This window comes from Hyperolius riggenbachi, chromosome 2, assembly GCF_040937935.1.
Source record: "Hyperolius riggenbachi isolate aHypRig1 chromosome 2, aHypRig1.pri, whole genome shotgun sequence".
NCBI classification, from domain to species: Eukaryota; Metazoa; Chordata; class Amphibia; order Anura; family Hyperoliidae; genus Hyperolius; species Hyperolius riggenbachi.
Genome location: NC_090647.1, coordinates 32,870,239 through 32,982,673, shown reverse-complemented (window position 1 = coordinate 32,982,673; position 112,435 = coordinate 32,870,239). Strand labels below are relative to the sequence as shown.

The 112,435-nt window shown below is 47.3% G+C and overlaps 2 protein-coding genes across 5 annotated transcripts; one reads left to right on the top strand and one right to left on the bottom strand.

The window, feature by feature from the left end:
• Positions 1-3,395: 3,395 nt before the first annotated feature.
• On the bottom strand, positions 3,396-86,710 carry XRRA1 (X-ray radiation resistance associated 1). Of its 3 annotated transcripts, none has more exons than XM_068266617.1 (18): positions 86,587-86,710; positions 71,701-71,790; positions 56,248-56,432; positions 55,220-55,291; positions 54,262-54,334; positions 42,696-42,793; positions 34,943-35,076; positions 33,521-33,625; positions 27,299-27,510; positions 23,909-23,958; positions 23,631-23,759; positions 20,065-20,158; positions 15,438-15,556; positions 12,339-12,605; positions 10,172-10,343; positions 9,386-9,501; positions 7,683-7,788; positions 3,396-3,869 (listed from the first exon to the last, which is right to left on the bottom strand). In XM_068266617.1, exons 1-18 carry the CDS (start codon positions 86,693-86,695, stop codon positions 3,646-3,648), a joined length of 2,355 nt encoding a protein of 784 aa, XP_068122718.1. In that variant the 5' UTR covers positions 86,696-86,710; the 3' UTR covers positions 3,396-3,645. The 3 variants fall into 3 exon arrangements, with proteins under 3 accessions (XP_068122718.1, XP_068122720.1, XP_068122719.1); XM_068266619.1 differs by having other exon boundaries at positions 86,606-86,687; XM_068266618.1 differs by lacking the exon at positions 86,587-86,710 and adding an exon at positions 85,974-86,042.
• Positions 86,711-86,753: 43 nt separating this feature from the next.
• SPCS2 (signal peptidase complex subunit 2) lies at positions 86,754-109,003 on the top strand. Of its 2 annotated transcripts, none has more exons than XM_068266620.1 (5): positions 86,754-86,864; positions 96,292-96,375; positions 99,268-99,428; positions 101,838-101,972; positions 104,881-109,003. In XM_068266620.1, exons 1-5 carry the CDS (start codon positions 86,826-86,828, stop codon positions 105,065-105,067), a joined length of 606 nt encoding a protein of 201 aa, XP_068122721.1. In that variant the 5' UTR covers positions 86,754-86,825; the 3' UTR covers positions 105,068-109,003. The 2 variants fall into 2 exon arrangements, with proteins under 2 accessions (XP_068122721.1, XP_068122722.1); XM_068266621.1 differs by lacking the exon at positions 86,754-86,864 and adding an exon at positions 87,008-87,512.
• Positions 109,004-112,435: the final 3,432 nt, after the last annotated feature.

Genomic DNA, 112,435 nt, shown 5'->3' with positions numbered 1-112,435 from the left:
TAAGACATGTTTTTATTATCATTGCAGAGCTAGGAGAAAAACTACATAATGCAGAGAAATATACCTTTCATTCAAAATTAAATCTTCGCCATACCTTTTAAGCAGCAACAACATTTATAATAAATGGGATAAACTGGCACATTTAATTAATATTTAATATCTACGGTAGCTCTTTTTGTGTTACAATAATTATAGGTGAAGACGGTTTAAAACATTTTTTGTTTAAGCAAAAACGTCAAAACAGGCTTTGTTGCGAAGCGGTTGATGACTATTCATATTGGGGAGGGGGGGGAATAATTTTCAGGCAAAGAACAATATACACAAAAATGCTAGCTGATTTGGCGCTAATGAAAGTCTATGGGCCACATGTAGAAACGCATATATGTAGCTCAATGGGAATGCGTTTTTCATGCAATTTTTTGTTACTGTATTTTATCCTATTAGGGAAATTAATAAAAACTGCAAACAAAAACGCAGTAAAAAAGGAAAGACAGTGCAGAAAACGCATGGTGGTCTGCACTGAGCACGTGGAATACAGCGCAGGGGATTTGGGCTCTACCATATGCCGTAATAGGAATAAGCGGCACACAGTGAGTAACTTCGGCTTCATCAGAGGAGCTGAAGTTACTTTTTAAAACGCTGTAATTCGGCCTCCAGCAATACAGCTGCAGGGGGCCGCTAGAAGCCCCAGGGAAGTGCCCCAGGTTTTGTTTTTAAAACCCTCCACAGAACCCCTTTAACCACTTCGCATCCAGACCTTTTTTCCCACTCATGGACCAGAGCAGTTTTGACAGTTTAGCTATGTCCCTATTTATTTAATAAATAACTTTATCCCTACATAGGACACAGAAATGAATATACGGTATATATTGTTTTTTTTTGTAAGACAAACTAGGCGTTCATTGTATGCCATTTTCCCCTCAATTTTATGAATTTTAATGGGGGAAAAAAATAGAAAAAAACATTTCTTAGTTGTACCAATTCCAGTTTAAAAATAAAAAGTGCTACTGTAGATGAACACAAATTTTGTTTGGCTATTCTTACCGCTTATCACAAAACTTAGATTATGTTCCGGTCACAATTTATGGTGAAGCTATAGGATTCTGAAATAATGCTACAGAGTTTATTTTTCACTATGAACTGAGAAAATAAAAGTATTTTTAATGGTAAAAATCCATCTCATTAGCTCAGGAAACATATATTCCCCTTCACCAATTAGTGCTGCATCAGGTAGTGCCAGAAATGTGCACAGGAGCAAGCCCAATCCTGCACAGCACTGCTTCTGCTACAAGACGTAGATCTGACTCGTGGTTAAAATGCAGTATGTCCGCCAAGCAAATATGCTTGCTGTGCCGTTTTGCATCTGCTCCAAATGGGAACCGAGTCTTAAGGTGGCCATACATAAGGTGACTTGGCAGCCGATTGACCATCTGATTCAATTATACTCGGATGTACAATCCACATATCCTGCTTGTCCATAGATAGGAGGTATAGGATTTCCCAGTAAAAACAGACTTCACGTAGCACTGCATGAGCTGAGACACCCTGTGATCACTCCAGGAATGGTGTATTAGGCCTCCACCAGAAACACTTATTGCTTATAGGGTACTGCGCCCCCTTAGTGGGGCACACTCACAGTGTTACCGCTTAATTATTATGCACCTCAGCCCTCCAATCACCTGGGCACCGCACTCCTTAAAACCAAAATCCAGATAAAATAGGAACAATCGCTTATCTGATTGTGTCAGCCACCGCCGCGGACGGATCCCGCTGCACGCCTCAGTCCCCACTTAGCTCCACCAACTTCCTGGATGCGTCCCACGTGACTCCAAGCTCCGCCCTACGTGTTTCGTCAGAATGACTCATCAGGGCAGCCCTGGGTGTTTCAGCTCATGCAGTGCTGTGCTATGTGAAGTGTTTTTACAGTGAAATCCTATACCTCCTATCTGTGGACAAGCAGGATATGTGGATTGGACTGAAATTGGAGAATGTGTGCTTTAGGAGCCGGCGTATCACCTATCTAAGTGGTGAAATTAGTTTTTAAAGATATCAGTGACTGCGTTGTGGAGCGCAATCTTTTGACCTTTGGGTATTGGAATTATACTCGGATGTAAATTGGTGCCGCCAAGAGCATACCCGATGGACGATGCAACCTATTTCAGGCTGAAATCTGTTGTATGTATCGGTCGGTTGGACATGCTGAAAGATGTAGGGCTGATATGCTGAATCGAGTGCGCAACGATAATGGCGTGCGGTATCGGGATGAGCGACGAACGCGATGGAACCCCTGGCGCTGTGCCCCCCCCTTCCCGATGTAAAATGTGCCCTGTCCCTCTTCATGCACACACCCCATGTCGTTGCCAGTGTATACGTGGGCACATGTGTGACGTCACGCTGGCAACCACATGTGGCGCATGTATGTGGACGGAGCCCGGAGTCAGCAGCAAAAGCGGACAAGTACTGTATGAAGCAACGGGGGGGGGGGGGGGGGGGGGGGGGTCTGCTGGTGTATGGGCAGGAAACAGATCTCTCTCCGATCAGAGTGACATCTGTCTCTTGGTCGATCTGCCCATACATCTGTTAGTGCCATGTTACCCTATAGTAGTGTTCTCACTGCCATGATTGATGCCGATGGAATGCGTTTTGCGATTAGAGCCAATTTCAAACGCGTTACCTGCAGCATTTTCGGAGCGATTCTGTGATTAGCGCGGTAAAAATTACTAGACACTTCCCTGATTTCAGAGCGATCGCGGTCAGCGCTTTCTAACCTCCCTGGCGGTACGCAGTTTGAGGCTGCGTCCGCGGGAGGGATTTTTGTAATAAAACTTGTTTTAATCTTCGTAGCTAGCACTAGGCTAGCTACCTGTGTCCCCCAAGTCCCCCGGCACCTATCTGCTCCCCCCGATCGCCGCCGGTAATATTTACCCAGCCACGATCCCGCGAGAGCCTTAGCTTCAGTCATCGCTATGGCGACGATCGGACATGACGTCATGTGCAGTCCCGATCCTCCCCATAGCGAAGCCCGGAGCTGATCCCTGGGGGGTATGTATTGCGGCGGGGATCGGGGGGGAGAGTGGAGGCACTTGGGGGGCACAGGTAGCTAACCTAGTGCTAGCTGAAGAAAATGGCACAAATTTTATTTTAAAAAATTCTCCCGGGGCCATGCGATCCCTGCGGTGGCTAGCCTGACACTGTGTCGGGCTGACCGCCAGGGAGGTTAAGCACTGGACTGCGAAATCAGGTTAGTGTCCAGTGATTTTTACCGCGCTAATCGCAGTAAAATCACTCGAGCAGAGCGCTAGCAGTAGAGTTTTGCCATTTTCGATGTGAAGGGGGCATAAGTCTGTATTTATGCTGGAGCTTTATGAGGGAGCTGCAATACGAGTCAAAACAAAGCCAGTTCTCTTATCTTTATTATTCTGAAGCCACAGAACATGATTGCACGCTTCCTCTGTGTGATGTGATGATTGAGGGAGGTGTGACTGTATAGCAGGCGGTGAAGACCCCGTGTTGGCTGAACCAGTATTTGTGTGAGCGAGTCACATGACTGGCATACTGGTTCATCCAACATAGCTTCCTCCATGATGCAGATTGCAGTCTTATGATTATAAACCTAATGCTCAGTCAAATGAGTGGGCTGGGCCATCAGGCATTCTTTGTTTTGGGAGCGGTGCTCTTCTTTTGGCGGTCGCCCGGTTGGCCTTGGGCATCCAGCAGTTCCTTGGCAGTATCTCGAAGTTCAGCCTCCAGCTCAGCTGCCCGTCTTACTGCGTCAGAATGGAAGGACTTGTATTTCTCCTGTAACTCCTTTAGCAAGCGTTTTGCTTCCTTGCTGTCTCTGCTGGTGCGGTCTGTCTGCAATGCGGACTCTGTGTGGCAGAAAATGTACCCATCAGCCAGAGATCAGGACTGCCCTGAAAGTAAGTCCTAGCGGCAGTAAGGGGAAACAGTATGGCAACTTGTGTTATTGGAGCTCATGGGTGGGACCATGGCTCAGTCATTGGATCAATCACTGCACTCGGGGCTGCTACTCAGTAAGAGCAGTGATTGGCCCAATAACAGAGCCATGATCCTGCCTGCGAGACCATTGGCCCCAGTAGAAACACAATTTGCAGTTTTTTTCCCCATAGGCTGAGGCTCGGGGCAGTATGGAGCTGGGGGAAAGCAGCACATGCAGGGGAAAATTGGAGGACCTAGGGGACAGTAGGGGATAGAGAGGGACATGGGAACACAGGAGGTGGAGCCAGCAAAGGAAGAGGCGGCACAGTGGGGAAAACAGGAGAAGACAGTGGGGAAGACAGGAGGACACACAGCACAGGAACTTGTAGGAACATAGAAAAAATAAAGGATACCTGAAGTGACATAATGAGATAGACATGTGTATGTACAGTGCCTAGCACACAAATAACTATGCTGTGTTCCTTCTTTTTCTTTCTCTGCCTGAAAGAGTTAAATATCAATGTAATTGGCTGACTCAGGAAGTGACTACAGTGTGACCCTCACTGATAAGAAATTCCAACTGTAAAACACTTTCCTGGCAGAAAATGGCTTCTGAGAGCAGGAAAGACATAAAAGGGTTAAAGGGACCCTAAGCAGTGAAAACAAAATCAGTACTTACCTGGGGCTTTCTCCAGCCCACTGTAGGTCGGGAGGTCTCCTGGCTCCTCTCCCAGTCCTGCTGCAGAATACACCACCAGTGACACCCGGCCAAGTGTCGAGCTGTCACTTCCTTATCAGTGAACTTCGCCGTCATCACGGCGGCCTGTGTGACAGTGCTGCGCATGCACGGTTTTCTACATCTAAACCGTGCATGCGCAGTACTGTGGCGGCTGAATGGTGTAATGGTTAAGGACTCCTACTTTCATTAGTTTATTTTCACCTCGTGTCCTAGAAGACATCCCATGAAAATAAGCCCTAGTACATATTTTAATGCAAAACTTAATACAAGACACTGTCTTATTTTCGGGGAAACGCTGTACGATTACTGAGGGCCAACTCAAACGGTTGGCTGAGGGCCTGAGAAGCCATTCACACTTGGTGTGCATCGAGTGGAATTACGATTTTGCCCATGTGAAAATAAGCCCTCAGTGATTTGGTCTGAAATCAATTATACAGTTAAAAAAAATGTATATAATGTTTGTAATGTGATTTATTCTCTCAAGATGGGATAAGACTGTTATACTTCTGAATCGGAAATCTTACAAAAAAAATCAATGTGGGAATTGAATGCACTCAGAATTAATATCTCATTGACCATCCCTATTGTCTATATCCCCCCCCCCCCCTCTCATATGGACTTCGATACGGTAGGTTTTTGCTTGCAACTACAATAAGAGGACTATGGAGGCAACCAGTTAAGTATTTGATTTGTGAATTGATATTATTCCTCAAAAACTTGGATAACTAACTGGCAACTGTTTTTTTTCCTCATCGTTCCCAACTGTCCCTCTTTTGGAGGGACAAGTCCCCCTTTGGGAACCCTGTCCCTCTGTCTTCCTTATTTGTCCCTCAGGACTGATGTATAGATCTGTGTAACTACATGTATTTATGTATCTACTGAGAAAAATATATATATTTGACTATAAACTTTATTCCCATACTTCAATTTTTTTTTATTTTCAAATGTTAACATGAAGAACAATGAACCAGGATAGAAAGGAGCAGTGTGGTTTGAATTATAAAACATAATTTTTTACTGAAATCTTTATGGTATGCATGAGTAGGGGTGGCAGGGGGCATGATTAGGGGTGTAGCTTAAGTGTCCCTCTTTCTTATGTCAAAAAGTTGGGAGGTATGTTTTCTAATAGGACACCTGAATTGAGAGGGATACGGAGGCTGCCATATGTATTCCCTTTTAAACAATGCACATTGCCTGGTTGCTGCCTGCCTGCTGATCGCTTTGGCTGCAGTAGATTCTGAATCATAAACCTGAAACAAGCTCGTTTTTGTCAGAAACATCTGATCTGCGTGCTTGTTCGGAGTCTATGGCTAAAAGCATCAAATACACGTGAGCCTCCATATCCTGCTCATTTCAGGTTCCCTATAAAAGGGTATAAAGATGGTGGCCTTCATATTCCTATAACTCATACATGTCAAACTCTGACCCGCGGGCCAGATCTGGCCCTCAGAGCCATTAAATTTGGCCCTCAAGTGACTTCTCCACTTTGCATTGTTTGGCCCACTCTAGGCCACCAGGGAAGCCATATGGGGGGGTGGTGGGGGGAAAGCACTAAACACTAGGGAACTGTATAGGGTAGGGAGGGGGCCTCTAGACACCAGGGAACTGTATTGGGGAAGGAGGACCACTAGACACCAGGGAACTGTATTGGAGGGAGGACCACTAGACAACTGTATAGGAGTTGGAGGGGGGGGGGGGGGGGGCATTTGACACGAAAGAACTTAATAATAGAGGAAGGGGTACTTATGAATTATCCCATCTGCAGAGTTTGGCAGATTATTGTAAAAGTTCTATTTGCTGCCCTACCACGATCTAACCATTTTTTGGAAAGCTGAAAGCCCTGGCTTTACTTTGCACCAGGTCCTGTGTCTGTGTAATGCTTTATTCCAAAGTTATAGGGTTTTGAAGGAGGGGTATCCCCTGCACTTGGCTGCAGAAAGTGTGATTACAGAAGTACCGGACGAACCCGACATTAAAGGAAACCTGTACTGAGTAAAATTTATTTAAAATAAACACATGAGGTAACTTCAAATGTACATTACATAGTTACCTGGCCATCCGTTCCTCTCAGAAGCTCACCATTTTCTTCTGACAATAATCCCTTCCAGTTCTGACAATATTTTGTCAGAACTGAAATATCAGTTGCTGTCAGTTATAGCTGAGTGGACAACTGATGTACCAGGTAATGTCCATGTTTCCCTATGGCTCAAGTGGGCAATGTTACAGTTTAACAGTGTGCTGACCAGAAAGCTGTTATGGGGTAATGGCCATTTTCAAAATGGAGGATGGAGAATTCCATTGATCACAGTGAACAAACCGGACGCAGGAGAGGAGAAAGAGATTGAGAAGACTACATGGGAGGCAAGTATGACTTGTGTATGCTTATTTTGACTTTTAATTTTCAGTGCAGGTTCTCTTTAATGATCAGCAGCTCACCCGGGAGGTAGTCTTTTCACAGCATGAATCTGTGTTTTTAAAACTTGTGTCAAGTGCCCTGAGGGTGTCATTACAGAAGCAGAAGAAGCAGCCCCCCACTATACACCCTCGTCTCCTCTCTGAGTGTGATACTGCCTGAGCCTGGAGATTCCATTCCACTGTGCTCTCTGCAGCCAAAAGCAGAGGACACACCTCTTTCAAACCCCCCTAACTTGAGAACAAAGCATTACACCGACTCGGGACCTGGTGCAAAGGAAAGCCAGGGCTTTCTATAAATGGTTAGATCGTGGTAGAGCAGCAAATCGAACTTTTACAAGAAGCTGACAAACTCTGCAGACGGGACAATACGTAAGTACCGAGGTAGGTGTCCATGGACATTGAGGTGGCCCGTGACGAGGTCCCAGTGTAGAATTTCGGTCCACTTTGTATTTGAGTTTGATACCCCTGCTCTAACTTCAGACACAGTTACAGGAAGTAAGAATGGAATGTCAATATATAGGAATACAAATTGTTTTGTTAAATTAAGGAGAGTGATATCCTTCACAACATGGCAGCAGTAGTTACATACCCAGAGGAACCTCTGTCAGATGGCTTCGCTCTCGCATATTCACCAGAATCTCCACCAGGGCCTCCTTCTTACTCTTCCGCGCCATTGGCTGAAGCTCCTTCCTGAACTAAGTTTACAGAAATGGAGACAAATCTTTATAAACTTGTTTTGGTTTCAGGCACGTTATCCGTTAATAGCGAGATCGGGCGTGGCACCCCTCTTCCACCACCAGGCGGCACTGCAACACTGACGCCATTCTATGGGTTGTGATCACATGTCACATCATGTGATCGGGACTCAGAAGACATGTCGGGATTGCAGCGGTGCAGATGGAGGAGGGGAAAAGCCGATCTAGCGCCTGGAACAGGTGACAGCTCCATGCCGCCCACTCTGCATAGCCTGGCCAGGCTGGTGAAGGCACACTTCCCCAACGGCAGAATAAAAATATAGTGGTACTATATGTGGCTGCTAAAGTGTTAAAGGAAACCTGAAGTGAGAGGGATACGGTGGCTGCCATATTCGTCTCCTTTTAAACAATACCAGTTGCGTGGAAGCCCTGTATCTGTAGTGTCTGAATCACACACCTGAAACAAGCATGCAGTTAATCTCGTCAGCTCTTCTTTTAAATTTCTGATCTGCATGCTTGTTCAGGGGATATGGCTGAAAGCCTTAAAGGCAGAGGATCAGCCGGACAGCCAGGCAATCTGCATTGGTTAAAAGTAAATTTGGTAAATATGAAAGCCTCCGCATCCTTCTCACTTGCTTTATAGAAAGCCCGAGGTGGGCTCATAAAATTAAAAAATAACGTAGGCTACCTGATCCAGGGGGCTGAGCAAGATAGGGGAGCTGATCAGGTAGCCGCAAAAACTGCAGCTCCTGTGGACCACGATGGCTCGCTTTCACTTTCGTGACCTCTGGGTCACAATGCTGGAAAGAGATTCATTCTCTCATCCAGGGAGGCGGGGGAGCGGCAGGGGGTGCCGCCAGGGAGAGAAAGCTGCCCAATGGCAGCTCTGGAAACCCTACAGGAACGCCCCTGGTGGGCGTTTTGAACAGGGAATTCCTCCCCCTGTATTTACCTGCGAGATGGCGACAAATATTGTCGCTAATCTTGGGGGGCTGCAGCGTGGCGATGGAGGGGCAGAGTGCAGCGGTTGGGGGACACAGAGGCATGTCATGAGGCAGAGAACATGCCTCTTTGTCCCATCTGTCCCCACGAACTGCTTCGGGTTTTAGCGGAATATAACCCAGCATTTCAACTTTGCTCTAAAACATTTACAGCATATTATATGCAACCAGCATTTTTTTTTTACTAGACCAGCATTGGAAGGGTTACACACAGAGCTTTAAAGTTCCGTGGAGAGATATGCAGATGCATCAGAAGTTTAGATAGATACATTTAAGTAAACACAATGTAACAAGTGAGGAATGTGACTCACTCTCTCTCTCTCTGTGTCTGGGAGCTCCTGCACAGTCACTGTGAGTCACATTCCACACTTGGTACATTGTGTTTACTTAAATGTATCTATCTAAACTTCGGATGCGTCTGCATGTCTCTCCACGGAACTTTAAAGCTCTGTGTGTAACCCTTCCAATGATGGTCTAGTAAAAAAAATGCTGGTTGCACATAATATGCTGTAAATAATATTTTAGAGCAAAGTTGAAATGCTGGGTTTTATTCCGCTTTAAGGCCCAGTAGACGACATATTGGAAGGTGTCATTACCTGGCTCTGCCGAGAGACGTAGGGTTTCTGGGCCCCGTTGAGCGTGGGCTTGTAGTCTTGGTAGATGAGAAGATGCTTCAGTGCATGTTCCAGAGCTCGGACATTATTCTGTATACCTGCAATGTACATCACAAGCTGTGACATTAACAATGGGCCTTCAACACCGATGCTGTGCAACAGCTCGCAACAAAGGTTCATTGCTAACAGGTCAATACGTAACCGAGTCTCTCAGGAGTAAAGGTGGAGAGGGTTAGAGATGGTCATTCAGATGCAAGAATTTCAAGTTGATGCAGGATTATGCAAATTATGTATGCAAATTTATGGAGCTTGAACATTGATCAGATTTTACCTTAGGATTTGATTGGTTAATTTTCATAAATTTGCTTACATTTGCATAACACTGCATCTACTTGAAATTTGCATCTCCTTGACTATCCCTAGAAAGGGGTACACTACTCAGTGAAACACAGATACTGCAACAATTTAAAGAGGCCCTGTAGTAGCATAGTAGAATACAGTAAATTATTCAGGATACACACTTTTACGGTAATTGTGCTGCTTGTTTCAGCATCAGAAACGTTTCCTATGTCTATAGATTGCAGTATTATGAATGTAGCCCCTCCCTCCCTGTGACGTTTAGCATAGGCTGATGAGCTAGGCAGAATTCTCCCCCAGAGCATTCTGGGAGACCAGGTATAATTTCACTGGCTCCGGAACTCTCTGTAAACAAACATTCCACAGAGTTGCACCTGACAGGACTAATGATATCACACAAGAAACACTTACCCACTGGCTCTATGAAGTCTGGATCGACAGTCACATGATAGAACTCCTCGTAGCCCCTGAACTTCTCCGGGATCTCCTCATCCTGCGGCTTCTCCCTGACTTTCACCTCATTCTGTTCTTCATGGGCGGTTCCTGAGCTGGTAGAGGGCGGAGAATCTGGTATCTCATCCACCTGGAGAATACAATGTGACTCCTCCTCTGAGCAACTTTCCAGTGATAAAGAAAAGATAAGCACACTACAGTTTTCAACAGTATAAAGGAGGAGTACATCACTTTCACATCCTGTCTAGTGTGTGACCCCCTTGAATGCGTTTTTGTGTGTTGCCTTTAAAATCTCTGGCTTAGATTTTAAAATCATATGCGATTTTAATTGCGATATTAATTCGCATGCTTACGTTTTTTGATTGCATTTTTCAATGCGTTTGTATTTTTCTTGTCATTGGTGATTGGCTAAAGTCCTTCAACAGGAAGTTGCAAGGATTTGACCTAAACAAACGCAATTCAATTGCATTTTTGTATGCAATTTTTTCAAACTCAGTGCTCAAAAAGCGCTGCAGGCACTACGATTGCATTTTTTGAAACTCGCATTGCACTACTGTGTACAATTTTTATCACGATTTTCATTATTTTTAAAATTAGATTTTTTTTAGATATTTTTTTTCATAGCTCTTTATTTAAACAATCTATTAAACAGAATTTCCCACCATGTGCGATTTAAACATTTTACCAAATTTTCACAAAATCTTTCAATATTTGCAGATCAAGAATAAAGTTTCATTCAACAATCGATCATTTAATTGAATGATCATAGAACTCTAACAATTTGGTCATATAGTTTCTGGCCAATTTTGTGACAACAAAAAATTCTAGCGTGCGTACCTAGCTTGGTGCTTGGCGGCAGAATTCCTAGTTCGGTCTCGTTCTTTGATGTCACACATCAGCATGAAATTGTACACAAACTGAACTCAGGCAGGGCCGGCCCGCTGATGAGGCGGGGTGAAACATTTCCCTCAGGCGGCAGATCTAGGGGGGCGGCACCCGCCTGTCTGTGGGTGGGGGGCCGCCCACCGAGCTGGAGGAGTAGCGGGCAGAAAGGGGGTATTCGGCCTAGCGGTGGGGAGGGGGGGTCGGGAACCCCCCCCCTCTCGCCTGGGTCCCCCTCCAGCTGTAAATAGTTAAGTACCAGCGTATAGATTAAGAGGCAGCGGGCGGGGATCACTCACCTCTTCCGCGTTCCAGTGAGCGCTCCACTGACGTCACTTCCTGCAACGCCGCCCACTGTATTGTAAGTAATATCTTTTTTTAAAATTTTGCCTCAGGTGGCAAAAACATCTAGGGCCGACCCTGAACTCAGGAACTTCACTGCAAACAAAACCTACAGCTGAGCTTTCCTCACAAATCTTCTTCCACACATTCTGTGCAACTCCAGCTCCTTTTAGGGAAACTTCATCTCTTTCAACCCCACTGTGAGTCTAAGTAAAGCTGATATGGCTGCCTGGCTGACCTAGCTGTGGCCCTCCAGTGTAAACAAACGTCTGGCAGGGGAGCTGTGGGAGCAGAGATAGTACTTTGGTTCAGCTGTCTCGAACATGAGCTGTGCAGCAACTATATGTCCATGAAGCAATGATAACAGCTCCATGACATAGAAGCAGCTGATTCTGCAGCCCTGTCCGGCATGGCGAGGCCAAGTTCTACACCTAAACAACGTAGGAACTCAATCTCAGGAGCAAGGGTGTACAGGGCTGGTTCTAGACTTTTTGCTGCCTGAAGCAAACATTGGGAGGATGCCCCCCCCATCCTGCCCCCACGCATTTGAAGTGCAATAATTTCCCCACATATGAAATGCAATAATGCTCCCACATATGACTTACAGCAAATGACCCCATGAATAAACTGCAACAATTGCCCCCACGTATCATCACTGGTGTCAGTGGTCATTATAGATACAAAAAATTCCCCAGCATGCTGCGTATTATCCCTCAACCAGAGGGTAGTCACCGCACCTGGCCATCATTGGTGTACAGTGGGCAATTGTGCCTATTCCTCATCTGTCATGCTGCAGGGAGCAGGTAATGTATAACGCTCCGCTGCTACTCTGCATTATGTAGAGGAGCAGCCAGACAGAAGAACACATTTCACTAAGTATCCTCAGAAGTCCAGCACTCACCTGAGTCATGAAGACGGACTCAATCGTCGGATCAGAACCAAAACTCATGTCCTCCTCTGGAGTCTCTGCCGCCCCGGTGGACACCCGATCTGCTTCCGGGGGAGTGTCTCTCAGCTTCTCCGCAGAGGATCTGATTGGAGGGAGGGGACTGGGTGACATCACTTGTTCTATGATGTCATGGTCACACACAGGCAGCCTCAGGAATGGGGGCAGTGGAGAGTCAATCATCAGAGGTTGCTTCGGGATTTTGGGGACATGCGTGCTGACCTTCATAAAAAGAAAAGAAAAACAGCAGCCATGTTTAATATCGTCATCAACTTTGCTGAAACAAGCATTTAGAACTATCAGATTAAAAAAAAAGATCTCTTAAAGTGGACCTAACCTGTGTGCCAGTGACGTCACAAAACGTTTTAATCATTCTCAGGTACCTGAATGCCGAAACATGTTGTGATATAATTTGTCGTTTCGAAATCGCACGCCATTACCGGCGCGCACACGATCAACCACATCAGCCCGAGATCTTTCCAACACGCTCGATCGATTCATTCAAACAATGTTGGCCTGAAATGGTTTGAAACGTCGATCAGGCGTGCTCTAGGTGGCACCGATTTTCATCTGATTCGATAAAATTATTGAATCGGTTGGTTGATCGGGCTGCAAAATCGATGAATAGCCACCTTTATTATTATATGTACCCGTGTTTATCTCTTTAAGGTGCATGGTATATTTGAGGCTGCCATATTTCTTTCCTTTTAAAGTGAACCTCGAGACTAAAAGTCGACTCAGCAGCACTGAAAAGGCCTGGTGTTTAACAGTTTCACAGCATCAGAACTTTGTTTCTCTTATACAAGTCTAATTTGTAGCTGCACAGAAGAAAACTGCCCGGGCTTTTTGCCCCTGATGCTGTGCAAAGCATGATGGGATTTCTGATGTTGTTGTTCTCGCTCTGCTGTTTTGGTGCAATTTTTTTTTTTTTACATTTTTAATTTGACATTTGAAGCCTAGAGCGTGCAGCTGGGAGGGGTGATCAGGGCACAGGACAGTTGGAATTGTGTCTCATGCTCCTTGTCACCTCCTTTCAACCAAAAAGATGGCTGCCCCCATGAATCACAAACATTTGCCTGTTCTTTTAAAACAGGGTGCGTAAAAGATTATATTACTAATTAACATAACTAATGTAACTTAATGACAGGATGTTTGTTTAGGCTGAAGTTCCCCTTTAAACAATGCACATTGCCTGGCTGTTCTGCTGATCCTCTGCCCTGAACAAGCCTGCAGCAGATCAGATGTCCCTGACTGAAGTGTGACTGCATTAGCCACATGCTTGTTTCAGGTAAGTGATTCAGACACTACTGATGCATGAAAAGAACAGCAGGACAGCCAGGAAACCAGGAAAGGAAATACCAATATGGCAGCCTTCATATTCTTCCCACTTCAGGGGTCCTTTAAGGAGGATTGGTACTATACAGGTTTGGAACAACACTCATTTTCAGGTAACTTCTTATATTTTTGAATGGTAGTTGTTATCCTGTCCATGGCTGGGAATAAGGTCTGTAGAATAGTCTGTATTCCTGGTCAGTGTTCTCCCCGGGCTCTTTTAGCCGGATGCTCCACCCAGCTAGTTTTGGTGAGCACCCGGCTGTCATCGGCTCACCTCCTCCTATGCTGTAAGCAGAGTTGCACACAGAAGCATCGGCCCTGCATTCTCTCATCTCGCCCCACCCGGCTACTTTTTCATGCCACCCGGCTGGAAAACATTTCTGGGGAGAACACTGCTGGTAAATGTGTTATTCCAAGTACTTTGTATTAAGACCACCTAGAACCGATTGCAAGCTTGCATTAGAATGTAGATTACTAGATTGTAAACTCGCATTAGATTGTAAGCTTGCAAGGGCAGGGCTTTCTCACCCTTTTCTGTGTCGGGATTTGTTACTCATTTCATGGCTTGCACTCTGTTATACATTTTAATAATCATGTTACAGTCATTGTTATCACCAGTTCTGTATTTTGCACCAGTGTCCATATTTGATGTACATCTTTGTATTATTATGTACTCCTTGTTTGTTTCTTTGTACAGTGCCACGGAATAGGTTGGCGCTTTATAAATCAATAATAATAATAATACAGGGAGAATTTGGAGGAGAAAAAGTGTGGATTACCAGGACCCAGCACTACAATGACACATATGCCTCAGGGCGGGAACCCACAAGGGCGATTTTGAGAGCATTTTTGGAGCGTTACAGAACGCTAGCGTTTTGCCAAAACGCTCAGCTAATGTAAATGGATGGGGCAACTTCCACTGGAGCGTTTGCGATTCCTCAAATCGCAAACGCAGGACATGCAGCATTTTGGGAGCGTTAGCGCTAAAGTATATAAACACTGGCGTAACCGCTCATCAAAACCTGCATGGAGCGATTTTGGTAGCGTTTTAACGTTACCACACACTGTAACAAAATTACAATTAATTGACAGGACCAATCAGACTTTAAAACGCTTATCGCTACACAATCGCTGGGAGATTGATACACTTTGTAAAATCACTTCCTAAAATGCTCATGAAACCGCTGACAAACTGCTCATACAAAATGCTAGCGCTTGCAATTAGCGATAACGTTTTGCAGTGGGTTCCAGGCCTGATGCAGTGCCAATGAATGCTCTACATGAGAATCCTCGCCCCAGTATAAAGGTGGCCAAAGACAAATACAGCTTTTTTTTTGGGGGGGGGGGGGTGAACAGAGGAACCTGATTGATTTTCCCGCTTCATTAAATAATCTGAAAAAATCAAACCAATATACCATACACTTATAGATTAAATTTCAGTTTTTCTATTTTTCTATCTGAGTTTTCCAACACATCTGATCAGATTTTTGTAGAAAAAAAAAAACAAAAACAGAAAAAATTGATCATTTTTTGTTGACCAAGTAAAAACCCCCATTATTTTCAATTTCTCAAGCAATTGTTATTATCAAAAAAATGGGAAATTCAGTCATTTTGATTGTATCGTGTATGGCCACCATTAGGGTGATAAACATGGATTGCGCCGAGCTGCATGCTGTACAGGAAGTGGAAACAGGAACGGGAGATTCTGGCTCCTCTCACCTTCCTCTTCTCTCGCACGGGGATGATCAGATGAGGCTTATTAACGGTCTCGTTTTTTTTCTGCGCGATCCGTACGCCAAGACGCTGCTGGAGGAAACTCTTCAGGAATCCCGAGTCCCCTGTCCAGTGACAGAAGTGTATGATAACATGTCATTTTAAATTAATTATGCAGAAAACAGAGGTATTATTATTTATTTATGTATTTATATAGCGCCGACATCTTCCGCAGCGCTGTACAGGGTATATTGTCTTGTCACTAACTGTCCCTCAGAGGGGCTCACAATCTAATCCCTACCATAGTCATATGTATGTATCGTGTAGTGCATGTATGGTCTAGGGCCAATTTTTTTTTTTGGGGGGGGGGGGAAGCCAATCAACTTATCTGTATGTTTTTGGGATGTGGGAGGAAACCAGATTGTGCGGAGGAAACCCACGCAGACACGGGGAGAACATACAAACTCCTTGCAGATGTTGACCTGGCTGGTATTCGAACCGGGGACCCAGCACTGCAAGGTGAGAGCGCTAACCACTGCGCCACCGTGCTGCCCAGTTGTAACTTTGTCCAATTAATATGGTAAATACTTGTTTCGTGGTTACGTCTTTTAGTCACATAGGCATGTAAGGGGGAGAGTCCGCTGAATCCTATTCTCTCCATTGAAATGAATAAGAGAAGCCACCTGCTCCCTACAGCACACCTCCATCTAGTGGCTGGAGGAAGAATCTTTGTAGCATATAAACAAGTGTTGTACCAATTTCTGTGAGTGACTAGGCACAAAAATCCAGTAAAAAAAAAAGTTGGGGATTACGATTACTTGTAAGGCCACATCTGGAGTATAGAATACAGTTTTGGCCACCACACTATAGGAAGGATATTGATGAACTAGAATAGGTACAAAGATAAGCAACTAAATTAATTAGAGGGATGGAAGGTCTCATTTACCGTAAAAGGTTGGACAAACTGGGTTTATCTAGCTTGGAAAAAAGATGACATAGGTGACTTGATTAACACGTAAAAATACATCAGAGGGCAATACAAAAAAAATCGAAACTACTGTATATGTTTTGTATTTTGACAGTTGAAAGGAATGCTCACCTAAGGTTGCCATACACTTAAAGTGTACCAGAGATAATTAAATCTAAAGATTCGATAATTACCCGGAGCTTCCTCCAGCCCCATTAACACGTGCGAGTCCCTCGCCGTCCTCCGGCGGTCTGCTGGTCAGCCATGACCAGCCCCGGTAATTGGCTCAGTCGGGTCCAGTCTGGGCCCTGTATGTGCAGAAGACCCAGACTGACGCAATTGAAGCAATTACCAGTGACGGCGAGGGACTCACACGTGTTTATGGGGCTGGAGGAAACCCAGGTAAGTATCGAATCTTTAATTATCTCTGGACTACTTTAACTATTTCTGCCGCCCGGACGTGAAGCTCACGTCCGGGCGGCTGCTCTGCTGCGGTGCCGCGCTTTGGCGCGCTCCCCCTTGCTGTCACCCGGTAGCCCTGGGATCAGTGAACGGGAACATGGTTACCGACCATTGATCTGTCTCCCCAGCAGAAAAACTGAAACGCTCTTACTAGAGGCTTCAGTTTTTCTGCCCGTAAAAATTTCCGCGTCCCCCTTGTGCTTCCGCTTAGCGAGAAGCACAAGGAGGGAGAAAAAATAAAATAAAAGATGGCCATCTTATGGCCAAATAGTAAAACTACATCTACATATTTTTTACATTACAATTTACACATATAATAACATTAAAAATTAACTGTTTATTTCCCACACCAAAATATTACCCAAATAAAATTTTTAATGGAAATTTTTTTTTACAATAATAAAAAAAAAAAAGACAAATAGTTACCTAAGGGTCTGAACTTTTTAAATAAGCATTTGAAGGGGGTATACTGCGAACATTTTTTAAAGGGAACCTTAACTGTGGGCCCAAAATAAATTCACTTACCTGGGGCTTTCCCAAGCCTCCTGCAGCCGTCCTGTGCCCGCGCCGGTCCTTTCGGTGCCCTCCGGCCTCCCTCCGCGACTAAGTTTCGTTTTCGGCCAACTGCCAGTCGTCCTCCGGCAAAGTGTCCTCTTCTTCCGCATTCCCCGTCGTAAAGAGCCGTAAAGCGCGTCCCGCATTGATTATTTTAAAGCTATAATGGCCGAAGACGCGTCATGCGGGACGCGCTTTACGGCTCTTTACGGTGGGGAATGCGGAAGAAGAGGACACTTTGCCGGAGGACGACTGGCAGTCAGCCGAAAACGAAACTTATCCGTGGAGGGAGACCGGAGGGCCCAGAAGGACCGGCACGGGCACAGGATGGCTGCAGGAGGCTTGGGAAAGCCCCAGGTAAGTGAGTTTTTTTGGGGGCCCACAGTTAAGGTTCCCTTTAAATTATAAGCTTGTAAATAGTGATGGACGCTAAACGGAAAAAATGCACCTTTATTTCCAAATAAAATATTTGCCATACATTGTGATAGGGACAAAATTTAAATGGGTCATAACCGAGACAAACGGGCAAATAAAATACATAGGTTTTAATTATGGTAGCGTGGATTATTTTAAAGCTATAATGGCCGAAAACTGAGAAATCATGAATTTTTTTCCATTTTTTCTTATTAATCCTGTTAAAATGCATTTATAAAAAAATAATTCTTAGCAAAATGTACCACCCAAAGAAAGCCTAATTAGTGGCGGAAAAAACACGATATAGATCAATAAATTGTGATAAGTAGTGATAAAGTTATTAGCGAATGAATGGGAGGTGAAAATTGCTCTGATGCATAAGGTGAAAAATCCCCGCGGGCTGAAATGGTTAAGATACCCATACACCTAGTGATTTTGGCCGATTGACCAATAGACAGATCTCTATGTGATCAAATCTGATTGGAGAGAGGTCTGTTGGCCATTAACCGCAGGCCGATTCCCTGTTGCTCTCAGTATGAAATCTTTTGGGAATCTGCCTCGTGCTTTACCTGTCTGGTGTCCGCACTCCTCTTCACTTTTTGTGCCCCACATGGTTGCATGGCGTACTGCACACGGGACGCGTGTGATGTCACACACAGGCCCTGTGGGCAATGTGCTGGCAACCACATGAAGCGTGAATTTGGAAGAGTGCAGACACTGGGCCGGTGCAGTATTATATATTTGGGAGGACTCGGCCAAAGGTTTCCGTCCTGTTTGTCGTCTGCGACTATTTCATGCTGTTACCACCGCGCACCCAATCGAGCAAGTCGGGACGAAATTGGTTGCATTGTTGATCGGGAATGCTTTTGGCGGCACCTATTTTCATCTGATTCGATAAGAATTATCAAATCGGATGGTCGATTGGCCGTCAAATCTACAGCTGTATGGCCACCTTCATAGATGGCCACCAAATTCAACCATCAGATAGATCCCTGTCAAATACCTGCCAGGTTTTTAATAGATTTCAGAATGAAATCTATTAAAAATCTATTGAAGCGCAGCATTGCAGTGTTCGATCGAGTGCAACGCTGTGGGCCGTTGACTTTGCTCTCGACCCACCGCCAGTTAACCTACATTTTCCGTTTGGACCAATCAATCTATATGATTAATTTTCTCCATCAATTTCTAGCAGGTAGCAGGTTCGATCAGAGTGATCAAATCGGCCGGATATCAATGGGAAAAATCAATAAGTGTATGCAGAGCCGGGACAAGGTCCTCCAGCACCCAAGGCTGAGACACCAAAGTGCGCCCCTCCATCCCTGCCACCCCATCCATCACACACTGATTGCTATTACACTAAGAGGCCCCTCCCTCCATCCCTCCCACCCCAGCCGTCACACACTGATTGCTATTAGACTAAGAGGCGCCCCTCCATCCCTCCCACCCCAGCCGTCACACACTGATTGCTATTACACTAAGAGGCCCCTCCCTCCATCCCTCCCACCCCAGCCGTCACACACTGATTGCTATTACACTAAGAGGCCCCTCCTCCATCCCTCCCACCCCAGCCGTCACACACTGATTGCTATTACACTAAGAGGCCCCTCCCTCCATCCCTGCCACCCCATCCATCACACACTGATTGCTATTACACTAAGAGGCGCCCCTCCATCCCTCCCACCCCAGCCGTCACACACTGATTGCTATTACACTAAGAGGCCCCTCCCTCCATCCCTCCCACCCCAGCCGTCACACACTGATTGCTATTAGACTAAGAGGCACCCCAGGGCCCCCAACACCTTAATCTCTAGTTATCTGGCTTGTAGTCACTTCCATGTATCTCCTTTTCTTATTTCTTTTTGCTTCAAACACAATTAGGAATGACAGCTAAATGAAATGTGCGCCCCCTCCTACACTGCGCCCTGAGGCTGGAGCCTCTCCAGCCTATGCCTCGGCCCCGTCCTGAGTGTATGGCCACCTTTATAGCAGCCATGTCCCGATACAGGCATTCCACAGCCTTCTCCAGTGATGCGCCAATAAAAGTACAAACAAAGCAAGGAGATGCCACCGCTCCGCCCTCCTACAAAGCAATGTAGAGCAGCAACTGCTTCGGGCAAACCTCGGTTTTCATCGAGCTGAGATCTGCTTGCTTTGCTTATATTTTTGTGAAGACAAGTTTGGAATGGCAGCCGCCATATATCTGTCATGACCGGGGCCCTTTGATCATTCCTTTACCTATCCTGCGAGAGGTCAGCGGATTCCCGTAGATCACCAGATCCTCCAGCGAGGGGAAGAGGGCCACGGCGAGCACGTCCTCTTCGTGAGCTATCTGAACACAGCAGCAGATTAACAGTGCAATGCTCTGACCACTTCAACATGACATACAGGTACAATATACAGTATATATATCCAATGATTTACAGAACATATGAAGGGCCACTCCTCATACAATGCAAGCTTATATCAATCAAAGAGGGTAACCAAGAAATGAGGGTTCCACAGCCTGTGGTAGATATAAGTAAAATGTAGCTTTTAATGAAGTATAAGCAATAAAATTCATAGGCCCAGTGCACACCAAAAACCTCTAGCAGATCTGCAAAACGCTAGAGGTTTTTGAAGCAGAATTCAGAGCGATTCTAGGCATCTTAGAGAGGTTTTCTAAACATGCCTAGCGGTTTTGGGAGCGTTTTTGTGTATCAGATTACACATATTGTTACAGTAAAGCTGTTACTGAACAGCTTCTGTAACAAAAACGCCTGGAAAACCGCTCTGATGTAGCGTTTTTCAGAGCGGTTTTCCACTTTCCTATACTTTAACATTGAGGCAGAAACGCCTCAGAAATCCAAAAAATGCTGCAGCCCCCGAGTTTGCGTTTCTGGCAAAAAACGACCCGCCAAGCGGTTTTCCCCCTGCAAGCGTTTTAAAAAAATGCTCCAGAACCGCTCCGGTGTGCACCGGCCCATACAGACTAGGTTCAGTAAAAAAAGAAGTGGTCATGAACAGAAAATAAATTGTGGCAAACAGCCTGACACGTTTCTCGTTCTTCACAGAGGCCGCTTCTTCAGAGAACTTGTAACAATGTATCCATGACAATAGTTTAAAAATATAGTGTTAAATTAAAGTGACACTGAAGAAAAAAAACAAAAAACATATGATATAATGATTTGTATGTGTAGTACGGATAATGAATAGAACATTAGTAGTAAAGGAAAGTCTCAAATTTTTATTTTCAGTTATATAGCTTTTTCTTTTATAACATTGCATCATTTTATAACATTGCATCATTCTCTAATATTTGCAGTGTACAAACTACACTCAGCATTTTAAACTATGAAACAGAGCAGAGCTAATGACCCTTTGCACTTCTCTGCAGTAAAATCTTATCTGAATGTGTTGTTCGTTGTTTCTTTGATATATAAGTGCTTCAGAAAATAGCACTGCTCTCTGACTAAATTAGTCTGAGAGCTCAGAGAAGCTCTTTTGCATAGATACTAACTGAAGTTTCTTAAAGGGGAACTGAAGAGAGAGGTATATGGAGGCTGTCATGTTTATTTCCTGTTAGACAATACCAGTTGCCTGGCAGCCCTGCTGATCCTCTGCCTCTAATACTATTAGCCATAGCCCCTGAACAAGCATGCAGCAGATCAGGTGTTTCAGTGGTTCAGACTTATAAGTCTGATCTGACAAGACTAGCTGCATGCTTGTTTCTGGTTTTAATCAGATACTACTGCAGAGAAATAGACCAGCAGGGCTGCCAGGCAACTGGTATTGATTAAAAGGAAATAAACATGACAGCCTCCATATACCTCTCTCTTCAGTTCCCCTTTAACTCTTCCTGTACTGCAAACAATATGAGACTCATATGTTTGTTACTATTGTTCTATTTTTAACTTTACTTCACATGCAATGTATTATATCATAAGTTTATTTTCACTTCAGATTCCCTTTAAACAGAACATCATGGGAACACCAGCCGTATGTGGAGAGTAACTTCAATATATCATATCCGTGTATCTAGTGTACTAGTTTACTCCAGTGGAAATACTCCAGCAGTGGTTAGTCAAAACAGACAAGAATCCGTCCTGGTATTTCCTAGAGAGGGAAGCGTGTCCAGCTGGAGGTAACCGATAGCTATGAATTAGTACATAGCAAAAAAATGAACAGCGCTACTTAAAAACAGACTAGTTCCTACCTGCAAGAGAGTGCAAGCCCCACTTGTGGGATAAAATACACACCTAGCATACACATAACCTGTCTGCGCTGTTCATTTCTTTGCTATGTACTAATTTAATTTATTTTTGGTCAGCTGCTCCCACTTAACAGCCATGCTTTTGGTGTATATGCAGAGCTTCTGTTTGGGTTCAAGGTGCGTTTGCAGTTTCTGGGAGGGCTCAGCGCACCTCTGATTGTAGGCCATTCGGAGGCGGCCTGGTGATGCGCTGATCCACCTTTTGCGCGATAGCTATGAATAGCCGCCTGTTTAATGTGAAATAACATATTTATAAACTGTTGTCACAGATACATTGCTACAATTTCTTTCACCTCTGAAGAAGCGGCCTCTGTGGGGGCTGAGAAACGCATCAGGCTGTTTGCCTCAATTTATATTCTGTTTTCACTAAACCTTGTATTGATTGTACTTCATTAAAAGCTATGTTTTACATATACTTATCACAGGCTGGGAAACCCTCTTTCTTCTTTACCCTCTTTGAACAGTATGCTGGTGTAACAGCCATAAAATCCTGCCTCTTGGTCATCGAGCTTGGTACACGTTAGACATATCATCAGCCGAGGCAGTTGGTTGGGGGCCGCCTCAGCTGACAATCTAGTATGTGGCTCCGACTTTCCCTGATACGTTGGTGAGAGATCTGCACTGCTGGATCATGTAGTCCAACTGCAGATTTTGCAATCCAATTTGGTGACCACCTGCCCACCCCCCCCCCCCCCAAGCACTTACTGTTTTCTGATGTACAGTGGGACAGGGAACGGGGGAGGTGGGTGATCGTCACAATGTGGTGGCGGTGGTACGAAAGGCCTGTACCTCCTTGCTCTCTAGGAGGTGATCCGGCATCAGGGGGGAGGGGGCAGGGCCAGTGCCAGCTCGTGCGCTGTAACTCTGCCCCTTTGCACGCGCACCAGTATAATTTCTATAATACCTGGTCCTGCTTATTTCGCACCTAGCCCGGGAGCTTCAAAACCCTCCAGATGTTGCTGGTTGGGTAAAGAAAGCAGCACCCTGTAGTTAAGTAATGATACTCCCACCAACAGCACACACCCTTTCATGGTTCAGTAAAAAAAATGGTGCTCAGGTAGCTTTAATGGGGACCAAGCACCACTCTTTTTTTTCTGGTTTCTAATAGCTATAGGAGCTGCCATGTACCCCCCCTCCCCTTTCTAGCTGCCCATTATTTATCCAGGGGGAAGGTGTAAAGATAGCATCTGTGATCTCTAGTGATCACTGGTGTCCTATGTCCTGCCCTGCTGATGAAAGCTTTTGTTCGCTCTCTGCTAATGTGTGCAATACAACAATTACATCAGTCCTTATCTGCCTGAAATTTCTGCGGTCAGGCAGGCCATGGAAGTAGGGAAAAAAATCCTCTGCTAAACTCTTAAATGCAAAAAGAAGGGGTGAAATTGAAGTTTTGTTTTAGTAATGAGCCACATTATTGACATTCATTTTTAATATGCTATTGAGATGCCCTGGTTGCTAAAAAATGGTGCTTGGTTCATTTTAAAGGTTCCACTTTAAAGGCATAGTGTGTTCTCATGCATAAGCTGTGTGTTTGCTGGAAGTGGACACATACCTTGTTGTTGGCCAGGCTGAGGGTGGTCAGGTTGGGCAGAGGAGGGGTGAAGGACTGGATCAGATCTTCGGTAGAAGATAGCAGGAAGTCAGGCAGGATGGAGGAGCTGATGGTGGTCCCCGGGGGTCTCTGTCACACAGGAAGAGCTTGGTTAGAGTCCACTTTATATCACAGCTAGGGAACCTGCTTGTAATGAATACACAGGGTAGGGAGCTGACCGCCACAGAAAGGTACAGGGCAGGAAGAACAATTGTCAGCAATACAACCAGAATACTCACAGGGCAAGGCTCGGGTGTTAGCGGGTTCCCAATTGTCGGGAAGATCACCTCTGCACAAAGCACAAAGTCATTATAGTATCTGTATCAGTAATATCTATATGGCATGTACTGTAATATGGGGATATACACAGTATATATACACTATACACAAAGCAATACAATAACATTTGTAAAGGACTCAAAGTGCATAAGTATGTCTCAGATCAATACAGGGTTCTACTGAGTTACAGAGGAAATAGTCAGGTGTTCATAAATGCCGGACTAAACAGGTGGCTTTTCAGTTTGGGCTTAAAGGACACCAGAAGTGAGAGGAATATGGGGTCAGACATTTTTATTTCCTTTTAACCTTTTGGGGACCACGTAATGTAAATCCTACGCCGCACTTGTAGCGGTCTAAGCCTGATGTGGCGTAGGATTTACGCCGCCTGACATTTTCACTCCCGACACGATCGTGCGCACCCAAGAGGGGAGATTAAGCTGTCATATGTTCCCTCAGACATCTCCTCTCATCGCGATTGGCTCCTGATCACGTGATCACTATGATCACCGGCGAATCGTAGTGATCACTATTACAGCAGCGGTAGTCTGAGGGGTAGAAGAGGATCCACTCACCTTCCTGATGTTCCCCCTGCCATGGTCGCTCCCCTCCGCTCTGGCCGGCATCCCCCGCTCGCTCTGACGTAAGTGTCGGGTCCTGGCATAATGACGTCATCAAGCTGCGACCCGGAACTTAGCGGCAGTGCGAGCGGGGATGCTGACCAGAGCGGAGGGGTCCACAGCGGCTCATCGCTGGAGCCTGGGAGGTGAGTAAAGGCTGCTGGCAATACAGGGGACACCTGGCTACACTGGGGACATCATGCCAGCCATCTATAGTGGGGATACGGCTGCCTGACCCCCCCCCCAAATGTGACCCCCCCGCATATAATGTGGCCTGATCCTCTGCCTCTAATCCTTTTGGCCATAGACCCTGAACAAGCATGCAGATCTGGTGCTCTGACTGAAGTGACTGAATTAGCTACATACTTGTTTCAGGTGTGTGAGATCAGCAATGTGCATTGTAAATAATGAAATAAATATGGCAGCTCCATATCCCTCTCCCTTCAGTTGGCCAGTTGTGGTTTTAATCTGGGCAGACGACATGGGTTCACGATTACATGGTGACAAGAGGCGGCTCCCTCCCCAAATGTCCCCCTCCTTGAACTCCATACTTCCCCTCCCTAGATGCGCGGTGTCGCTTCACTCACCTGCTCTCTGCGTTCCAGCGATAGGATCTCCATACACCCACCCAGCGTCCTTTATCCATGGCTACAGTGGTGCCTCATGTGACCTGTTACATGCTGCTGGGTCACGTGAGGAACCGCCGTAGTCAGAGAGGAAGCAGGACTTCAGGTGTGGATGGTGATCCCATTGCTAATTTGCTGAGAGCAGGTGAGGAATGCAGCGCCAGTGCAGCACATACCCAGAATCCTGGGGATTAGAGCCGGGATGCTGCGGGCCAGCAGGGAGGAGATGCTAAGGGAGGAGGTGCAGCACATACCCGGCATCCTGGGTATCAGATGCTGCGGGCCAGCAGGGAGGAGATGCTATGGGAAAAGGTGCAACACATACCCGGCATCCTGGGGATCAGAGGGCCAGCAGGGAGATGCTATGGGAGGAGGTGCAGCACATACCCGGCATCCTGGGGATCAGATGCTGCAGGCCAGCAGGGAGGAGATGCTATGGGAGGAGGTGCAGCACATACCCGGCATCCTGGGGATCAGATGCTGCGGGCCAGCAGGGAGGAGATGCTATGGGAGGAGGTGCAGCACATACCCGGCATCCTGGGGATCAGATGCTGCTGGCCAGCAGGGAGGAGATGCTATGGGAGGAGGTGCAGCACATACCCGGCATCCTGAGGATCAGATGCTGCGGGCCAGCAGGGAGGAGATGCTATGGGAGGAGGTGCAGCACATACCCAGCATCCTGGGGATCAGATGCTGCAGGCCAGCAGGGAGGAGATGCTATGGGAGGAGGTGCAGCACATATCCGGCATCCTGGGGATCAGATGCTGTAGCCCAGCAGGGAGGAGATGCTATGGGAGGAGGTGCAGCACATACCCGGCATCCTGGGGATCAGATGCTGCAGGCCAGCAGGGAGGAGATGCTATGGGAGGAGGTGCAGCACATACCCGGCATCCTGGGGATGAGATGCTGTGAGCCAGCAGGGAGGAGATGCTATGGGATGAGGTGCAGCACATACCGGCATCCTGGGGATCAGGTGCTGCGGGCCAGCAGGGAGGAGATGCTATGGGAGGAGGTGCAGCATATACCTGGCATCCTGGGGATCACATGCTGTGGGCCAGCAGGGAGGAGATGCTATGGAAGGAGGTGCAGCACATACCCGGCATCCTGGGGATCAGATGCTGCGGGCCAGCAGGGAGGAGATGCTATGGGAGGAGGTGCAGCACACGCCCGGCATCCTGGGGATCAGATGCTGCGGGCCAGCAGGGAGGAGATGCTATGGGAGGAGGTGCAGCACATACCCGGCATCCTGGGGATCAGATGCTGTGGGCCAGCAGGGAGGAGATGCTATGGGAGGAGGTGCAGCACATACCCGGCATCCTGGGGATCAGATGCTGTGGGCCAGCAGAGAGGAGATGCTATGGGAGGAGGTGCAGCACATACCCGGCATCCTGGGGATCAGATGCTGCGGGCCAGCAGGGAGGAGGTGCTATGGGAGGAGGTGCAGCACATACATGGCATCCTGGGGATCAGATGCTGTGGGCCAGCAGAGAGGAGATGCTATGGGAGGAGGTGCAGCACATACCCGGCATCCTGGGGATCAGATGCTGCGGGCCAGCAGGCAGGAGATGCTATGGGAGGAGGTGCAGCACATACCCGGCATCCTGGGGATCAGATGCTGTGGGCCAGCAGAGAGGAGATGCTATGGGAGGAGGTGCAGCACATACCCGGCATCCTGGGGATCAGATGCTGCGGGCCAGCAGGCAGGAGATGCTATGGGAGGAGGTGCAGCACATACCCGGCATCCTGGGGATCAGATGCTGCGGGCCAGCAGGCAGGAGATGCTATGGGAGGAGGTGCAGCACATACCCGGCATCCTGGGGATCAGAGGGCCAGCAGGGAGGAGATGCTATGGGAGGAGGTGCAGCACATGCCCGGCAACCTGGGGATCAGATGCTGCGGGCCAGCAGGGAGGAGATGCTGTCTTGCAGGAAGCAGTGGGAGATAAGCGTAGTGCCAGTGCCTGCAATGCACAACCGATGTGCCTCTTCAGGCAGCAAAAAGTCTAGAACCGGCCCTAGATTTGCCTCTCCTTCATGCCCCTCCTACACTCTCTGCATATTGGTTGATCTGCTGTCATTTACTGTGTGTGGGGCAGAGGATCGCTCACCGGTCCTGTCTGCATCCTTTGTATTGGGCAAGACCACATAATTCAGCTGCTCCTCCATCCCCTGAGACAGGCCCTCCTCCCAGACTGCCACATCCTGTTCCTGTGTCTCTTCATTATCCTCCTCCCCCTCGTCACTGAGCTCCGCCTCTCCTGACTGGTGCAGGTACGGAACAGCCGAAATACCGTTACTGTCCAGATTCAGAAGACGCAAACTGCAAACAGCAACACACACAATCAGATAAACAGTGGGGAAATGTTTTCATGAAGACCTATGACTGTTGGCCGTGAAACATATAAATCATTTTAAAGAGGAACTGTAGTGAAAATAACATCATGAATAAAACTTTTTTTTTTTTTACAATATTCATTTATAAATTACTTAGCGTTTGGCCATTGTAAAGTCTTTCCTCACCCTGATTTACAATCTGAACTGTATCACAGGTTGTGACATCTTTAGTCCTGTCAGGTGCATCTCTGCGGAATGGTTGTTTCTGAGAATTCCAAAGTCGGAGAAAATATATCTGGTCTCCCAGAATGCTATAGGAATAGAATTCTGCATAGCTAAACAGCCTAGGTTAAGCATCACTAGGAGGGCGGGCCTACATAACAATACACAGCAATATATAGATATAGGAAGTGTTTCTGTTGCTGAAACCAGGAAAATTACCATAAAAGTAGAAGGAGACGTATGTGAGGCGTGATCAGCAGTCTGCAGAGAAGGGTGACATGATGGAGACAACTATGGAGAAGGACCCTCTTACAGAGAGCGGAACAGCGCGGAGTCCCGGCATCAGGAACCTCTCAGAGACTCGTCTCTCTGTATCCACAGACTGTACAACGGATGATGATGTCACTGGACAAGAGTCTCCTGGTGACGCCAAATATTCCCCCAGACTCCCCTCACCTATCTAACCCTGAGGGGCCTCATACCCAGCACAGCTCTCCCCCTACTGGTGGGTCTTATTCCTGTTCCACATGTAGGAAATGTTATGCATGGAAATCAAGTCTTGTCAGACATGAGAGATCTCACACTAGTGAGAAGCCCTATTCATGTGCTGAGTGTGGGAAATGTTTTGTTCAAAAATCAAATCTTGTCATACATGAGCTATCTCACACTAGTGAGAAGCCCTATTCGTGTTCTGAGTGTGGGAAATGTTTTGGTATGAAATCGAGTCTTGTCAGACATGTGAGATCTCACACTGGTGAGAAGCCTTATTCATGTGCTGAGTGTGGGGAATGTTTTGTAAAGAAATATCAACTTGCCAGGCATGAGAGCTCATGCACGGAGTGTGGAGTTAAAGAAAGCCTTGATAATCATAATAAATCTCACACTGACAAAAATGCCTATTCATGTGCTGAGTGTGGGAAATGTTTTTCTCAGAATTCAAATTGTGTCTTGCATGAGAGATTTCACACTGGTGAGAAGCCATATTCATGTACTGAGTGTGGGAAATGTTTTCCTCAGAAATCAGGCCTTGTCAGACATGAGAGATCTCACACTGGAGAGAAGCCCTTTTTCATGTGCTGAGAGTGGGAAATGTTTTGCAGTTAAAGATACTCTTAAAAAGCATAAGCGATTATTCATGTGCTGAGTGTGGGAAATGTTTTGTTTGGAAATCAAGCCTTGCTGTACATAAGAGATCTCACACTGGTGTGAAACCTTATTCATGTGCTGAGTGTGGGAAATGTTTTGTTGTGAAAGCAAGCCTTGTCAGACATGAGAGATCTCACACTGGTGAGAAGCCCTATTCATGTGCTGAGTGTGGGAAATGTTTTGGTGATAAAGAAATCCTTGACAAACACAAGAGATCTCACACTGGGGGTAAGTAAGGAGCAGGGAAACATAGTTTCACCTTCAGTGAACCTGATCTGGCCACAGCACACTGCTCTCCTATCTCCCCAACATAGTTGGAAGTAGGGAGGATGGAGAGAGGAGTGCAGCAGCCAAAAACAGGCTTGTTCAGCTCCGCTTATCCCTCTCATCGCTGGTGAGAAGCTCTATTACTGCAGTCTGGGTTGGGTCTCTGTCTCATTTTTTGTAGTGATCTTTACAGTTGAATTGTAGCAAAGCTCCACCCACATTCTGTGCCCTGGCCTGCCCTGGACCACAACGGCCCCTCCTTTGGCGATTTGAAGGCTCAACACATTTGGCCAAGGAAGGAGGATTGTGATAGTGTTGGCAGTTTTGGTCAGTAAGATGATAGGAAAGGGTTACGATGAGCATGTCCTGTGGAAGGTCAGTGGGGAGGTCAGAGCTATTGATAGACAGAGCTTATTGCTTCCCAAGGTAAAACAAGTCTGCACTTACAGTCAGAGCCTGGACAAGGTCCTTCAGCACCCAAGGCTGAGACACCAAAGTGCGCCCCTCCATCCCTCCCACCCCAGCCGTCACACACTGATTGCTACTAGACTAAGAAGCGCCCCAGGGCCCCCAACACCTTAATCTCTAGTTATCTGACTTGAAGTCACTGCTATGTATCCCCTTTTCCTATTTCTTTCTGCTTCAAACACAATTGGGAATGACAACTGAATGAATTGTGCGCCCCCTCCTACACTGCGCCCTGAGGCTGGAGCCTCTCCGGCCTCTGCCTCGGCCCGGCTCTGCTTACAGTATACCCTTTATGTGTGGCTACAGTCATCTGTTTGAGCGTATTCGCTCTGTGGTTGGTAAATTCTGGCTGAACCTGAGCCAAGATCCTACCTATGAGAATCACTTCAGTGATCTGCTGGTTTCTGAGTACAGCCGAGGTTGGGCAATTAAGAGTTGGATAGGCAAGTCCGGATACTTTGCCCAGAAAGAAAGTGAATGTACCTAAAGTGGCTGGATGGTGTAATGGTTAAGGGCTCTGCCTCTGACACAGGAGGTCATGGTTCAAATCTCAGCTCGGCCTGTTTAGTAAGCCAGCACCTATTCAGTAGGAGACCTTGGGCAAGTCTCCCTAACACTGCTACTGCCTATAGAGCACGCCCTAGTGGCTTCAGCTCTGGTGCTTTGAGTCCGCAAGGAGAAAAGCACGATATAAATGTTATTTGTCTTGTCTAACCTAAATAATTTACTGTATTCAACTATATGTCACTACAGGGCCTCTTTAAAGTAAAGTAAAGGAAAAGACATATGTAAACACAAACATAGCTGAGAGACAATATAGAGTGCTCTCTGGGTGACCCCAGCGAGAGCCTATTGTGCCTAGCGATAAACCCGGCCCACCTGTCTCTAATGGATTCTGCTACAATGTTGTTCTTTATTTTATGAAACTCATATGGTGCCCATACACGGTACTATTTTTTCATTTTTCTTTTCTCAAATCAGAGAAATTCGATCAATTATTTCATTTGGTCAAATAGTTATTAAAATTATTTTTGTGGTACCATACACGAATGTTCGATTTTTCCCGAAAATCCAAGAAAAAATATTGAATAATAAGAAAAAAATTGGTTTATCTAATGGTGGTCACAGGGTACAATTTTTATTTTCGATTTCCCCCCAATTTGATTAAAATGATCGATTATGTGAGAAAAATCAAGATTTTTTTTTCATTCAAATCAATAAATTTGATCGAAATTGTCATTTTTCTCGATTAAAATCGATTGAAAAAATAATCATCATCAGTGATGTCAGAGCACACCATACATATCAGTGATGTCACAGAGCACGCCATACATATCAGTGATGTCACAGAGCAACCAATTCACATTTATAAATTAACATTTTTATATTAGTACATGTAATTTATATCTTTTATTCAACTGTTTTTGTTGTGATTGTGTCAAACTGTTACATATGCGTGTGGTACATTAGTTAGAAAATTCTTAATTTTCATTTTTATTTAAAAAACAAAACAAAAAAAATGATCGAAATTGTATAATAAAAAAAAAAATGTGTAATGTGTATGGCCACGATAATAGTATTTTCTTATACAACCTACCATAGAGTATACAATTTCACAAACACAAACAATCACCTAGATTTTTCCAACATGTCAATTAAGATTTTTAATCGATAAAACTGAATAATTGTTCAATTTTTCTTGATCCAAGAAAAAGATTCTTTTTGATTTTCACTCTATTCGATTGCTTTGGTCGAATAAAGGGGAACATCGAACGCTTTAATTGTACCATGTATGGGCACAATTAGAAGCATTTTTTTTTATTATTTTCTGCCCCAATTATTTTAAGAAATGTGACTGTATATTGCTTATAAATTGTAACTAACCTTTGTTAACCACTTCACAACTGAGGGGTTTTACCCCTTGAGCACCAGAGCAATTTTCACCTTTCAGCGCTCCTTTCATTCATTCTTCTATAACTTTATTATTACTTATCGCAATGAAATGAACTATATCTTGTTTTTTTCGCCACCAATTAGGCTTTCTTTAGGTGGGACATTATGCCAAGAATTATTTTATTCTAAATGTGTTTTAATGGGAAAATAGGAAAAAATGTGTGAAAAAAAATCATTATTTTTCAGTTTTCGGCCATTATAGTTTTTGGGCAAAGGGTGTAAAAAGGAGCGTAGATATACGCACCGCTGGTGGTAAAGTGGTTAATACAGTTTACACTTTTGGTGGGATTTATACCACAATTTATCTGCAATGTACAGATCTTTATCCACAAGCTTCAGCTCAATCAAATGTTATAGTCCCTATATTTAAAGTGTTAGTGAAGTGAGTCTGAAATAACTTAACCACTTAAGGACAAGCTGACTTATAAAAACGTCCTGCTAGAGCCTCTTAAAGGAGAACTGTAGTGAGAGGGATATGGAGGCTGCCATATTTATTTCCTTTTAAGCAATACCAGTTGCCTGGCTATTCAGCTAATCCTCTGCCTCTAATACTTTCAGCCATAGGCCCTGAACAAGCATGCAGCAGATCAGGTGTTTCTGACAAATTTAGACAGATATGACAAGATTAGCTGCATGCTTGTTTCTGGTGCGATTCAGACACTTCTTTAGGCAAATAGACCATCAGGGCTGCCAGGCAACTGGTATTGCTTAAAAGGAAATAAATATGGCAGCCTCCATATCCCTCTCACTACAGTTCTCCTTTAATGGCTCCAGGACGTTTTTATAAGTCAGACAGTGCTGCTGCTGCCGCTGTGCGCGTGCGCGCTCCCGCGCACTCCCACGAGTGTGCGCGTGAAAATAGTGAAAAGAAAAACCCATCAAAGAAAAAATACACCTTTATTTCCAAATACTATATTGTCACCATACTTTGTACTGGGGACATAATTAAAATCTTGTGATAACCAGGACAAATAGGCAGATAAAAGACAAATAGGCAGATAAAATGTGTGGGTGTTATGCACAGTAGCAGTGTTTATATTAAAACCATAGGGGATGAAATTAGAGAAATAGTGTATTTTTTCATTTTTTTCCTTGTTTTTCGCTTTAAAATACATAGAAAATAAAGTAATTACTGAAAACAAATATCAACCCCAAAAAGCCCAATTGGTGGTGAAAATAACAAGATATAGATCATTTCATTGCGATTAGTAGTGATTAAGCTATTGGAAAATGAAAGGGATGAGCGCTGAAAGGTGAAAATCGCTCTTGTCCGTTAGGGTAAAAACCGCTTTGGGGTGAAGTGGTTAAAGGGAACCTGAAGATACCCAAAAAAAAAAGAGTTAAAACTTACCTGGGACTTCTGCCAGCCCCCTGCAGCCATCATGTGCCTGCGCTGTCCTGGAACGATCCTCCGGTCCCCCGCCGCAGCTCAATTTCTCTTTCGCAATGTACAAGTCGACATCTACTACACCTGCGCAGCCCTTGCACGTCCTTGTTCACGTTCCCACTGCTGGGAGCATCCTGCGCAGGTGCACTACAAGCAAATCTCTACTGCGCCTGCGCAGGACGCTCCCGTTGACGGGAGCACAAACAAAGACTTGCGCTGCTATGGCCGCACAGGCGCAGTGGACGGCAAGCGGCAGAAGAGAAAGTGAGCAGTGGCGGGTGACCGGAGGATCGTTCAAGGTAGGCACAGGACGGCTGCAGGGGGCTGGCAGAAGCCCCAGGTAAGTTAAACTTTTTTTTTTTTTTTTTTTTTTTTTTTTTAGGTATCTTCAGATTCCCTTTAAAGCATACCTAAAGTGACATGATGAGATATAGTACTAGTCCTACTGAGAAATTGTCTGGAGTCCCTTTCTGTCATGTTTTGGATAAGTGAAGTGACCCCCCCCCCCTCCCAGAATTAGATATACTTTATTTGTATATTTATTATGAATTACGTTTTCAGTCCAGCCAGGCTCACGAAGAGGGATGGATGGGAGAGCTTGTTGTCATCCAGCAGCAGAATTTCCAGAGAGGGAAACATCGTCCTGTCCGTGTCATTCCTACACACAATAATAATATCACACAGGGCATCACCAAGAGAATTCACTCCACCAGCAACTGAAACATATGTATGTACAGTAGAGTCCTGGTTATCCAGAACACAACTACCCAACAGTCTAACTAACCAGCATAAATTATCGGCAGTATTCAGAGGTGAAGACCAACTTCTTGGGCTGTTTATGGGCTCTGCTCTGGAGGAAGGTGACTGGTACTCACAGAGGTGGGGCAGTCAGGCCTGGAGGAAGGTGACTGGTACTCACAGAGGTGGTGCAGTCAGGCCTGGAGGAAGGTGACTGGTACTCACAGAGGTGGGGCAGTCAGGCCTGGAGGAAGGTGACTGGTACTCACAGAGGTGGGGCAGTCAGGCCTGGAGGAAGTTGACTGGTACTCACAGAGGTGGTGCAGTCAGATCTGGAGGAAGGTGACTGGTACTCACAGAGGTGGTGCAGTCAGGCCTGGAGGAAGGTGACTGGTACTCACAGAGGTGGGGCAGTCAGGCCTGGAAGAAGGTGACTGGTACTCACAGAGGTGGTGCAGTCAGATCTGGAGGAAGGTGACTGGTACTCACAGAGGTGGGGCAGTCAGGCCTGGAAGAAGGTGACTGGTACTCACAGAGGTGGTGCAGTCAGATCTGGAGGAAGGTGACTGGTACTCACAGAGGTGGTGCAGTCAGATCTGGAGGAAGGTGACTGGTACTCACAGAGGTGGTGCAGTCAGGCCTGGAGGAAGGTGACTGGTACTCACAGAGGTGGGGCAGTCAGATCTGGAAGAAGGTGACTGGTACTCACAGAGGTGGTGCAGTCAGATCTGGAGGAAGGTGACTGGTACTCACAGAGGTGGTGCAGTCAGGCCTGGAGGAAGGTGACTGGTACTCACAGAGGTGGGGCAGTCAGATCTGGAGGAAGGTGACTGGTACTCACAGAGGTGGTGCAGTCAGGTCTGGAGGAAGGTGACTAGTACTCACAGAGGTGGTGCAGTCAGGTCTGGAGGAAGGTGACTGGTACTCACAGAGGTGATGCAGTCAGGTCTGGAGGAAGGTGACTGGTACTCACAGAGGTGGTGCAGTCAGATCTGGAGGAAGGTGACTGGTACTCAGAGAGGTGGTGCAGTCAGATCTGGAGGAAGGTGACTGGTACTCACAGAGGTGGTGCAGTCAGGTCTGGAGGGAGGTGACTGGTACTCACAGAGGTCGTGCAGTAAGGTCTGGAGGGAGGCGAGTGGTACTCACAGAGGTGGTGCAGTCAGGCCTGGAGGAAGGTGACTGGTACTCACAGAGGTGGTGCAGTCAGGTCTGGAGGGAGGTGACTGGTACTCACAGAGTTGGTGCACTCAGGTCTGGAGGAAGGTGAGTGAGCCCATTGGCTGTTAGGTGGAGTACTCGCAGGCGTGGGAGTAGTCCCATATGTGTGAGGTCATTAGGAGACACACTGTTGTACGAAAGATCCAGTACCTGAAATGCAAGACACAGTGCAGTTATATACCTCATATATGTGCACAGGATATTAAAGCAAACTTTAACAGGAACCTAAAGTGTAATAAAAGAAGTGGGCAGTTTAACTTACTTGGGGCTTCTTCCAGTCCCCTGAAGTCCTCCTGGTCCCTTGCTGTCCCCCTCCGAACGTTGCATGCGGCCCATGCCTCATGTCTCCTCCATCATGCTCACGTCTCCTCCGTCATGCCTCATGTCTCCTCCATCATGCTCACGTCTCCTCCGTCATGCCTCATGTCTCCTCCATCATGCTCACTTGCACAGTAAGTAAAATTGCTAATGTGCAGAACGCTTCTGGCTATGGTCCTGCACAGTGGCACGTGACTGGCCCAGTCGGCCAGCTTATAGAGGGGGATAGTGGCTCAATGGAGCAGCGAGAAATGAGGATGAGCAACCAGGAGGACTTCAGAGGAAAGTTTCCCTGGGAGTTACCTCGGGTGGGGGAAGCCTCTGGATCCTATCGAGGCTTCCCCGGTCCTCCTGTGTCCCACGGCGGTCTCGCTGCAGCCTGTTATAATTTAAGTAGGCGTCAGTTATTTGGACTGAGTTAGTCAAAAAGGCTAGGGGTGCAGACCTGCCCTTTAAGGGGCTTTTCTCTTAGAGAGAAAATCTACAGTTCTGTCAGCAGAACTAGGACATACCAAGAAGCTGTTCTGTGGGCAAGGCCACAGGTCTCACTGACCTCAACATGTACACCACAAGAACAGTAAGCAAAGCCATGTTTATTGAACATGGAAATTCTTTGTATCTAGGGCAAAATATCTTATAGAATATTAATCGAGTAGGTGTGTGTCCTGACATCACAAGGGATCTGAACCAATCATAGATGGTTTAGATGAGGTCACATTTAACTATTTCTGGTTCATATAAAGAGGGAGCACAGAGGGAAAAGGGGACTGTACTCTACTTTCCAGCTATCCGGCTCTTTATGCTTCCTAGTTAAAATACTAGCTTCCTGTATGTATGCTGTAAATGTATGTGATGTACATAGGACATAGGAAAGACTATTTATACTTTGAAGAAATCAAACTGTAACACAAGATGCTTAATAAACCCCTTTGAAAGGTGAAGAAGGCTGTCTCCGCTCTGTCTCCTGTATGCTGTCGCTGTGAGTTGCAGCTCTGATGAGTTGCTGGTGCCGGATCTAAATGTGATTTATTACACAGCCCACGGAACGCACAGCCAACAATTTGTCAGACTGTGTAATATTTACCTTCCCTGGCTCCAGCGTGGGCGCTGTTGCGGGTCTCCGCTCGGAAATAGGCAGAAATAGCCAATCTCTGTCGGGTCCGCTCTACAACGCAGGCGCAGGAGACTTGTGCCAGCGCAGTAGAGCGGCCCGATCAGAAATCGGCTGTTTCCGCCTATCTCCAAGCGGAGAGCCGATACTGCGCCTGCGCTGGAGCCGGGAAGGTAAATATTTACATCCCTGCTGTTCAGAGGGGCACAGCGAGACCCCCGTGGGACACAGGAAAACGGGGGAAGCCTCAATAGGATCCGGAGGCTTCCCTCACCCGAGGTGACTACCCCCCAAGGGAACTTTTTTTAGTTACAGATTTTTAAACTGCCCAGATTTTTTTCACTTTAAGTACCCTTTAAGGCTGGTGTGTCGCGCCCTCCGCACTGCCAGAAACAGGCCTTCGGGGGACAATGCGTTAGTACGTGGTGTTCCCTGTCTGGCCACCAGCCAAGCAGGAAGTGACGCGGTTGCAGTCACTTCCTGCTTTGGGGTATGCGGAAGTGTGCAGAAGCGTCCATGCACGTGCGCGGGTCGTCAACTTTTTTTTTTAAACGCGTCGCCATAGACTATCATGACTTTTGGTCCGACACAGATCGCCGCAGGTCACTGTGGATCACGCACAGTAACGTACTTCTGCGCTAGCGTTAGATTAGGGACTTCCGGCGTAGCGTACCGCAACGTGGGAGGTATGAATTTCCCCATAGGGTTGCATTAGGCTGCGGGAGCAGTGTGTCCATTTGATGTGGCCTTAGGGATTGACGACTGTAATTGGTTTCTGTTTATGATTCTCTGACTGCACTGGTTGCATACAGCTGCTATACCCATTTCAATATTCTGTTCGATTGTTGTGACTTTAACTTCTGTTACCTCTATTTGTGCAATTTGCATTTTGCATTGTGATTATGAAGTAACTATTTGTAAATAAAAGAGATTTTGAAAACTAGACTAGATGTGAAAATATCACCTAGGTGTTTTGCGTCCATCACTATTTACAAGTTCATAATTTAAAAAATAATAGTAATAAGTCTTGACATGCATATTAACCATTTCAGCCCGCAGGGATTTTTCACCTTATGCATCAGAGCAATTTTCACCTCCCATTCATTCGCTAATAACTTTATCACTACTTATCACAATTTATTGATCTATATCTTGTTTTTTCTGCCACTAATTAGGCTTTCTTTGGGGGTTACATTTTGCTAAAAATTATTTTTTTATAAATGCATTTTAACAGGATTAATCAGAAAAAAAAAGGAAAAAAGTAATTATTTCTCAGTTTTTGTCCATTATAGCTTTAAAATAATCCACGCAACCATAATTGAAACCAATGTATTTTATTTGCCCGTTTGTCTCGGTTATGACACCATTTACATTTTGTCCCTATCACAATGTATGGCGGCAATATTTTATTTGGAAATTAAAGTGCATTTTTTCCGTTTTGCATCCATCACTATTTACAAGCTTATAATTTAAAAAAATGTTCGCAGTATACCCCCTTCAAATGCATATTTAAAAAGTTCAGGTAACTATTTATGTTTATGTTAAAAAAAAATTTCCCATTAAAAATTTGATTTGGGTAATATTTTGGTGTGGGAAATAAACAGTCAATGTTTAATGTTATTATATGTGTAAATTGTAATGTAAAAAATATGTAGATGTAGTTTTACTATTTGGCCACCTTGAGGTTTTTTTTTCCCTCCTTGTGCTTCTCGATAACCGGAAGCACAAGGAGGATGCGGAAAATGTTATTTGCAGAAAGACTAAAGCCTCTAGTAAGAGCGCTTCGGTTTTTCTGCTGGGGACACGATCGGTGATCGGGAACCATGTTCCCGTTCACTGATCCCAGGGCTACCGGGGGACAGCATGGGGGCACCGGGGCGCGACCGCAATCGCGCGCAGGAGCGCACCGAGCAAGCCGAAGCGTGGTACCGCAGCAGAGCAGCCGCCTGGACGTGAGGATCACGTCCAGGCAGCAGAAATGGTTAAAAAAGGTCAGACCCGAAGGTAACTATTTTTATTTTTTGTTTGTTTTACTGACATTTTTTCATTTTTTTATTAAACGTTTCAATTGTGTATTTTTGGGAGAGTGTGGGAAGTAAGTAGTACATTTTAGATGTAAGTATGGGTCTGTGTATTAAAAAATAATGTATGTAGGTGTTATTTCACTATTTGCTTGAAAGACAGGAAACAAAAACCGAGAGCCGAATCTGGTGCAGTAGGTTTAGCCAATATGGAAAAAATTATTTCGATGAGAATATACTCACAAGTGTGGGTCACCTCACAGGCGACCACTGAAATGGCAGGTGGGGAGAATTTTTACCTGACCCCACTCAGGCATAAAAAGTCGCTCTCTATAGCAGGAAAATGGGGGTAAACCCCTCCACCTGGGGTGGACAAGATGTATAAAGTTAGAAATAGAGGCGCCAAAACAGGATAAGATAAATTAAAAACCGTTTAAAACGAGGGGGTGGGTGGATCCACTACCCTCATAAAAATGACCAGGCTAAATGCAAGGCATAATAATAAACAACTATTTATTGGTCTCCAAAAATAATGCAACGCGTTTCACGGGCACACATCCCGCTTCATCAGGCAATCTGAGGTAGGAGAACACTGAAGGAAAAGAAACAAACAAAAAAAACATTGCTAGGAGGTACTCAAGTATTTGCATCACAGTTCATCACATCATCCTAATAAATATTCCAATCCATTTCTATCTGGTTTCATGAGTAATTGGTTATAAAATAAACCATAAGCTGTCCATGTGACCTAGTAGGATTATATGGTAAACTGCCCTGTCTAACATCCCTGTGATGAATAATGTTTATGAAAATGTATGCATGGTCCGCAGCCAGTAAAGTACTGTTACACATGCACGGCGGCATGTAAGAGTGGTATATAAAAAATCCGTAACACTTACCAGTTCTGGGTCATTTGTGAGCTAGAGCGCCTCTGTAAGGTGAGTCCGCTCTCCTCGGGTCTCTTTATTGAAATGCTGATAGCTGATTCTCCCGCCGAGCGGGTATGGGGGCCGGACACGGACATGACGCATGGGAAGCACCATGTGTCAAGAGTACACTTGGCCATATAAGTGATAGGGCAGCACAATCTTACGTCCCTTAGACGCAGTTCCGCAACGTGCGGAAGCGTCATGATGTGAAGGGTGATGTGGGCGGATGTGTGTACACCGGTGGCGGCGCATGCGCATTAGCGTCATGGTGTAGAGGGTTGTGTGGGCGGGTGTGCGTACGGGTGGCGGCGCCTGCGTGTCAACGGAGGGAAAGCACCGCCGTCATCATAATTAGTAAGGGCAACTTGCCCCACTTGCTAAAAATGTTCAAACTGGGCTATAATATGAAATATAATGTATAAAACGGGAGCAAACAGCATCCTTATGCTGTATGTATATAAAATAGGGGGTCAAAGTCATTAATCATATAGTATTTATTACAGGCAGCCTGTATCGCTGTGGTATCAGTGTTATATTGTAGCTGGGTGGCTATCCGGGTATTCTACTGCCATCCGCTGGTGAAAAGTTATATTGCACCTGTTCCAGAGTAGTATTCAATGTATAACCCTGTATTTGTTCAAGGGAAAAATCCTTTTCTAGCCTGTAAAATGTATATGGGCTATATGGTTCTTATAGATGTTAATTAATTAATTATATTTGATGTCGTCGTAATCACCCTATATAGGTGGATAAAAGAGAGGTGCTCTCCACCTAAGCATTAAGGCATAAAATATACAATATAAAATATGATATAAAATATAAGACCAACAAAATAAACATTCAAAGCACCTTATGAAGTATAAAAAGGAAAAATCTTCTTTAAAAATAAATAAATAATTAGCAACATGAATAAAAGAGAGGACTAAAATGAAAACGTTTAGGCGTAGTAATTTAGTACAATTTTTCAGCACTTCATTTAACCCTTCTGGAACGAGGGTTGTTAGTGTCTGGATCCAATACATTTCTTTTGTCCGTATCGCCTCAGAGATATTCGTGGTTTGTACGTGCTCAATGAGCGTGACCCTAAGGGATATGGGGTCTCCATTGTGATGGGTACTAAAGTGCTATACATTATATTTCATATTATAGCCCAGTTTGAACATTTTTAGCAAGTGGGGCAAGTTGCCCTTACTAATTATGATGACGGCGGTGCTTTCCCTCCGTTGACACGCAGGCGCCGCCACCCGTACGCACACCCGCCCACACAACCCTCTACACCATGACGCTAATGCGCATGCGCCGCCACCGGTGTACACACATCCGCCCACATCACCCTTCACATTATGACGCTTCCGCACGTTGCGGAACTGCGTCTAAGGGACGTAAGATTGTGCTGCCCTATCACTTATATGGCCAAGTGTACTCTTGACACATGGTGCTTCCCATGCGTCATGTCCGTGTCCGGCCCCCATACCCGCTCGGCGGGAGAATCAGCTATCAGCATTTCAATAAAGAGACCCGAGGAGAGCGGACTCACCTTACAGAGGCGCTCTAGCTCACAAATGACCCAGAACTGGTAAGTGTTACGGATTTTTTATATACCACTCTTACATGCCGCCGTGCATGTGTAACAGTACTTTACTGGCTGCGGACCATGCATACATTTTCATAAACATTATTCATCACAGGGATGTTAGACAGGGCAGTTTACCATATAATCCTACTAGGTCACATGGACAGCTTATGGTTTATTTTATAACCAATTACTCATGAAACCAGATAGAAATGGATTGGAATATTTATTAGGATGATGTGATGAACTGTGATGCAAATACTTGAGTACCTCCTAGCAATGTTTTTTTTGTTTGTTTCTTTTCCTTCAGTGTTCTCCTACCTCAGATTGCCTGATGAAGCGGGATGTGTGCCCGTGAAACGCGTTGCATTATTTTTGGAGACCAATAAATAGTTGTTTATTATTATGCCTTGCATTTAGCCTGGTCATTTTTATGAGGGTAGTGGATCCACCCACCCCCTCGTTTTAAACGGTTTTTAATTTATCTTATCCTGTTTTGGCGCCTCTATTTCTAACTTTATTTCACTATTTGTCCACAAGATGGCCCCAATCATTTGCTTTTCTAGACATACTGTAAGCATAATATTTACGCTTACAGGAAGTGAAGTGTGGTCTCTGAAGAAGCAGAGTTAATCTGTCAGACATCTATGTTTTCCCCCCACTGCTGTAACCACTGTGTCTACCCACCACAATAAAGGGTTTTTATGCAGCTGATGCCCATCTTCTTTCATCCGTTTTGGACTGCAGGAAGTAAAGTGTGGATGCGTAACTTAGAAAGATAGTGGCTTCTCATAGAAGCCAGCGATCTTTCTAACGGGGATTTAGATCAATGAATGGGAATGGCATTCCCATTCATTGATCTCTGGGCTAATGGGTGGCAGCGAGAATGCGTGCGGGAGTACGTGCGATCTGTCACGGCAGCAGGGGCAGCCTTTTGGACGTAGCAGCTACGTCCAAAATACTTAAAGAGAACCCGAGGTGGGTTGTAGGAATCCTATTAGCACACAGAGGCTGGGTCAGCGTATAATGCCCAGCCTCTGTTGCTATACTACTTCCCCCCAGCCCCCATCTGCGCTCTGCTCTGCCCCCATATATCAAACTGCGAGCTGTCCACACACAGCGTGTCGCAACCAGCTGTTTACATCTGCACTGTCACTCTCGCCGTTCCTCCGCCTCCTGTCACTCTCGCCGCTCCCTGCCCGCTGATTGGAGGGAAGGGACGCAGGCTGGGAGCGGATATAGAGGAGGCAGGGGAGTGGCGAGAGTATATGCAGAGGTGAACAGCCAGCTGCGACATGCTGTGTGTGGACAGCTCGGCGTTTGATTTATGGAGGCAGAGCGCGCGGGGGGGGGGGGGGGGGGGCTTGGGGGGAAGCAGTATAGCAACAGAAGCTGGGCATTATATGCAGACCCAGCCTCTGTGTGCTAATAGGATTCTTAGAACCCACCTCGGGTTCTCTTTAAGTAGTTGAAGAGGAGCTGTAAAGAAGGATTGAACATCATCCCAATCAGTGGCCGATACCCCCTTTACCATCAAAGTGTGCATAGAACTCTCAGTAAACAAACATTCTGTACAAATCACCTGGAAGAACTAAAGATGTCACTACCAGAGATACATTTCAGAATGTAAATCAGGGAGAGGAAAGATTTTACAATGGGCAAACACTGAATAGATAATTCATAAATTAATATTGTAATTGCATTCATTATGTTATTTTCACTACAGTTCCTCTTTATGTCACATGATCACTGCAGATGATGAGGTTATTTTGTCCCATTCTTGGAAGCAGTTCAGGGATGTAATAACAGGGACTGACCTCCAGGTGGGGGAGATCTCCAGGCTGTAGCTTTATTCTGCGGATTCCATTCATGGACAGCTCCAACTCTCGGAGGGCAGGAAATGTCAAAAAGTCCTCTAAAAGATAAAAGTCAGAAAGAGGAGGAGAATTATGTTGTGTTCACACTACAGGTTTTTGTCTGTCAGAAAGAAATTTAGTGTGAGCCCCCCAACATGCTGGACCACCAACCACTGACCTCTGTACCTCTACTATTGTTATCCCTGCCAAATCCAGATTATCTCCAATGGAGACAGAGGTGGGTGCCTAGGGCCTAGTGAGTACTCAGGGGCCTGATATTGTGATGAACCCCCCCACAGTGTGGTGTGATGTCATGATCATGGTCCTGACAGTTTGCTGTCTGTGCACTTTATTGCATTGTGGGAAATCACAGCTTTTTCCAACTGCCAAGCAACAAGCATCTCCCTCTGTGCATAGAACTCTCAGTAACGAACATTCCATACAGATCACCTGGCAGGACTAAAGAAGCCAACATCAGTGATAAATTTCAGAATGTAAATCAGGGAGAGGAAAGATTCTACAAGAGGCAAACATTGACTAAATAATTTATCTATATATATATATATATAATAGAGTAAGTGCCTCAACCTTCAAGCAAGAAGAAGAAGTAGTGCCCTGCCCCCAGGGCCGGTCCTACACTTGCCGCCGAGCTGGAGGGGGAAGCGGGTAGAAAGGGGGTATTGGGCAGAGCGGCGGGGAGGGGGGTTGGACCCTCCTCCCTCACCTGGGTCCCCCATCTGCGCACCCCCTCTAGCTTAAGTTCTATAATATTTACACTCTAATGAGTTGTGATTCACCATGAGCTTGCTGGTTAGTCTGTACCTCTCGGTGTTACAAGCCCTACTCCATAGAGCCAAATTAATCCATGCCATGCACTGATGAGGATCAAACAATCTGAAACAGTCTGTATGTATGTTGGATTATTATGGCTCTGTACATATTAACAAGCTGACACATCATTGCATTCCAGCGGTTCTGGAGCTGTGTTTAGCTTCTAAGGCCACATACACACATCAGACTATAGTCTTTTGAAAATGAAACATCACAGACCAATCTTACCACCCTTCATGTAGTATGAGAGCCATACTCTACACAGTCTATTCTATGGAGCTGAACTCCCCATCAGAAAAAAAATCTTTGCAAGATGCTGCACACACAGATGCTGTACACATGCAAGAGATCAGTATCTGCAAAAGATCCGTTCCTGCCAAGAATCCATTCCTGCAAATTGCAATGATAGTCTATGAGATCTGCAGATCATCATACACACATGATTTAACTGGCATTCATCTGCAGATCAGATTCACCAGGATGGATTTTCAGATCTGCAGATGATTGTCTGATCTGCAGATGAATGTCAGTTAAACAAGGTGTGTATGAGGATCTGCAGATCTCATAGACTATGAATGCATTTTGCAGGAACGGATCTTTTGCAGGAACTGATCTGTTGCAGATACTGATCTCTTGCATGTGTACAACATCTGTGTGTGCAGCATCTTGCAAAGATTTTATCTGATGGGGAGTTCAGCTCCATAGAATAGACTGTGTAGGTGTGGCTCTCATACTACATGGAAGGGGGTAAGATTGGTCTGTGATCTTTCATTTTCCAAAGACTATAGTCTGATGTGTGTATGCACCTTTAAGAGCAACAACGGTTAATTTGCATATATTCAGCAGTGATGCACTGGGAGACATCTCAAGCTCACTCCAACCTGAATTATTGCAAATTCTTTATGTTTTAAGAAAGCAAACTTTTGTTTTCCTTAGCTTAAGTTCAGTAGCAGCCGCTGCTATTAGTAAGAGGCAGCGGGCGGGGATGACTCACCTCTTCCGCGTTCCAGCGTGCATTCCACTGTCGTCACTTCCTGCAATGCCGTCCACTAACAATACAGTGGGTGGCATTGCAGGAAGTGCCGACAGTGTAACGCACGCTGGAACGCGGAAGTGGTGAGTCATCCCCGCCCGCTGCCTCTTACTAATAGCGGCGGCCAGGCATGCTCTCCAAATTCGAATTCGGGTGAAACCCGGATAGTTGCTATCCGGATTTCACCCTGTTAATTACATCACCTATGCGGGCTGGGCGGGGGGGGTTAATCTTACCTAGCTGTCTTCTTCGTCCGTCCCTCAGCGCCTCCCGCGATGTGGTCCAATCCGGGGTCACGTGACTATACACTTCCTCCTTCAACCCAGAAGGAGGAAGTGTTTGTAGTCACCTGACGCCGGATTGGACCACATCGCAGGAGGCGCCGAGGGACGGACGAAGAAGACGCACAGGTGATGTAATTAACAGGGTGAAATCCGGATAGCAACTATCCGGGTTTCACCTGAATTCGAATTTGGAGAGCATGCCTGGTGGCGGCTGCTGCTGAGCTTAAGCTAGAGGGGGAGCACAGATGGGGACCCAGGTGAGGGAGGGGGGGTCCGACCCCCCTCCTCGCCGCTCTGCCCAATAACCCCTTCCTGCCCGCTACCCCCTCCAGCTCAGTGGCAAGTGTAGGACCGGCATTCATAATTATGCGGCGTATGCTACGCCGCGGGTCGGCTAGTAAATATATATTGTAAACAATAAGCAATTTTATTCATTATGTCATTTTCACTAGAGTTCCTCTTTAGCGATCTCCTGATTAGGGACTACCGCAAGCACTATCATATCACTTTACTATTTTAGTGACTTTGACATTTGACAACAACAAAAGAAAAGCAATGAAGAAATAAATCAGGAGGCACGTTTGTGGGGTTTATATACTGGATCTGCAGTTTATAACACAAGTCCCTGGATACTAGGACAGTCTGCCCTGATTGGTCCAGCATGAGCTCAGTGCATTCCCAGATGGACCGGAATCCGAGAAGCGCACAGAGCCATTATTTTGATTTAATGACTTTGCAGGATGAAGTGGCCGAGCAGTGCTCCGGGAGTGGCTGGCAGGTTGCCATGGTGATATAACATCCCTGGACCAGCCGGGGCATGCATAGAACATTTGCTTCCCGCCCACATTATGGTCACTTGATGCGGACGCTGAGATATTAATGGCTCACTGCCAGCACGAGTGATACAAGACTGCTGTACCTGAGATATGACTGCAACACGCACTTCATAAAAGTCCCATAGTCCTCTGCTTCCCTGCCATGGGCTGAGCAGTGCTTTATAGACCTGTCACGTCACTGAATGTCACCAAACTACCACCAGTGACAATCAGAAGGGTGCAGCAGGTTGTAGTGGATAAGTGTAAAGGTGGCCACATATCTTTCCACTTGGCAGCCGACAGGCCATCCAATTCGATAATTATTATCGAATCGGATGAAAATCGGTGCCGCCAAGAGCATGCCAAAATCTGGCCCAAATTGGTCGTATGTATCAATCAGACATGCTGCAAAATGTCGGGTCGTCGCGGTCGATCGGGTGCACGGTGGCAATGGCAAGCGATATCGATACTAGCGATGGACGAAACAGAAACCCCCGTGCTGTCCCCCCTAATGTAAAATGTGCCCCCACAGTGCCTGGTGCATTCTGCTTTACCTGTGGGTGTCTGCCACTGGCTCTGGGCTCTGTCCACAATCTGCACACATGCGCCCCATGCGTTTGTGGGCATATACATGGGCACGTGTTTAAGGTCACATACGTGCCCACGTTATGCCAGCAGCCACTTGAGCACGTGTATGGATGGAGGACAGAGCCAGCCTGAACCAGCGGCAGACACAGACAGGTAAAGTATACTGCAAGGGGGAAATTTTACTTCAGGGGGGACAGTGCCAGGGGAGGCGAGGCGGCGGATGCGGACAGGTAAAGTATACTGCAAGGGGGAAGGTGCCAGGGGAGGCGAGGCGGCAGATGCGGACAGGTAAAGTATACTGCAAGGGGGAAGGTGCCAGGGGAGGCGAGGCGGCAGATGCGGACAGGTAAAGTATACTGCAAGGGGGAAGGTGCCAGGGGAGGCGAGGCAGCAGATGCGGACAGGTAAAGTATACTGCAAGGGGGAAGGTGCCAGGGGAGGCGAGGCGGCGGATGCGGACAGGTAAAGTATACTGCAAGGGGGAAGGTGCCAGGGGAGGCGAGGCGGCAGATGCGGACAGGTAAAGTATACTGCAAGGGGGAAGGTGCCAGGGGAGGCGAGGCGGCAGATGCGGACAGGTAAAGTATACTGCAAGGGGGAAGGTGCCAGGGGAGGCGAGGCAGCAGATGCGGACAGGTAAAGTATACTGCAAGGGGGAAGGTGCCAGGGGAGGCGAGGCGGCAGATGCGGACAGGTAAAGTATACTGCAAGGGGGAAGGTGCCAGGGGAGGCGAGGCGGCAGATGCGGACAGGTAAAGTATACTGCAAGGGGGAAGGTGCCAGGGGAGGCGAGGCGGCGGATGCGGACAGGTAAAGTATACTGCAAGGGGGAAGGTGCCAGGGGAGGCGTGGCAGCAGATGCGGACAGGTAAAGTATACTGCAAGGGGGAAGGTGCCAGGGGAGGCGTGGCGGCAGATGCGGACAGGTAAAGTATACTGCAAGGGGGAAGGTGCCAGGGGAGGCGAGGCGGCAGATGCGGACAGGTAAAGTATACTGCAAGGGGGAAGGTGCCAGGGGAGGCGAGGCAGCAGATACGGACAGGTAAAGTATACTGCAAAGGGGAAGGTGTCAGGGGAGGCGAGGCGGCAGATGCGGACAGGTAAAGTATACTGCAAGGGGGAAGGTGCCAGGGGAGGCGAGGCGGCAGATGCGGACAGGTAAAGTATACTGCAAGGGGGAAGGTGCCAGGGAAGGCGAGGCGGCGGATGCGGACAGGTAAAGTATACTGCAAGGGGGAAGGTGCCAGGGGAGGCGAGGCGGCAGATGCGGACAGGTAAAGTATACTGCAAGGGGGAAGGTGCCAGGGGAGGCGAGGCGGCGGATGCGGACAGGTAAAGTATACTGCAAGGGGGAAGGTGCCAGGGGAGGCGAGGCGGCAGATGCGGACAGGTAAAGTATACTGCAAGGGGGAAGGTGCCAGGGGAGGCGAGGCAGCAGATGCGGACAGGTAAAGTATACTGCAAGGGGGAAGGTGCCAGGGGAGGCGAGGCGGCGGATGCGGACAGGTAAAGTATACTGCAAGGGGGAAGGTGCCAGGGGAGGCGAGGCGGCAGATGCGGACAGGTAAAGTATACTGCAAGGGGGAAGGTGCCAGGGGAGGCGAGGCGGCAGATGCGGACAGGTAAAGTATACTGCAAGGGGGAAGGTGCCAGGGGAGGCGAGGCAGCAGATGCGGACAGGTAAAGTATACTGCAAGGGGGAAGGTGCCAGGGGAGGCGAGGCGGCGGATGCGGACAGGTAAAGTATACTGCAAGGGGGAAGGTGCCAGGGGAGGCGAGGCGGCGGATGCGGACAGGTAAAGTATACTGCAAGGGGGAAGGTGCCAGGGGAGGCGAGGCGGCAGATGCGGACAGGTAAAGTATACTGCAAGGGGGAAGGTGCCAGGGGAGGCGTGGCGGCGGATGCGGACAGGTAAAGTATACTGCAAGGGAGAATGTGCCAGGGGAGGCGAGGCGGCAGATGCGGACAGGTAAAGTATACTGCAAGGGGGAAGGTGCCAGGGGAGGCGAGGCGGCAGATGCGGACAGGTAAGGTATACTGCAAGGGGGAAGGTGCCAGGGGAGGCGAGGCGGCGGATGCGGACAGGTAAAGTATACTGCAAGGGGGAAGGTGCCAGGGGAGGCGAGGCAGCAGATGCGGACAGGTAAAGTATACTGCAAGGGGGAAGGTGCCAGGGGAGGCGAGGCGGCGGATGCGGACAGGTAAGGTATACTGCAAGGGGGAAGGTGCCAGGGGAGGCGAGGCGGCGGATGCGGACAGGTAAAGTATACTGCAAGGGGGAAGGTGCCAGGGGAGGCGAGGCGGCAGATGCGGACAGGTAAAGTATACTGCAAGGGGGAAGGTGCCAGGGGAGGCGAGGCGGCGGATGCGGACAGGTAAAGTATACTGCAAGGGGGAAGGTGCCAGGGGAGGCGAGGCGGCGGATGCGGACAGGTAAAGTATACTGCAAGGGGGAAGGTGCCAGGGGAGGCGAGGCGGCGGATGCGGACAGGTAAAGTATACTGCAAGGGGGAAGGTGCCAGGGGAGGCGAGGCGGCGGATGCGGACAGGTAAAGTATACTGCAAGAGGGAAGGTGCCAGGGGAGGCGAGGCAGCAGATGCGGACAGGTAAAGTATACTGCAAGGGGGAAGGTGCCAGGGGAGGCGAGGCGGCAGATGCGGACAGGTAAGGTATACTGCAAGGGGGAAGGTGCCAGGGGAGGCGAGGCGGCGGATGCGGACAGGTAAAGTATACTGCAAGGGGGAAGGTGCCAGGGGAGGCGAGGCGGCGGATGCGGACAGGTAAAGTATACTGCAAGGGGGAAGGTGCCAGGGGAGGCGAGGCAGCAGATGCGGACAGGTAAAGTATACTGCAAGGGGGAAGGTGCCAGGGGAGGCGAGGCGGCAGATGCGGACAGGTAAGGTATACTGCAAGGGGGAAGGTGCCAGGGGAGGCGAGGCGGCGGATGCGGACAGGTAAAGTATACTGCAAGGGGGAAGGTGCCAGGGGAGGTGAGGCGGCGGATGCGGACAGGTAAAGTATACTGCAAGGGGGAAGGTGCCAGGGGAGGCGAGGCGGCAGATGCGGACAGGTAAAGTATACTGCAAGGGGGAAGGTGCCAGGGGAGGCGAGGCGGCAGATGCGGACAGGTAAAGTATACTGCAAGGGGGAAGGTGCCAGGGGAGGCGAGGCAGCAGATACGGACAGGTAAAGTATACTGCAAAGGGGAAGGTGCCAGGGGAGGCGAGGCGGCAGATGCGGACAGGTAAAGTATACTGCAAGGGGGAAGGTGCCAGGGGAGGCGAGGCGGCAGATGCGGACAGGTAAACTATACTGCAAGGGGGAAGGTGCCAGGGGAGGCGAGGCGGCGGATGCGGACAGGTAAAGTATACTGCAAGGGGGAAGGTGCCAGGGGAGGCGAGGTGGCAGATGCGGACAGGTAAAGTATACTGCAAGGGGGAAGGTGCCAGGGGAGGCGAGGCGGCGGATGCGGACAGGTAAAGTATACTGCAAGGGGGAAGGTGCCAGGGGAGGCGAGGCGGCAGATGCGGACAGGTAAAGTATACTGCAAGGGGGAAGGTGCCAGGGGAGGCGAGGCAGCAGATGCGGACAGGTAAAGTATACTGCAAGGGGGAAGGTGCCAGGGGAGGCGAGGCGGCGGATGCGGACAGGTAAAGTATACTGCAAGGGGGAAGGTGCCAGGGGAGGCGTGGCAGCAGATGCGGACAGGTAAAGTATACTGCAAGTGGGAAGGTGCCAGGGGAGGCGAGGCAGCAGATGCGGACAGGTAAAGTATACTGCAAGGGGGAAGGTGCCAGGGGAGGCGAGGCGGCGGATGCGGACAGGTAAAGTATACTGCAAGGGGGAAGGTGCCAGGGGAGGCGAGGCAGCAGATGCGGACAGGTAAAGTATACTGCAAAGGGGAAGGTGCCAGGGGAGGCGAGGCGGCAGATGCGGACAGGTAAAGTATACTGCAAGGGGGAAGGTGCCAGGGGAGGCGAGGCGGCAGATGCGGACAGGTAAAGTATACTGCAAGGGGGAAGGTGCCAGGGGAGGCGAGGCGGCAGATGCGGACAGGTAAAGTATACTGCAAGGGGGAAGGTGCCAGGGGAGGCGAGGCGGCAGATGCGGACAGGTAAAGTATACTGCAAGGGGGAAGGTGCCAGGGGAGGCGTGGCGGCGGATGCGGACAGGTAAAGTATACTGCAAGGGAGAATGTGCCAGGGGAGGCGAGGCGGCAGATGCGGACAGGTAAAGTATACTGCAAGGGGGAAGGTGCCAGGGGAGGCGAGGCGGCAGATGCGGACAGGTAAGGTATACTGCAAGGGGGAAGGTGCCAGGGGAGGCGAGGCGGCGGATGCGGACAGGTAAAGTATACTGCAAGGGGGAAGGTGCCAGGGGAGGCGAGGCGGCGGATGCGGACAGGTAAAGTATACTGCAAGGGGGAAGGTGCCAGGGGAGGCGAGGCGGCGGATGCGGACAGGTAAAGTATACTGCAAGAGGGAAGGTGCCAGGGGAGGCGAGGCAGCAGATGCGGACAGGTAAAGTATACTGCAAGGGGGAAGGTGCCAGGGGAGGCGAGGCGGCAGATGCGGACAGGTAAGGTATACTGCAAGGGGGAAGGTGCCAGGGGAGGCGAGGCGGCGGATGCGGACAGGTAAAGTATACTGCAAGGGGGAAGGTGCCAGGGGAGGCGAGGCGGCGGATGCGGACAGGTAAAGTATACTGCAAGGGGGAAGGTGCCAGGGGAGGCGAGGCAGCAGATGCGGACAGGTAAAGTATACTGCAAGGGGGAAGGTGCCAGGGGAGGCGAGGCGGCAGATGCGGACAGGTAAGGTATACTGCAAGGGGGAAGGTGCCAGGGGAGGCGAGGCGGCGGATGCGGACAGGTAAAGTATACTGCAAGGGGGAAGGTGCCAGGGGAGGCGAGGCGGCGGATGCGGACAGGTAAAGTATACTGCAAGGGGGAAGGTGCCAGGGGAGGCGAGGCGGCGGATGCGGACAGGTAAAATATACTGCAAGGGGGAAGGTGCCAGGGGAGGCGAGGCGGCAGATGCGGACAGGTAAAGTATACTGCAAAGGGGAAGGTGCCAGGGGAGGCGAGGCGGCAGATGCGGCGTCACAAGGCCGATTCCTGCAAGATTGTATGCTGAAATCAATCAGGAATCGGCCTGCAGTGTACGGACAGCCAACAGATCTCTCTAACATCAGACTTGATCATATAGAGATCTGCCCTTACATTGTCTGATATATGGGCGTCTTAATGAATTGCATGTAATGTATTGCATTAAGCGATACTCTTCCTGTGTGATAAGACCTTACGCATGTTGTTTTGCTTACCGCAGTTTAGTGAATACACCCCTAGATCCGAAGAGGTACACAAAGAAGTCCATTGTGACAGAACTGTGACATAAATGACTTGACTCCTGATTTATCTCTCCTTATCTAACTTAACTCATGAATTATCTCTCCTTAAAGGGACTCCGAGCACCTCTCATGGGCATGCCTTTAAGCCAGACGACTTCCAACAAAGCCGTGCTATGACCCGTCTGGAGGAGCATCTTGCAATGGCCATGCGTGTCACTTCCTCTTCCTGCTTCATTCAGTGATGCACTTCTCTAACAGAGAAGACAGGGGTGACCTGGAAGTTATAACATAGCCAAGATGGCAGCTGCGATTTTTCAATTGAAATCCAACAAAAACTATGTGGTGTAGAACGGAGATTCAAATGAAAGAGGAGAGCACAACCTACAGAAAGGTATGCATCTTTAAGTAGTTTGCAGTACTGGTCGGAGTCTTAAAGGCATACCCATGAGAGGTGCTCGGAGTGCCTTTAACTGACTTAAAGGGGAACTGAAGAGAGAGGTATATGGAGGCTGTCATGTTTATTTCCTTTTAGACAATACCAGTTGCCTGGCAGCCCTGCTGATCCTCTGCCTCTAATACTATTAGCCATAGCCCCTGAACAAGCATGCAGCAGATCAGGTGTTTCAGTGGTTCAGACTTATAAGTCTGATCTGACAAGACTAGCTGCTTGCTTGTTTCTGGTTTTAATCAGATACTACTGCAGAGAAATAGAGCAGCAGGGCTGCCAGGCAACTGGTATTGATTAAAATGAATTAAACATGACAGCCTCCATATACCTCTCTCTTCAGTTCCCCTTTAACGCATGATTTTTCTCTCCTTATTTGACTGAGCTCATGATTTATTTCTCTATGGGGTTGATGGCGATGCACAAAATAGCAGTAATACTGCCGTGCACAGACAGGGCATGACAATATTACCCTTACTATCACCAGCTAGTACCACAAGTTACGCTATTAGCGCAGCCCACGGTACTAGAGTAGCTCGACCATTGCTATGGTAACACACGTTACCATAAGTAACGGGCATTGCTGTAGCAAAGGTAGACCTACTAGAGTACTGTGGGTTGTGCTAATAGCGTAACTTGTGGTACTAGCTGCTGGCGATAGTGAGGGTAATATTGTCATGCCCTGTCTGTGCACGGCAGTATTACCGCTATGTTGTGCATCAACCCCTATATCTGTTTATCTCATGCGTTCGCTCTCCTTACAGTTAAAGCGGACCTGAACTCAGAACTTTCTCTCTGCTCTAAAAGATAAGCAACAGCATAATAACCTTTACAGAAAAACATTTATTTGTTACAGCTGATACAAATCCTGCAATAAATCTACAGTGTGTCTACTTCCTGCTTTCATGGAAGCAGACAAAGGGTTAACATCCTGTGTTTACAAATTAGCTGCTATGCTGAGGCAGAGGAGAATTCTGATCTGACACAGAGAGCAAATTAAAACTTATGCTGTCACAGATGAGAGGAATGTGGAGGCTGCCATATTTATTTCCTTTCAAGTAGTACCAGTTGCCTGGCTGTCCTGCTGACCGTCTGCCTCTAATACTTTTAGCCACAGCCCCTGACCTAGCATGCAGCAGATCAGGTGTTTGACTGACGTGTGACTGGATTTGCTGCATGCTTGTTTCAGGTGTGTGATTCCAGAAAGATCAGCAGGGCTGCCAGGCAACTGTTGTTTAAAAGGAAATAAATATGGCGGCTTCCATATCCATGCCACTTCAGGTTCCCTTTAAATGGGAGCCCCTTTAGGGCAATTACAGTATAGGAATTGTATTGTCTTGAAATCTTGAACATCGGGGTACAAAACCTCTTTCCACCTTTATAAATACGGAGCTAAAGCAGTAATTAATAACTTCAGTACCAGCACCCTCTGCCCCCTTAAGGACCAGAGGGTGTTGGTACAGTAAACCGCCGCTTCCCGACGAATCGCCGCAATAATCCGCCACTCCCGCCGGTCACGTCGATCTGTCCCCGCCGCAGGCTGCTCTCTCTGCCTTCTCCATGACGGCAGAGCGCTGTGCGCCGGTCAGGAGCCACTTTCATTGGCCCCTGACCCTGTCACTCCATGTAAGCCAATGGGAACGGCTTACATGAATGACAGGGCCAGGAGCCAATGAAAACTGCTCCTGCCCGGCGCACAGCGCTCTGCCAGCATAGAGGCGGCAGGGCATCGCGGCGGGGACAGAGCGGCGGGAACGCGCGGTGAATGGGACGTAGGGCTTACGTCTGGTCAGAACCTCAGCGCCACCCGCCTGCCATAGATTTAAACTGTCGGTCTGAGTCGGTCAAAAACAGTGAGCAAAAACATAGGGATTGTTTTCTTGTTTTCTGCACATTATAAATAGGTTCACTTGTGTATAAATGAGATCTGTTTACACTGTAGTAACTACAAGTGATTTGCTTCAGCAAATTGTCTGCTGAAGAAATACAGCTGTATAAACATGGGCAAAAGTTGTGGACAAGTGGGAATCAGTTCTTATTTATTTTGTCCCTCCTGTGGGAGTCAGACTGCAGTGTGCATTCCCTAAACACCCCTCAGTACAGGAGTGCAGTGTATGCCCATCAGAAATAACTTTATAAGTAATACAAGTTATAAACACAGCGTCCGTCATTCCAGTGCTTACCTAGAACCAGCCTGTTCTCAGTTGCATTGATGAAGGCCACACTATTAAACTGTACAAACTCGTCTGGGCTGGCCTAAAGGCAACAAAGAACACTGTATTATCTTACATTTAAAGCAATCAATATCCGATGGTACAAAGTTAGTTTGGGTGAAAATAGACCTCTGTCCATAGAGCTCGGCCAGAAAATCAGGTACATCATTAGCCAGCACCCTCATATACGTATCTCAGCTGATCCAGAGCGAGATGAAAAACCGTCAGGCCTCTTTTACACGCTCTGCACAAAGGGTAACGTAACAGCAAAGAAAGTGTAAGGGGCGCAGTCAACTAACCGTGTTGTGTCCGAAGCTTCCGCCCAGTGAGGCACTCCTTGCTGGACAGGAAGTGTGTCACTGGGATTCAAGGCTTCCCCGTCGTATTTGCGCTGTTTTGCGCATGCACACTGCACCGCTTGCCCATTGACTAACATTCATTATGCTGCCGGAGGAAGTTGTATGGAAACGTGCTGTTGATGTCGGGCAATCAGGCAACCTATCGAGCCAATCAAAGCACCCGGCTCACGCCCTATAAAGCCACTGGACCCGACGGGACTCGGCGGGATAAGTGGAGCGGCTGTTGCTAGCAAGGAGCGAGCGCAAGTTACCAGCGCATGCTATGCTGCATTACCATGCGTAGGATGCACACAACTCGCCCTCCTCACATTAAGCTGCGGTGCTTTAGCGGTGCAGCTTAATGAATTAAGCCCATAGTGCTGTATTTACCCTTACCTAGGACTTCCCCCAGCCCTATGAGTTGCGTGGGCTGCCCTCTCTGGCCGCTCTAGTCTCTCGCTATCAACTCCGCTAATCTGGCCAGTCGTGCTCTTCTGCGCATGCACGGCCCGGCCTGCAAGTACCTCCCCCCCCCCCCCCCCGTTCCCTGCCACGCAGGTGCAGACCTTCTTCTCACAGCAAATACTTACTGTAGACAGGTCTTTATCACTTATATCTACAGCGCACAGGTCAGACGGTCTTTTCACTCGATGTGTTCTCATCTGGAGGAAGATACAACAACAATTGGCAATAGTTCCTATAGTTAGGGTTGGTTATGTGTAGCAGAACTGATGTAGCATGGTAGCCAGTGACAAACATCGATTCCATAATACCCAGTAGGACCTCTGACCTGAATTCAGCATGTCCTGACAGTAACATGGATCACCGCAGAGAACTTCATCCCTATAGATCAGCTGACCTCAGGTTACTGGTCATACTGGAAATAATGGGATGCAAGTTCGCTGCTGGCAAACCATTCCGTAGTGAACAGCCATCGTTTTATCCACATCTCGGTGCAGCAGGATTTCCTCATCTTATCTGACGCATGTGGCATTCCTGAATTCCTGCTCCTGAGTGGGTATGTGTGTGGATTGGTAGTAGCAAACCTACTTGTATCAAACATTTACAATTTACAGAAAACAGTTTTCACGGTGGGCGTTACTATGGAGGACTGTGTCCAACACATCCAGCATACAGAAACAATCTTCACTGGCTTTAATACTGTGAGTAAAATGTGTTCAGAATGATAGAAAGCAAAAATATAGCTTCAAATGTGTGTAAATAATCAGCTCTGTGTGTTTGACCCTGTCTGTCTCTCTCTCTCTGCTTCGCAGTGTAAACAGTTTACAGACAGGTTACAGTTCAGCTCTGCCTCCCCCTCCCCCCAATGCTGACCCAAAATTGTTACAAACAGCTGGTAAATAAAGCATTTTTTTCACACAGACTGTGCTGAGAGACTTCTAAAAAAGCTTTCTAGTGTTGCTGGCTAAAAGCTTTATAGGAATGTGGGGTTTACAGATAGTTGTTCTTTAAATAGTGTGAAACTGGACAAAGCAGAGACCCCTTACCACACTATCCAAAATTGCAATGATTTTTCTTTCCTGAAGTTGGGATTAAATGTGCGCTATTGATGATATAACACAGTTATGGTGAGGAACAGGTAGTGATTGTCTCATACCAGAAGGTCTGCATCCAGCACATGTTCCCGCTTATCCCCCGTGCGGTCAGAGAGCCCTCTCCTGCTCTGATGGGGAACATCACGGCTCTCCGACCTTATCTTCTGCTCCAAGGATGCCGAGTACATCACCTCCCGAAACCTCCTCTCCTGGGGGAACTTCGGAGAAACCAGCCACTGACCGGCCCCTGAGAACACACAATGTCCATCGCTTACATGGAGGGATCTGAAAGAACAGGCGTCGGTGTAGAAAACAAAGCAACGTCCGGCATTCTAATGAAGTGACAGATACCCAGACCCATATGCAGTTCACTTTTTCTCCTTAGTTTTTTCCAAGTTGATATTTTCACACCTTGTCAACAAAATGCCCTTTAAACCCCTAGCAAGCAAGAAAATATACAAAATCATTTTGATGGTACCTTTCTACTACTTTTGGCACCTTTTTTTATTAACCAGCCTGGTGTTCTATTAAGATCGCCAGGCTGGTGACCGGACGTTTTTTTTTTTTAATAAAAAAAAAACTATTGCATGCAGCCAACTGAAAGTTGGCTGCATGAAAGCCCACTAGAGGGCACTCCGAATGCGTGCTTCTGATTGCCTCCGGCGATCAGAAGTAACAAGAAAGGCCGCGATGAGCAGCCCTTCTTGTTATGCTTTCCTCGTCGCCATGGCGACGAGCGGAGTGGCGTCATGGACGTCAGCCGACGTCCTGACGTCAGCCGCCTCCGATCCAGCCCTTAGCGCTGGCCGGAACTGTTTGGTCCGGCTGCGCTGGGCTCGGGCGGCTGGGGGGACCCTCTTTTGCCGCTGCACGTGTCGGATCGCTGCGCTGCGGCGGCGATCAGGTAGCACACGCGGCTGGCAAAGTGCCGGCTGCGTGTGCTGCTTTTTATTTCGTTAAAATCGGCCCAGCAGGGCCAGAGCGGCAGCCTCCGGCGGTAATGGACGAGCTGAGCTCGTCCATACCGCCCAGCTGGTTAAAAGTGCTTTAATGTTATTTTAAAGAGAAAATAAAAAGTTATCACCTAGGAGAAAACTTAGTAGAAAAAATGAATTGCATATGGGGCACCAGACGCTTATAAGCACAGGAAATCTTCTCTGTTTCACCAATAGCCTAGCATAGCCCCGTTCACATTGACAGCTCGTCGCCCGTCTGGGATCAGACCCTGATCCCCTTGGGCAACTTTGCTGGCCTGGGCTGCACACACGCGTGTCAGCAGTGTAGCTGACAACAAGCTGTGTAACTATTCGGGGGGAGGAGGGGCAGGGGGATGACGGAGGGACCAGGAGCATGCCTGTGTGACATCACACGGTGGGCGGGGTGCAGCGTGAACAATGGGATTGGCATCGCTGGGGTTGAGTAGATCCGCCTGGTGGATCACTCGTGGGTTGGGGGTCACCAGCTGCTGCACACATGCCTGATTGTCGGCTGAGGCAGTCGTTAATAGCCGCCTCAGCCAACTTGAAGGACAACTGAAGTGAGAGGGATGAGTGAGTGATGTGAGATATGGAAGTTGCCATATTTTTTTCCTTTTAAGCAATACCAGTTGCCTGGCAGCCCTGCTGATCTGTTTGGTGCAGTAGTGTCTGAATCACACCAGAAACAAGCATGCAGCTAATGTTGCCAGATCTGACAATAATGTCAGAAACACCTAGTCTGCTGCATGCTTGTTCAGGGGCTATAACTAAAAGGATTAGAGGATTGGCATGACAGCCAGGCAACTAGTATTGCTTAAAAGGAAATTTAAGTCAGGCAAGTGTACAAAGATGTGCATGGTCAGAGTGCAGTGGACGTCGACTTAGAAGTCGGCTTCCACTGCGTGAAGAAAAGTGAGCCACAGCGGGGGAAGAGGGGGGATCGTTTGGAAACAGCTGCAGGGGGGCTGGCCGAAGCCCCAGGTAAGTGAAACTCTTATTTTTTAGGATACTTCAGTTTTGCTTTAAGTGACACTCATTACGAAATTGTTTAAAGCAGGGGTGTCAAACTCAATCATGCAAGGGGCTAAAATCTAAAACCTAGTGTAAGTTGGGTGCCAAATGGTTTATTAAAGAGGGACTTCAGCCTGGCCCTAAACATACTGTCATTAAAGAGAACCCGAGGTGGGTTTGAAGAATATTATCTGCATACAGAGGCTGGATCTGCCTATACAGCCCAGCCTCTGTTGCTATCCCAAACCCCCCTAAGATCCCCCTGCACTCTGCAATCCCTCATAAATCACAGCCACGCTGCTGACAAAGAGCTTGTCAGAGCTGGCTGTGTTTATCTCTATAGTGTCAGTCTGCTGCTCTCCCCGCCTCCTGCAGAACTCCGGTCCCCGCCTGCCTCCCTTCCCTCCATGCTGATTGGAGGGAAGGGACAGGGGCAGGGACCGGAGCTATGCAGGAGGCGGGGGAGCAGCTGAGACTGACACTACAGATGTAAACACAGCCTCACAGCACGGCTGTGATTTATGAGGGATTGCAGAGTGCAGGGGGACCTTAGTGGGGTTTGGGATAGCAACAGAGGGTGGGCTGTATAGGCAGATCCAGCCTCTGTATGCAGATAACATTCTTTAAACACACGTCGAGTTCTCTTTAAGTTACATTAGTTATGTTAATTAAAATAGATCAGTAATATAATCTCTTACCCACCCTGTTTTAAAAAAAACAGGCAAATGTGTGTGATTTCATGAGGGCAGCCATCTTTTTGGTTGAAAGGAGGTGACAGGAAGCATGAGACACAGTTCCAACTGTCCTGTGTGCTGATCACCCCTCCCAGTTGCTAGGCAACGTGAATAACAACATAGGAAATCCCATCATGTGTTGCACAGCAGACTTTGCAATTTTATGTTTTTCTTCCAGTTTGTACATTGGTGTTGAGTGCACATATACAACGATTTATTTTTAGGAACTTTCTAGGGACTTTTGAGTAGTCCGCACTTTCTGATTTCCTATTTTGCGTTTTTATGTTTTTTTCCAGGTTGTACATTGGTGTTGAGCGCACATATACAACGATTTATTATTAGGGAAAAAAAGCCTGGGCAGTTTTCTTTGATGGGTGGAGCTTAGTTAAAAATGCAGCTAAAAATGATGCTTTGGTAAGAAAAACAAAGTTCTGATGCTGTGAAACTGTTAAAGAAACACCAAGCCTTTTCAGTTCTGCGGAGTAGATTTTTAGTCCGGAGGTTTACTTTTTAAGGTTTCAACATTTATTGAACAGTCTCAAACTTAGTTGTGTAACTATAGTGACTGTGAGGGGCCTGCTCCTCCCCCTTCTGCAGAGTAGCACAGTGGAGCAGTTTAATATTTACCTGCTCCAGTGTTGCTTCTGGTCTCCTCTGATCCTCCTGACAGCCACACGCTCTATGCTGCACACCTCTGCCTCCTGAGGCATGTCACGTGATCAGGAAAAGGAGGACTGCATGGAAGAACAGAAGAGACACGATGCATCGCTGGAGCAGGTACATATTACACTGCTCTGCTGCGCCACTCTGTAACATGGGAAATGGTTGTTGAGGGTTGTTTGGACCCCAAGAGGGGGCTCCATGCTAGTTTCGCTGGGGGGTCCTGTGGGTGGTTGTTTCACGCTGGCTCAAACTGACAATGTTTTAATCAGAAACCGGTGTGCTCCTCTGGATGGTAAGGCAGTGTGCTGTAGTTCTTTTAGGACCCATTCACACTGGGAAACGCACAGCGCTAGCATTTTGCGTCGGGGATTTTTACACAATTAACTCATAAAAATCAATGTATACCGCCGCGATTTTTGAGCAATCGCTTTTTTAGCATTGTAATCTCGGTCACTCTAAAATCGTGGAAAAATGCTGCATGTACTGCGTCTTGCGATCACCGTGAATAGACGGCGATCGCGGCAGTGACATCACTGCCATATAATGAATATTGCACTAGCGCTTTAAAAAGCCAGTGATTTGCCGATTAGCGGTAATCCCCGTTAAATTGCCACAGTGTGAATGGGCCCTTACTGCTAACAATGCACATTTGGAGCTCTCGAGGGCCACATAATATGGCAAGGAGGGCTGCATTCCACCAGTAGGACTTGTGTTTGCACCTGTGGTTTAAAGGATACCCGAAGTGACATGTGACATGATGAGGTAGACGTGTATGTACAGTGCCTAGCACACACATAACTAGGCTGTGTTCCTTTTTATCTTTCTCTGTCTGAAAGAGTTAAATATCAGGTATGTAAGTGGCTGACTCAGTCCTGACTCAGACAGGAAGTGACTACAGTGTGACCCTCACTGATAAGAAATTTCCCTTTTTTATCTCTGTCTTGCTCTCATAAGCCATTTTCTGCTAGGAAAGTGTTTTATAGTTGGAATTTCTTATCTGTGAGGGTCACACTGTAGTCACTTCCTGTCTGAGTCAGGACTGAGTCAGTCACTTGCATACCTGATATTTAACTCTTTCAGGCAGTGAAAGAAAAAAAGGAACACAGCATAGTTATTTGTGTGCTTGGCACTGTACATACACATGTCTATCTCATCATGTCACATGTCCGTTCGGGTATCCTTTAAGACCTTTTTCCCACTTATGGACCAGAGCAGTTTTGACAACAGTTTAACTATGTCCTTATTTCAGAAGTAACTTTATCCCTACTTATGACACAGAAATGAAATATATATTGTTTTTTTTTCAAGACAAACTAGGCTTTCATTGTATGCCTTTTTTTCCCTCAAACAATGTTGTTTTCTATGAATTTTAATGGGAAAACAAGGAAAAAAAATAGAAAAAACACATTATTTCTCAGTTTTACCAATTCCAGTTAAAAAAATAAAAAGCGCTACTGTAGATAAAACACAAATTTTGTATGGCTATTCTTAACGCTTATCACAAAACTTAGATTATGTTCCTGTCACAATTTATGGTGAAGATATTTGATTCTGAAATAATGCTGCAGAGTGTATTTTTCACTATGAAATGAGAAAATACAAGTACTTTTAATAGTAAAAAAAATCAATCTCATTAGCTCAGGGAACATATATTCCGGTTCACCAATTACTGCTGCATCAGATAGTGCCAGAAATGTGCACAGGAGCCAGCCCAATCCTGCACAGCACTGCTTCTGCTACAAGACGTATATCTACTGACTCGTGGCTTAGATGAAGTCGCAGAGGATGTAGATATACTGTAGTGGTGGATAAAGTGGTTAAATAACCACCATCATGAAAAATAGTAAATTAGTACACACACTTATAAGAAGTACTACACTTCTCCTAGATTAAAATGCACCATTAATTACTTTTCCCCTATGTTACTGTGGCTTACAGTGGGCAGTAAAAATCTGACAGATGTGACAGGTTTTGGACTAATCTATATCTTCTTTATTCTTTACAAAAGCAATCCCAAATGTAAATGTTCCCCCCATCCCGGTGCCCGTGCATTAAAATCTCTCACCTGTCTAGTTGCTGCAACTGTCCAGTTACTCCACATCCTGCTGCTTCCCCCTGCGGGTCCCACGTGGTTGCCACGTATAGTATGGCAGAGAATCTACGAGACCGGGAGCAGCTGGAAAGTCATGGCAGCTGGAACAGGTAAGATTAGAATGCATGGGTGGGGGTGGGGGAGTAACAGTTACATTTGGGGCTAGGGGTTTAGTTGCATTCATCGGTTGTCATGACATTAGTGTCGCGCACCTGATCCAATATGTCAGACTACCAGCATGCTTGATCGATAACATTCATCCAATTGTGCTCAGAAATCGGTTGAATCGTTGATCGGCCATGTTTATTGTGGCCCCGATTATCATTTGCATCGATACAATTATCGAATTGGATGGTCGATTTCCCCACTGGAAATCGTTAAGATGTATGGTCAGCATTCAGTTTGTACGCAAATAGGACTTTAATAGATTTCAGCTTGAACGCTAAAAATCTATGCAACCGGCGGTCTGCAGTGCAGGGATGGCTGATGGGCCCCTAGATCTCCCCATCTAGTGCTACCCCAGGCAGGGCTGCCATCAGAAATGTCTGGGCTCCATACTGAGAAAACCTAGTGACCCCCCCCCCCAATTCCCCTTCTCAAATATTTACAGTGAACCCATATACAGTGGGTTGCAAAAGTATTCAGCCCTCTTGAAATTTTCCACATTTTGTCATATTACTGCCACAAACATGAATCAATTTTTTATTGGAATTCCACATAAAAGACCAACACTAAGTGGTGTACACGTGAGAAGTGGAATGAAAATCATACAGGATTCCAAACATTTTTTACAAATAAATAACTGCAAAAAGGTGTGTGCATAATTATTCAGCCCCCTTTGATCTGAGTGCAGTCAGTTGCCTATAGACATTGCCTGACGAGTGCTAATGACTAAATAGAGTGCACCTGTGTGTAATCTATTGTCAGTACAAATACAGCTGCTCTGTGACGGCCTCAGAGGTTGTCTAAGAGAATATTGGGAGCAACAACACCGTGAAGTCCAAAGAACACACCAGAGAGGTCAGGGATAAAGTTATTGAGAATTTAAAGCAGGCTTAGGTTACAAAAAGATTTTCAAAGCCTTTAACATCCCACAGAGCACTGTTCAAGCGATCATTCAGAAATGGAAGGAGTATGGCACAACTGTAAACCTACCAAGACAAGGCCGTCCACCTAAACTCACAGGCCGAACAAGGAGAGCGCTAATCAGAAATGCAGTCAAGAGGCCCATGGTGACTCTGGACGAGCTGCAGAGATCTACAGCTCAGGTGGGAGACTCTGTCCATAGGACAACTATTAGTCATGCACTGTACAAAGTTGGCTCTATTATGGAAGAGTGGCAAGAAGAAAGCCATTGTTAACAGAAAAGCATAAGAAGTCCCGTTTGCAGTTTGCCACAAGCCATGTGGAGGACACAGCAACCATGTGGAAGAAGGTGCTCTGGTCAGATGAGACCAAAATGGAACTTTTTGGCCAAAATGCAAAACGCTATGTGTGGCTGAAAACTAACACTGCACATCACTCTGAACACACCATCCCCACTGTCAAATATGGTGGTGGCAGCATCATGCTCGGAGGGTGCATCTCTTCAGCAGGGACACGGAAGCTGGTCAGAGTTGATGGGAAGATGGATGGAGCCAAATACAGGGCAAAATTGGAAGAAAACCTCTTGGAGACTGCAAAAGACTTGACACTGGGGCGGAGGTTCACCTTCCAGCAGGACAATGACCCTAAACATAAAGCCAGGGCAACAATGGAATGGTTTAAAACAAAACATATCCATGTGTTAGAATGGCCCAGTCAAAGTCCAGATCTAAATCCAATCGAGAATCTGTGGCAAGATCTGAAAACTGCTGTTCACAAACGCTGTCCATCTAATCTGACTGAGCAGGAGCTGCTTTGCAAAGAAGAATGGGCAAGAATTTCAGTCTCTAGATGTGCAAAGCTGGTAGAGACATACCCTAAAAGACTGGTGTAAAGATCGGTGAAGCACAGAGAGGTCTGATTACCGGTGATCTGCAGTATCACGGGGAATACAGACGTATACCAGATTATAAGTGATCTGCAGTATCACCGATAATCCGATATACTAGCTAACCTCTGTTCACCTGAGTAGAGTGTAGTGTTTTGGTGTAACAGTAACACTTAGAGGACAAGCCTCAGCGCAGTCAGAAGTACAACGCAGATTCCTTCCGCAGACCTGAGCTCTCCAAGACGGGAGGAGTCAGACTGACAGTAGGAAGGATTGTCTGAAAGTGACACTCAGGAGGAGGTGCCACTGACAGGACGGGGAACCGCCTCCAATAGTGAGGTCGGTTCTCGGGGTCGGACAAACCAGGTCGTACACACACGGACAGATAAAATACAAGATCAGAAGGCAGAGGCGGGGTCTAGGTAGAGGCAGAGTTCGGCAACAGGGTATCAGATATATCGAGGTACAAAATCAGGAGACAGAAGCAGAGTCAAGGAACGAGCCGGGGTTCGGCAACAGAGTATCAGAAATATCGAGGTACAAGATCAGAGTTCAGGAGGATAGTCGAGCAGGCAATAGGTCATAACAGATAATCACAATCAAACTAGTACTTTAGCTATCAACAGAATCTAGCTAAGTGTAGGATTACAGCTCCAGCTGGTCCCGGCACACTTGCGGATCTGACTATGGATCTGGGTGCTCCCACGTATGTGATCGCCAGACACCCGAGGAATGACCAGCCAGCAGTATATATACACATATCCCTCTCCAGCACCTCCCACAGTGCTGGACCAATGAGAGGTGAAGCCAGAGTCAGCTGACCAGCCTGGTCAGCTGACTACCTCTGGCTGTCATTTAAACCCTGCCTGAGTGCGTGCGCGTCACTCTAAATCTAGAGGGACTACATGTCCCAGCCACACCAGCCCCGCTCTGCGGTACCTCCGCAGCGGGGGTATGCGCGCTAACCGCCGCGTCCAACGCGGCGGTTTCCCCGCGCTCCGCACCACCTTGCACGAAGACAGCCGCCTCATGCTGAGAGGAGGCGGCTGCCTCTCCGTGTGTGTGGCCACTGTGCGTGGAAAGAGCCGCCCGCCGCTGGCTCATGGCGGCGGCTCTTCCGCGCTTTCTCACAGTACCCCCCCCCCTCCCCCCCGAGGAGTTGACTCCGGACAGCTCCCTCCAGGTTTTTCTGGGTGCAAAGTGTGAAACTCCCTTTTTAACTCATCGGCATGCATGCGCGTCCCTGGAACCCATTGTCTCTCCTCAATGACGTACCCTTTCCAATGCACGAGATATTGTACCGAGTTTTGTACAGTGCGTGAATCTAAAATTTTTTCCACCTCATATTCGGGTTGGGCATCTACCAACACAGGAGGAGGCGGAGTGGGACCCACCTGGACTGCTGGTTTAAGAAGGGATACATGGAAGGACCTTACCCCCCGCATGCTGGTGGGAAGTTCAACGGTATAGGTAACATCGTTGATCTTCCTGGCTACCGGGAATGGACCCACAAACCTGGGACCAAGCTTGTCAGAAGGTTGTCTAAGGGTCAAGTGACGTGTGGACACCCAGACCAAGTCTCCAGGTCGAAACCTCCACTCCAATGACCGTCTTTTGTCAGCTTGACCCTTCTGACTCAAAAAGGCCTTTTCCAGATTACTTCTTACCGTCCCCCAAAGGTCCTTAAATGACCTTTGCCAGGTCTCCAGGGCTGGGAATGGAGTAGAGACTACTGGCAATGGGGAAAATTTGGGTGATCTCCCCGTTACTACCTGAAAAGGCGAAAATCCGGAGGACGAATTTTTTAAATTATTTTGAGCAAATTCTGCGAAGGGCAAGAATCTGACCCAATCGTCTTGCGCCTCTGCAACATAGCACCTCAAAAACTGTTCCAAGGACTGATTTATCCTCTCAGTCTGGCCATTTGTCTGTGGATGGTAGCCCGACGACAATGACAGCTTTATGCCCATAAGTTGGCAAAAAGCCTTCCAAAATCGTGACACAAATTGGACTCCCCTGTCTGAGACTATGTTTTCTGGAATGCCGTGTAAACGGAAAATATGAGTTATGAATAACTCGGCCAATTCCTGAGCTGAGGGGAGTCCTTTCAATGGCACAAAATGGGCCATTTTGCTAAAGCGGTCAACTATCACCCACATAACTGCCATGCCTTCAGATCTGGGAAGCTCACCTACAAAATCCATGGACAGGTGGGTCCATGGCTCACTCGGGGTGGGCAAAGGCTGCAAGGTACCGACAGGTGCCAGCCGGGAGGGTTTACTCTTGGCACATATCGCACATTCCCTCACGTATTCCTTGCAATCTGCTGCCAAGGAAGGCCACCAGGCGCATCTGGCTACCAGATCTTGTGTTCTAGATGCCCCAGGATGCCCAGCATTCTTATGCGCATGGAACATCTCTAGCACCCGGAGACGAAACGGTAGAGGAATGAACAGAACCCCTGCAGGCTTCCCTTCCGGGGAGTCTTGTTGAAAGGGAATCAAAGTCTCCTTCCAATCCTCCCAAGTCTCTGTTGCTGCCAGTACCAACCTCTGGGGAACAATGGTCTCTGGAACAGAGGGCTGTGCTGTCTCTGACTCGAAGCACCTGGATAAAGCATCCGCCTTAACGTTCTTGCTACCCGGGGTGTACGCAATAATGAAACTAAACCTAGAGAAGAATAACGACCATCGAGCCTGGCGAGGGCTCAACCTCTTAGCCCCCTCGATGTACTCTAGGTTTTTGTGATCAGTGTAGACCGTGATCGTATGCTCAGCTCCCTCTAACCAATGCCGCCATTCCTCGAAAGCTAATTTAATGGCCAGGAGCTCCCTGTTGCCAATATCGTAATTCCTCTCTGCAGGGGAGAACCTACGGGAGAAGTAGGCACACGGATGCATTCTACCCTGCAAGCCTGACCGCTGAGACAGCACAGCCCCCACCCCAACCTCCGAAGCATCCACCTCAACAATAAACTGGAAAGACGTATCCACAGGTCTGAGGATGGGCGCTGAACAGAATAGGCCCTTCAGGGTGGAAAAAGCCTGTAACGCCTCAGGAGACCAGTGAGTGGTATCTGCCCCTTTCTTAGTAAGACTGGTAAGGGGAGAAATAACCGTGGAGTACCCCTTTATGAACCTTCTAGAATAGTTGGCGAAGCCAAGAAACCGCTGAAGGGACTTCAGGCCAACCGGCTGAGGCCACTCCAGGACAGCGGAGACCTTGGCAGGATCCATAGATAGGCCCGTGGTGGAAATTATGTACCCCAGGAAAGCGACAGACGTTACCTCAAAAATACATTTTTCAAGCTTTGCGTACAAAGAGTTCTGCCTTAGTTTGTTCAAAACGAACCTCACATGGGTCCTATGTTCAGAGAGGTTGTTGGAGAAGATAAGGATATCGTCTAGATAGACTAGAACAAATCTCCCCAACACCTCCCTGAAGACCTCGTTGATGAGTTCCTGGAAAACGGCCGGGGCATTACATAGCCCGAAGGGCATCACCAGGTACTCATAATGCCCGTCTGGTGTATTAAAGGCCGTTTTCCATTCATCGCCCTTTCTTATGCGAATCAGGTTGTACGCGCCCCGCAAATCCAGTTTAGAAAAGATCTTGGCGTCAGTGATCTGTGTGAACAAATCGTCTATCAGAGGCAGCGGATAGCGATTTTTCACTGTAATCTTGTTAAGGCCGCGGTAATCAATGCAGGGCCGCAGGCCTCCGTCTTTCTTTTTTTACAAAAAAGAAGCCCGCCCCAGCAGGCGACCGGGACGGGCGAATAAAACCCTTGGCCAAATTCTCCCTGATGTACTCCTGCATAGCCAATTTTTCGGGCCCCGACAAATTGTACAAATGACCCCGGGGGGGGTACACAACCAGAACGGAGATCGATGGGACAGTCGAAAGGGCGATGTGGTGGCAACTTGTCGGCTGCCTTGGGACAGAATACATCAGCATATTCAGAATACTGGTCTGGTACACCTTCCACCTGAACTCTGGTTTGCCCCAATGTCAATTTTCCCAAACACTGATGAAAACAATGAGGTGACCAGGCAGTTAACTGACCCGTGGCCCAGTCTATTTGCGGAGAATGGATTTGCAACCACGGCATGCCTAGGATGATAGTGGAGGTTGACATATGTAACACAAAAAAATTGTAATTGTTCCCCATGCAATACCCCTATGGTGACCTTCACCTCCGGGGTCTGTGACAGGACACGATTCCGTTGTAGAGGGGAATCGTCCACTGCCGTGACCTGAATGGGGGGTCTCACAGGGATGAGTGGAATACCCAACTCCTGAGCAAATTCGAAATTCATAAAATTAGCCGCTGAGCCTGAGTCAATAAAAGCCTCAGTGGCTACAGACTTCTTATCCCATGTAACAGTACAAGGAAGAAGCAATTTTCTTTCTTTAAGAGGTGAAAATTGTGTGCCTAGGGTGTCACCCCCCACTACTCCTAGGCAAACTCGTTTCCCGACTTGTTAGGGCAGTTTCGCACCCTATGCCCTGCTGCTGCACAGTACAGACACAGCTGTTCCGTCATTCTCCACCTTCGCTCTACCTGGGTCAGTTTCGATCGACCAATCTGCATTGGTTCGGGCGGAGGCAAAGCCGGAGAGGGTGAGACAGGCGGAGATGGCGTTACTAGGGGTGCAGCGGAAGGTGCCGCGTAAGATGTCACCCTGACACGGTGACTGCCCCTAGTCTGCCTCTGATGGCGTAGCCTACGGTCAACTCGAATGGCTGATGAGATGGCCTCATCGACCGTTTTAGGCTCGGGTACAGTTAACATTAGATCGGAGACCTCCTCCGACAACCCAGACAGGAAATAATCCATCAGGGCATAGTTGTCGAATCTGGCGGTGACTGACCACCTACGGAATTCTGCCGCATAATCTTCGACCGAGCCTCTGCCTTGCCGCAAAAGTTTGAGCTTCCGCTCAGAGGACGCAGCAAGGTCAGGGTCGTCGTAAATTACGGCCATGGCCTTAAAGAATTCCTCTACCGAGGTCAGAGCTTTATCAGTGGGAGGCAGGTTGTATGCCCAGGACTGGGAGTCACCAGTCAGCAAAGTTTTAATAAAGATGACCCGTTGGGTCTCAGTCCCTGAGGATCCGGGTCTCAACTCGAAATACGATAACACTCTACTCTTAAAATTCCGGAAGTCAGACTTGTGGCCGGAAAACTTATCAGGTACGGGCATACGTATGTCATCACTAGGAGGGGATCGCACCGAATCAACTGACGTCTGAAGGGTTCGCACAGAGCCTGTTAGGGCATCAATTAAGGCTTTGTGCTGTCCCAGTGCTTGATGGATGTTATCCACCGAAGTGGCAAGCACATTTAGAGGGTCCGCGCGTGCGTCCATCTGTTTTTTGGTCTGGCGTTCTGTAACGATCGGTGAAGCACAGAGAGGTCTGATTACCGGTGATCTGCAGTATCACGGGGAATACAGACGTATACCAGATTATAAGTGATCTGCAGTATCACCGATAATCCGATATACTAGCTAACCTCTGTTCACCTGAGTAGAGTGTAGTGTTTTGGTGTAACAGTAACACTTAGAGGACAAGCCTCAGCGCAGTCAGAAGTACAACGCAGATTCCTTCCGCAGACCTGAGCTCTCCAAGACGGGAGGAGTCAGACTGACAGTAGGAAGGATTGTCTGAAAGTGACACTCAGGAGGAGGTGCCACTGACAGGACGGGGAACCGCCTCCAATAGTGAGGTCGGTTCTCGGGGTCGGACAAACCAGGTCGTACACACACGGACAGATAAAATACAAGATCAGAAGGCAGAGGCGGGGTCTAGGTACAGGCAGAGTTCGGCAACGGGGTATCAGATATATCGAGGTACAAAATCAGGAGACAGAAGCAGAGTCAAGGAACGAGCCGGGGTTCGGCAACAGAGTATCAGAAATATCGAGGTACAAGATCAGAGTTCAGGAGGATAGTCGAGCAGGCAATAGGTCATAACAGATAATTACAATCAAACTAGTACTTTAGCTATCAACAGAATCTAGCTAAGTGTAGGATTACAGCTCCAGCTGGTCCCGGCACACTTGCGGATCTGACTATGGATCTGGGTGCTCCCACGTATGTGATCGCAATGCCAGACACCCGAGGAATGACCAGCCAGCAGTATATATACACATATCCCTCTCCAGCACCTCCCACAGCGCTGGACCAATGAGAGGTGAAGCCAGAGTCAGCTGACCAGCCTGGTCAGCTGACTACCTCTGGCTGTCATTTAAACCCTGCCTGAGTGCGCGCGCGCGCGTCACTGTAAATCTAGAGGGACTACATGTCCCAGCCACACCAGCCCCGCTCTGCGGTACCTCCGCAGCGGGGGTATGCGCGCTAACCGCCGCGTCCAACGCGGCGGTTTCCCCGCGCTCCGCACCACCTTGCACGGAGACAGCCGCCTCATGCTGAGAGGAGGCGGCTGCCTCTCCGTGTGTGTGGCCACTGTGCGCGGAAAGAGCCGCCCGCCGCTGGCTCATGGCGGCGGCTCTTCCGCGCTTTCTCACAACTGGCAGCTGTAATTGCAGCAAAAGGTGGTTCTACAGTGTATTGACTCAATGGGGGGGCTGAATAATTACGCACACCCCACTTTGCAATTATTTATTTGTAAAAAATGTTTGGAATCATGTATGATTTTCGATCCACTTCTCACGTGTACACCACTTTGTATTGTATTGGTGGAAGATGGGGAAGACCTGGGTGGGTGTTCATTAGTAGACAATCTCAAATTCAAAGTGGGCCGAAATTGAGCTCTGAGACCAAGTCATGGGCCAACCTTAATGTCTAGTGGCCACCTCTCTCCCTTATAAAGTTCCCTGGTGCCTAATGCCTCCTCCCTCCTCTATAAAGTTCCCTGTTCCTCCCTCCCTCAGCTATAAAATTCCCTGATGTTTAGTGATCCACCCTCCCCTATACAGTTTCCTGGTGTCTAGTGGTCCCCTCCCTCCCCTATACAGTTTCCTAGGGCCTAGTGGCCCCCTCCTTTGTCTATACAGTTCCCTGGTGTCTAGTTGACCCCTCCTTTCCCTATACAGTTTCCTGGTGTCTAGTGGTCCCCTCCCTCCCCTATACAGTTTCCTAGGGCCTAGTGGCCCCCTCCTTTGTCTATACAGTTCCCTGGTGTCTAGTTGACCCCTCCTTTCCCTATACAGTTTCCTGGTGTCTAGTGGTCCCCTCCCTCCCCTATACAGTTTCCTAGTGCCTAGTGGCCCCCTCCTTTGTCTATACAGTTCCCTGGTGTCTAGTGTCTAGTGGTCCCCTCCCTCCCCTATACAGTTCCCTAGTGCCTAGTGGCCCTCTCCTTTGTCTATACAGTTCCCTGGTGTCTAGTGGCCCCCTCCCTCTCCTATACAGTTCCCTGGTATCTAGTGCTGCCCCCTCCCCATATGCTTTCCCTGGTTATCTAAGGTTTACCCTACAATATAGCTTCTCTGGTGGTCTAGAGTAGGGATGATCACAGATATGCAAATTATTTGAGTTGATGCAAATGTATGAAAATTCGTATGCAAATATATGCAGCTTGAAAATGGACCAAACTATTAAACCTGGGTTTAAAATGATTGGTCCATTTTCAAACGGAACACACGTGCATAAAAATGTACATCATTTTGGAACAATTTGCATCTCATGGATCATCCCTAGTCTAGAGCGGCCCAAACATAATGCAAAGTGAAGAAACCACCTGAGGGCGAAATCTGATGGCTCTGGGGGCCAGATCAGAGTTTGACATGTATGGTCTACTCTAGAGCAAACAAACATTTTATACTGAAATCGATCAAAATTACGATCAGGCAGCCATGTTAGGGCAACGACCTCTGGCAGATTTGTGGAAATTGATAAGTGTATGTGCCCCTTTACCTTTGTCTCTTGTGGTGAGAACCGTGACAATCTCTATCAGTACTAATGGCACAGTACACCATACACAAGTTCTCATTTTACATGCATTTCATTTTTTCTCAGTTAAGTGCAGAAATCAAACGCCAGTTTAATCACAAGAAAGATATAGGGTTTATTAGCTCCTTCCCCTAGGGTGAGGCGGTACCTCCATTGCTGCGGAAGAGGCTCCTGGCGGGGAAACAGTTGCTCATGTTTACATTCCCGGGCTCCATACTGTACACTGCAGTAGCCATATCTGTGAAGGAAGCAGTTTAGAGGCAATTATTCTTCATGCTGTATTAATGGGATACTTAACCACCCTGGCGTTCTATTAAGATCGCCAGGGCAGCTGCGGGAGGGGTTTTTTTTTAATAAAAAAAAAACGATTTCATGCAGCCAACTGAAAGTTGGCTGCATGAAAGCCCACTAGAGGGCGCTCCTAACCAATATTTCTGATCGCCTCCGGCGATCCGCAGTAACAAGGAAGGCCGCAATGAGCGGCCTACCTTGTTTCGTTTTGCTCGTCGCCATGGCGACGAGCGGAGTGGCGTCATGGACGTCAGCCGACGTCCTGACGTCAGCCGCCTCCGATCCAGCCCTCAGCGCTGGCCGGAACTGTTTGTTCCGGCTGCGCAGGGCTCGGGCGGCTGGGGGGACCCTCTTTCGCCGCTGCACGCGGCGAATCGCCGCGCTGCGGCGGCGATCAGGCAGCACACGCGGCTGGCAAAGTGCCGGCTGCGTGTGCTGCTTTTTACTGCGAGCAAATCGGCCCAGCAGGGCCTGAGCGGCAGCCACCGGCGGTGATGGACGAGCTGAGCTCGTCCATACCGCTAAGGTGGTTAAAGAAAAACCGTAACCAAGAATTAAGCTTCATCCCAATCAGTAGCAGATACCTCCTTTCCTATAAGAAATCTATTCCTTTTCTCAACAAATCATCAGAGGGCTCTGTGTGGCTGATATTGTGGTGAAACCCCTCCCACAGTGTGATGTCAGGACCATGGTTGTGGGAGCCTTTTTGCATTGTGGGAAATAACAGCTGTTTACAACTGCCAAAAAATCAAGCAGCATCTTCTTCCACTGACATCACCTGCCAGCAGTAAAAATGTCACCATGTGATAAATGTCAGAATGTTAATCAGGGAGAGGAGATATTTTACAATGGGCAAACACTCACTAAATAATTTATACACAATTAATTGTAAAAATGAAGCACTTTTTTATTACATTATTTTCACTTAAGTTCCTTTTTAAGCTAGGTAGAAAAAAAACAGTTTTACTCACCTGGGGCTTCTACAAGCCCCCTGCAACTGTCCCAGGTGCTCACAGTCACTCACGGATTCTCCTGTCCTCTGCCGCCAGCTACTTTCAATTTGTACGACAGGCTTACTGCGCCTGCGCAGGCCTGGCTACACGTCTATAGAGATGGCCCGAACCTCCGATTTTAGGTTCACGAACCCGGTTTGCGAACTTACCGCAAAAGTTCCGTTTGCGCGAACTGTCGCGAACCGCAATAGACTTCAATGGGGAAGCAAACTTTGAAAAATAGAAAAAAATTATGCTGGCCACAAAAGTGATGGAAAAGATGTTTCAAGGGGTTTAACACCTGGAGGGGGGCATGGCGGAGTGGGATACATACCCAAAGTCCCGGGGAAAAATCTGGATTGGACGCAAAGCAGCGTTTTAAGGGCAGAAATCACATTGAATGCTAAATTGCAGGCCTAAAGTGCTTTAAAACATCTTGCATGTGTATACATCAATCAGGGAGTGTAATTAGAGTACTGCTTCATACTGACACACCAAACTCGCTGTGTAACGCACCGCAAACAGCTGTTTGCATAGTGACGGCCATGCTGGACTGGTGCGCACCATGGCGAGATTGCTCTTCCTCACTCAGTGATGTCAGGTAATGTCTGACTGCCTTATCAACTTTCAGTGGTTCTTTCTCTACCATTGTTAAAGCTTACATTTATTTTTTTAAATACTTGTTCTGCTTGCTGTTCAGTACCTGCAACGAGAATCTTATGGAGGGCAAGTCTGCCATTGCGAGTGACCACGGGTAATGGCCGGGGGAATCCTAGTTCGATTCCGGTCCGGAGTGGGAGCCTAAGAAATGGCTACCACCACCACACATCCAAGGAAGGCATCAGGCATGGCATGCACGTTCCGAGGTAGTGACCAAAAATAACAATACAGGAGGACCTTTGAGGCCCTGCTGTATATGTGAAATGAATCAACTTTAAATCCTTTATCGAGAATCTGTTATGGAGGACAAGTCTGATGGTGCCTTCACTACGACTCACCAAGTTGGTCACCTCCTCAAGGAGGCGAGAATCTGTTATGGAGGGCAAGTCTGCCATTGTGAGTGACCACGGGTAATGGCCGGGGAATCCTGATTCTATTCCGGTCCAGAGTAGGAGCCTGAGACCCATGCTGTATAAGTAATGTACCTGCTTGCTGTTCAGTACTAAGGTATCGAATGGCCAATCGCTCTAAAACGAAGCTGCAGGGGACTGGAGGATTGTTGAGTGACAGCGCAGGCAGCGGGCCAAATGGCTGAGAGTGGAACTCTGTCTAATCGAATCCAATCAGAGACATCTGTTGGCCATAAACTGGAGTCCGATTCCCAAACGATTTAAGCATTGAATCTTTTGGGGATCAGCCTTGTCACGCTGCCCCTGGCTGTTGTCCCCCTAAAGTTTTATGCCCCAACCCTCCCCCCCCCATGCAGTTCTACTTTACCTGTCCGCTGTACTTATTGAACTTCTGCATTTGCGCCTCCACAAGGTTGCCGGTATTTTAGCATGTGAGGCACTTCACATGCTATATGCCGGTAGTCACATGGGGAGCAAGTGCAGAAATACGGCATGGACACTCATCACAAACAGCGTGACAAGTAAAGTATAATATGCGGGCATGAGGGAAAGGGGAGAGGAATAAAACATGAGGGGGACAGCAGGACACATTCATCATTAGTGATTATTGCACACAGTTACTGCCACGCACCTGATCGGCTTCAGATTTTGCAGCATGTTCGATCGATACATGCGATTTCTGCCCAAAATTTGTCAAATTGTCAATCGGGCATGCTTAGGCATGCATTATCAAATCTTATGGTCGATTGGCTGCCAAGTCTATAAGATGCCCATTAACGGTACAATTTTTCCACCAAATGCGATCTTTCGATGCAATTTTTACGATCGAATTGTATGGAAGATTGGCCGTTTTTGAAGGCAATCGATAGTGAACGATTCTTTGGTCGATTGCTTTATAGGATAAAATCGATCTGAAAGTTGGAAAATATGATCGCATTTGAAGAAAAAATCATTCAGTAAATGTGAACGTTCGATAGTTGCCTTCAGATTTCTTACGATCATTCTAATCGCATCGAATGATCGCATTTAGTGAAAAATTGTACTGTTAATGGTCACCTTTAGGGTCGGTTCACACGGACCCTTGGCGGCATTTACCGCTAAGCGTCCGGGAATCGTCGGCTAAACTTTCCCATTCAAGAGAATGAGAGCGTTTAACATTGCACAGCTAACGTCGATTGCGCAAATGCGGCGTTCCAATCCCGATTTTCCCCGTCGTTTCAGCTTGCCCTAGAAGTCGCATGCGGCCGCTTCTTCATGCCCCATTGCGGGGACGAGAAACGCTGCGCGACGGGACCCCAACGATCACCGCCCCCGAACGAGACGTCACAGGACGAGTTGGCTTCTGGCCACATGAAGCCGCCTGCCGTCCGTGTGAACCGCCTTTTAGATGTATGGCCACCTTTACCTGGACGTGAAGCGCGGCTGTGAGAAACACGGTGGCACTTCCTGCTCTGCGGGAAAGCCGACGAATCCCATGAGCTGTGCCATGCACGGCTATGTGATTCGCAGCCTCCCGTACGGAATCTGAAGGCAGTGTCGGCCGAAACGCTAAGTTCAGCAATTCGGTTGGCGGCGCCATTGTTTCACATGGGAGAGTTTCCCTGCACGATTAGCCTGCGGGAAACTCCGAATTCGGCCCGGTTTCCACACTAGTGGAAACGGGCCCTTAAAGAGACTCTGAAGCGAGAATAAATCTCGCTTCAGAGCTCATAATTAGCAGGGGCATGTGTGCCCCTGCTAAACCACCGCTATAGCGCCGCTAAACGGGGGTCCCTTTACCCCCAAACCCCCCCTGCAAAATCAACGACCAACTTGGTCGTAAATTTTGCTCTTCCTGGAGGCAGGGCTAACGTGTGTGTGTGTGTGTGTGTGTGTGTGTGTGTGTGTGTGTGTGTGTGTGTGTGTGTGTGTGTGTGTGTGTGTGTGTGTGTGTGTGTGTGTGTGTGTGTGTGTGTGTGTGTGTGTGTGTGTGTGTGTGTGTGTGTGTGTGTGTGTGTGTGTGTGTGTGTGTGTGTGTGTGTGTGTGTGTGTGTGTGTGTGTGTGTGTGTGTGTGTGTGTGTGTGTGTGTGTGTGTGTGTGTGTGTGTGTGTGTGTGTGTGTGTGTGTGTCCGTGCCGCGATCACGCGAAAACGGCTTGACCGATTTGAACGAAACTTGGTACACAGATCCCTTACTACCTGGGATGATATGTTCTGGGGGTCTCGCGGCCCTCCCGCACACCTGGGCGGAGCTACAAACAGCAAATCAGATTCCACCCATTCAAGTCAATGGAAAAAATGTAAAAGGCTGCCATTCTCACAGTAATCAAGCCAGAGTCCCCACACTTGGCTCAGTTCGTCACTTGGTGACCGAGGTTACAAATCCAGGAAAAGTGGGCGGAGCATAAAACAGCCAATCAAATTTTAGCCGTTCATTTTAAATGGGAAAATGTAAACTGCAGCCATTCTTAGACTGTTAATCGCAGGGTTCTCAAAACTTGACACAGTTGGTCACTGGGTGGATGTGATTAAGATTCAAGAAAATAGGTAGAGCCTACAACAGCCAATCAAAATTCACATATTGATTTTCAAAGGGAATATTTAAACTGCTGCTATTCTTACACTTTAATGGCAGAGGCTTCAAACTTGCTACAGTCGGTCATTGGGTGACTGGGGGTCCAAATTCACTAAAGGGGCGGGGCCACATACAGCCAATCAGATTTCCTTGGTGGATAAACTGCTTCCATTCACACATTTTTGATGCCAGGAACCTGAAAGCTCACAAACTTGGTCATTAAGTGACTGTGTGTGTCAAAGTTACAAAAAGTGGGCAGAGCCAAAACAACTTTTACTGGGAAAATATAAACTGCAGCCATTCTTACACCGTTAATGGCAGGGTTCTCAAACTTTGCACAGTTGGTCATTGGGTGACAGATTAAGATTTTGGAAGGTGGGTGGAGCCTACAACAGCCAATAAAAATTCACCTTTTGATTTTCAAAGGGAATATTTCATCTGCTACCATTCTCTTATACTGGTAAAAGCAGATGCCTCAAACCTGGTACAGTTGGTCACTGGGTGACTAGGGTCCAAATTCAGGAAGGGGGCGGAGCCACAAACAGCCAGATTTGTTTATTTTTCATTGGGAATATACAAAGTATTGATACCAAGGACCCCAAAGCTGATACACTTGATAATTGAGTGACTGTATGTCAAGGTTAGAAAAAGTGGGCGGTGCCAAGAACTTCATTTTTTACATTGCAGGGTTCCCAAACTTTACACAACTGGCCACTGGGTGACTGGGATGAATATTCAGAAATGTGGGTGGAGCCTAAAACAGCCAATCAAAATGTACCTATTGATTTTCAAGGGGAATATTCACATTGCTACCATTCTTACACTGTTAGTGGCAGAGGCCTCAAACCCAAAGCCAATCAGATTTGTTAGATTGATTTCAGCCATTCTGTTATTGGCAGGGTTCTCAAACGTGACACAGTTGGCCACTGGGTGACTGGGACTAATATTCAGAAAAGTGGGTGGAACCTACAGCAGCCAATCAAAATTCACCTTTTGATTTTCAAGGGGAATATTTACATGGCTGCCATTCATGCACTCTTAATGGCAGAGGCCTAACATCTGCTACAGTCAGTCACGGCGAGACTGGGGTTTAATTCTAAAGGGAGCGGGCGAAAAACAGCCAATCAGATTTGTTTAATTTCAATGGTAAAATGCAACTTATTGATGCCAAAGACACCAAAGCTCATAAATTTGGTCATTAAGTGACTGTATGTCAACATTAGAAATAGTGGGCGGAGCCAAAAACAACTAACTTTTTACATGGGAAATGTAAACTGCAGCTTTTCTTACACTGTTAATGGCAGGGTTCTCAAACTTCACACAGTTGGTCACTGGGTGACTAGGATTAATATTAGGAAAAGTAGGTGGAGCCTACAAGAGCCAATCAACATTCACCTATTGATTTTCAAGGGGAATATTGAAACTGCAGCCATTCTCACACTGTTAATAGCAGAGGCCTCAAACCTGCTACAGTCGGCCGTTAAGTGTTTGGGGTTCAAATTCAGTAAAGGGGTGGAGCCGAAAACAGCCAGATTTCTTTGCTGGATAAACTGCTTCCATTAGCACAATTTTGATGCCAGGAACCCAAAAGCTCACAAACTTGGTCATTGAGTAGTGACTGTGTGTCAAGGTTACAAAAAGTGGGTGGAGTTAAAAACAGATTTTTCTGGGAAATTGTAAACTGCAGCCCTTCTTCACTGTTAATGGCAGGGTTCTCAAACTTACCATCGCTGGTTACTGGGTGACTGGGATTAATATTCAGAAAAGTGGGTGGAGCCTAAAAATGCCAATCAAAAATCACATGTCACTTTTCAAGGAGAATATTAAAATTTCTGCCATTCTTGCACTGTTAATGGCACAAGCCTCAAACCTGGTACAGTTGGTCATTGGGTCACTGAGGTTCAAATTCAGAAAAGGGGACAGAGCCACAAACAGTGAATCAGATTTGTTTCATTTCATGGGAAAATACAAATTATTGATGCCAAGGACCCCAAAACTCACAAACTTGGGCATTGATTAGTGACTTTGTGTCCAGGTTACAAAAAGTCGGCAGAGCCAAAAACAAATTTCACTGGGAAAGTGTAAACTGCAGCCCTTCTTACACTGTTTATTTCAGGGTTTTCAATCTTTGCCCAGATGGTCACTGAGTGACTGAGATTAATATTCAGGGAAGTGGGTTGAGCCTATATTAGCCAATCAAAATTCACCTGTTGATTTTCAAGTGCAATATGTAAATTGCTGCCATTTTTACACTGTTAATAGCAGATGCCTCAAACCTGCTACAGTTGGTCATTGGGTGACTGGGGTTCAAATGCTGGAGAGGGGTGGAGCCACAAACAGCCTATCTGATTTATTTAATTTCTATGGGAATATACAAATTATTGATGCTAAGGGCCCAAAAGCTCACAAACTTGGTCATTGAGTGTTTGTGTGTTAGGGTTAGAAAGTGGCCGGAGCCAACACAAGTCAAATACATACCCGGGCAACACCGGGTCATCAGTGGGTGGAGACAAATACAAATGTCACTACGAAAATGTAAAGTATAGCCATTCCGTTAATGGCAGGGTTTTTAAACTTTGCACAGTTGGTCACTGGATGACTGGGATTAATATTCAGAAAAGTGGGTGGAGCCTACAAAAGTGAATCAAACTTCACCTGTTACTTTTCAAGGGGAATATTTAATTGCTACCATTCTTGAACTGTTAATGGCACAGGCCTCAAACCTGGTACAGTTGGTTATTGGGTGACTGGGGTTCAAATTCAGAAAAGGGTGTGGAGCCACACACAGCCATCAGATTTGTTTCATTTCAATGCAGAATATTGATACCAAAGACCGCAAAGCTCACAAACTTGGTCAGTGAGTAATTGTGTGTTAGGGATAGAAAAAGTAGGCGGAGCCAACACCAGCCAAATACATACCCGGGCAACGCCGGGCAATCAGCTAGTTATAGATAAAAAGAACCCCCAGCATGCAACTGTTTGGCAATGGCAATTAAAGGGCCAGTGCTCCTAAGGTATGTGATAACTCCAAACCATAACAGCAGAAAAAGTTTTGCAAGTTTTGAATGCAGGATTAGCATCTTTATCACTTAACCACCCTGGCGTTCTATTAAGATCGCCAGGGCGGCTGCGGGAGGGTTTTTTTTAAATTAAAAAAAAACTATTTCATGCAGCCAACTGAAAGTGCATGAAAGCCCACTAGAGGGCGCTCCGGAGGCGTTCTTCTGATCGCCTCCGGTGGCCAAAAGTAACACGGAAGGCCGCAATGAGCGGCCTTCCGTGTTTTGCTTACTTCGTCGCCATGGCGTGACGAGCGGAGTGACGTCATGGACGTCAGCCGACGTCCTGACGTCGGCCGCCTCCGATCCAGCCCTTAGCGCTGGCCGGAACTATCTGTTCCGGCTGCGCAGGGCTCAGGCGGCTGGGGGGACCCTCTTTCGCCGCTGCTCGCGGCGGATCGCCGCAGAGCGGCGGCGATCAGGCAGCACACGCGGCTGGCAAAGTGCCGGCTGCGTGTGCTGCACTTTATTTCATCAAAATCGGCCCAGCAGGGCCTGAGCGGCACCCTCTGGCAGTAATGGACGAGCTTAGCTCGTCCATACCGCTAAGGTGGTTAATACACTCAGACCAGCTGCTGTTGAAATTAGATTTTTATGGTGACAATACCGCTTTAAGATGTTCTAATGACTAATGTTGGGCATTTTATGAAGCAAACCTGCACCCACCCTTCACAACAAACAGAGGTGCATGGAGTTCTCACAGTACATAATACCAGACTGTTCCCTTCTGGGGACCATGAGAGGCATTTCAGCATACCCGACAAAATAGCATGCAAATGCTACTGAGCATGTGCAAAGTCATGCAGGTCATAAATTAACCCCATAATGCCCATCAGCAGCACTAACCTTGCAGAATCAGAATCATTTATTTCGCCAAGCACGACTAGGTCGTACCCGGAATTGGTTTTGGCATGTACAGGGCTAGGTGTGGAATAAGACATACAATACAGTACAAAAACAATACAGTAAACAGTACAGATACAGCGATTTAACCATAAACCTTAACACAAGTTAGAGCTTCAAATATGTAGAATGTAAGATGTGCGGCAGTGCCCTCATGTGCTACCGAGTGCTACTCGAATGGGCCAGGTAAGAAAGTTCATAGAGTTCAAAGAGTTTACAGCTGAGGGAAAGAAGCTATTCCTGTGTCTTTCAGTCTTGGTGTAGATGGACCGGAATCTCCGGCCCAACGGGAGCCGCTGGAAGAAGCGGAAGCCTGGGTGAGATGGGTCATTTACGATCCTCAGAGCTCTGGAGCAAAGTCTGGAGTTATAGAGTTGGTCTAGTGAGGGGAGTGATTTCCCGATGATTTTCTCTGCTGATCTTATAACCCGCTGTAGTTTGTGCCTGTCGCTGGCAGTGGAGCCGGCGTACCAGACAAGGATGGAGGAGCAGAGGACAGATTCAATTGTGGCTGTGTAGAAGCTCGTCAGAAGCTCCCGGGCCATCCCGAACTTCTTCAGTTGGCGTAGGAAGAATAGCCTCTGCTGGGCTTTCCTCTGAGTGGAGGACGTGTTGGCTTTCCAAGTTAAGTCCTTGGAGATTGTAGTGCCCAGAAGGCGTGCACAGGGAACCCTTTCCACTTCCGTACCATCGATACAGATTGGAGGTGGGGTGACAGCATGTTTTCTAAAGTCAACAATCATCTCCACTGTTTTTGCAGTATTGGGGACTAGGCCATTCTCCCTGCACCAGAGGCAGATTCTGTCAACCTGCTTGCGGTATTCTTGCTCGTCATTTCCAGAGATGAGGCCAACTATTGTTGTATCATCAGCAAACTTGATGACTTTGACAGAGTTCCCTGTGGACCTGCAATTGTTGGTGTATAGGGAGAATAAGAATGGGAATGCAACCCGAGTTAGCAGCCTGGGTCCTGGTGTGCAATGTCCACTATCAAAGTGGACATAGGGCTTGATTCACAAAACTGTGCTAACTGTTAGCACGCTGTGAAAAGTGCTTTGTACAAAATTTCGTATGATAAGCATAGGCCACAACTGTCCCGAAATGGGCGGGATTATCCCGGTTTACACCCCCTGGTCCCGGGCCCCGCCTCCTGCCTGTCAAATCCCGCTTTCCTCCTCCCTCCCTGACACTTTCTCTCTCTGTCTCTTACAGCCAGCATTACTGTGCAGCCTGCTCCTCCTCTCCCCTCCTCCTTCCCAGTGCTCTGTGAGCCTCATAGCTACCATCTCAGAGCTCCTTGATAGCTCCGCCTCCAGAGGTCCGTGAGTGCTCCGCCCCCGACTGCTATCCAGCTCACAGACTTCTGTGTAATCTAATCCCCAGTCTCCACACCTCGCTGCAGCCAGTCCCGCCCACAGATCTCAGTCAGTGCAGCACTGACTGGCTGCCTGTAGTTTCCTGTGTGTGTAAGAGGCTGAGAGCACAGGGGGTGGAAGGAGAGAGAGCAGAGATGTGATGGGCTACTTCCTTGGCTCAAGTCCCCCCCCCCCCCCCCCCCCCCCCTCAGAGAGGATAATGGAGAAGAGGGAGATTTGAATGTTAAGTGGCTGGTCAGTGGCCAGATAATGCCTCTCTTGCATTTCCACCCAGCTTTAACCCTCCAAAAATATATGATCCCTGCTCTTTATGCTCTCCTGGTGTCAGCCCTCACTCACCCCATCTCCCCCCAGGCCAGGCTCTCTCAGAACCCTTCCCTACACACCAGTCTTCACTTTTCCCTAACCCCCCTGAGCATGCTTCATTAGCCCCTGCTGCACCCCCTTCCTGACCCTCAGCAAGCCCCACTCTCCAGCACTCTTAAGTCTCTCTCCCCTCCCTGGCAGCAGTGGCATAGGGATCGCCATGGTGGCCACTATGGGCTCTAGAGGCAGAAAACTTTTTTTTTAATACAATTTTCAAATCATCCCGGCAAAATCTATGCACACCTAAATGTGGTTTTGCAGTAGCACTGCCATATTGGGCTCTATTCATAAAAGGTTACCGCAAGTTTTCCGCTCAAAACAGCGGATTTTCCTGTCCATTTAGCAAAGTGGGCATTCATAAAAGCTGTTCCCGCATGAAAATCTACAATCCCCCAGCTGAGCGAGAAATTTCCGCCTTCTCCAGTGTTTTTCTAGATTTATCTAGAAAAATGTAACAAAATGGCCATTCATAAAGTTTAGAGGAAGCGGTATGTGAACGGGAAATACCGCTTCCTCTGATTTTGCGGATTACATACAAGTGAATGGGACAGACCTCCCAGAGAGAGCAGCGCACGGAGGGACTCTGCCGGCTGAAGTGTTTCCGCATGCCTTCCGACCATTTACCGCCAGCCTTCAGCGGGAGATCTCCGCTCTTGCATCGCAGCTGGCAAGATTTTTTTGAATGACCACCCAGAAGTGTAAAATACCGCTGCGGTATTTTACCTCTACGAGTATTTACGCCACAAGTTTTTTATGAATAGAGCCCATTATGTGCTGTTCTGGAGGTAACGCTGCCATATTATGTGCTGTTCTGGAGGTAACACTGCCATATTATGTGCTGTTCTGGTGGTAACGCTGCCATATTATGTGCTTTTCTGGAGGTAACGCTGCCATATTATGTGCTGTTCTGGTGGTAACGCTGCCATATCATGTGCTGTTCTGGAAGTAACGTTGGCATATCATGTGCTGTTCTGGAAGTAACGCTGCCATATCATGTGCTGTTCTGGAAGTAACGCTGCCATATCATGTGCTGTTCTGGAAGTAACGCTGCCATATCATGTGCTGTTCTTGAAGTAACGCTGCCATATCATGTGCTGTTCTGGAAGTAACGTTGGCATACCATGTGCTGTTCTGGTGGTAACGCTATCATATCATGTGCTGTTCTGGAAGTAACGCTTCCATATCATGTGCTGTTCTGGAAGTAACGCTGCCATATCAAGTGCTGTTCTGGAGGTAACGCTGCCATATCATGTGCTGTTCTGGAAGTAACGCTGCCATATCATGTGCTGTTCTGGAAGTAACGCTGCCGTTATCATGTGCTGTTCTGGAAGTAACGCTGCCGTATCATGTGCTGTTCTGGAGGTAACGCTGGCGTATTATGTGCTGTTTTGTTGATTTCTGTGTTTGAAGGTCACTGTCTAATAATGTTTGAAAAATTAAGGGTGTGGCTTAAGGCCGCACAGGGGGTGTGGCTTAAGTGTCCCTCTTTCTCATCTTTAAAAGTTGGGAGGTATGGGATAACGGTTTTCGCGCGCAAAAATTCATGCATTTTTTGCGCATTAACAGTCGCATTAGTGCGATAAATTCACATTTTTGTAAAAACATCGCGTTAACGTGCGTACGCGAATTTTTGCACTTGAAAATCGTTTTATGGCAGAAACCATTTTTTGCAGGCTAAAACGCGCAAAAAGCCTTGCTAAAAGTTAGCACCTGTAATATCACAGGCTGCGCCACTTTTAGCAAGAAAATATAGACAGTCACCAGAGTCTTTACTACAGATCACTTAAATATGGGGTGCCCCAGGGCTCAATCCTCTCTCCCCTGCTTTTCACAATTCACATGTTACCGCTTGGAAAACTAATCCAAAAACATGGCCTGATATACCACTGCTATGCAGAAGACACCCAACTATATCTTTCCTTCAAGCCTGGTGTGACAGACCCAACTGTAACTATAAACGCCTACTTACGTGAACTACAGCAATGGATGAATGACAACTGGCTGAAACTAAATGCAGACAAAACTGAAGTCCTTCTGATTGGAGGGCAGAGCATGATAACAAAACAACTTAACTTGCAGTCTTTATCACTGGGAATAGGAGGCACAGATCTACGCAGCTCTGATCATGTGCGTAGCCTGGGAGTTCTAATTAATGGGGATTTAAACTTCAGAACTCACATCTCTGCTGTGGTGAAATCATCCTATTTTCACCTGAAGAACATTGCAAAAATCAAGCACCTCATCCCCCCAGAAGATCTGCCAACCTTAGTCCACGCCTTCATCACATCCCGACTGGACTACTGTAATGCTCTCTACACTGGCCTTCCAAAAAAGGTCTTGTACCGCCTACAGCTGATACAGAATACTGCTGCCAGACTGCTAACCAACCAACCTCGTCACTGCCAGATAACGCCAGTCCTGCACTCCCTTCACTGGCTACCTATAGAATGGAGGGTCCTATTCAAGATCGGCCTACTGACATTTAAATCCCTGAATAATCTGGGCCCTGGATACATGAAAGATATGTTGCAGCTGCATAGCAATCCCCGCATTCTCAGATCCACAGGTTCTAATAATCTAGTCATACCCAGAGTCCACTTGGAAACTTTTGGTCCCAGAGCCTTCTGTCTTGCTGCCCCTACGTTTTGGAACTCCTTACCTCAACAGATCAGGACAGCTCCATCCCTGGCAGTGTTTAAATCCAGACTGAAAACCCACCTGTTCAGTTTGGCATTTGCAGAATTGTAACTTTTGTTGTGTGAATACTTCATCCTACTAATTACTGAATCTGAGAGAGCCTAAGCGCTTTGAGTCCTATGGGAGAAAAGCGCTATAGAAATGTTATTGTATTGTATTGTATAGATTAGTCCTGTGAGTTTGCTGTGGGGATATCCTGACACTGGAAAAGAGTAGCAAAAGTTCCACTGCGCTCTCATTTGCAATCAGTATAGCCTAGGGAGAAAAACAAACTGCACATCGCGTGATTCTGCCTTTACAATGCACTTCTATAACACGGCCCGTGCAAGTGTGAAACGTGCCCTCACTCGTGACACCACCACCGACATCAAAAAGGCTCACCAGATTCAAACCACCTCGTTTACCAGGTGGATCTCAAGCTCAATATTGTGCTTCACTTGGTCCCTCAGCAAACCACACCATTTAGCAGATGCAAACTTATTTTAATCTTCTTAAAAAACTTCAGATAAAAACACAATAAAACACTTCATTGCGTAGTATGTTATGGCAAATGACTTTACAGCCGCGCTTCTCGCGCCAATCTCCTACTTACAAACTTCAAGAAAAGTTTAGGCGTATCTTAGCGGTGATCATAGGGCCCTCTTAGGCTTGTGGTTGGCTCCCGGGCGGCGTCCCGCACTTTGAAATTCCCCACACTACTCAGGCTTCCCTTCGCTCACCGCTGCTGGTTTCCCAAGCGTGCTGACGTCACGCGTACTGGCTCCACCCTACGCGTTTCGTCATCAACCAGACTCATCAGGGGCTCTGAAAAAAATCGCGTTAACGCGCGCACACGAATTTTTGCACCCGAAAATCGTTTTTCTCACAAAAACGGTTTTTTCACGCTAAAACACGCGAAAAGCCGTGCTAACAGGCGTGTTAACAGTTATCGGAGCTAGTCTACTTTAGGGGACCCACCGCAAATCCCCATAGACACTTTCACCTGGGCTGCAAAACGGAACAAATGTCTTCCGTTTGCTTGTTTAAACCTCCACAAGCCTTATATCCCTGGGTAGCTAAGCATGTCCTCTAACGAATTTTGCGGTTTCGGTCAAAAAAAAAGTTTGAACTGACTGTACAGGAGCCGCCGAACGGCCGCAATTTCGGGTCCGTCAGCCATCTTTGTTCTGCTCTGCAGGTCGTTTCTTCCTCCTCATTGGAGGGGATTGTTGGGTGGGGGCGTGCCAGCTTCTGTCGGCAGCTAACGAACCCTCCAATGAGGAGAAAGAAAGGACCTGCACAGCAGAAGGAAGATGGCCGACGGAACCGAGATTAAGGCCGTTCAGCGGCTCCTACACAGCCCATTTCAACTTTTTTTTGACCGAAAACCTCACAGTTCGTTACAGGATATGCTTACCTATCCGTGGGTATAAGGCTTGTGGGGGTTTAAACAAGGTGAAAGCGGACATTTGTTCCGTTTCTGCAGACCAGCTGAAAGTGTCTATGGGGATTTGCGGTGGGTCCCCTAAAGTAGACTAGCTCCCAGTTATCATCGTTTTGTGAATCAAGCCCATAGAGTTAGAGTAAAAAGTTGTCCGGGTGAAGCGAGGACCGAGCCAGCAGCCCAGCGAGCGAAGCGGGCAAGGGGACACTAATTCCACTAAAAAGGAGAATATCACTTTAAACGTATGCTATTTTGACAATGTATGCTGAAATGTTGGAGCACCGGCATCACATCACACATTACCCGGCTGCTGGATCCTCACCCCGCCGCCATCCTCCTGTCCCCGGCCGTCTCCTAGCAACACTGGACGCTCTCCTCTTACCAATTCCCGAATCCTGCCCCTTTCCTCCATCCCCTCGCTCTGGCTCCGCCCCGTTTCCTTCGCACTGCCGGGCACTGTAGTCTCTTGTCGGGGGCGGGGCCGGGGCTGCGAGGCGACCAATCAGCGCTCGCCAGGTCAGGAGACAGCGGGATGAGACAAGATGGCGGCGAAAGGCGGCAGGAACGGGCTGCTGGAGAAAGTAATGGGGGTTCGGGGGGTGTGAGGGTGGATCTGGGGGGTCTTGTGCCGGGAGGAGGAGGGGGGAATCGGCTGTGGCTGCCACAGAGGGGAGGGGCCTGTAACCCTGGAGGCGCTGTTACCCCTGGCAACCCAGCATGGGAAGCCACACTTCAGTGGTTGTTCTGAGTAACTGCCCCGTTATACGTCAGCCCTGAGGAGGCCAATGCCAGGCAATCCCATTGTGTGTTCATATTACCTCTATATGGGGGATACTGCCTGATAATAGATGCAATTCTGGATCACCCATATATCATATAATATCACATGTTACCTCCATATGGGGGCTGCTGCTATCCTGGATAACCCATATATTATATGACATATATCACATATACCCATATTACCTCTATATGGGGGCTACTGCCTGTGTAGTGATAATAGAGGCTTTCTTGGATCACCTATATGTTATATGATATATATCAATATTACCTTTATATGGGGGCTGCTGCCTGTATAATAACAGAGGTGATCTTGTGTCACACACATACATTTCCTCCAAATAGAGACTCCTGCCTAGTCAATGATTTATAGAACTGGTACCTTATTTCACTCGGTATCACATACACTACGACATATGGAGACTGCTGCCTAAATAATGATTATAGAGGTAATCCTTTGTTACTTCTACGTTATATCACATGCATACATTCGTATAGGGGTTTTTGCTTATATAACCAATATATTATTAATGATGATTTATAATCTATTATTGGCTGCTACCTGCTTAATATTATTATTATTATAGGTGATTCTGGGCCACCCCTGTTTCCACTATATGGGGACGTCTGAAATGTCTGATAAAGTTCATATTCGATCCTAGCATTTTACTTCTGCGATCAGTCATGTAATGCGCATGGATAGTCATGGTTATCCACAGCTTTTGAAGCTGCACATGGTAGGCTTGCATGCATGCAGCTGTTACTGGCTTAAAGGACAACTGCAGTGAGGGCCCTTTTCCACTAGCGTGTTTGCGCTGGCTGAATCGGAAAGTTGCAAACCGCTAGCGATTTTACAATCGCTACGGTTTGCTTTTTAACATAGGAATCGCAGTAGGTCATTTCCACTACTGCGATTCGTTTTTTACAGGAACGCGAACGCGCGGCGGAACGATTATTGCCGCGATTTTGCTATGCAGTGCATAGCAAAATCGCGACCGCAAACGTCGGGAATTCGCCGCAAATTTTTGTACTTTTGCGATTCGGCAATTGCTAGCGTTCAGCGTGAACGCTAGCGACTGCTAGTGGAAAAGGGCCCTGAGAGGGATATGGAGGTTGCCGTATTTATTTCCTTTTAAGCAATACCAGTTTCCTGGCTATCTTGCTGATCCTCTGCCTCTAGTACTTTTAGCCATAGACCCTGAACAAGCATGCAGCAGATCTGTTGTTTCTGACATTTTTGTCAAATCTGATAAGATTAGCTGCATGGTTGTTTCTGGTGTTATTCAGACACTACTGCAGCCATATAGATCAGCAGGGCTGACAGGCAGCTGGTATTGCTTAAAAGGAAATAAATACGGCAGCCTCCATATTCTTCTCACTTCAGTTGTCCTTTAACATCTGTTGACTTTCCAACAGACACTGCAGATTGATGTCTGCAGATAGGTGGTCTGTTGGCACTGTTAGCGGACACACTTGGTCTGGCAGCCTATGCAGCAGAGAATCCATATTCTCCACGTATTGCTGGAAGTGTGACTAATGTGCGGGTCATCCAGAAAGTAACAGGCATTTGCATTTGTCTGCCATGCAAGGGTATTCTTTCTGTAATGTAACTTGCATCTATCAGGTTAATCTTTTCTCGACCACGACCACTTGTCACATGACTGCAGAACGCCAGTAACTGTTTGTTCAACGGCATTAGGGCTATGGCCCACTAGATCGCAGTTAGCCGCGCTTCGGCAATTTCAAAAGCACTAGGCTAATAAAAGTCAATTCAGGAAAGCGCACAGGAGCAATTGTGATTAGGGAAATTGCAACCGCGGATCCTGCAGTATTTTTGGACAGATTGCACTCTAATACAAAAGATACACATACTGGAAAATCGTTTTGCAATTGCAGCAATTTCACTGCGTATTAGCCTCTATTCAGTCGTGTTTGTCTCTTTGCGACCTCATGGATCACAGCACGCCAGTTCACTAGGCGAACAACTAGGTCAAAATTTGACCCCCTCAATCTACAGTTCGGGGCTAAGTCCTGTACAGCTTATAGATCCCTGTCACCAATTTAAACAGGTGTAACTTCTGACAGGTACTTTGAAAAATGGCCATACCGTTCTCTGAACAGCAAATAAACAGAAATTGCATAGGTTTAAATAAAAAATTACCCATAGCCAGTCATGTGACCATAGGCCAAGCCCTTCAGGCATTTACCCCTCCTTCTGCAGGCGGGGCATTGAACCACTGCAGCTTCCTGCTGCATGGTCTGGGAGTGTCTTTAGTGTTCTGTATGAGAACATGTGACCTGGGCTGCCAGTCACCTACCTTCTTGCATGGCCTTTGCCGGAGGACGTTGACATGGTTTTTGCAACCTCCCTCCGAATAGTATCTTTTGGTAGTGGCTGTGGTCCAGGCTGCCACTCACTCGTCTGTAAGGGGCATATCCCAAACAGACAGATTCAGGGTGGCCATACACTTATCAATTTCTTACCGTCTATATGTGGCCGATTCAATCACTGTGATAAAATGTGCTAGAAATCGATGCAGCAGACGGGCCCGTTAGATCGATTTTTGCCTGAAATCAAACGATTGCTCCATACGGAAGATATTGATTGGCAAAGGGTTGGGAGTGACAGCAGATCAACTTCCCAGAGCATTACACTGGATAGATCAGTGCAACTCTGCAGTTCGATACATTTTTAATGGATTTTCCTAACATTTTATTAGAGTAACTGTCAGGCTGCAAAAGCTAATTTAAACCTCTATTCTCCTGTGTTAAACAGTTTAGAAGGAAGCCAAAAAGGCAATGCTGAAGTTAAAAATCTCTCTTACTTTTGATGTGTGCTGAACAGCAAGGCTGTTATTCCCAAGCTCTTAAAAGTAGGAGAGGCCGCATAACATACTGCAAAGCATTCTGGGGCTGCTTCTCCTCACCTTGGGTCCTCCCCTCGGCTGCTAGTGAGAAGTTACAGGCTCATGTTACAGCAGCTTGTAATGCAGTCCAGCTCACAGCACTGAAAAATCACAGGGCAGAGTATACTGCATGAGTCCGCTATTGTTCCTAGCCACATGGCTAATTAATATTCACTGCACAGTAGTGTTGTCCATTAGGATCTTTTTTGTGAGTCGAATCATCAGGAAGCAGAGAGGACACAATTGGCCTCATAGGAGACAGACAAACATAGAACCTGCCATGAGCTGTCAGGAGCATCATTCTCTGCAAATACTATATAAAAATTCTGTGAAATCCACAGGGCTGTGGAGTCGGAGTCGTGGAGTCGGGCAATTTTGGGTGCCTGGAGTCGGAGTCGGGAAAAAATGCACCGACTCCTAATGAATTTGTAACTGTAATTAAAATAGAAAATATGATAAAATTTTCTATTTCTCAGATAATAGTCATTAAAAATAATGTATATATACAGTATATATACAGTAATAGCTGTGCTTAGTCCACAAAAATGAAATAAACCAATCAAAATTACCGTAGTTACTTGTGCTGCTTCAATCAAGCAGTCCCCGTATTTTTAAGGTCAGATATACATATCTGATTGTGACTGTATATATGATGTGTACACAGGAATCTCATATATACTAAATAACATCTATGCTGTAAGAATAAAGCCTGATGTGTAGCTGTGTCACTAATAGAGATGGTCAATGAGATGGAAATAATTCTGCACTGATGCTGATTTATGCAAATGTATGCACTCCCTTTGCTGATGAAATCAAATAATTTGATATGTTAAAATTTGGTTTGGTGACTACAAATTAAAGGGTACCTGAGACGGATGAAAAGTAAAGTTTTATACATACCTGGGGCTTCCTCCAGCCCCCTTCAGGCTAATCAGTCCCTCGCTGTCCTCCACCACCCGGATCTTCTGCTATGAGTCCTGGTAATTCAGCCAGTCAGCGCTGTCCGGCCGCATGCCGCTCCCACAGCCAGGAACATTCTGCACCTGCGCAATAGTGCTGCACAGGTGTAGTATGCTCCTGGCGGCGGAGTGTGTGCATGCGCACTACGCCCGACTGGCTCAAGTACCTGGACTCATAGCAGAAGATCCAGGTGGTGGAGTAGGACAACGAGGGACTGATTATCCTGAAGGCGGCTGGAGAAAGCCCCAGGTCTGTATAAAACTTTAATTTCATCTGTCTCAGGTTTACTTTGTTACACAGTAGTACTATACTCTACATATGCACTCCCCACAGAGCTGCAGGGAATCCACTGAGAATGCTGTGCACATTGAACACAGAGGTGTTGTCTGTCACCCATAAACTTTGTTCAGATTGTGCATGAAGAATGTGTAATAGAGGAAGAATCTCCTCATTCCCCTGCAGAGCACCTGCACATCATTCTTACATGTACCCACACTTACATTGCCTAGGGCCTGATAGATGTTCTTTGTTCCGGCCTGTACCTTTTACAAGTACTCTTACCAAGGACTAGTTTTAGTCTAAAGGGAATAAATATAGTAGTCTACATATCCTTCTCACTTCAGTTGTCTTGTAAAATTCCTAAGCGTTGGCAGTTAAGAGACGAATTTCATGTTACATACCTTTAATCAACAAAATTGTAATATGCAAATTAGAGGAGTCGGAGTCGGTGGAATCCTAAACTGAGGAGTCGGAGTCGGTGGATTTTTGGACCGACTCCACAGCCCTGGAAATCCAAACGTGGACAGTGAAATGCATATGTAATGTAAGTACAGCCAATATTTATCTACTGATATATTTGGTTTTTTTTTTTTCTCTGAGACCTCTTACCTAACAGCTCCTCTTTAAGAGGCCTTTTTGGTCCTTTGTTTATGCACTCCAATGAGTTCTGTTTCACCATGAGCTTGCTGGGTAATCTGTAAGGCCTTGTTCACATCATAAATCACAATCACTGACGCCAGCGTTTTGCGATTTTGTGAGTGATTTTTTTTTTCCTTAGCACCTCCCAGCACTTCCCTTCGCGTTAGTTTTTTTTTTTTTTTTTTTCAGCGCTTTTCTAAGCACTTTTGCAGAGCGACTCTTTGACCCGGAAAAGAATAAATACAATGTATTTATTCTTAAAGCTAATGTAACCCGGGTTTAAAAAAAAAAAAAAAAAAAGAGGCAGATACTCACCTAAGGAGAGGGAAGGCTCGGTCCTAATGACCCATCCCTCTCCTGGTGGCCCCGGTGCTGCACTGGCTCCTCCGTTCTCGTCCCACGCCGAGGGGACTTCGGAAGTCTTCGGGAGCCGAGTCCTTCCGAAGACAGGCGGCGCACACGCGAACGCGTCATAGAGGGTGCGCACACATGCGCAGTGTAGAGCGGCCTGTCTTCAGGAGCACTCGGGCTCCCGAAGCATCTCCGAAGCCTCCCTTTGGCCGGGAGACATCGTTATTTGACCGAAACGGTCGAATACTGCTACGAGGGAGCCAGGACAGCAGGGGGCACCGGGAGAGGAAGTGCTCTATGGGACCCAGAGCCTCCCTCTCCTTAGGTGAGTATCTGACTTTAACCGGTTCCCATTTGCTTTAAAAGCGCTCAGGAAATCGCTATACAAAGCTCTTTTTCAAGCTTTGTGATTTCCCTATACCTGCCATTGAGGCAAATCGTCCTGAAAATGGTCCAGGCAGCGCTTTGGTGAGCGGTTCGGAATCGAACCGCTCAGATGTGAACTCTCTCATAGGGCGCTTAAAATAAAAAATCACGAAAGCACCCTTAGTGTGAACAAGCCCTAACTCTGGGCGTTTCAAGTCCTCCATAGTCACATGAATCCATGGCATGCACTGATGAGGATCAACCAATCCGAAACAGTCTGTATGTATGTTGGAATATTGTGAATATTGCGGCACTGGGATTAACAAGCTGACACGTCATTGAATTCTGGCGGTTCTGGAGGTGTGGCTAGCTTACAGGGATAAAAAAAGAGATTATTTGCATGTTCAGTAGTGATACACATCATATGCTCACTCCAACCTGGATTGTCGCAAATTCCTTCTCTTTTAAGAAGGTAAACTTTTGTTTTTAATGAATTTTAGTAAGTGCATCAGCTAGACCTCTGTCTGATGGTCGAATCTGGTGGCCATCTATAAGTGTACGGCCACCTTTACAGTCCACATGCCCAGCCTGCAGTCACGTGACCACATGCTTTTAGTAGCATAAGGGTGTCTCTGATTTTGCATTTGGTTTCTCTTCTGCTTGGAGGATTCTGGGAGGGGGAGCCCTATATTGGCATTAATGGAATTTATGCTTGAAATGCGCGATAAGCTCAGAAACGAGGAGGAGGAGGCGTGAGAGTAAACGGGCCCATAATTTCCGTACATAACTTTATCTCCGCTATCCAGCAGAATATTATCGCTCCCCCAGCCCGCCATAAAGCCGCCCCTCCTCGCCGTACCCCGCAGAGCCGCCGTTTACTGCCGCCGTGATAAAGCTTTTACAGATCACTTTAACGCAATCAGAATAAATCGTTCCCTGGCAGTATTTGCCTTAGGAGATATTACAACAGATTGAGCTGCTGCAGTTTCATTACCTGAATAGACCTTTTAATGTAGTCGTAATTTGCCCAGGAGTTGCGGGATAAAAGCCATTTGTGGGAAGTCCAGCACAGAATCCCTTCACGTCCCCCAGATTTATCTCCATAAAATATGGCTTATTTATGGGCCGGGTGGTTTAGCATTCACAGCCCTTCCTTTATTTCCTGCGGAGGAGCGGTGTAGATCCTCGCACACGGCCAGACGCCTGATGGACAGCCAGCTGACTGCCGGCCGCAGGTGCTCCGGTAATGGACGTCGGGAGGAATGACTTCACATAGATGGATCTCAATTATGTGGGGAGTCAACAATCCCTCCAGAGGGCTCGTGGGGGGGAGGGGGGGGGTAAGCTTATGTCTATTGAGAAATAGAGTCCCAGCTGTTGGTTGTGTTAGATAAAAATTAGTCAGGAGAGGTAAGCGGCCGACTCTGTATCCTATCATAATTGGTACTGCAGTTATGTGGCATTATTGATTAGCGTGAAATGACACCACTCCTTCCTTTGTTTACAAGCTGCACAGATTCTCCATTTATGTTTACTAATAACTTCCTACTTCCCTGCTGCACTCTGCTCCTGCTAAACACTCAAACTCCACCTTCATATGTCTCTCCAGCCACTTCCTGCTCTGCTACTGCTTACCTGCTCCACTCTGCTCCTGCTAACATTCCAACTCCACCTTCATATGTCTCTCCAGCCACTTCCTGCTCTGCTACTGCTTACCTGCTCCACTCTGCTCCTGCTAACATTCCAACTCCACCTTCATATGTCTCTCCAGCCACTTCCTGCTCTGCTACTGCTTACCTGCTCCACTCTGCTCCTGCTAACATTCCAACTCCACCTTCATATGTCTCTCCAGCCACTTCCTGCTCTGCTACTGCTTCCCTGCTCCGGCTAAACACTCCAATGCCACCTTCATACGTCTCTCCAGCCACTTCCTGCTCTGCTACTGCTTTACTCTGCTCCACTCTGCTCCGGCTAAACACTCCAATGCCACCTCCATATGTCACCCCAGCCACTTCCTGCTCTGCTACTGCTTCCCTGCTCCGGCTAAACACTCCAATGCCACCTTCATACGTCTCTCCAGCCACTTCCTGCTCTGCTACTGCTTTACTCTGCTCCACTCTGCTCCGGCTAAACACTCCAATGCCACCTTCATATGTCTCTCCAGACACTTCCTGCTCTGCTCCTGCTGCACTCTGCTCCTGCTAACATACCAACTCCACCTTGATATGTCTCCCCAGCCACTTGCTGCTCTGCTCCTGCTGCACTCTGCTCCTGCTAACATACCAACTCCACCTTGATATGTCTCCCCAGCCACTTGCTGCTCTGCTACTGCTGCACTCTGCTCCTGCTAACATACCAACTCCACCTTGATATGTCTCCCCAGCCACTTCCTGCTCTGCTGCTTCCCTTCTCCACTTTGCTCCTGCTAAATACTCCAAGCTCCACCTTCATGTCTCCCCAGCCACTTCCTGCTCTGCTACTGCTGCCCTGCTCCACTCTGCTCCTGCTAACCCTCCAACTCCACCTTCATATGTCTTGCCAACCACTTCCTGCTCTGCTCCTGCTAACACCTTCATATGTCTCCCCAGCTACTTGCTGCTCTGCTACTGCTTCATTCTGCTCCACTCTGCTCCTGCCAACACTCCAACTCCACCTTCATATGTCTTCCTTCTTCTCTAATGAAAACAATTTAATTAAAAAGAAAGGAAAGTTAGTTATTGGCCTGTGTGGGCAGCTAAGATGCTGCACAGTGTGTGGTACCGGTACGTGGGGGCTAGACTATTTCCTCTTTAGTCCTAAAGAAGAGCTCAGTCTCACGGAGAGGATGAGCTGTTCAACATTTATGGGGGGCATCTTATTAATGGTTACAACAGCCCCACAATTCATCAAACACAATAGCAGGGGAAATGAGTCATTTTTTACATAAAGCTGTTTCTAAAACTGCCTCTACAGGGCAGTTTTAAATATAATCGTAAGAAAAAAAATGTCCAATCATAGTTTTTATTTACTGTCTTTACCCTAAAATAAGACATCCCCTGAAAATAAGACCCACCTTTATGCTTGTAATATAAGATATCACCGAAAATAAGACCTAGCTGCACTCCCCCAGCGATCCTCCTCTATCTCCCCCAGCCGTGATGTTGCTCCACCACGGCCTGCTGCTATCTCCCTCTGGCTTAAGCTGTGCATAATTCAGATCAGCGGGGAAAGGCAGCTACAGTTGCACAGTAACGGCGCAGCCGAATACAGGAAGTAAACAGAGATCATTTCCTGTTTACGGCGCCGTTGATACTGTACAACTTTAGCTGCCTTTCCCCGCTGAGCTGAGATTTGAATTGAGCACTGCGTAAGCCGGAGGCGGCAGTAGCAGCAGCGGGGTGGGTAATATGACCTGCTGTATTTACACTGGCAATATAAGGGGGGGGGGGGGGGGTGGTTCTGGAAATATACTGGGTGAGATCTGGCTATATACTAAAGGGGATCTGGCTACCGCCGCAAAATATAAGACCTCCCAGAAAATAAGCCCTAGCACATATTTTTAAGGTGAAATTAATATGACAATGTCTTATTTTTTGGAAAACTGTAAAATTATATAAGGGGTTTTTGTTTTGCAGCCTTTGCATGCCATGAATCGTGAAATTACAATAAATAGGCTGAAACAGATGCAGGCTAATGCACACATAGAATCATTTTTAATGAATATTGTCCTGTTTATTTGCTTTTGTAGTGGAAAATTGATGACAAGCCAGTTAAAGTTGACAAATGGGATGGATCTGCCGTGAAAAATTCCTTGGATGATGCAGCCAAAAAGGTAACCCAATCGTGTTGTCATTACTCAGACTTGTGTCTCCAGCATTGCTTTATATCAGGGGTGTCACACTCAAATACAAAGTGGGCCGAAATTGAACACTGGGACCTAGTCATGGGCCAACCTCAATGTCTACTGGCCTCCTTTCTTTTTTATAAAGTTCCCTGGTGTCTAATGGCTCCCCCCCAACCTTTATACAGTTCCCTGGTGTCTAGTGGCTCCCCTCCAACCCCTATACAGTTCCCTAATGGCTCCCCTCCAACCCCTATACAGTTCCCTGGTGTCTATTGGCTCCTCTCCAACCCAGATATAGTGCCATGGTGTCTAGTGGTCCTCCCTCCCCTATACTGTTCCCTGGTGTCTAGTGGCCCCCTTCCCCTATGCAGTCCCCTGGTGTCTAATGGCTCCTCTCCAACCCAGACACAGTTCCCTGGTTAACTGACAAGATGTAATGTAAATAAGTATATAATATAAATGTATTAGAACTGAAACAGAGGATCAATGCTCAGCACTGAAAGGGTTAAGCACAGAACAGCTTCACAGGACACTTGGCAGCAGGGGAGAGGAGCCCTTCACAAATCATGTCTAGTCTACACTGCACAAGCTGTGTAGAAGTGCTAATAAGCCCTTCTAAATCTGCACCAGTTTACGGATGGATTTGCACTTTTCTTAACTTTAATGCAGTTCTAGAAAATCACGCTAAACTGCCACTATTAAGTAGAATTTAGGAATGTTCTTATTATCATGCAGAACTGTTCCTCCTGCTGGTTAGAACAGTTTGAGAAGAAAAAACTGTCAGTAATGCGCTGATAAATCTGACCCACTGAGATGATCAGGCTGGCCGGGTCTCTCCAGGGCTATGGAGTTGGGAGTCGAGGAGTCGGGTATCTGGCAGTCCTGCTAATCCTTATAGCCATAGCCCCTGAACAAGCATGCAGCAGATCAGGTGTTTCTGACATTATTGTCAGATCTGACAAGATTAGCTGCATGCTTGTTTCTGGCATTATTCAGACATTACTGCATCCCAATAGACCAGCAGGACTGCCAGGCAACTTTTATTGTATAAAAGGAAATAAATATGACAGCCTCCGTATATTTCTCACTTGAGTTGTCCTTTAAAGAGAGTCTGAAGCGAGAATAGATCTCGCTTCAGACCTCATAGCTAGCAGGGGCATGCGTGCCCCTGCTAAAACGCCGCTATAGCGCGGCTTAACGGGGGTCCCTGTCCCCCCCAAACCCCCTCCGTGCAGCGGGGGAGCGCTTCCTGGTTGGGGCAGGGCTAACCGCCGCAGCCCTGCCCCACGCGCGTCTGTCAGACGCGTATCTCCGCCTCTCCCCCGCCCCTCTCAGTCTTCCTTCGCTGAGAGGGGCGGGGGAGAGGCGGCGATGCGCGTCTGATAGACGCGACTGGAGGCAGGGCTGCAGCAGTTAGCCCTGCCTCCAGGAAGAAGAATACGAGCGACCATTTTCCGACCAACTTTTGCGGGGGGTGGGTTGGGGGTGAAGGGACCCCCGTTAAGCCGCGGGATAGCGGCGTTTTAGCAGGGGCACACGTGCCCCTGCTATATATAAGACCTGAAGCGAGATTTAGTCTCGCTTCAGTGTCTCTTTAAAGATAATATGTGAGAAAAAGACCCCTCTGTGGGAACTTACCTCAGGAGGGGGAATCCTCTGGATCCTAATGAGTCTTTCCCGTCCTCCTAAGCCTCAGGGACCCAGCATTGGCTCCCCGAAAATACAGCCAACAAGGGTGTCAGCCGTGACGCTCATTTACCTTCCCCCGGCTCCAGTGCAGGTGCAGTGGCGGCTCTCCAATCAGACTCATGCGGAAATACCCGAGGCCCGCTCGGGTCTGCTGTACTGCGCATGTGCGAGTTGCTTGCACGCTGAAGTGGACCTGATTGGGCTCAGTTATTTCTGCCTGAACCGGATCAGAAACCATTACTGCGCCTGTGCTGGATCATGGTAGGTAAATATTTACCTGGGGGGGGGGAGTTTCCAGCGCTAGCTCGCCGAGGCTTAGAAGGACAGGGGAAGCCTCATTAGGATCCAGAAGCTCCACCTCCCGAGGTAAGTATCCCCCAGACCAGGGGTAGGGAACCTGTGACTCTTGTGATGGCTACATCTGGCTCACATAAAAATCAGTAGGGTTTGATCACTAAGCTACACTGCTCAAGCAGCGCAGCTTTGTGTGGCAGCGCAAGTAACATTTTCAAAGCATTGCACGTTACTGCTGTAGCATGCACTACTAACTTACTCACGCTATCCCAAAATGCACGGCTGCTTCAGTTGTCCCACCCTGGACCCTGTCAGGTCCAGTGACTTTGTAGGACGAGATCCTAGCACAGCACTTTGGCACAATAGGCTGCCCATCACTTGACAGGCAGCCTATTGGGCCAAAGTGCCGGGATCTCGTGCTACAAATTGAATCAACCCCTAAGTCAGCTAGCTAATTGTACAAGCTATTAGTCAGTATTTCTCCTGTCTGGCTCTCGGGGAAATTGCTGATGTTGCTGAAACCCAAGAGAAGCTGAAGACGTGTCTGACACTTCCGCTCCCCAGCGGATCAACTGTATACACTTCACCATGGCAGCAGGGACGCAAGCCCTACTGTCCCATTTTTAAACATATTGTATGGCTCTCACGGAATTACATTTTAAAATATGTGGCGTTTATGGCTCTCTAAGACAAAAAGGTTCCTGACCCCTGCCCCAGAGGATTGTTTTTTTTTTTTAACAGATTTTCTTTAACCTAAAAGACACATTTAGTGTGTTTTCCTCTTTACATACTCATAGAATTAATTTTCTGGCCTGGATCAGAGACTTATGAAGTGCTATTTTTAATTGTGCTAAATCTGTAAGGATAACTGCTAACCATGTGCCGCTTGGATTTCAGGTCCTCCTGGAGAAATACAAGTATGTAGAGAACTTCTCCCTGATCGATGGCCGTCTCATCATCTGCACCATCTCTTGCCTCTTCGCCATTGTGGCCTTGGTGTGGGATTACTTGCATCCCTTCCCCGAATCCAAACCTGTTCTGGCCTTCTGTGTCATATCATATCCTTTCAGTGACAGGGCCCAATGAAAACTTGTGTATTGTATATACTCAAGTATAAGTCTAGAAATTTAGTTCTGATTCACTTCATAAAAGTATAGGGGTCGACTTATACACGAGTCACGGACAACACTGAGCACACTGAGTAATGTGTGTACTAATAGTGACATTCCCTTTTGTAGCAATTTACCCAGTGGTAAGTGATACTTTGAGTAAATGCCAAGAAAGCACAGGTCTGAAAAGTACTGGACACAATAATTGAAGGGGGGGGGGGGGGGATACTGGGCTGCAGGAAGGGGAGTGAATAATTGAAGCACTTGGGGGGCCTGGAGGAGGTATTGGCTGCAATTATGGGACAGGAAGGATTAATGGATGCAATGCTTTATGCAGTGCAGTCATTAACCCCTCCTGAGACCCAAATGCAGCCATTAACCTCCCAGGGGGCAGCGCAGCACTATTTTTTTTTTCTTATTTCTAAATCATGTAGCTAGCCTAGCGCTAGCTACAGCGGCATCCTCCCAGGATCAAGCCCGTCCGGAAATCCCATTCTGAATGGGATTTCCACTAGGGCGTCTCCTGTCGCCATGGCGACGGGCGGGATGACGTCGTGACGTCAAAGGGAGTCCCGATAAACCCCTCAGCGCTGCCTGGCACTGATTGGCCAGGCAGCGCGGGGGGGGGGGCGGCAGGTAGAGGCGGCGATCAGGCAGTACACGCGCCTAGGAAAGTGCTAGCTGCGTGTAGCAAAAAAAAAAATTATGCAAATCGGCCCAGCAGGGCCTGAGAAATCCTCCTGCGCAGCATAGCCCGAGCTCAGCTCGGGCTTACCGCCAGGGAGGTTAACTGTGCTGGATAGACTTATACTTGAGTCAATAAAAAATTCCAGCTTAAGAGGTTTGAATATTGGAGTTGACTTATACACGGGTTGACTTGTATTCGAGTATATACGGTAGTCATGTTACAAGATGCTCCATGCAGACGCTCATTTGTTAAAGGAAAACTAAAGCGAAAAGCAAATAAAATCACTTTGTTACCTGGAGCTTCTTCGAGCCCCCTGGAGTCCGGATACCTTCCAGCCAGCAGCGGCGACCCTATCAAAGCTATCTGGCTACACGCCTCCTCACCGTGTTCCTGTGCTGTGGGGGGGATAGAGGAGGCGGGGCCCGGCACTGGAAGTCGGGGGATGCAGGGACTTCAGGACGGCATCGCGGGAAAGGCTTCTCTGGTAAATATAACTTTCTTGCAGGCTTACAGATTTTAGTATTTACTCTGGAGGTCCTTTTTCAAGGTGCCCATACATCTTCCAATGTTGTTGCCCAACCAGTCAAATGTGTTGATTGGACATCCTGGTAAATCCTGGTCGATAGCACGTGTGGCGGTACCGGCGATCAGTATCACAACAGGTGTCAGCTGCCCTCACCCCCCGTTTCCCGTGCGCTGTTAAAGGATACCACAACTTAAAAAAAAGGAAGGGGCGGTGGCTAGGGAGTGAAAATTAGATACTTACCGCCTCTCTTGCTCCCTGCCGTCAGCCGCCGGTCTTCTCCAATAGATGCCGGTGTTGGGCGACTCTCCTGACCTCTAACTTGCACATAATGCGCCGCGTAGGCACAGTATGTCTGTTCACCGCTTCTGTTGGGGTGCATCATTTCGGCAGAAGCAAGTTCACTCCCCTGGCTCCTCCTTCATAGCGTCTTGCGCTCCACAGAAGGAGGAGCCAGGGGAGTGAACTTGCTTCTGCCGATTATGCGCCCCGGCAGAAGCGGTGAAGAACGGATGTACTGTGCATGCGCGGCGCAGTATGTACGGGTTAGAGGTCAGGAGAGTCAGCCGGCATCTATTGGAGAAGACCAGCGGCTGACAGCGGGGAGCAAGAGAGGCGGTAAGTATCTAATTTTCCCTCCCTAGCCACCGTACCTTCCTTTTTTTTCAGTTGTGGTATCCTTTAAATCTCACCTTTCCTGATGTAGAGACTCCCAGCCTCCTCCGCCATCACCCCCATTTGCCACTAGCCATGTGTGACGTCACAACATGCGCCCACGGGGTGGTGCTCAGAGTGATGGTAGAGGATGCTGGCAGGTGAGATTTTACACTGCTTGGGCACTGGAGAGGGGAGGCTGATCGTTAGGCTGAAATCGTTCAGATTCGATCAGAAAGAGAGATCTGTCTCATCGTTGATTTGCCCATACATCACTAGATATATGGGCACCTTCACAAACTTATTTCCGTGACAGGACCTGTTCCATCCCAGTCTATTAGTGCGGTGTCTCTGCCTGCAGCTCGGGATAGAAGTGGCCAGGAGGGGCGCTGCAAAGAAATGGCTTCTTCCTGTCTTTCCCAGCTGTGATGTTGGGTGTTGCACGGGACTAGAAGTAATGGTCTACACACAGTTTTCCTTAACTGATGCCCACCTATTTCCTGATGATGGGGGTCCTCACCGTTTATACCTCATACAAGGAGAAGAGCATTTTCCTAGTGGCGCACAGAAAGGATCCTGCTGGCATGGACCCGGATGACATCTGGCACCTCTCCTCCAGCCTCAAACGGTAAGGATATGATATCGTCACATAATTCCTTTCACTATTGTGGGGCATCCTGCCATCCCCTACTGTCGCTATTGCCACGCAAGTTGTGTTTCAATGATTAAACATCTTCAGAAATACCTCTCCATATACAGCTCCCTTTCTCACGCACGTCATCTCCCTGTACAGCTCCTCCCCTTGTGCAGGACCTCTCCCTGTACAGCTCCTCCCCTTGTGCAGGACCTCCATGTACAGCTCCTCCCCTTGTGCAGGTCCCTGCATGTACAGCTCCCTCCCTCGTACAGGTCCTCTCCATGTACAGTTCCCTCCCTCGTGCAGGTCCTCTCCATGTACAGCTCCCTCTCTCGTGCAGGTCCTCTCCATGTACAGCTCCCTCTCTCGTGCAGGTCCTCTCCATGTACAGCTCCCTCCCTCGTGCAGGTCCTCTCCGTGTACACCTACCTCCCTTTCTCATGCAGGTCCTCTCCATGTACTGCTCCTTCCCTTGTGCAGGTCCTCTCCATGCACAGCTCCTCCCCTTGTGCAGGTCCCGTTCATGTACAGCTTCTCACCTTGTGCAGGTCCCGTCCATGTACAGCTCCCTCCCTCGTGCAGGTCCTCTCCATGTACACCTCCCTTCCTTGTGCAGGTCTTCTCCGTGTACACCTACCTCCCTTTCTCATGCAGTTCCTCTCCATGTACTGCTCCTTCCCTTGTGCAGGTCCTCTCCATGTACACCTCCCTTCCTTGTGCAGGTCCTCTCCGTGTACACTTCCCTTCCTCATTCAGGTCCTCTCCATGTACAGCTCCTCCCCTTGTGCAGGTAGGAGTCCTTAACTCCAGTAATCACGACTACCCTAAAAAGATTTTGCTGATTTCCAGACTCCAGATTACTTTCTCCTCTAAGCATGACCTCCGTCTTAAATGAACGTTAAAAGGGGTGGAGGGGGAGAGTTGATAAAGTGTTAGGCTGGCCATGCCTCATATTTGAGACCCCTAGGCCACCGCTCACAATGCCACAGGCCTTACCTGCTCACCCTATGAACTACCCCTCACTCATTGGCCAGAATAGTAGGTGGCTGTTAGTGGCTGCAACCGATACGCCCTATTCCAGGCTTTCTGAACCAGGGTTTACTTGAGGACTTTTGTAGGAGTTTCCTGGCATTAGACTTTTCCGTGACCGCGGCCTCAGCTGGCGGGGCGAGAAACTTTCAAAACTCCTCTCTGGCTCCTCTTCACTCAACTTCTGCCCATTCTGAATGCTAGCTTCCCTACTTGTTATCACTGACACGATAGTCATGTGACTTGTATGACACATGACCACTATATTGTAGTGATGAACAGACACATGGGATGCCAGAAATCAAACACTAACACCTGGCAACTACTAATGGGAGCACAATAATGGAGGCCATGACATGGGTGCCCTGTAAAGGAGAAACACAGAATTGGGGCGGTTACAATACTAGTTTAGCCACACCCATTTTTAAAGACCACACCTACCATAAAGTAAACTCCTTCGCTATTGCAGGGGTTTCATGAGATCCAAAAATGAATTGAAGTGTTCCTCCGGGGTACAAAGTTTGAAAAAGGCTGCCTTATTCCAATAGCTGAGAAGGGGAATTATGACTGGCCCATGTGCCCTCCTAAGAGAGACCATGCAATCACTGGAATTTTTAAAGGACAACTGAAGTGAAAGCAATATGGAGGCTGCCATATTTATTTCCTTATAAACAATACCAGTTGCCTGGCCGCCCTGCTGATCTCTGGCTGCAGTAGTGTCTGAATCACACACCTGAAACAAGCATGCAGCTAATCCTTTTCAAATTCATAGGTTTCCTCCGGGCACTCTGGTTTCCTCCCACCTCCAAAAAACATACAGATAAGTTAAATGGCCTCCTCCGTAATTGGCCCTAAACTACGTTACATACACTACACGATACATAGACATGACTATGGTAGGGATTAGATTGTGAGCTCCTCTGACAGACAGTTAAGTGGCAAGACAATATGCTCTGTGCAGCGCTGTGACAGATTTTGACGCAATATATAAAATATAATAAACATCTGATCTGCTGCATGTCTTTTTCAAGATCTATGGCTAAAAGTATTAGAGGCAGAGGATCAGCAGGACAGCCAGGTAACTGGTATTGTTTAAAGCGGACCTGAACTCAGAATTTCCTCTCTGCTCTAAAAGATACGTAGCAGCATAATAACCTTTAACCTCCTTAGCTGTAGAGGTTTACCTGCCGATCGAGACCCGCTGGAATTACTGCTGGATTTTTACTAGCACTAAGCTAGCTAGAAGTGTCTGCCGGCACCCCCCGATTGGCCCCAAGCCCCTCCATTTGCCCGCTAGATACAATCGGGGGGGGGGGGTCCGTTGGTGCCGGAAGACAATACTAGCTAGCCTAGCGCTAGCTAGTATGTAATGGAGGGGGAGAGGGGGACTGATAGTGCAAAACCTCCTGAGCAGCGTGATGCCCAGGAGGTTAAAGAAGAAAGAGCTGGTACAAATAATGCAATAAATCTGCACAGTTTCTACTTCCTGCTTTCATGGAAGCAGACATATTAGTAACATCCTGTGCTTTTAAATGAGTTTATCTGCCGTGGCAGTCAGCTGACACATGGAAGGGATCAAATTATAATTTGTGATTAGACACAGATGAGGGGAATTAGATAGTTTCCTTTTGTCCTGTGCAAGAGTTCAGGCCCACTTTAAAAGGAAATAAACATGGCAGCCTCTATATCCCATTCACTTCAATTGTCCTTTGAGGCATTTCATTGTGTCGGAGGGGGGGGGGGGGGGGGAGTTGGGTGCTCTTCTTAGTGTTCCGGACGAGGGAAAGGAAGCTTTTGGTTTACATGGGCTTTAGCAGACTCTTTGTCTTGAAGATCTTACACGATGCTCCTCTCTCCATCTTCTCTGCAGGTTTGATGACAATTACACGCTGAAGGTCACCTTCATCAGCGGGAGGACCAGGCAGCAGCGGGACGCCGAGTTCACCAAATCGGTCGCCAAGTTCTTTGATGAAAGCGGCACATTAGTCATGGACATGTTTGAACCGGAAGTTTCCAAACTCCATGACAGTCTGGCCATGGAGAAGAAGACGAAATAGTCCCGGGGGCCTTGCTGCCATGTTATCGCTTACAAGGAATAAAGCTAAAGCGGTATAAGAGGAATGTTTACCTTTCCCCTGCCTCGGGGGTCTGTAAAGCCACCGATTTCACTAGCGACGCCGCTGTAGACAGCGGTGGAGACCTCACCGTTCTGCCCGAGGGCCCATGACAAGGTTCTGTTCTAAATTCTCTTACTGCTTTCATTCCAGTAGAAATCACAGCTTATGTAGGGATTATATCCATACTACCAACATTCCTCCAGAATCTCCCGAGGCAGATGGGGTCCAAACAATACACGGCAAACCAATTTCCCCAAATATGTAGAGGAGCTTCATAGGGTTCATCAGGTTCCTAAACTGACAGCGCTGCTTAAAGGGAGTATTGTAGGGGGCAAAGGGGGAAAAGAGTTGAACTTACATGGGGCTTCTAGTGGTCCCCCGCAGACGTTCTGTTCTGTTCACCGATGATTCGGTCCCCGCCCCCAGTTCACTTCCAGAATTTGCAACTTTAAAGAGACATTGAAGCGGGAAAAAAATTATGATATAATGAATTGGTTATGTAGTACGGATAATTACTAGAACATTAGTTAACAATGAAAATATTCTCATTTTTATTTTCAGTTATATAGTGTTTTTTGTAACATTGCATCATTCTCTAATATTTGCAGTTTACACACTACTCGGCATTTTAAATGTTTTTACAGAGCAGGCTGTGAACTGTTGACCTGTCCTCTGGCAGAGAAAAAGAAAATCCTTGACTGACAGTTAAGATAACAAGTTGCAGAAGACAGAGCTCTCTGCGACTTTGAAAGTCATAGAGCTCAATGGCTTTTTTGTTTAGATAACTGGAGTTTCTAAACTCTTCCTGTACTGGAAACAATATGAGACTCATATCTGTGCTCCTAATGTTTTATTTCTTAGCTGTACTATACATAGAAATCATATCATAAATTTTTTTTTTCGCTTCAGTGTCTCTTTAAAGACGCAAAACCACTGCGCCTGCGCGGCCGTGTCCTTGCTCCTGCTGACGTCCCTAGGAGCGTACTGCGCAGGCCTTCTGGCTGTTCAGTACGCTCCCATTGACGAGAGCGAGGAGAAGGTCGCGAAAGCGCAGTGGCAAATTTCGGAAGTGAACAGGCGGCAGGGATTGGAGCATCGGTGAGTGGCTGCGTGAGCACAGAACCGCTGCGGGGAACCATTAGAAGCTCCAGGTAAGTTCAACTCCCAAGATGGCTAAAGGCCCATTCATTCTGTAGAAAAAAAAAGCGGCATTTTCTGGGAGGCAGGAAAAAAACGCAATCGAACGGTGAACGAATCCTATGTTATTAATAGGATGTGTTCACACTGTCAATCGCAACACGCATGGCCTGAACCGCAAGAGCAAACTGCTGAGCACCTGTACTTTTTCCGAAACCGGTTTGTGATTGCACTGCAAATCAGACTTAATGTAAGCCTAGTGGGAACAGATTGTGTCCTCGCTGGGCTGGGTGCCACATGAAAAACAATCACCTGTCCTGTGGGGTCGGTTCCGCAGCCGCCGTTTCGCCCACTGCAGGGGATCGGAGACCAAAAGAAGCATGGGGCACCCTATTGGTTTTTCAAAAGCCCAATGGGAATCCTGCTGCAATAGGAAAATACTCATTAGTTCAATGTGGACCAATGGGTATCCTCCCTGTTGCTAGGTAGGATTCATATTGATTCTCTACAATCCAACATGGAGTCCCCATGCTCGTGGTGTCCGATTGGTTCCAGGACGAAGGCGGGCAGGTGCTGACGCAAACGCAGTGGATGGAAACAGCACCCACTGCGTTTACGTCACAGTATGAACCAGGCCTAATACAATTGTAATGCATTACCTCCTGGCTGCTTATTATTTACCTGCGTCATTCTTGCCACCTCTATTGCCTGAACTGAAGCTTTTTATTAACAATGTATTTTACACATTTTGAATGCGTATAAAAGTTTACGTATCCCCCATCCCCCCCGCCGATATAATAAAAATAATTACCTGTTGCACAGGTTTATTACCGCTGAGCTTCTCGGTCTAGAGGTCAAGGTGCAGCTGTCTGTCTCTGTCAGAACCTGATCTCCTGCAGTAAAGGAAAGGGGAGGAGGGCTCCCTGCTGACTGCCAGCTATGCTCCTCCCATTGCTACAGGAGGCGGGGTTCTGACGAAACACAGGAGGGAACGAGCATCTGCCAGACATCTTTAGTAAGGAAATCATCAACAAAACTATTTTCTTTTTAATAAAATTTCATACGCGTTAAGTACTCCGCTAATAAATGCTTGTTAGAAATAGTTCATACAATAAGACGCAAAGGATTTTGAGTTGATGTAAATTTTATGCAGCTTAAAAAAATGGATCAATCAAATGCTGCATTTATTTGGTCCATTTCCAAACTGCATGTATTTGCATAACATTTGTATCACCTGACAGTCATTGACTGTCCCTGGTCGCTAGTCTATGACTTTGCAGCAATCTCAGTTTCCAAACACTGAAAACTCCCCGCTGAATGATACATTTCCCAGTTTTCCCTTCAGTGGTGGAGGATTGCTTCTTATTGGGTATTAGAGGGTAATACAGTTCTGGTTACAGAAATTCCACTGATGCTAATTGCATTGCTTAGTTATAAATCTGCAAGCCTGCGCCCACCACCTTGTGACCGCCAATCCCTTGATCCTCTGCTGGCAGCCATCTTGAAATATCAGGGAGTAGGTAGTTTGATTTTCCATCCATTCTTTTTTCTGAGAGTTTTGCTGCTGGTTTTAGTATGGAAATCTATAGGGACAGGCATAAACATGAGTCCGTGACTAGTTCTCTTTAGGAGATTAGATGTGAGTGTTGAGATTTGCAGACTTGTTACAAAGGCCCTTCCTGCATCCTGTTACAGAGTTAGCGGAAGTGTACGAAACCCTTGTAGGAAAAAATATTCTGCTTCTGAATTATTGCATTTTTCACAAGAAATAGTCACTCTAGCTACTTCCTGTCTCTTGGACCACCTGCATCCAGCCAGGGCTGCCGAGGTCCAGACCACGCCTCCCTCTTCAAACCCAGGTCCATAAGGGTTATTGCTTATTACGCCGGTGTCTGACATAGCTCTGCCTCCTACTAGACTAGAAGACGTTACTGTAACTTTCACACGACTGCTACAAGTTAATCCCCTGTAAGTGTACTGAGGCAGTGTCAAGTCTAAAAAGTATTGTTGGGATTACTACTTTACAGGATGTGCGTACTAGCTCTGCCCCGCCTCTTCCTTCTGTCCACAAACCAATGAAAGCATCTTTAAAAAGAGGGGTGTAGCTGAGACAAAAGTCAAGGTCTCTATTCAGTGTGGGTCTGATATTGTGCAGAATAGGACAAGGCCTCGCTTCAGTGTGAACCTGGGATTGAGCAGAATAGGACAAGGCCTCGCTTCAGCGTGAGCCTGAGATTGTGCAGAATAGGATCTGAGGCACTAGCCTGGAAATAGTACACAGTGATCAGACTGCTCTGCTGGATGCATGCTGGTTCCAGGTGTGACACCAATACTACTAAGACTGGAAGATCAGCGTAACGACCGGGTAACTGGCATTTTTTTTAAAAAAAGGACGAGAGCCCCCCTATTCTGCTTACCGGTTTTTATTCAGCCTTGTCAGTTTCAGGTTCCTTATGATTAAACTCACCTCTATCTAGTGACTCCCCCGCAGTGGTCACCCGTACACAGACCGCCTTTTACTGGACCTCCCGCTGAATTTCAGGGCAAAACTTTGTCACGCAGAATTCTGTCCATTCTTTGTTTTATTTATTCAATGGGAAGTTTTTTGTTATTTTGTACACCGTGGAAGGGGGCGATATAAAGCAGGGAGGGCAGTCCGTCTGCTGTATCTGTAAAGCTTAGCTTTGTCTTAAGGCCGACTCCTCTTGTTATTATTAATAAAAGAAAAGAGCATTTTTACAGGCGGTCCTGTGTTTCATTCTGTTCCCTCCCACCTCCAGCCCTCTTGTTTCTCCGCTGTTGTTTTCTCCGCTGTTGTTTTCTATGCCTGTTTTCCAATTTAAAAAAAAAAAGTGTAAGTGGGTTGTTGACAGTGTCACTGGCTGCCGTAATGAGAAGGGTTCAGGCACATTTCCTGTCCCTTTAAAGGGAACCTTAACTGAGAGGGATATGGATGTTTCCTATTAATCAATACCAGTTGCTTGGCTGTCCTGCTGATCTCTTTGGCTGCAGTAGTGGTTGAATAACACACCTGAAACAAGCATGCAGCTAATCCAGTCTGACTTCAGTCAGAGCACCTGATCTGCATGCTTGTTCAGGGGCTGTGGCTAAAAGTATTAAACACACAGGATCAGCAGGAGAGTCAGGCAACTGGTATTATTTTAAAAAGAAAAATCCATATCTTTCTCAGTTTTGGTTCCCTTTAAAGAGAACCAGGGACACCGGAATCGTAAAAAGAAAAAAGATTTTATACATACCTGGGGCTTCTTCCAGCCCCATAAGCCTGCATCGCTCCCACGCCGCCATCCTCCGCTTCCTGGATCGGCGGTACCGGGTCCCGTCACTTCCGGCGGACGCGGCCAAATGTCCGCATGAGCAGGGGCTCCCTCCATACCCTTATGCGTGCGGCTGCGCAGTATGCAGCCGCACGCGTACGGGTATGCTGGGAGCCCCTGTGATGCGGACAATTGGCCGTGTGCTGCCGCCGGCTGGCCGAGACTACGGGACCCGGTACCGCCGGATACAGGCAGCGGAGGACAGCGGCGTGGGAGCGATCCGTGCGTATGGGGCTGGAGGAAGCCCCAGGTATGTATAAAATCTTCTTTCTGGGGCCTCTGGTTCCCTTTAAGTGGAATTACAAAATGGTTGTACAAAAAAAAAGGTCTTCTGATGTTTTATTGCCTGTATAGTCATCCTACCTGCCTTATTTCACAGTAAATCCATCTGCTTAAAAATCACAATTCCTTGCCCCAGGTCTCTGTATAGCTAGTATGGAAAACAACGCTCAGCTGCTCAGAACCAGTACGTCAATCATCCAGATAAGATTCTTGCACTGTTTGCTTTGCAGACTGTCTTGGTAAAGAACAATCTCTGGCTCCGGGGAAATGTGAAAGTAAGATACACTGTCTGGTGAATCTGTTGGGAGTATTGTGACTGTAATTCCACCTTAAAGTGGACCTCCAGAGTAATTAACCAAATCCTGCAGCCTCCTAGTTAAAAGTTATAGTCACCTGAGCAGCATTGACCTGCAAAGCCGCCCCGGAGACCTCACATCGCTCAACTTCTGGTGCCTGGCCCCGCCAAGCTATTTACTGCACTCGGGCCAGGTGCCGGAAGACGAGTGATGCGGGGTCTCTGGGACGTCTTCGTGGTACAAGGCTGCTCAGGTAACTATAACATTTTTTTTCTCCTGTCCTCAGAGGAGCTCACAATCTAATTATAGTCTAATGTCCTACCATATTATCATTATTTATATAGCACTGACATCTTCTGCAGCACATTACAGAGTACATAGTCATGTCACTATTCTCAGAGACGCTCACAATTCATTCCTACCGTAGTCATAGTATAATGTCCTGACATCTTCTGCACCACTTTACAGAGTTCATAGTCATTTCACTCACTGTCCTCAGAGGAGCTCACACTCTAATCCTACTGTAGCCATAGTCCTACCATATTCTTATTTGAGAGAAGGGAACCGGATGATCTTCAACAACCACCTAGAACCAAATATATATATATAGCTAGCTATATATAGCACTCACAAGTCAGACTAGAAAGGATGCAACCACCAATATAAGCCTACGGAAGAGAACCAGCCTGCGTTGTGGAAAGGAACCTCAAGACCTGAATGGTTGCACTCCCGATTATATTCTTGTGGTAAAAAAACAAAAACTGTAGCTAACAACCTCTCAACAAAGGCATAAAGAGATAAACTACTCGGTGGAGGCACCCAAAAAGGGTATAAAAAGGTATAAAAGGAGAGGTAATGTTGGCTAAAAGGGGAACTGAAGTAAGAGAGGTATATGGAGGCTGCCATATTTATTTCCTTTTAATCAAAACCAGTTGCCTGGCAGCCCTGCTGGTCTATTTCTCTGCAGTAGTATCTGAATAACACCAGAAACAAGCATGCAGCTAGTCTTATCAGATCTGACTTTAAAGTCTGAAACGCCTGATCTGCTGCATGCTTGCTTAGGGGCTATGGCTAATAGTATTAGAGGCAGAGGATCAGCAGGGCTGCCAGGCAACTGGTATTGCTTAAAAGGAAATAAACATGGCAGCCTCCATATACCTTTCTCTTCAGTTCCCCTTTAACTCCCTCTGAAGATACTCACCAAGTGTATAAGGTGGAATGTCCCCATTTTATTTGCACAAAAAACAGACAATGCGTTTCGCTGGGCTATCCTGCTTCTTGAGGTGAAGGAGCCATATGCAATTAACTTTTTATTCTAAAGGCACGTACACACGCCATATTTTTACAAATGACGGGTCCGTCAGACCCTCCCGTGGGGCGGCCGTTCTGCCGATCGTTCCATGAGAGTACAGGCTGTCGGCAGACTGATAAGAATGCTCGGTGGATCCGTCAAAAACAGTCTTATCAGTCTGCTGACAGCCTGTACTCCCGTGCAACTGTCGGCAGAACGACCCGCGGGAGGGTCTGACGGACCCGTCATTTGTAAAAATACGGCGGGTGGACGTACCTTTAGTTATCTCCTAGGCGATATTTTCACATCTTGTCAATAAAATGCTTTTTAAAAGGGCACTATGGTGAAAAAATTTTAAATGTAAAATATGTGCAAACATTTTTTTAAGTACATTTTTTCCAGAATAAAATGAGCCATAAATTACTTTTCTCCTATGTTGCTGTCACAGTAGGTAGTAGAAATCTGACTTACTGACAGGTTTTGGACTAGCCCATCTCTTCATAGGGGATTCTCAGCAAGGCTTTTATTTATATTCCCTAAAAAGGATTTAAACAATGATGCTGGCCAGCTTCCCTGCTCGCTACACAGTTTTTTGGGCAGTTGGACAGAGAAACTGCCATTCACTAAGTGCTTTTGAAAATAAATAAATCCCTGAGAATCTCCCATGAGGAGATGGGCTAGTCCAAAACCTGTCGCTTCTGTCAGATTTGTACCACCTACTGTAAGTGACAGCAACCTAAGAGAAAAGTAATTTATGGCTCATGTTACTCCGGAAAAAACGTACTTCTTATTTGTCGATGTTTGCGCATGTTTCAAATTTTACAATTTTTCGCCATAGTGGCCCTTTAAGCCACCAGCAAGCAAGAAAATAGAATAATTTTGACAGTACTTTTTCACCCACTTACTGTATTCTTTCAATTGCAGAGTGCTGAAAACGTATTTTTAACAGAAGATGAAAAATGATCTC

Bases quoted from the DNA above. Each gene is read 5' to 3' on its own strand.
- XRRA1 (XM_068266617.1), bottom strand. From the start codon at position 86,695: ATGGAGGAAAGGGGCAGGATTCGGGAATTGGTAAGAGGAGAGCGTCCA. The intron at 23,760-23,908 runs GTGAGTATTCTG...CCTGTGTGACAG, and splicing joins TAACACCCGAGCCTTGCCCT to AGACCCCCGGGGACCACCAT. The intron at 10,344-12,338 runs GTGAGTGCTGGA...TGTATTCTCCAG, and splicing joins AGTCCGTCTTCATGACTCAG to GTGGATGAGATACCAGATTC.
- SPCS2 (XM_068266620.1), top strand. From the start codon at position 86,826: ATGGCGGCGAAAGGCGGCAGGAACGGGCTGCTGGAGAAA. The intron at 86,865-96,291 runs GTAATGGGGGTT...TTGCTTTTGTAG, and splicing joins GGAACGGGCTGCTGGAGAAA to TGGAAAATTGATGACAAGCC. The intron at 96,376-99,267 runs GTAACCCAATCG...CTTGGATTTCAG, and splicing joins TGGATGATGCAGCCAAAAAG to GTCCTCCTGGAGAAATACAA.